The 144,179-nt window shown below is 34.4% G+C and overlaps 11 protein-coding genes across 18 annotated transcripts; 3 read left to right on the forward strand and 8 right to left on the reverse strand.

Annotated features, from left to right (window-relative positions):
* Nucleotides 1–4,106: 4,106 nt before the first annotated feature.
* LOC128235047 (splicing factor U2AF 35 kDa subunit-like) lies at nucleotides 4,107–13,214 on the reverse strand. 2 transcript variants are annotated; one of them, XM_052949751.1, is made up of 8 exons: nucleotides 13,102–13,214; nucleotides 12,546–12,633; nucleotides 11,944–12,010; nucleotides 8,885–8,958; nucleotides 6,975–7,046; nucleotides 6,305–6,438; nucleotides 5,829–5,930; nucleotides 4,107–4,672 (listed from the first exon to the last, which is right to left on the reverse strand). In XM_052949751.1, exons 1-8 carry the CDS (start codon nucleotides 13,143–13,145, stop codon nucleotides 4,561–4,563), a joined length of 693 nt encoding a protein of 230 aa, XP_052805711.1. In that variant the 5' UTR covers nucleotides 13,146–13,214; the 3' UTR covers nucleotides 4,107–4,560. The 2 variants fall into 2 exon arrangements, with proteins under 2 accessions (XP_052805711.1, XP_052805710.1); XM_052949750.1 differs by having other exon boundaries at nucleotides 5,808–5,930; nucleotides 13,102–13,212.
* Nucleotides 13,215–15,359: 2,145 nt separating this feature from the next.
* Nucleotides 15,360–22,616, forward strand: LOC128236024 (myosin-2 essential light chain-like). Its single transcript, XM_052950817.1, has 6 exons — nucleotides 15,360–15,473; nucleotides 19,286–19,313; nucleotides 19,518–19,658; nucleotides 20,508–20,672; nucleotides 21,259–21,336; nucleotides 21,698–22,616. Exons 1-6 carry the CDS (start codon nucleotides 15,471–15,473, stop codon nucleotides 21,724–21,726), a joined length of 444 nt encoding a protein of 147 aa, XP_052806777.1. The 5' UTR covers nucleotides 15,360–15,470; the 3' UTR covers nucleotides 21,727–22,616.
* Nucleotides 22,617–24,104: 1,488 nt separating this feature from the next.
* On the forward strand, nucleotides 24,105–35,655 carry LOC128235181 (sperm-associated antigen 16 protein-like). The gene is made up of 15 exons (XM_052949927.1): nucleotides 24,105–24,167; nucleotides 24,864–24,941; nucleotides 27,170–27,237; nucleotides 27,871–27,995; nucleotides 28,469–28,606; nucleotides 29,331–29,438; nucleotides 30,703–30,884; nucleotides 31,453–31,610; nucleotides 31,805–31,938; nucleotides 32,231–32,374; nucleotides 32,610–32,710; nucleotides 33,436–33,647; nucleotides 33,852–33,917; nucleotides 34,362–34,553; nucleotides 35,020–35,655. Exons 1-15 carry the CDS (start codon nucleotides 24,128–24,130, stop codon nucleotides 35,128–35,130), a joined length of 1,857 nt encoding a protein of 618 aa, XP_052805887.1. The 5' UTR covers nucleotides 24,105–24,127; the 3' UTR covers nucleotides 35,131–35,655.
* Nucleotides 35,653–40,623, reverse strand: LOC128235182 (isoamyl acetate-hydrolyzing esterase 1 homolog). 3 transcript variants are annotated; one of them, XM_052949929.1, is made up of 7 exons: nucleotides 40,556–40,604; nucleotides 40,336–40,454; nucleotides 39,672–39,727; nucleotides 39,128–39,347; nucleotides 38,840–38,927; nucleotides 38,214–38,332; nucleotides 35,653–37,295 (listed from the first exon to the last, which is right to left on the reverse strand). In XM_052949929.1, exons 2-7 carry the CDS (start codon nucleotides 40,384–40,386, stop codon nucleotides 37,122–37,124), a joined length of 708 nt encoding a protein of 235 aa, XP_052805889.1. In that variant the 5' UTR covers nucleotides 40,387–40,454; nucleotides 40,556–40,604; the 3' UTR covers nucleotides 35,653–37,121. The 3 variants fall into 3 exon arrangements, with proteins under 3 accessions (XP_052805889.1, XP_052805890.1, XP_052805888.1); XM_052949930.1 differs by having other exon boundaries at nucleotides 40,544–40,594; XM_052949928.1 differs by having other exon boundaries at nucleotides 40,336–40,623.
* Nucleotides 40,624–40,684: 61 nt separating this feature from the next.
* On the forward strand, nucleotides 40,685–50,073 carry LOC128235185 (probable acyl-CoA dehydrogenase 6). Its single transcript, XM_052949934.1, has 9 exons — nucleotides 40,685–40,867; nucleotides 41,825–41,945; nucleotides 43,048–43,177; nucleotides 43,675–43,781; nucleotides 45,215–45,382; nucleotides 46,178–46,351; nucleotides 46,981–47,142; nucleotides 47,658–47,808; nucleotides 48,725–50,073. Exons 1-9 carry the CDS (start codon nucleotides 40,685–40,687, stop codon nucleotides 48,831–48,833), a joined length of 1,305 nt encoding a protein of 434 aa, XP_052805894.1. The 3' UTR covers nucleotides 48,834–50,073.
* Nucleotides 50,074–50,541: 468 nt separating this feature from the next.
* Nucleotides 50,542–88,278, reverse strand: LOC128235183 (long-chain-fatty-acid--CoA ligase 5-like). 3 transcript variants are annotated; one of them, XM_052949933.1, is made up of 21 exons: nucleotides 88,104–88,278; nucleotides 84,355–84,521; nucleotides 83,333–83,444; nucleotides 79,826–79,893; nucleotides 78,012–78,116; nucleotides 74,591–74,690; nucleotides 71,651–71,829; nucleotides 70,917–70,949; nucleotides 70,610–70,661; nucleotides 69,732–69,805; nucleotides 69,290–69,502; nucleotides 66,366–66,448; nucleotides 63,956–64,106; nucleotides 62,024–62,096; nucleotides 59,194–59,282; nucleotides 58,409–58,525; nucleotides 57,010–57,063; nucleotides 56,550–56,639; nucleotides 55,131–55,232; nucleotides 54,397–54,468; nucleotides 50,542–53,514 (listed from the first exon to the last, which is right to left on the reverse strand). In XM_052949933.1, exons 2-21 carry the CDS (start codon nucleotides 84,508–84,510, stop codon nucleotides 53,374–53,376), a joined length of 2,064 nt encoding a protein of 687 aa, XP_052805893.1. In that variant the 5' UTR covers nucleotides 84,511–84,521; nucleotides 88,104–88,278; the 3' UTR covers nucleotides 50,542–53,373. The 3 variants fall into 3 exon arrangements, with proteins under 3 accessions (XP_052805893.1, XP_052805891.1, XP_052805892.1); XM_052949931.1 differs by lacking the exons at nucleotides 62,024–62,096; nucleotides 88,104–88,278 and adding exons at nucleotides 62,438–62,510; nucleotides 87,569–87,591; XM_052949932.1 differs by lacking the exon at nucleotides 88,104–88,278 and adding an exon at nucleotides 87,569–87,590.
* Nucleotides 88,279–96,384: 8,106 nt separating this feature from the next.
* Nucleotides 96,385–100,652, reverse strand: LOC128235399 (putative uncharacterized protein DDB_G0294196). Of its 3 annotated transcripts, none has more exons than XM_052950215.1 (3): nucleotides 100,543–100,652; nucleotides 99,108–99,289; nucleotides 96,385–97,426 (listed from the first exon to the last, which is right to left on the reverse strand). In XM_052950215.1, the coding sequence occupies exons 2-3, from the start codon at nucleotides 99,244–99,246 to the stop codon at nucleotides 96,906–96,908; spliced, it is 660 nt and encodes a 219-aa protein (XP_052806175.1). In that variant the 5' UTR covers nucleotides 99,247–99,289; nucleotides 100,543–100,652; the 3' UTR covers nucleotides 96,385–96,905. The 3 variants fall into 3 exon arrangements, with proteins under 3 accessions (XP_052806175.1, XP_052806176.1, XP_052806177.1); XM_052950216.1 differs by having other exon boundaries at nucleotides 99,108–99,285; nucleotides 100,543–100,649; XM_052950217.1 differs by having other exon boundaries at nucleotides 99,108–99,315; nucleotides 100,543–100,632.
* Nucleotides 100,653–103,408: 2,756 nt separating this feature from the next.
* Nucleotides 103,409–105,398, reverse strand: LOC128235331 (uncharacterized). Its single transcript, XM_052950144.1, has 3 exons — nucleotides 104,689–105,398; nucleotides 104,396–104,426; nucleotides 103,409–103,611 (listed from the first exon to the last, which is right to left on the reverse strand). Exons 1-3 carry the CDS (start codon nucleotides 105,200–105,202, stop codon nucleotides 103,551–103,553), a joined length of 606 nt encoding a protein of 201 aa, XP_052806104.1. The 5' UTR covers nucleotides 105,203–105,398; the 3' UTR covers nucleotides 103,409–103,550.
* Nucleotides 105,399–107,494: 2,096 nt separating this feature from the next.
* On the reverse strand, nucleotides 107,495–113,212 carry LOC128235002 (uncharacterized). The gene is made up of 3 exons (XM_052949677.1): nucleotides 112,183–113,212; nucleotides 111,895–111,925; nucleotides 107,495–107,651 (listed from the first exon to the last, which is right to left on the reverse strand). Exons 1-3 carry the CDS (start codon nucleotides 112,901–112,903, stop codon nucleotides 107,591–107,593), a joined length of 813 nt encoding a protein of 270 aa, XP_052805637.1. The 5' UTR covers nucleotides 112,904–113,212; the 3' UTR covers nucleotides 107,495–107,590.
* Nucleotides 113,213–115,252: 2,040 nt separating this feature from the next.
* Nucleotides 115,253–122,803, reverse strand: LOC128235650 (uncharacterized). Its single transcript, XM_052950455.1, has 3 exons — nucleotides 122,684–122,803; nucleotides 116,444–116,603; nucleotides 115,253–115,663 (listed from the first exon to the last, which is right to left on the reverse strand). Exons 1-3 carry the CDS (start codon nucleotides 122,801–122,803, stop codon nucleotides 115,506–115,508), a joined length of 438 nt encoding a protein of 145 aa, XP_052806415.1. The 3' UTR covers nucleotides 115,253–115,505.
* Nucleotides 122,804–131,243: 8,440 nt separating this feature from the next.
* Nucleotides 131,244–140,704, reverse strand: LOC128235196 (uncharacterized). Its single transcript, XM_052949952.1, has 3 exons — nucleotides 140,365–140,704; nucleotides 132,887–133,027; nucleotides 131,244–132,012 (listed from the first exon to the last, which is right to left on the reverse strand). The coding sequence occupies exons 1-3, from the start codon at nucleotides 140,576–140,578 to the stop codon at nucleotides 131,855–131,857; spliced, it is 513 nt and encodes a 170-aa protein (XP_052805912.1). The 5' UTR covers nucleotides 140,579–140,704; the 3' UTR covers nucleotides 131,244–131,854.
* Between the last annotated feature and the right edge of the window lie 3,475 nt (nucleotides 140,705–144,179).

The raw sequence follows: 144,179 nt of genomic DNA on the forward strand, positions 1-144,179 counted from the left end.
TTCATTCTGTGAGAGTGCAGCTTTAACAATTAAAGTTTAACCCAGAGTTATGGTCTCTGGCAATATGAGTACAATGTTTTTTTTTTAAATTATGACCATGGTCAAGACGGGAAAGGGACTCGCTCATATATTCGAATCAACTTTTTGCCGGAAATGCATCTGAAAACAATAATATAATAAATAGTTTGTGCTTCGATACCGAAATAGCAGAACAATACACACTAAAAGTTTAAACAAAGTATGCTGGTTAAAGTAACTTGCGAGCACACGCCGGTACGGTCAATGAATCATTAGAAAACTGACAACAAAACCTCACGCCCACAAGGACACACATTTGAGGACATCTTAAACTTTAAGGGTTTTGTCAGTAAATCGCGTTACTAACGCTAATCAAAATCGTGAAATTTCAACAAAATATTTGAGCATATATCAACATTTGTTGAAGGGTTCCAGCCGTTAGTATCTTAGTTTTAATTATTTGCCACACTTCATTTCGTCATACAAATCAAACGTGCATTTTACAAAATCATGAGCGAGTCCCGAAGGATGTTATGCACCTGTCAATTTTAACTACGCCCACAGGTTCGGGGTATACCGGGGATAGCCGGGGAAATGGGCCGTGTTTTTACCTTCCCGGTAGCCCCGCAGTGCCGGGTGAATGCGGTCGTTTTGTATTCGCGCCAAATATAGCGGAGAATGTGCCTTACTTAGGGTCCCTGGGGTGCGGGGGCATTAGGCGGGGATTTTATCATCAGTTCGTCGAACGTATGCTTTTTTTCAAGTTGACACCAACATTTGAGCGACATCGTGACAATACATTGACCATTTTTCTTCGAAAAAATGGTAAGTAACAATACATAGGTATGGTAAATAAGGTTTTGACGATTATGTTACATCATGTTGTGAATATTTTAACGGAAAATCACAATGTCGACCCAGCATGTTATTTCAAGCGATTAATATGTACTTTTTTCACTGATCATATTGGGGCCGAATTTCCCGAAAATTCTGAAGCTTAACGAGCATTAGTATATAATTTCATTGAGCTAAATTTCATACATAAACTGCTTGATTTTTCAAAACAAACAATAGTTTAAAAGGATGGTATGAAATATTATTTCCTATTATTTAAGTATCAAAACTCGTTAAAAGGAAAATATTACACAATTAATTCGAAAACAAAAATAGAGTACTTAGCTTAAGATCGTTCGAGAAATTGAGGACTTAGAAGGGTTTCTAAAAACAAAATAAACAGTCAGTAACAACAAAACTAAGAATGCAATTTGAAATAGTATTTACTTCATAAATGGTATTTGGAATGGACACAGAAACGAAATAACTTTAGAATACAACCTACATTTACAGCTAATGAACTTGCAGATAGGCAATCATTAAGAATAGCAACTTTCGTGGAAGTTTAAAGGTCCGCCACTGCCACTCATCCGATACACAATCCCTGCGTCAGAGTTTGTGTTGACAATGTGTCAGCCAATGAGGTTATATTCTTAGTCAGCTACATGACCTGAATTAAAATCTAAATAATGAAGAAGGGCTTGTTCGCTTCGCTCACTCCGACAATTCTTGATCATTAAGATTTAAATGAATGTCATCTAACTATTACATTTAAACTTCGGACTTGAAACACAAGTATTTATGAACTTTGGCGCAAAACAGTCATTAATTTGAAGCATGCAGTTTGCGCTGACATACATGGCATCTGTTTTTTGAACCCATCTCATTGACACTGATGAGCAACATTAATATTGCTCTATTTATTGTTAACGAGGAGCATAAAAACCACTGGAGCTTTGCACCATCGCATCATTACACGTATCTTACGATCGCTGTTTCGAATGAACATTTCTGAGTAGTTCATATTTTTAATTAACGCACCTATCGTACGATCGATATTTCGAATGAACATTTCTGAGTATTTTTTATATCTATTTCGAAACTATGAACTTAACTGACCTGTTTAGGGAAAGTTGAGTGGATTTTGCAAAACTTGGCTAGAAGGATAGGTTTCTCAAATGAGTGGTTCATGTTAAGTTTCTTGATTTCAATTAAGATCGTGGTCGATCTAAGTCTTCAATTGATAGAACACTGTTCATTAACTCCATATTTGTGTGTATTGAAATGTTAAATTTTGTTTTAAAAATAAAACTATTGCCGTTAATGACGATTATACATGTTTAGAATTATCGCATTAACGACAAAACTTGGGTTCATCCATTCGGAACACATCGGCCATTTTCGATGGTGTTCCGAATGGGAATCATCTTAGCAACAATCGTACGACTAAATGTCGTAAAATAGGGGTTCATCCATTTGGAACACCTCGGCCATTTTCGATGGAATATGGTCGAGGTGTTCCGAATGTGTGTGCTTAATCAACAATCGTACGACTTTAATGTAAAATAAAGAATGTATGTCTTATAACTTAATGAATTGTTTTGAGTAATTATGAAAACTCAGTATTGCACACGAACACCAACAACCTAACAATTGTTCTTTCGTTATTTTCGATACACAAGGAAACAAAATTCAATTTCTTAAATAAATTGCTATACACGATTACTTTTTAAGTACCAGAAGTCAATTTTAAACTTCTTGAATAAGCAGAGGAGGGGTCAGGATTGAGTCATAACTTGCTTACACACACTGTCTTTTATAACTACTTCTATCAGAGTTCAAACGGCCAATATGAAGTGACTGGTTTCCTATTGTCCTTGAGAAGTGTTTACATACTTGATATTCGTAAGAAGTTTCCATCTTTGCAGTGAATATTCAGATTGCTAACGCCTTCTCTTTTTAAAATGTTATTTCAGCAACATCACGCTCTCTATTATAAATCAACTTAAACTGTAAAAAACACTTAACACGGAAATTATTATTTCAAGATGTCCATTTTTTGTATGGTTTAATTTGTTACCATTTAAACATGTTTTGCTAGCATCGACAAAATAAAGTCATTATCTTATAGTACTATATGCAGTACAAATTATGCCAAGAGAACATGCATGTTCATATGTTTATATTCAGTCAACAAGGTGCGTAATTCAATAATTATTAAAGCCAGAGTTTTGTGCCTGTAGGTTCATGTCTCCAGCAATTTGTAGCAATTTTATTTAAATATCTTGAAAACTTTTTGAGTTATGATCAAGGTTCAAGCTTTTGCAAGCTGACACCAGGGCTTTTTTGAGTTTTGGTCAAGGTTCAAGCTTTTGCGACGCCAAGGCTTTTTGAGTTCTGGTCAAGGTTCAAGCTTTTGCAAGCTGACGCCAAGGCTTTTTGAGTTCTGGTCAAGGTTCAAGCTTTTGCAAGCTGACGCCAAGGCTTTTTGAGTTCTGGTCAAGGTTCAAGCTTTTGCAAGCTGACGCAAAGGCTTTTTGAGTTCTGGTCAAGGTTCAAGCTTTTGCAAGCTGACGCCAAGGCTTTTTGAGTTATGATCAAGCGGACGCCAAGGCTTTTTGAGTTATGATTAAGGTTAAAGTTTTTGCAAGCTGACGCCAAGGCTTTTTGAGTTATGATTACGGTTAAAGTTTTTGCAAGCGGACGCCAAGGCTTTTTGAGTTCTGGTCAAGGTTCAAGCTTTTGCAAGCTGACGCCAAGGCTTTTTGAGTTCTGGTCAAGGTTCAAGCTTTTGCAAGCTGACGCCAAGGCTTTTTGAGTTATGATCAAGGTTCAAGCTTTTGCAAGCTGACGCCAAGGCTTTTTGAGTTCTGGTCAAGGTTCAAGCTTTTGCAAGCTGACGCCAAGGCTTTTTGAGTTCTGATCAAGGTTAAAGCTTTTGCAAGCTGACGCCAAGGCTTTTTGAGTTCTGATCAAGGTTAAAGCTTTTGCAAGCGGACGCCAAGGCTTTTTGAGTTATGATCAAGGTTCAAGTTTTGGCAATATGATCAAGGTTCAAGTTGTGGCAAGCTGACACCAAGACTTTTTGAGTTATGGTCAACATACAAGTTTCTGCAAGCTGACGCCAAGACTTTTTAAGTTAAGGTCAAGGTTCAAGTTTGAGTTATGATTAAGGTTAAATTTTTTACAAGCTGACAAAAAGGCTATCACCATATCTCAACTTCTTTTGTTCCAAAAACACAGACTAGCAAAAAGTAGCTCATGTGAATCAATTTATTGACAAACAGACTGTACATATACAGTTTAAATGAAGTATGAAATTAAAACTTGTTATCTTCCTTAAACCACAAGAAAGACATTTAAATATTAAAGTGTCCAAAATACCCATCAATTCTTAATTCAAAAAGGATGATAAGAATATTTACACATGATAGTGATATAATTTTTATGAAATAGGAATTTTAATAAAAACTAAGAAAATGTTGTTTTATTTTTAGAATCTTAAATTTCAAACATCTGATATGCTTACATGAATAAAAAATGATAATGTCATATGAAAGAAAAAACTAAACTTTTTCAAATTGTATCTATAAACACATGAACATTCTGTCCAATCAGAGGCCAATGCCAAGCCAATAAGATGCCATCCCTGCTCAACTAATCAGAGGCCTCCTCTGTTGAATCAGAGACCTCCACAAGCTAATCCAATCAGAAACGTCCTCTGCGGTCACGTGACCTTGACCTCCTTCGTTCACGACTGCGACTCCTCTTCTTGTCACGACTACGGGAACGGGAACGCCTTGTGGGTGGGGAACGAGACCTTGAATTGACAATGAAAATATATACAATGTGAATGGATATTGTAAATATTCAGATCAAATTCCTGAGGGGCGTAAGAGGGAAATCTTTGAAGACACAGTTGTCATGTCAGACCGTAACACTGAACTTTATCCACAATGCTCCTTAAAGTACAAGGAAATCTAGAACAGAGTTTAACAATTAATTTTATGCTACCAACACAAGCCAGGGTCAAAGTCAAATTCAACCGAGTGAACCTTTTGTTAATAAAGTTTATTAAGGTCCAGTGAATCCTAGGACAAGGTTATGCCTCATTTAACATACATGCCATTCCTTTGGGTTTATTCCACTTACCCCTTTACCCTTTACCTCATCCTATATGTCACCCAGCTGTTTATGGCATTGCATTCTTAACAGCTATAAGCTTAACAATTCCAAACAACATCTTGAGTGATAGTTTAACTTTTACTAAGCACAGTTTTACTTAAGATCCTTTGGGATAACCTTTACTTAAGATCATACCGGGATAACTTTTACTTAGCATAGTATGAGTTTAACTTAAGATCCTTTTGGATAACTTTTACTTTACATAGTATTAAGTTAAGATTCGTGAGGATAACATTTACTTACCTAAGTATGAGTTTTACTTAGGATCCTTTTGATTAACTTTTACTGAGCAAAGTATCAGATTCACTTTTGGATAACATTAACTTTTACTGAGCAGAGAATGAGTTTTACTTAAGATCCTTTGGGATAACTTTTATGTTACATAGTAAGGGTTTAACTCAAGATCTGTGAGGATAACTTTTACTGAGAAAAGTATCAGATTCACTTAAATACCTTTTGGATAACTTTTACTTAACATAATATGAGTTAAACTTAAGATCCTTGAGGATAACTTTTACTGAGCAAAGTATCAGATTTACTTAAGTACCTTTTGGATAACTTTTACTTAGCAAAGTATCAGATTCATTTAAGATCCTTTGGGATATCTTTTACTTAGCAAATAACAAGTAACTTAAAATCCGACCGATATCCTCTCGTGGTCTTCTCAGGGTGGCCGCAGATCCAGTCTCATTTTCCAATAGATGGGTATAGAGCATCTTAAATACATTGAGTGATAACATAATTTATACTTAGCATAGTATGAGTTTTACTTAAGATCCTTTGGGACCGACCTCCTCTTGGTTTTGCGGGATCGACCGTACAGTTCTCGCCTGAGTTCACGGGAGATGGGCTTAAGGTGCATGAAGTTGCAGAAACCACCACGGGTGCACTCCCTGAAAATGCAATCAATTTTTACTTTTAATAGAACATTGTGTCTGGACCATGGTGCTCAAATCTTCTTTAGACATTTATGCAAAATGGAATAGGGAAGAAGCGATGTGAAGATAAATTACTTTTGGTTACTCTGAGGTTACTGGCTTGTTCAAAGGAATATCACCATTCTAGGCAAAGAATGATATCATAAATAAGAGTTTTTTAACCTTTTTTTTTGAAATTCATTTATCTCAATTAAAATGTTAATCTTCATTTGTTTTCAGGAGTCATATTGTCAATGATGGGAGATATCTCTGAGTGGATGTGGCAACTGTTTAACCAGCTAGATTTTAACTTGTGACATTTTGAATGAAAGAGTCGACTTATCACTCACCCCATTTCATACTGCCTACAGCATGCTTCCCTGAAGTCAGTGACGGGCGACAACTCTGAGTGGATTGGGCGTCCGTTGAACCAGCGATTGTTCAGGTCGTTTACTGCTTTCTCAGCATCTTCCTCATAACGAAACTGAAATACAAGAAAACCTTTCAGCACTGAATAACTGAACATATTTTTTATTATTATTAAAAAACCTCTTCACAGGTTATGTTACATGTTCATGATTTTGACGTAAAGAAAATCTTACACTGCATTCCTGTTTTGCAGGAAAGTGTTAAAACTTTGAACAGAAAAATTTAGTGCATATATCAAATGTATAGACCAATACAAGTTTGAAAAGAGATCAAACATTTTATCCCAAGTATTAGTTATTGTTCGTTTTTGCTGTACTAAACCATGAAATTGGTATAAGCCAGCGTGCATGCGCAAATGTAACCAATTAATTACTATATATACAGTGATTCACCTAAGAGTTCGGACACCTTAAATTAATTATTTTTTTCGCTGTCCGAAAACATAGAAAATTACCATTTTTACATTAAGACGGTAGACTGGAACTTTGACGGGTGTTTTCATCTTAAGGTTTCTTAACAAATAAATCAGAAACTGTCTGGTAATCCCGTTGGCAGGAGATGAGCATTAACACTCAATAATATTAAACATACCTTGACGTAGACATTTCCCACGAGATGGTCCCCCATGTTGTCACAGACATTCATCTCCTCTATCTCACCATACTTAAACACAAAATGCAAGTAAAAATGATAATATACAATCATAAATTATAACACACAAGCTTACAAATTTATTAATTTATAATTTACAGAATGATCATTCCAATGCTTCCTTCATAATTTATGATAATTCTAATACCAACATACATAATCATGATAATAGCAGCCAATTGTTTGAAATTTTAATTTCTGTGTGGTTTGGTTAATTATCCAAAATGTTTATTGTTTGGTCAATATTTACCCCCAAAATAGTTAATAACCAATCATGATGTTTTTAACTGTAAACTTGCCAAAAGATAACATGTGGACAACATTTCAGTTTAAAACAATGGCTGCTGGTAGCTAGTGTTATGTGGGCCTAAAATGGAATATTAAATTAAGTTTTTTGCTTTAATTAAATAATCAAAATAGTACATTATTAGTTCAACACGAAAGACTGAAGCCTTTCATTTAAAAGTTTATACCTGGTAGGTATAACTGGTCATCATAAACAACAATGAGATTGAGGAAAAAACTGAGAATGTTTAAATACAGAAAATCTGCGTGACTAACTGGTTAAACAACCAAATATACATATTTGGCAGATTGTTCAAAATTTTGTTATTATTAATAGGTTACAACATGATTAACAACATCATTTTTTAAATTATAGGCTTTAAATATGTTATGATGTACTCACATATAATTTAAAAATAAACAAATAAATCGAAAACAGAAGTCTTAAATACTAACGATATAAAGTGTATCAAGAGCAGTAAAGATTTCAAAGTTAACAACAATGATGTCCACAATGTTGTTAAATTCAACAGTGTTCTGAACAAACAGCATTAAAAGGTATGTTACTGAACTGTTTTTTTGTGTATCTGTTGTACAATTATACAATGCATCATCACAGGTGGAAGTACCAGTCAGAAATGGTAAAAGAAAAGGTTTTTGATATAATTATATATAATATCATTAGCTTATTATCCCCCCCAGATGGGGATATTGTTGTGATGTCCTTCTGTCTGTGTACATTTTTCGATAGAAATATTTCACCAACTTTTTATTTTCCATTCAATGTACTTTACCTAAGGGGGATATTATTTCAACGAATTTGCTTGTTCAAGTTGTTCTATATAATATAATATAATATACTATTTATGTAAAAAAAAATTACCATCTTTGACGGATACTACCACCTGTGGGAAACATTACATGAACAGCTCTTTGTACCATGCCTCCCAAATGTTTGCTATATACCAAAGTAAGAAAACAATAACAACGGAAGACAACAACAATTGAAAACAACAACTTAAAACCAATAAAATAAAAAAAATAAACTTAAACTGAACAGAATGACAACAACACAGTTACAACAGCTGAAAATCAGATTTAAACATAAACTAGATGATTACATTCAGTTTTGACATTCAGCCAACTGTCGTGATTGTAACTTTGTTGTCTTCAATAGTTGTTTTCTCAATACTTAATAGTTGTTTTCTCAATACTAACATATGACTCACAAGCTTTGTTATTTTGTACTTTTATGTTAATCTATGGTTTGGATAGTTATATGAGTGACTAGCAGTTTTGATTTACTTTGAAATAAACTCAGTTTTTCATGATCATGAACAATTAAAAAAAAAAAAATACTGTAAGTCTAAATATTCAATTGATACATGTACACATGTAACTCATAAAAGCCAAGCATTGAATGCTCATTACAAAGCTGAGCAAAAATGTAAATTACAGTGAAAAATTACCCTAAAATGTTGAAGTTCTGAGTGGTAAATTTAGTAAAATCAAAACCGATTTTTGTTAGTTATCTACTTGAAAACGAATGATCTTAAGCAAATTACCTTTTCCATTTCAACATAAATCTCTTCAAAGAATTCATCATAGTGCTGCTGAATTTCCATTTCATCCATTTGGACTGATAAATAGAAAAAAGGATAATACGTAACATTGTTTCAGGGAATTTGCCTTGAAAATTAACATATCACTGAGGTAGCAGTAATCTCCTAGTAGGAAAATGCATTCAAATGCCTACCGTAACAATATTTATCTTTCTTGGGCCGTATTTATAAAGCATCTTAGAGAAAAAAACAGCTTCATAATAAAAAAATCCTTATTATTCACATTTAACCCCCCCTCTACTGTTCATTAAATTCCCTCAAGAATTCATAATGTAGACAATTTTTTTCACATTAAATTCAGCTTTGGAAAAAAAGAAACATTATTTTTTATTTAATTAAAATTTAAACCTTACTTTCTTTACAAAAACAGCCTCTGAAACAGAACTTTCAAATTCATTAATTTTAACTCCAAGAAAACTAGAGGGCTTGAAAGATTTTTTCTGAACTTCTGAAAGATATACATACAAAAAAACATGCCTACATTTTTGAACCTTTACATGTATCTCATGTACCACTATCCATTAAATAATTTATTTCAATAATGTTTCGCATCAAATTAGGATCAAACATAAACCATTGCTCAAAATAAGTTTTTTAGAGGCAGTTACATTCTCAAAGAAAAGTGAGCTTTATCCACATGAAAGAAACCCCACCCTGAATGTCTTATCAAAATGAGAAGAATTGAATTAGAGATACTTTTTGAATGTATTTCAGAACAATTATGATTGGCTAATTTAGAATACATTTCTTAGGAAAAAAATGAAAATGCCACTTTTTTCCACAACAGATAGCACAAAACTCATTTTTCGATGACAATATCATTCTTTTTTAAAATCTTCAATGTTTTCCTACTAGAAGACAAGCAAGCCTCAGTGACATCTAATGGCCGCTATACACCATTACACATGATACTCTACCTTTCAGTTCCCATAGTTAAGCTGGCTGAAAGTCAAACTGAATTAATAGCTGGACCGAAACAAAAAGTCTACAAGTGAAAACAACCATGAACCTGCTTCAGATATTCATATCAGATATGGATGGATACTTTGTTAATGGATACTGGACAATAAATGATGTGCTGACCCATGAGTGGCCATGACCATTTGTGATTTGAACAAATGTTTTATTTCACGCTTTCCAGTCTGTCTTTAAAATATGTCTCATCAAATCCTGATGAACTCACTGTTCAAAACAATGCGTAAATTGAAACATAATTTCACTGTTCATTTATGTTAATCTGTTAAAAAAGCGAATGTAAACACACCAAGTGCTGGATGGAAAAACCTTGGGTCAAAATCTGTAGTGATTTTCCAATCAAATATCAATTAATCAAAAAAATAATTACATAACTTATAAGCATGAAATAAAAAAGTCTTTGTTTCAGTGCAAAACTTGTAATATGTTTTACCTCGTGAGCACCAAATAAATATTTCACTCGAGGCAAAGCCACCACTGAAATTCAACGTTTTGAGCTCACTTGGTGAAATATATTGTTGAATTACACTTTCTCAAACAGTTATTCAATACATAAATTGGGTAAAGGTCATGGACTGCTTATCATACTATATTTATAATTTGCTAGAAACAGGAAAACTAAAATGTGCACATAATCCTACCACTGAATTTTTACTTGTGTAATTATAATTTTATTAATAATATCATCCGAAACTATAGTTTCTTTGATATTCTGAATAAAATGAAATGACAGGAGTGTGTGATAAATGAAGCAGATTCAACCAAATAGAATATTGAGGTCTCGTGTCTGGGTTGCCGTGGCAACAGACCTTATCTTCCAGCTCACAAAAAACTTCCTCAAAAAAGTTGTCAAAAGTCTGTTGTGCCTCCACCTCATCCATAGTTACTGAAACAATACATAGCAACAAGAAGTTACTGAAACAATACATAGCAACAAGAAGTTACTGAAACAATACATAGCAACAAGAAGTTACTGAAATAGTACATAGCAACAAGAAGTTACTGAAATAGTACATAGCAACAAGAAGTTACTGAAATAGTACATAGCAACAAGAAGTTACTGAAATGATCCAAAACAACAAGAAATCTTTATTTTTTTTAAAGTTGTAAATAACATCATATAAAAATGTAAAATAGTACAAATGTGTATATGTATAAAACATGTAAAACATTTTTAGGGGCTTTACCACTTCAAATAAATTGCAGTACAATTGTAGGAAATTTACATAAATTATTTAAAATTAGTTATTAACTTGCTCTGTTCAACAAGGAGTTCTGATAATTTCATAAAGGAAGTTTGGAAGAACATTACTCCCTAGAACTGGGCTAAAACTTCCAAATTTGATTCCTTGAAGTTAAAAAAACATTGAAAGTTTTGCTTCTATTGTTAAATGCTTGAAAGTTTAAATTATTAAAACCTATTGTCTACATTACACATACTTTTTTGTCACATTATCAATCAGTCTTGAAGTAAAAGGAATTATCATGATAATTTTGTGAAGCTGGCAAGTTATAGTTGCAATTTTTTTCATGCTGAACTAGTAGTTGAAAAATAGAGGAAAATATTGCACTTATCAAGATACTAAAATTTCCACAATTCTTCAAAAACTTCAAATATTGATGGTAAATTCTTTAATAATGTTAGCCATGGATCAACAAAGGGATACCACCAACATAACTGGACAGCAATTTACACATTTTTATGACAAGAATTAACGATTAACATACATTATAAAACACAAGTCATTAGTCAAGTGTTTATAACATAATGACTTTTGTTACGTATATGTATTTACTATTATACAGTTTATTATATAATACACAGATGAAAGCATTTTTGACCATATTATGACTTCTAATAATATAATATGCTTTAACTATTTATAGCCAAGAACAATTTTGACAAATCAGATAAAACAAAGGAACAATTATTTTACTTTTTCAACCCTTGTTTGTAGTATTTTTGCTCAAAAAAGTGTAGCGCTAATTTCTTTTCATTTCTATCAACCTATGTGTTCAGTACATACTGTGAGATCCGTCAGCTGTGAGGGCAGCATTCTGTGGGTTAAGGTAGAGGTTCTGCAGCAAAACAGTCTGAAACAATGTAAAATATAGCATATACACTCTATGCATGAGTGCAGATGTCAACACAAAATAATCTTGCAATTAAAGTGTATGGAAATTGTTTTTGCATCTTTCCTGCTTGTTTTTAAATTGGGAAAGTTTAAACGAAATAGAATCTTTGCATAGTATTTATTTAAATGAAAGCATTTGAAAATAAATGTCTCAAGGTTTTGAAGCATTAAATAATGGCTTTGTTAGCTCTGCTCTCATCAACAGGAATCATTTGGGAAAATCATGACTGCCAGTATTGGATTTAAAGGTATCATCGTTTTCTACGTGACAAAACCACTCAACTGTCAGTGTAAAGCTAGACTGTCCTAGGTTTTTTTTACAAAATTGCAATGAAAACATGCTCTGTTTTGCTTATATTATTTGCAAACAAGACTATTGTTGTAATCATTCTAATATGATTGTCAACCAATTTCTCGTAAAGAAAATAATAAATTATAATATATTAATTTAATATGTAAAATAAAAGTAGTCTTCTCAAGACATCAATATATACCTGACTAAATGTTGGTTTGTTGTGCAATCTTGAACATCTTTCTCCGTGTCTGCATGCTCCGATTTTGAAGTAAAATGAGCAGTTGACTCTGAAATATTAAAAATGAACAATTATAATATATCATGGATGGGTGTGTGATGGGATGACGCCATTATTAATGCAATATGCCTTCACCTGGTTACTATGTAAACTAACAATAATAATTAATGAATGAATCAATAAATAACTGTTTTATTTTCAACATAAAAAAGCTAAATTAATGAAACAAAATTCACTTCGCATTGTTCATTTTTTATTTTATGATTAGTTACCCCACAAAATGATACAACAGCTAATAAGTGCGTTTTCCTGAAAACATTCAGGAAACAAAGAATCTAGAAACAATGACAACCAGGTACGAACTGAAGTGAGTACGCAAGTGATACTTTAACGTCGAAAAACGACACCACAAAGAGCAATCAATAAATAAACTATCAGGTCATAAAGTAAATTATATCCTGAGATGTTGTTTTACACATACTTTTATTACTTATGAACCGTATAAACTGTAAATTACTTGTCCTTTTCTGTTCCAAAAATCGATGCAAGATATTCGGCCATCTTTGTTGTGGTCTATTGATATTGATCAACACGTCCACACTCGAAACGGTTGCTCAAAGTTCCACAATCCGTAAATGTTGAGGGGTAATATCATGGACCCATAGGTCCGTGGAAAATATATCTCTTTCCTTTCGCAGGGACTGTTATTTTCTGAGAATTTAAACGATATTTTACACCAGAGATATCAATAAAAAGTAAAATATTGTCCGGTAAGCGCAGTGGTTAGCGCACAAGCTTCTCACCTAGGCGACCCGGGTTCGATTCCCGGCTTGGGCGCATGTGAGTTTGGTTTGTGGTCACCAAGCCGGACAAGTGGGTTTTTCCGGGTTCTCCGGTTTTCCCCACAACACAAGACCACACTCTCGCGTAAAATCGTGCCAACGAGAGTGATTAATATAATAACTTGTTTCACAATCGTTCTAAAATAAATATGTTTAAAATAAAAGTAAAAGATAAGAGTCAGTTTGGAAATCGGAAACCGACCCTCTTGTTTAACGCCTTACCAATAAAAGCCTTACAACAAAACGATCTTTTAAAATATATTTGTAGGACTCTGATCTGTGGCCAGTCCCACAGATACTGTCAACATTGTTTACTGTACAATAATGGGCCATCGAGGATGTTGGCAGTTGCCCCAATATATCATTTAATAAGACTTATCAACAAACTAATCATGGTTTTAGCCTTCGACCTTATTCCTCGTGTATTCGTTATATCAGTCTAGCACAAAAACTGTGAGGTGTTTAAAATAAGAAAGGTAGACCTCTATTATCGTAAAGAAATAATTATTAAAAATAAAAACGACGTCCAATTCGAAACAATTTAAGATATTGAATGTGCCACGGAGCTAAAATTTATCATGGCTGACGTGAACACCTTAACTGTGCTGTTTACTGAGCAAGAAACCAGAGCTAGTGCCGTGGTGGTGAGATCGGGCCTGACGATTGAGTATTTTGTCTGATCAACCTATGTTTGGTAGTATGCCTATTTGATTGTTTGTCATATTAATACAGGTATGAATGTCAAATACAAATAGGTATCTATTTTCTTATTATTTTTCACTGAGTAACAACAACAACAACAACAATAACTACAACAACAACATTTAATTACCTAGATCTAGTGCCGTGGTGGTGAAATCGGGCCTGACGATTAAGTATTTTGTCTGATCAACCTATGTTTGGTAGTATGCCTATTTGATTGTTTGTCATATTGATACAGGTATGAATGTCAAATACAAATAGGTATCTATTTTCTTATTATTTTTCACTGAGTAACAACAACAACAACAACATTTAATTACCTAGATCTAGTGCCGTGGTGGTGAAATCGGGCCTGACGATTGAATATTTTGTCTGTTTCGCATAATTAATAAAAGTAATTTTTTGGCAAAGCGCACTTCATTTCACGTAAGGATTCTTCAACGAGTGTTTGTTTTACCTTCACATTGTGGTATTGTAAAACTCTTGTTATTGAACGCTAGAGAACAATTCTTTAGTACAACAGCAAGCTCGAAAAAATAATAATATACATATCGAACAGGGGCCCGTTTCAGGAACGGATTTTAGTCGAAACTTCAGTAATCTTAAATCTGTATAAAAGTCACAAATGGCAATACGTTGAATTGTTTTATGTCCTCAACTTTGTGTTCATTTTAATACTGATTAAAGTTCAGTTCACTCAAAAAAACTATGACACCGCTAAGATAACTTCATTTTTATGGACTCAAACTCGACTAACTCAACACATACAACGCGCATTTATTAATTAAAGACGACCTTCCAGGAGATTTTCAATCTGATGTGATGAAATATTTAGTGAACATTTGGTTTGTTTTATTTAAAAATATTAGACATCAACCTATGTTTGGTAATGTGTCTATTTGATTTTTGTAATATTGATATGGGTATGACTGTCAAATACAAATAGTTATCTATTTTCTCATTATTTTTCATTGAGTAACAACAACAACAACAACAACAACATTCAATTGTCAACAGTTATGTATACGTGCTTTTTTCCTGCCGAAATGCATTTATGAACACGTACGCTATTGGTACGTGCTGTATATATTTCTTGTTCTCATTAATTGATATATGGCTGCATTGTAATTAAGATGTGCATAAATCTGTATTGGGGTGTATTATTGTAGTACTTGTGTCTGAAAATGTTACCATCTGAAAATAACATTACTATGAGTGTTGTATACCTTGACAATGACCGGTTTTATGGGCAGACGTTTTGTCAAATACAAAATTGAAAGCTTTTACTTCCGGTAAAAATATTTAGAATTCTTGGGTGTGTCATTAAAATTAAACACACAAAATGGTACGTATATTACTATAATTCGTAATGTTTATTGTTGCTATGAATTAAACAAATCCTTCATTTATTATTTTCATTAATTGCCAAGTGATTTTGTCCAACATTATACCATGCCAATTTCAAATTTGACTGTTTCCTGATTGAAATTTGAGGTGACTCATTAATAGGAAGATTAAAGAGTGCAATGCAATTGTACATATAAAATCTACCTAATGCCTTGTTTGTCATTTTTGTGTGTATAGATTTGGAATATCTAATCAAAAGGTGATGAGTTTTTCCGCTTCTCCACTTCTCACGTCATTTTGCGAACTCCGGCTCATCATCTACTAGTCATTCTAAAATGCCGTCCAGGCCTGGACGGCATTTTAGAATGACTAATCATCTACATGCCATGTAACATGGGTACAGGACAAGTGAACCAGTGTCTAAGTGTACCATTTCAGGACCAAGTGAACCACATATGCATTATATAGTGGCTATTGTGTGATGGCACACTGCCTGAAAGGTGATAATAACTAGTAATTATTGCCATTTGAATGCAAGACTTAACACATTTGCTACACCATTAAAGATGTTTATTATGCTGTTAGAAATTGAAAAGGCATGAAACCTAAGACTTTTAAGCTTTATGACAATTAAAATAGTACCGATTTTCACTTTATGATAGTAACATAAATAAAATAAGTAAATTCAACAAAGTAGGATGTATTGATAATATTTTCATTATAAGAATTTGAATGAAAAAGGTATTTTGTTTTTCATTTTTCTTTTCTTTTTTCAAAACATTGATATATCAAACTACAAAATTCTAATAAAAACTTTGATATGATTTAAAATTAGATGGAAGCGAATATCCGAGTATCCAGATATCCGGATATCACGCAAGCGGGTATGTGTCACAAATCGTCTGCTAATTGGGTTTTTGCACAAGGCGTGATATTGTGTCCTTGTGCAGCACCCTGTAAAGTTCTATGACCTTGTTTACAATGACAAGTGTCTTATGATCTCAGATGTGCGTAATTGACACTAATTGGCACTAGTTGATATTAAACGGATTGATCATTAATCCGTAGGATTTGATCGATACGGGTCATGCAATCAAAGCTTTTAATGACCAATCATATTTTTGATGAATATGCATGAAGAAATTATTGCTATAGATCTGAAAAATAAATACAAAAACAAATTTATTTATCTTTTCACTTTCAATCAAATTTCCATCATTTTGCATCTTGTAATTTATTTTTCATACGATATGTAAACATGTTTAGTTTATTGATCAATAAAAAAAAGTACACGCATGTAAAAAAAGAAAAATCAGATCGTCTTTTTGTCTTCATATCTTTTCCGCAATTATATCCTTCATTACAAAACACCACAGAAATTGTAGGTATTGCATTAAATCAAACGATGTAATGAAATACAATTACAATCGACAATCAAATAATCAAAGCGTCATCCAACATGAAACCTGCTGATAAATAACAAACTCGAAAGCACGTGGCAGTAACCAAGCAACCACCTCGGCCGAAGTGACTATCAAATTCGCGAGGTGTTTATGTGGTTATTCATCATGAGTTTTATGACGTAAAATGAGTTGTTTAGCTTTAATTATAACATTATAAATTATTAAGACTGAGAAAGAATGAATGAAAAAGTGAAATTGCCATATGATGAATTATAAATTAAGTGGACAATTGTGTCAAATAACAGAAGGTGGGTGACATATAATAGGAAATTTACTTTTTATGAAAACAATTTGAAACGAGTATCCGGATAGTATTCAAATACTTGATACGAATATCCGGATACCGATTTGGTATACGGTTTCCATCCCTATTAAAAATGTATTCATATTCCCTATTAAATCATTTATAACCAGGAAAATAAACTCTGAAACATAATGTAACATTAAGACAATATTCCCTATATAACATATAGATGGTTGACTATGTCTCACCAAGTGGTTCACTTAGTCCTGATTCACTTGGGAAGTGGTTCACTTCGTCCTACATTCATCTACATCATCATTATTACAGCATGGCATGATTCAAAATAAGCTTAAAAATTATTTTTTGAGCAAGAAATATGCTAGTGTGACAACTCAGGAATACTAAATTGGATTCAAGTTCAACCTTTGGTTAATCTAAAATTATAGATTTGTTATACGGGATTTTTCCAGTCCCTAACGTCTAAACGGGTTTGTTCAAAAACCGGGTGTGTTTTGAAAAATATTGAAATTGTATTAAGTGAAGTATTTTATGGTTTAAATTGATCATAAAGGTTTATATTCATAATTTACCAAGTGAAAAGTTATTTTGCACAAAACAAGCATTTAATGCATTAAAACACATTATTTACCTTTCCAATAAAACGAAAGTTGACTGACACAGACAACAATTATGCCAAGCGGAACAACTCGACCCGATTGTAATAACTCAGCCACCTCCGACAAGCTTCGAGATAGACCTCGTAAATTCAATCGTTACAACTCGGCCATGACCGAAATGTTCAGATTGTTTAAAAATTGTGCCCTTGCAGATGCCCTTCATGTATATATCGCTATGTTTTGACAGCAAGAAATGAAAAAAACACGTCGAACTCATAATTATTCGTAGGATATGACATTTTTATGTATGAAACTGATATAAAATAACAATCTGGTAATATTTCTTGTTTTTTTTAGATGTTAAATTCTTTAACCCGGAATCCCGATCGGAATAACTACCCACTTTTGATACTAAACAATTTGTATGTGAAGGATTTGCCATATCAAAAAAACGTAAAAAAGTCTGTAAACGTACAATTATTTGGACTAACCTTTGGTTAGCTACAATAATGAGCGATCAGAGATACTTTTTTATTATTTTGACATTTCTTATGTACCCCTGTAACGCTACAACTCTCTACCATTTAGCACTGGGCGAAAGAATATATAGTACTATTATGCATCGATGTTGAATAAAAATGCCAAAATGTTGAATTTATACCCGACAGTGATCTAACCTGGATTGAATTAGCCATTAGAGTCGTTATTTCACATAAATATATATATTCTGGGTCACGAATACAGTTTTATACATGAACACAACCTGTCAGATTTGTCTCAGATTTACAGATATCGGGATACTTGATAAACAATGACACAATAAGTGTTTTATGATATCTGAACATGTTTTTTGGCATAATGGCATAAATAAATAAGCGTTTAATAGTAGGCAATAATATTATTGTAGGAATTTGAATTAATAACAGAGATTATTTCAAAATTGTGGCCGCATTGATTCTCTGCTCAAGGACCTGTCGCTACTTTTAGCTGGGATTGTGGACGTCATGAGTCTGCCATAGTAAAAAAATCGTCAAAAGACTCGTTGAGGGCCATTTAGGTGGACTAAACCTTTGATCTATAGTACAATTTTTTTTTTCTGTAATATATTGACCATTATTTATTTTATATATTTTTTTCAATATAATCTATGAGATGATAAGCTTTTAAAAATAGTAAAACATACAAATGCATTTATGTGGTAAAATGAGTTGAGATTGGGATTAATAATTGATATAGTAATTTTGTGACATTCGAATATATCAGTACTTGAGACTTTAAACAATGTATGTTTTCCAAAATGTATACACTATGAAATACATGTACTATTTCTTTGTTCAAAACATCTTTGACATGTGTATAAAACTCGTATGGAATAGTTTTATTGGACTGATCTATTTGACTTAACAAAGAACAAATAAATAAACTATTATTTTGATGTCAAATGATTTTTTCATGAAAATTACAATTTTAATTTTATTTATTTCAGTCTCAGATGAGTGAAGATCAGATGAATGGTAAACAAATAATTGCTGACTCAGACTGTTTTCAATTTTATCCTCAGTTAAAATTAAGAATCTTTTTCTTAATCTTACCTCAGTACAAAAGATACACTTTATGATTGTATTACTAGAAGTAAGTGTCAGTTGTTGATATAGTGCAAATAGTAAAAAAGCTTTCACTTTTATTTCTCGGGTTACTTTGATATTGTTACTTTTCAGACATCATGGAGGTGTTTAATCTCTTTGACAACAAAGGCGATGGCAAAATTGCTGCCAGTCAGCTTGGTGATTGTCTGCGCTCTCTTGGACAAAACCCTACAGAACAAGACATTAGGAAATGTGGATATGTCAATAATCCAGGTAAACAACAATTTTATACCACTGAACAATTGGCATGACAAATATTAATAAACCATAATGAGATTTTCAGCTTTTAAATTTTTATTGAATATGCTATGCAGTACTCTGTTTCACTTTAACCAACATACATGTACTGAAAATACATGAAAAAAAATAAGAAAACAGTATCTACGCTGTTTTGTCCCAGTTGTTATATTCTTTTTACATTAATGTTTAATGAGTATTGGCTAGCTTTTGTATGGAAAATATGTACCATTCTTATTTTAATTTTATGGATTAATTAAGAAATAGTTTCAAATTATTAATATTACATTAAGTGTATATGTCTTAAAGACTATTAATGTTATTACTGTGTTGACTCTACTATTCTGTAATAACCTATTAATGTACTCTTAATCCATGGTAATGGCCAACTATTCAGAGTATCAAACTCTACCTGCCCAGAGCTTTGTCAATAATAGTACTGGTTTACACCCAGGGGCTGTTTTAATAAAGAATTCAAGTTAAATTACATCACAACTTAAATCTGTAAATCTTTAATCTGTATTTACATCACTAATTGGAAAACAGAAATTTTTCTTTTTTAGTGAACTCTTGTGTTCATTTTCAATGCTGGCTAAAGTTTCAAAATGTAGTAAAGTAATGAAATTATGACTCTAATATAATTCCAATTAACGACTAAAATCATCTAAGATCTTTATTGAATGAAAATGGATCTTAATCACATGCTCATAGCAGATTTATAAAACAGCAACTGTACCTATGTTTGCAATACAGAGCTTATGTTTCATTTTCATCTATGATCGTTGCCACATAAAGTAAATCTTACTTTTACCCTTTTTTTATTAGATGCCAGAATCTCATTCGAAGTGTTTCTTCCCATCTTCCAAACCATCAACCGAAGTAGAGAGCAGCACAGTGCAGAGGATTTCACCGAGGGATTTAAAATGTTTGACAAGGAGCAGAATGGCTTCATCAGCTCTGCAGAACTCCGACATATACTCACATGTCTAGGTGAGAAATAAACAATGTTTGAAGCTTTTTGATTTTTGGTGTAGTTGATGCAATGTCAAGAGTAAATGTTGTGTCCGGTTTCTGTTACTGGGGCCTAATATTTATGTTTTACCCTTATCATGAAATGCTCAGCTAACGATAAAATCATAATGCAATTGAAAGTGATTTTAAGTGATGTAGATGTTAAAAACTTTTTTACAAATATTGACTCAAAATTAGCAATCATAAAAATAAAAAAATATAATTTTTGTTCAACATCTAACTATGAAAGATGTGTAAATGAAGTACTATTCTCTTAAAAAATCCCCAATCCCAAATGGTGCTTTTTTTAAAATTATTATTAAAATGCACAATATTAGGTATTTGGTTGCTATTTTCCAAGGGCCCTGGCCCCATTCACTTAATAATGAAAAATCACTAGAATGGTTCATGGTTCATTTTATGACAATAGCCTGGTCTTTCAAGAGGTCCAGGGTAAAATAAAAAAGGACACCAGAACTGGTTTTTACCATGAACTAGACTTCCACACAGTAAAACTAGTACCCTGTATTATACTTCTTACATTAAGTGAGGCTTGTTTATGCAGGTGACAAGTTGACAGACGAGGAGTGTGACCAGCTGTTCCAGGGCATGGAGGACGCACAGGGAAACATCAACTATGAGGGTATGTTCTTGTTTGATCAATGAAATGGCATATCCAGTTCTATCAACAATTCTACGGCATACAAGATTATAGGCATTGCTACGGCTATGATTTAAAGACGGGCTGTTGGTTTTCTTTCTTACATAATAGTTGCTGTTTTTTGTTGTTGTGTTTTTTTTTAAGCAAATATTGAAATATATTGAAGTAGAAGTTAAATTTTGTACTCTTGTTGATCAGTCCGGCCCAATATCATGTATGAAAGGACAAGAATATATTTAAAACTTGATATCAAACCTTTAAGAACTTTAACCATGATTTGTATTTTGGTTTTAATGTGATGAAATGCATGAACATCTGCACAAACTGATATCTTTCCTTTCAGATTTTGTGAAGAATGTAATGTCTGGTTGAAGGGACAGTTATGCTAGCCAAAACATCCATTGACAGCCTACATTGACATTATATACCAGAATGGAAAATCACAGCAACACTGCCGCTCTCATGAAAAACCTTTCGGAATTCATTACATGTATATTAAAAATGGTTAATTGTTAAAGTTTATGATTGTTTTACTGGAATACAAAATCTCCAAAATGCCTTATATGATACACTCAACAACATTAATTAAGGGTCACCAATACATTTGATCATATATTGATTCAGAATAACTGATCTGATGACAAAAGCCTACTGCGAAGGTTGCAAACAGAGTAATTCTGTAAAAAACTAGGTCTTAAGACTACAGGAGTGTATTATGATTAAAAATTAAATCTGAAAAAAAAAAACAGTTGTTAGAATAAGTGACCTGGAAATAATGTTGTTGAGTGTATCTTTAAATGCTTTTTTTGCAATTTAAATAAAATCAAAGTAATTTTTGTTGATAATAGCTTCATTTGGTACTTGGTTTTTTGTATATTTACGTGCATGTTTTCATCACTGTAAATACTAAAGTGATAGTGTAGCTTACTAGTGATGTATTTTTTTTACCTTATAATCGTTTGTAGTTTTTGTTAAGTCTCTTTATTAAAGAACAAAACCCAATGATTATCCTAGAACACAAGTGCTTATGTCGTTGTTTTACATTGTAATAAAAAGCATTCCATTTGTGTTGGACCACATTATTAGCATTTTTTTCTCTCAGAATGCTGGATCTATGCAAGCATTACTTACTATTTTTTCAAGAAAAAGTGTGATTTTCTTTCGTTGACTTATAGTTGCTTAAACTTGCTATATTGTGCATACTTACTGTACAACTATTATACATGTAGCCACAATTTTTGTAATAAAATGTGAAGATTGTATTCTGACAGTGGTTGTCCTTATCTTGTTACAGACTTAAGTAATTACCCATCTACCTATTTACTATTGGAAATGTATATTATTGATTTTAAGAGGTTATTTTGTGTACAGAAATTGCAAACACTATAGAAACTGAGAGAAAAAGCAGACTACATAGAAGTATCAGGAGATTGCATACAACACTACAATTAATAATTAAAAATGAATAAATAATTGAAGTCTCACTGTGAAATCCATTTTAACATTTTATGTTCAGAAATTGTGTGATGTTGATAATGGCTTGATGTAGAAATTATAAAAAAAAAATTAACAGTTTTACTGTTGACAATAATTTCTGGTTTTGGCATATGCTTGAGGGTTCAGTTTCGCCCTTTTTACTGTGAATTCGAAGAGGTTGGAACATGGTACGCTGGAAAACAGAATTTGGCATTTTTTGATACGCAGACTCAAAATTATTTGCTATCAATTAATACACAAGAATATAGAGGGCAAAAAAGGAATATTTGGTGCAGATGGATTACAGCCTAATGTCCCAACAAGAGTGTTGAGTTCAGCTATGCCAGCCAAATGGGTCTGATAGGAAGGCAGGGCAAATAATCTCAAAATCCCTACCCCCAGGGTAGATTGGAGATTCACAGTTGTATCATAGAGAAGTAATTTTAAGGGACAACCAACCTCTGTTTTGCTTTTGCATTTCATCTAAAAATAATTAAAGAATGAACATTCTAACCAGAATGCCTTACAGGTTAGTTTCCAGTTTGGCGGTCCTCACTAACTGGAATTAATGTATTGAAGATTGTGAAACAAATTATTTTGTGTAAGCCCGGCAGAGGTTAAAAGGGTCATCAAAGTATTTGGCAAGGGGTAAGGACGGCAGACCCCATAATTACTGGACAATTGATTTTACACTTCTGGGGACACTAAACTGAACTCATTCCACATCATAGGCTGATTCCGGATGAGGCATTAGACAGGGTGCAATTTGGGTGAGCAACTAAGAATGTCTCCCCTTTCCAAAGAATATGAACTAAACATGGTTTTACCGAGTTAATGAGGGCTTGAGGTCTTTTCCCAAGGATATATTTAGCCACTTTTGAAATGGTCTGATATGATCCATTCAAGTCCATTCTTTTCATATTGTTTCTTGGATATTTTAACATAAAATTGCAAACTTGAATAATTAGTGCGCATTACAAAATAAATATTCTATAAGTATTACAATTAATTGTTATTGTCAAAACTTCTTGTTAATAAGTTCAAATCACAATCGGTATTCAAAGTGCAAGATAAATTTAATAAATATAAAAATGAATTTTCGTATAATTTTTAAGTGTTTTAAGATTTATCTGGGAGGGCGATTATTTGTTACTGACCTGTAATAATTTATTTATTATTGATCCAATGCTTTGTAACCTAACATGGTAAGGTAATGGTTGTATACAACCTTTGATTTTCTTTCCCATCGATTTACTTTCGGTACAACAATCTCCATGGAAATTGAACTGTCAACAAGATGGCTGCCGATCCAGAAAATGAAAAATACTATCTTGAGCGTATCCTTTGTTCAAATAGAATTGCAAATTATTAATTGGCAGGGCATGGCTTTAATATATAAAACGTCTTATTGTAAGTCAAATATGGCAGATTCAAAACGAATGTGATTTTTTATTGAAAATGTAATGTATTTTCGCGAACAAGAGCACCTGTCAGTTGTGACTAAGTTACTATACTTTTACTGTTAACTTGCGCAAAAATTCTTTCGGTTCGATCCTCAAACACCAATATAGAATATGGGATTTTTTTACCAATTTCCATTGCTTATAACAAGAGTAAATTGCCATTTTTAATACACTTGTGATGACTGATCTAGATATAATTATTTATCCAAAAAAAGTTATATTTCTTCAACATAGCTGCTTGGGCCAGTTTACATTTTTTATCTTAAATGTAGTATGTGTTCAAGCCCTCACAAAGATCACACCCCTCCTCTGAATATTTTCTTGTTCCAGAAAGGCAACTTAAGGCCAGGATCGAGGGCCTGGATTAGTTCATAAAGTTAATGAAGTAAGGAACAAAGAACATGTATGTGAGGGTAAAAACCAGCTGTTCATTTAGTTAAGTCTGTTGAGCTGTGTGTTTTGTTTGAGCCCTGCACATGGCACGCTTTTTTTCCTCTTATTTACTTTATATTAAATAACTTAAAAACTAACTGTAATAGATTATGGTATTTACCTTGACCATGTACACAGGTGAGCAGCTCACAGTCGACTCCGATGATGAGTTTGAGTATGAAGAAGTTCCTGTTGATGAGGACTTTGTTGCACCAGGTATATATAGTGCTGTTAGTTACATACTTATACAGCAAAACTGAACATTATCAGTTCAGGGCATACATGTAGCAATTTTAATGTGCAATTTAATTTTAATGACTTCAATTGATGTTTTTTTTATGTGAAAATATTGCACTTTCTTGCATTAACATTTACAGTTTATTATGGTTAGTTATTAGATTGATATATAATGTAGTATTTGATCATAATTTTTTATTCAGTGTGATGCTATGAATATGTTTTTAAATAATTTGTATATTTTTGAAATGCCTCCTTAGATGACCCAACCAGTAAGTATTGATAAAATGGAACAAAAAGTATATTTAAATATTGTGTGGGTTTGAACACAGAGAAATATTACATGCATGGTCACCCAGATACATCCAAAAGTATATTTTCTTAAGAAACTTTAAATTGTGCATCAGGCTGTCCAAAAAGTTGTAAAATATGCTTGTGCATCAGGCTGTCCAAAAAGTTGTAAAATATGCTTAAAAACCAAATACAATCAGTTTACTTTCTTAAAAACAATTGCTTACTACTGTTTTATAATATCGAAAAATATACTTTTGGAATCAGAAGTAATAAATGGTCATTGTGCTTATAAAAATATATAGCATGTATACTTAAAAAAACACAACATTATCAGCTTAATCATGCTGCATAATTATTTTTTATCTGTAATTGCAATCTGTCATTTAAGATTCTTCCCCACAAATTATTAGCTGGTTTTCCTAAGAAAAACATGTTCAGCGATTGTCATAGATTTGATGACATCATTGTCTTCATGCAATAACTTGAACCTTGACCATTACACCAAAAATGTTTAAAGGGACTGTACACCAGATTGGCACCAAAAAAAGATTTTTTCTGTAACATATCTCAGGACAATTATCTAATAGAATGTGTTACGCTTTGATACCAAAATGTAAAAAAAAATTGTGACCGGATTCGAACCCGTGTCGCCAAAATTGCAGTCCAGCGTCGTATCCACTGAACTATGATGGCTTTCTCTAAGTGGGTGACATAATTAAGCTAAACACCTACCTCGGTAATATCACGTGATAACACCGACTAGCTAATCACGCATAAGGAATGAATTCTACCTGGTAGACATACCCAGTAATCTTTTTTAATGGAAAAATAAGTTATAACTGCTAAACTTAAACAAACTGTAAACTATGTGGTACTTCAGTTAGTAAGTTTCAATGCATTGTACACATCGATGCCAAGTTTATGTCAGTTTCGACAATTTTCTTTTTTTCGCTTTTTTATCATATGGAGTACAGCCCCTTTTAGATACTCACATGAAACTTTATAAAGAGACTGTTTGCAAACATTTAGGAGGCGTTTAACTCTGATAAACAGTTGTTTGCCCCTTTTAACTTTAAACAACAACAAAAGATGAGACTTAGCTCCGTATGACTTTGTTTTAATTCAAATATGTTCATTCAGATGACTTCACAATGCTTATGTTCACCGTAATCACATTCATGTACTACTTAACTGTATTTCACAAGTGAAACCACTGAAGAATTCCAGTGTTTAGTTCACCATTTATTTTATATATTACACGCTTGTCGATGTACGTTGTTGCAAACTATCGGGTAATTTAGCTGTACTGCCTTAAATCACTCCCCTTTTGCTCACAATGCATGCAAAATCATTCTCGGTCACTCTCAATACAAAAAAAAATTATTGTGTAATACGATTAAGATTGAGTATTCTTTCATAGATTGGACCATTTATAAATAATAAACATCTTGGTACAAAGTTAACATGTATTCTTGTATTTGATTATTTTACATGTTTTTAATAATAAGCTTAGCTGTTTTATGAGGAAAATAATTTAATGATGAGCTCAGCTGTTCTCCTAATTTAATGATAAGTTTAATGATAGTCAATACTATTCTAAAAGATATATTTTTATTGTAAATATGTTCAGAAACAGTTATTCAGTTTCCTAGGAAAGGATGTTTACGTCATATTTAAAACAATTTGAAAGATATAAAAGGTTAGAGTGCTACCAAATAATTTATTTTAAAAATGTTTTTAATTTTTGATGGTGACTCTTTGTTGGCATCTCTTTTACTGTTCACTGATGTAGTATTAGTACTAAATAAAGCAGAGAGTAACAGTGTACATTGGGTAATCCCATAATGGGTGACTGAAGGCATTGATATACAGGGTTCAATGATGTTAATTGTTTTAATTACTTTTGTTTACAGAGCTAGAAGAGGATCTGGAATTTGCTGTTCGAACAATTCGGGATGTCAAGGACGATGAATCAGCAACTGTATGGGTTTTTAAAATATTGTTTTATTAGGCCACAGTAGATATAAAGTTTTTTTGTTGTTTCTTACCCACATTTTAGATGTGGGTGGGTATTTGTTTCTTTTTTACCTCCCTATTATTGAACACCATGTCAAAAAAATATGACCATCTTAGAGGCTAGTATAGTTTCATAGAGTCATAGGTAATTTTATGCATTATGTTGCTACCTTGAAGAGAAATTACTATTTTATTAAAATACATAAAAGTTTTTGTTCCAAGCTAAACTGATATTTCATTTGTTTACTAATTACAAACTTTAACTCTAAAATGTTGACTAGACTTGATCCTGTTCTTTCTACTGTATTATAAAAAAAGTTTTAAGTGAATTTGAATTAAAAGCTCTTCACTTTTACTTCAGATGGAACTTACTTCATTTAAATGATATAATATGAGATGTGACAAAACTTGTATTTTTTGCTTGAATGAAGCGGATTTTTGGAGTTTTGATACAAAATACCATTGATTTAAAACATTGGTTTCTCAAGACCACACTCACACCAACAATGTGATTAATATGGTGTTGGTATGACTTGTTTTACAATTGTTAAAAACGTTTAGGCTAAACTTTTTACACTAAAAAATATTTTGTTCACAGGCACGGAAGGAGGCATCACAAAAGGCTCAGGTGACAAAACATCCAGAGGTGGTTGATGACTTTGTACGGAACTTTCTCGTCCGAATGGGCATGGAGAGGACCCTGGATTGCTTCCAGACAGAGTGGTATGCTGAAGCTGTGATCAGTATTTATATATAGCATAGCAATATTAAGGAGCTGCTAGTGTAACACCAATGTAGGGCCATGGCGAAGACCCTAAACTGATATTGGAAGGAGTGGGATGCAGATTTGATGTTGTCAATCTATACATCATGGACAGTAAACATCAGATTAGCTCTGTAAGGCATCTGTATAACATAGACCATTGAATTGACAGCTTCAAGTTTAATGCTCCTATAAGTGAAGACCGAAAAAACAAAACAAACTTGATGTGTCTGATAATGGGTAGCTAATTGTCTCCTCTTGTTATAAGAATATCCTAATATAATACATGTTTACTGCTGATTTCAAATGAAAGAAAACAAACAATTGGTAGGCTAAGTGAGAAAAATGGCTATAAAAGACCTGCTAAATTTTGTTTATGGTTTAAGATGTTTACCATTGTATTATTAAAACATTCCTTGGTTACATTCTGCAGGTATGAGCTACAGCAGCGCGGCTACCTACATGAGGAGGATGTGGGCGTCGTTCCGGACATCTACTCACGCAACCAGAACCTTGACAGTGAGATCAAGTTCCTGAAGGGGGAGGTTGAGAAATACAAGGATGCTGCTCTGTAAGTGAACATTTTAGTTTTCTACAGTATTTCTACAAATATTTACATATGTATGGTTCTGTGTAGCAGTAGTTAGTCTACTTTTACTGCAGTCAAGAGATCCTATTCAATTCAATTCAGCAGTGACTTTTTGTTACCGTATCCTTAAAATGTAAAGCATACTGGGCCCCGATAATAGGATATCTTGGTCGTAAACCTTATGACTCAGTCAATGGCTCAGGCTCAATGGTAAATGTCCTTACAATATTTTAATTGAAAGGCAGCTATTGCCTAAAAGGGAGTTACGCCTTGAAAGTGACATCGATCTTAATTGAAATGGGGCCCTCCACTTTAAGACAGTCTTAAGCTTGTCTGTTTTTGTGTGTTGTAAAAAAACTTATACCTTGGCCATAACTAAAAAAAAAATCAAAGTACATTGTATACATATTGCCAGAGACAATACACACACATATAAGCTAACATATAGCTTTATTTAAATATGGAGTTATGGCCCCAGTTAGACTTGAAAAAGCTTGTTGGTTTTCGTTAGCAAGCGCTTTCGTTTAAAGTTAATAATATGTCAGACACACTCCCTTGATATGCGTTTTCTTTTTAATGTATTTCCTATAATGTTGTTGTTTGTAAGTGAAACTCAAATGCATTGTTTAAGGGAAATGACATCAAAATAAAGACAATGTCACATTCATGTTCAATGAAATACAGTTATATGATTTCCTGTTTACAGTAAAGCAAAGGACCTATATGTGAAGCTGCGTAAAGAACGGGACTACCACCGGATGCATCATAAACGTGTCGTCCAGGAAAAGAACAAGCTCATCACCGACATTAAGAGGTACACTTGTTTAAGTTACAATTAACATGATGCCAAGGGCACTCTGCTTGACGGAGTTTGTTTGTCAGAGATGCTCAAAGTACTCCATTGGATGATAAAATCATGTGCTATTATCTTCTTGACCAAATCTAAACCCTCGATTGATTAAATAAATCAGATCTTGGCTCTGTTAATTTGGATATTGCTAATAGCAAAGAAATGAACACATTTTGCTTTGTTTCTTTCAAGTCTGTACATATTTGCCATGGCTTTATAGGTTTAAACAATTACTTAAATGTAGGTTGCACCAGAAAGTTTAGATAAATCTGGCGATGATCGTTAAATAAGCATTGCTAAATGACTGTAAATCAGCATTACAAAATAATTGTAAAATTTGCGTTGCTAACTTATCTAGGAATAAGCATTGTAAAATAATTGTTAAATTAGAATTGCGAAATTATTGATAAATTAGAATTGCAAAATGATTGCTAGAAAAGAATTGAAAAACGACAGGCAAAATGACAGTTAATTCAAGCATTGCAAAATGACAGGTAATTTAGCATTGCAAAATGACAGGAAATTTAGCATTGCAAAATGACAGTTAAGACAGGTAATTTAGCATTGCAAAATGACAGGTAATTTAGCATTGCAAAATGACAGTTAATTCAAGCATTACAAAATGACAGGTAATTTAGCATTGCAAAATGACAGGTAATTTAGCATTGCAAAATGACAGGTAATTTAGCATTGCAAATTGACAGGTAATTTAGCATTGCAAAATGATCATCAAATTTACATTGCAAAATAATTTTTAAACAAGCATTGCAAAACGATTGTTTAATTAGAATTGCAAAATGATTGTTTAATAAGAATTGCTAAATGACAATTAGTTAGTATTGCAAAATGATTAAATAAACATTGCAAAACAAAAAAAAAATAATACCTTAAGCACTTTTAAAATGATAGTTAAATTAGCAATTGTAAAATAATAGTCAAACGTTAAATAAGCATTGCAAAATAATTGTTCAAACAGCATTACAAAATGATCGTTAAATTAGAAAAATTTGCAAAATGAGTAAATTAATGATTGTTAAATAAGCATTGCAAAATGATCGTTCAATTAGCAATGCAAGATGCCTAGTTGCATAATGCAACAGATTGTCAGAAAACTAAAAGAATGTCAGTGTTTATAAAGATCTATACTAACTGGTCTAAAAAATATAATTAAATGTTCCATTGACATATTATTTTACCGATTATTTCATCATTATTTTCTCTCATGCAGATTAAAGCGCCACTACACCCAGTATGAGCCGACCCTTCAGCAGCTGAAGAAGAAATACGAGGTCGCAATGAAGGAAAAGATGCTGTCGAAACTGGAGCGGGACCGTGCCATGGGGCAGGTCACTGGCCTGCAGAGCACACTGAAGAGTATGGAGTCATTTAAGGGTGGCAGCGCTAAACGAGGTACAACACTTTTAGGCAAAAGTGTGCATTCAATGTAGATCTTAAGAATTACTTCTTAAAACGACAGAGAGTACTGAACATGGATTACCCAGTAAAAAAGTTTTTAAGCGATTTTGGGCTGCATTTTTTTGGAAGAATAATTCTAAATAAACACTATTGCAGCTGGTGAGGCAAGTTTGATGGGTTCGACCATTCAAATCTGCCTGGGTATGGTTATGCTGACAGTGTATTGTTCCCGACAAATTTGGTGCTGAAACTCAGCAGCGGTTCCCAATCAAAAACCAAACTGAAAATGTTATTCCCAAATTGTTTTGGAAAAAAGCCATTATATATAATTGAAGAGACAAAGTTCATGTCATTCTTTTATAAATGTTTTAAATTGTTTATTTCTAGGCAAAATTAGTATTCCCATAAATAGAATTCCCAATTTAAGTCAAATGAACACAGCTTTTCCAATCAGATAGGCCCTGACACCCTTTCCAATATGGTTGAAAAAACCATCTGGCTGTGCCGATAGGAATGTGAGGGTGATTTCTCTTTCTAATTCAATTTAAATTATTTTCTTCAGCTGGTGAGGCCAGTATGATGGGTTCGTCCACGCGCATCTGCCAGAAGGGCGGGGTTGCGGTAGATGTTGAAGGGCGGGGACCAACTCAGAGACAGCTGCAGGTAGAGCGGACCATGGACGTTCAGGAACTGCCAAAGGACTTCAAGAGACATGCAAATGTAGGTGGAGCGGAATTATCAAGATCTGATGCATTGATAAGTGACAGATGTAAAAAACATAACATGCTAAAAAGCATTCCCTTGTTTACTTCTTTCAAAAAGTATAAAAAAAGTAGATTGTCAAATTAATATTTAAAAAATTCAGCATTTATATAATATCTTGCTAATACTAAATAAAGCAACATTCCTTTCAGGACTCTGAGTTCCCACATGATATGGGTGTAAACCCGTACCTCGGGATGGCCAAGGTGCCGTCCGGTCACCTGGCGAGGTCTGGGGGATTCCGATTGTCCAATACATTCCAGGCACACTCGCACCCCATTAGCGGGTATGTAAAGCTCATGTCAAGGGTGAAAGGAGAATGGTTTGTTGTGTCATTAAAAAAGAATCAAATAGAACCTTCTTCACTTTCACTCAGTTTTTTAATTACAATGGTTGATGTTTGATGTTAAATTCTACAAAAAAACAGCTCTTATTCTCTAATTTTCATTTTCACTACCTTAGTGGTAAAGATTCGTGGAATTGCTAAATATTTATGTTGAAAAACCTAAAGAAATAGTGTCAATAGCCACATGATCAATTTAACTATTTTTAAATAGCGATTTTATCTTGTATTACAGATTGGCATTACACCCGCGCAAACAGATCCTGGCCACGAGCAGCGATGACAACACTTGGAAGATGTGGGCGGTGCCAGGGGGTGACATTATAATGACGGGGGAGGGGCATACAGACTGGGTCTCAGAGTGTGACTTCCACCCTTCGTAAGTATATCATTATGCATCTATGATAATGTGATGTGAACTGTAGTATGCAACCTGCATATGCCCAGTTCAGCTGTTGATTTTGTGTTGAAAACAGTTGGCGACTGAAAATCGTTTGTAACCTTGTCACAGTGTGGGAATGACATGTAATTACAAAATATCTTTAATCTGTTTCTAGCCATTTAAGCCATATTTAAACTTTACTATTCAATAAAGTTAACTGTTTTTGTTACAGAGGCACAAAGTTAGCTACATCTAGCGGTGATACAACAGTAAAGATCTGGGACTTCTCGAAGGCCGAGTGTGTGCACACTTTCACAGATCACACACATGCTGGTACGTCCAACACTGCTTTAGCCCCAGTACTATAAAGAACTAATAGTAGTTGATTTTTGTGGAGAAATAAAATTTTGCCTTTTTCTTGCTTCAGTAGATCAACAAGTTTTGTAAAACAATATGAAATTAGGCTATAGTTTTTTTAATAAAAATCATAAAAATAAAAAAAAAGTGTTCAAGAAAAATACCCATGATTTGTATAAGATTTTTACAACCTGAACAGAGCTGAACATATGGGCATCATTTGTGTTAATTTGCTTCAAAATGCGCCAATTAGATATAAAATCAAACATCTGTTCGCATCAGTATCAATACAAGTACCATTAATATGATCAATTTATCGTTGTTTGCCACTTAACCGCTGTAGAATAAACTTCTACACAGTAATCTCCCTTGATGAGCATATTGTTTTATAATACAAAAGGATAAGTTCCCTTTGTATTATAAAACACAATGCTCATGTAGTGCTTTGTAGTGGGTTTTTTTATCGATTAAAATCTGCATTAATGATAAAGCCTGTCTTGTATGTTAAATAAATGTACATGTATTGTGCAGTTCAGTGTGCCAGTACACTTAAACAATTGCCATTACACTTTATTAAATGATGGGTGTTCAGTACACTTCTGTAGCTCTGCCTGAAGTTATTGTTATCTAAGTGTAAGATGGGTTACCAATCATAGGATTCATGTACAACTGCATGTTTATTTTCTCCGTCCATTCTCCAGTTTGGTGTGTTAACTGGCACTCTTGCGGGGACTTCCTGGCCAGTAGCTCAATGGACAACACGGCCAAGGTCTGGGACCTGAACAGCGTGCGGTGTCGCTACACGCTCCGTGGACACACTGACAGCGTCAACAGCATCGAGTTCCTGCCCTTCTCGAACACCCTTCTCACATGCTCTGCTGATAAGACACTCTCGTTGTGGGATGCAAGAACAGTGAGTACAATCATAAATGAAATGAAATAAAGATTAATATATTGATTTTAAAAACTGACCAAATTTATTGAAGTAATTTCTTAAGAATGAAAACATTGTTTTCGGCCAAGTGCATGGTAGCAATATCTTATCATAAATGTATCAAATTTTATGCACATATTTCAACATTTAAAATTTTTAATGCTCCATTTTTTTTTATTTCAGGGCCTCTGTGCACAAAGCTTCTATGGACACATGCATTCTGTCAACTTTGCTACATTTAACTTGAGGGTAAGTAATTTAATTCAAGTTCAACATGGCAAAGTCAATAGTTAAGTAATTAAATGATTGTGTCTCCGACTTGTACTACAGTGAAGAATGGACTCAATTTCAACCAATGTACGGCAAGGATAATTCTGTATTAACAAACAGTAATTGGCATAAGTACTGCTAACTCATGATTTGTTACTCTATTATCCAGCATACGAATTACCCCCACATTTCATGTTATCCAAGGAGAACTCTTGCCTGTGTTTGAACATGGGAACTAACCTGCAAATGTTTCTTTATTTTGACATGCATTTATTTTTTTCCATATTATAAACAATAAGGCTATTAACTTGCACCTAGTTTTTCCATTAAAATGAAGCCATTAGGTGTTAAAGCAAGTGTTTGAAGTGGCAACATATGTTTGTGAGAAATTGTTTAAATCAATGTTTGATTTCCTTAATCCAGGGCGACACTGTAGCTTCATGCGACTCATATGGCACAGTAAAACTTTGGGACGTCCGCCAGGGGGCGCCAATGGTCAGTGTGGACTGTGGCCCACACCCGGCGAACCGTGTGGCCTTTGATCCCGCAGGGCAGGTGCTTTCAGTTGCCAGCAACGACAGCACCGTCAAGATGTATGAAGTGGCCAATGGAAGGGTATGTTGTGTTGTAATTATATGTCTGACCAGAGATTAAAAAACAAAACAAATACATACAGGCAACGTAAGCGTTACTAGTATCCTGTTTTGTCTTCTGGAGTTATATCAAATGTGACAGTTAAAACAGCTACAATGCTTTGTCTTCAGAATATTCTGTAAAATTACTCAACTGACCCTTCAACAGTAAACTTGCATTGTTCAAAATAAAGCAATATTTTGAAAAACCTGATAATAGTGGATCAATATGCAACTGATAATTGTTAATAATAAAGAGTCTATTTTCATAATAACACGGGTAAATCAATACATTTAACTTGTCATCTGCATGATAACCAAGTGTTTATTCAACTGTTTCATTGCAATGGTATGATCCTCATTATCTACTTATTTTAATAGAAATTTTGAATCACTTAAATTTTAAAGTAATAAGTTAATCTAATTGATGTTTGATCTGCTTATTCCAGATAAGTTCCCTTGTTGGACACGAGGATGCTGTTCAATGCCTGATATTTGACCGGTCCGGCGAGTACATGGTGTCTGGGGGCAGTGACTGTACAATCAGAATCTGGTCATAAAAAGACAGCGGACGAGCTTTCAACACGCTTCAATAAACACTCAATAGTGATATTGTCTTTAAAATTTGTAGACATCCATTTTACTTACAAAATAAATTGGACATTTAATAATTTTTGTTGTTAAATTTTCTGTTTGAATTTTGCTGTTCTGAAATTTTTTGCTGCGAAATGGTTTTCCTTTTGAAATATGCAACCAAAAAATTCAACACATGCTAAATTTATTTTTAAAATGATTTACTGTTATGTGTTAAATTGTGATCTGTATCAATTAAAATTTAGCACATTGTCTATGTCTGCTAAAAAAGTTTTTGGTTCAAAACTGCCATGGAAAAATCTGTTTGTATTTTGTATATTTTATGATTTAGTCTGAAATGTTCATGCTCTGTTAAAGAGTGATGCAATTCTTTTGTACATATGGTTATTTTAAAATGTATACAAATTCTTTATTGTCTGTGATAAAATTTAAACTTACGTTGAGGAATTAGATAATTATTTAAAGTATTAAGAATAAAAGATAAAACATCATTTTTGTACTTTTATTGTCTTAAACTATTAAAGCCTTTAATATAAACATGTGTAAACTAATTACCAGTATAGGCACTCATTTGGTGATTTTTGCCTAGACATTAATGTGAGCAATTTCTATACTACTTATTTAAAACCTTGGACATTAAGGCACGCATGTTTCTTACCCGCGCCTCCCTTACAAATAAATAATATGCACAAATAGTTTAACAATTTACAGAATTTCTATAACATCAGAAATGAAGTTCTGAGCATTTTTTAAATGAGCATATAACTATGTTTCAAATCATGTTGAAATCACAATTAAAATCATACAGCTTTTATTATTACTGCAGTATATTAATCAGGGGTTTTAACGACTGGAAATTGTCAATTCTGAAAAATAGCCGGGGTCTGGTGAGAATAAGGGATTCATGTCAAAAGCAGGGTAAAGGGACTAAGACCTCTTTTGAATTTGTTTCCAAAGTCATCTATATTCATAATTATCAAGGTACTTCCAACAAATGTACGAGCAAAAAACAATCTTTACAACTAGTTAAAAGCTGTCAATAGTTTAAGCCTGGAATTATAAATATTCTGGTTTTCCAAAGCTAATCCTCTGGAACATGCAAAATTATACCGTTTTAATATACACATGTTACTTTGAAAACAATAGAGTCATTGATCTGTTACATGAATTTCAAAAGCTCGAACTTTAACTTTTATTTGTACTGGCATGGGAAAACCTGGTTATGTGAATTCTGAGTTACATCTATTCTGGTTTCAAGATTACTCCTGAATTTTAAAACCCCTGATGTATATAAATATATATATCTAAAAGTGAATAACAACAGTCAAACATGAAAACTAGAGCTGTCACAAAGACAGTGCGCTCGGCTATTATGCAGCTTTTAAGTAAAAAGTTTGTAAAGTTTAGTGAAACATGCATGGTTCCCTGTAAAATTCGGTAGCATGCAAAACCCTAATCCAAATTCCTTAATGGAATAAGAAAAGGGCCGTTAATTGCATTTTATGGAAAATAGAGTTATCTAACTTGGTTATTAATGCAGGTTGGATGGCTGAGTACCATTGTGAAAAGTCTCAATGCAATACATCAAGAAGTTGCTGGTACCTGTATGCTTACATGCAAAACCTTAACCAGAATTTCTAAAGCAAATAGTATAGGGCAATTTATAAACATCATAGGCATGGTAGAGTTATCTAACATAATTATGTGGCTTGAATAGTTGGGAACACATGTCTAAACTTTCAATGCAATACATAAAGTATTTGCTGAGATATTGACTTAAATAATGGTTAAATGCAAATACTTAACCAAGGTGTGACGCTGACACCAATGCTAGAATAAAAAGTCTAGGCTGTATAGCTCTCCTTAATGTTTGAATAGTAAAACTTAAAAATACAACAGTTATTATACCCGACCATAAAAGGTCAAATCCTATTACACCACTGCAGATAAACCAATACTAATATGTGTCAAGCAATGCATGTGGGTTCTCATTATCAATGTCTGCCCAATATGGCATGATTAATGGCAACTTCTCAAACAAGGGAAGTAACAACGGTTTAATCAACTGGAACAGGTGGTTAGATCCCTTGGCTGACAAGTGCAAGCCATCATTCAACATGTCTTCCCAACCCTGAAATGAAGAGGAACATAGATTTACATCCTGTTAAGGTATTCAACCAACAAAAAAGGTAATTAATTGTCTTATTGTTGATTGCATACCTAACATAAATGTTAGCAGTTTTACAACAGTACTGTACAGTACAATAACAGCTGTAAGTTACAAAACTATATCGGGAACAGTAAAGAATATGAAAATTGCTTTCCAAAATTGTTAAAGGAAAGCAGTAATTGATATTAGAGAAGAGTTCTAGTATACACCTGGTTGGATTAAATAAGTCAAATTGTTTTATTATTCAAGCTATACTGTGAACATATTTGTTTTATCAGCATAAGTAGCATATTTTACTCTGATTACTCTTTATAGAATTCAGTTTTAGCGAATTCTATTTCAGGTGACAATAATTAGTGTCTGTGTATACCATAATGTTTTATATTGTGCAAGGATTATGAATTTAGAAGATCAGACCCACTACATTTGTCATCTTTCTCCACAATATAGACTTTCAATCACCTAATGTTTTATGCATTCTCAAAGATTATGAATTTACTAACTTAGGCCTTCTTTTTGTGACCATAATTAACAATATATAAGCATTTGATCCCGATATATATGCATATAAAAATGAACTAACAACATCAGGCTGGCATCATATGCACTCATCATCAAAAAAGCTTGTTTTTTTCGGCCATGTACAATCGATATTCAATTTGTTTACCAATGCCCAAAACAAGGTTTTCTTTCACTTTATTTCAATTTCAGAAGTGTTGTTTGAAAATTTCTTGTTGATTGTAGTTGAAATTTAACAGTTAACAGACATGATAATTCCCAATTCCATGGTAAAGTTAATTTTCTCAAAACTGAAAAACTATCCAACATTGGATTGCTCAAAACCCTGTGTGTGAAATACAGAATTTAAACATAACCCACCTCTTGCGCCATCATGGAGCTATAGAGATCGATAGATTGAGTCCCAAATTCCTTAGCTACGGCCATACTGGCTTGAGCATAGGGCTTGGTGGCTGTGTTGTATTTCCCAAACGGAATACCTGTAACCAAACAAATACTTACTTAGCTGTATAATCTGATATGCTTTACAATGTAATAACATGTTAATCATCATTGTGAGAAAATCTTTGTAAAAATAAAATAAGATTTTGGTAAAAAGATTAATAAAATAAAAGCATGAAGTAAACTGAATCGAGTAGGACAATCTTCATATCTGCATACTATCAGAATGTCACAAATCACAAACTGAATTAAAAAAATATCAATCTTATATCTTAAGGCTGGTTTTCATTGCCTTTACAGTGATTCTAGTTGTCGTTGAAGAAGAAAGCCCACAAATACATGTATATCTTTAGAAAGACTATATTCAACCTAAACAGTTATTTATCAACATTTTCAAATTTTATGGGAAAAACAAAGCAAAAATTCCCAATTCCAAGGGTAGGTCATTTTCCCTACTGAAAAAACAACAACCTGCATTTGTCGATTTGATAGCTAAAAATATTGTGTGTAAGTTATAGAATTAAAGCATTGTTCATCAAACTTACTTCTAAGGCTACATTCAGCCTCCCACTTGGAGTCCACACAACTAGGCGGAGAAATGACAGCAATCTTCTGCCTCTCAATACCGATGTCCTGAAATACATCAATAAAGATTTACAGGCATGGCGGTGACGATGGCTAAGTGGTACATGGTTTATATTTCTAATATCAAAAAAATATTTTCAATTATCTATTTTATTACCTTTTATCAAAACAAAAGTGAGGGTCAGGATTTAAAAATAGGATAGATCAGGTAACCACAATCACAACATTATTTTATTTTTTGGCCTTACAAGCAGATATTGTAGGATGTCTCTCATGTTTTGTGAGAACTCCTCCAGAGGCACATGTTGTTTTGGACATCGAACACTGTCCACTGAATCATTGGCTCCAAGGAAAACTGTTACCATGGCAACAGAACTTGCATCCTCTTTTGTGATCAGTTTTGGCAGAATGAGCTTACACCAGCGTGTATTGTATCCTGAGAAACCCCTATTCACCACATCACATTTTCTGAAATAATAACAAACAAAAATCGCAAATGTTGAAAAACAAGAGCCGCACGAGCAGGTGTCAACACTGGTCCGTTTCTATCAAATGATTATGGAGCAAATATGTTCCATCAAGTATTTATATCAGAGTGACTGAACTTTCAACCCATACATAATTATATATATTTGCAAATTCTCACATCAAAAAATTGTACCACTTTTTTATTATTTTATATCTTAAATGGTCTTCAATTTATGGTCAACGTTATGACATTTTTGCTTTAAAATATACATATTTTTTTATGTAAAGACCATACCTTTGTAAACATGTATGAAGCCAACTTACCTTTGAAGGAAGTCGGCTATAAGAGCAGCCCAACATCCATCAGAGCTATTGCCATACTGAAATGACATAAGGTGCGAGTAGTCATTCTAATTTTTTTATTTTTTTAAGTATGACTAATGCACCAGTCAGTTGTAACCACGGCCCCCCCAGGTCAGGGGGTTTACCGGGGATAGCCGGGGAAATGGGCCGTGTTTTTACCTTTCAGGTGGCCCCGCAGGGCTGGGTGAATGCAGTGGTTTTGTCTTCGCTCTAAATATAGCTGGGAATGGGCTCGTCCCCGCAGGGTGATGATTTTAGCTGGGGTTGGCTGGATCAAAAGTCCCCGCTATTCCACGGACCTGGGGGGGGGGCCGTGGTTACAATTGACTGGTGCATAAAGATGAGTGTTCTCATCAATTAAAGGGGTACATCACATTAAGGTTTTGGGTGGTCTGGAGGTATTGATACCCCGTCTATATATAGGGGTATCAATACCCCCAGACCACCCAAAACCTTTATGTGTCAGATGTACCCCTTTGGTTATCATATATAATACTGTTAGTTTTCTTAATACATGTATATACACACTGTACCTCAATACCTGGATATACAATATTGATCTTTATCAATCATCTATTGTAACTTTGTAACCTTTCGTAATAAATAATTTAAGTTTAATATCTACCTGAGTGAGTGAATCTCCAAATAAAAACACTTTAGGCCAAGGCTTTGCCATGTTGCTGCTGTTAGTAGATTCACCAGAAATTGATCTCTGCAGAGACGGCCAAGTCCAGAACGAGTTTGCTGGAAAATACCGTATTGTCAGTAGATTTTTTACCAATAATAGTGAATAGCGGGCTCTAATGGACATTAGAAAATAATTGCTTTCTCACGTTCATCCGTACTTCATTGATTATTAATTAGTTTATGGATTGTATCCCACTTAGTTCACCGCATGACAGTCATCCAGGGAATGCCGGTCGATTTTAGACCAATCAAATTTGCCAAATTATTCAGTCGGTGTTGTGTAAACAATGGCGTCCGGAGCTTCTGTCAGTAGAATATTGTGTACTAAGTTGTTGATAAACAATCCATTAGCGGCTTCAAGGTCAAGATGTTTACCATTATCAACAAGACCATTTGCGAGCAGTCAATCACAACCGACTGACAACTTGTTCACTGATGAACACGCTCAACTGAGAGCCAGTTTGAGAAAGGTCAAAAAGTGTAACGATTTTTCCAGTTTATTTACATGTACACTACTGGATACTCTACTGGATACCAATAATGATATCACTTTTAATGAATAATCAATATATCACAAGTTAATCTTGTTCTTCTGATATGAAGTTAAAAGTTCTACAGTATAAAAAAGAATATAATTGTAAAGCAAACATTGTAGGAAAAGATCTGGTTCTTAATTGCCCCCCCCACACAACATGTACTCCTCCACTATTATAACCTCTAAGGCTGATCCAGGCACTCTTGCCTTTTACTTTTTACTCTAGTTAAACAATCATTGGAGGGAAAGTTCACCCAGTGTGGGGCTTGAACCCACGACGGTCAAAACATACATTGTATGCTTGCTTGGCGCTCTGTAGTTTGTGTGGGTAAGAATCAGCCACCCGGTTAGCTCAGTTGGTTAGAACTCACTGCTAGTGGTAAACAGCAGGAGTGCCTCTGTTGGCCTAAATGGGGGAGGAGTGTAGTGTGTTTTGGTAAGAACCAGCCGCCAGTTAGCTCACTTGGTTAAAGCTCCGTGCTAGTGTTCTAGCGCCGTTGGTTCGATCCCCGCACTGAGCGCACTTTTCCTCCTGGGTTTACTTTAGCTGTAACCATCTTAGCTAACCGGGGGGCTTATTCATACCCACAGTGATACACACTACAATTGTTAATCTACTAATATTATTAATAACCTTGCCGTTTGGCTAGCTTTTAAGCGACTTTGGCCGGCGCATCAGAGGTCAGGGGTTCAATCTTAAGAAGACATACACTTTGTCTTAAGTAAAGTGATAACTCTGACTCCGGTGGTGAGATGCTATTCTGTTTAGCTATCAATCTATATGTAACGATAAGTAACAAACTCATATGTGTTTTGCAGTATTTCATAAGGCCAAAAAATTAAGATCTAAAGTTACATGTATATTATCAATATCTGAATTATTGTCTTCCAGGTTATTGATAAAGAAATAAACCCCTATGTGGATGAATGGGAGGCAGCCAAGCAGTTTCCTGCTCACAAAGTTTTCAAGAAACTTGGAGAGGGAGGTTTCCTGGGTGTTAGCAAGCCAACAGGTAAAACCTGATGTCAAAATAAAGCCAAAGATTCTATATAAGTCTAGCTTGTGATGTCAAAATAAAGCCATCGATGATATATAAGTGTTGTATTTGTTGTCAAAATAAAGCCAAAGATTCTATATAAGTGTGGCATGTGATGTCAACATAAAGCCAGCGATTATATATAAGTGTGGCATCATGTAATGTCAAAATAAAGCCAAAGATTCTATATATGTGTGGTATTTGATGTCAAAATAAAGCCAAAAATTCTATATAAGTGTGGCATGTGATGTAAAAAAAAAAAGCTACAGACTCAATATAAGTGTGGCATGTGATGTCAAAATAAAGCCAGCGAGTCTATAGAACTTTGACATGTGATGTCAAAATTAAGCTTAAGTTTATATATAAGCTTGGCATAATGTAATGTCAAAATAAAGACAAAGATTTTATATATGTGTGGCATGTGATGTCAAAATAAAGCCAAAGTACACATAATTGTGAAGGTGAAAGTACCGTTTGACTAACATTAGGTTGTTAATCTTTAATGGTGGTTTGGGGTAGCAAATGAATGTTTATTCTGAGTGAAACCCATATCTGTCCACTTTCAGCTTAATAGGCTGAAGTGTTCTTCTATGGAATAGTTAGATGAAGTAATAATTAAATGGTTAAGAATGGGTAAAGCAAGCGTAGCTAACAAAGCCTTTATAATCATTTAGATATTACTTGGACTACAACCCCATTGGCTTACACATTGTCAACACTGACGCAGGTAGTGTTTATCGGATGAGTGGCAGTGGGCGGACCTTTAAACACCTGCAAAAGTTGAATTTCTTAATGATTAGGCCTAGTACTTTTATGATTACCTATCTGCAATTTAATTGGTTGAAAATGAAGGTTTAAGTTATAAATAAACCAGACCAAAAAACTAGATATAAGTGCATTGTGAGTGCCTAAAAGGAGAAATAGTATACTAGAAGCAGTGTAATGTTTAAATTTTATAGCAGTTTTAATTTATCATTTTGAAGTGACTTTATATTAGTTTTTAACCAGTCAGTTAACCACCAATGACGTATAAGATTGATACAACCAGAAGTAGAATTTGTGTTGCATTTTTCCCTAGAGTATGGAGGACTGGGGCTTGACTACAGCTACAGTATCGCAGTGGCAGAGGAGCTGGGGTCCATCAACTGTGGGGCCATCCCGATGGCTATAGGGGTTCAGACCGACATGGCAACACCAGCATTGGCAACGTATGTATTCCAGTCTCTGACTATCTAGCTGATATGACTTTTTACTTTTAATAATAAAAGCTTGCATCCAATGCTTGCCCATGTGCTTATTGTCCCTGGCCACATGTGTACCAAGTTTTATTTGAATATCTTTAACTGTTTTTGAGTTATGCACCAGGTTAAAAATTTGCATGCCAACTCCAACGATACCAACGCTTAAGACAATACCCCGACTATTTTTTCATTGAAAAGAAGTGTTATTAAAATGTTATGAATTATCTGGATAGTCTTTTCAATTTTGCCAATTACATGTTAAATTACTGGAGTTATAAGGATATCATTTAAGAAGTATGTGGTTATCCATTAATTACAGAAATCAGTTTGACAATTGATAAAAAGGTAGGTTTTAAAGTGGGTGACCATTGCTTTCATGTTTATTTCAAAGAATAAATGTTACTAGTATTTAATTTTTAGTGTCCCAAATAATACTTACCTTGTTATATACATTTTAATTTCAGGTTTGGGAGTGACAGAGTCAAACGAGAGTTTTTGGCCCCGTCCATTTCAGGGGACATGGTGGCTTGTTTAGGGGTCAGTGAAGTTGGCGGAGGTTCAGATGTTGCCAGTAAGTATTCTTGAAATGAACATCCCAAACATAGGTGGCAGTTTCAGTCTGGAATGGTGATAAATAATATATATTTTTAAAGCTGCACACTCACATATTGAACGTTTTGACAACTGTTTTATTTTTTGTCTTGGAACGAGCCAATTTTTGCAAAAAAGCATCGAAACTAGTGATTTAAGACTGCTGACAAAAAATCAGATTGAAGGTTTGCATATTAATGATTAAGTATTGATGTTTTATGCATTTTTCCTAAGGTGTTAGTAATGCTTTTAGCCATAAATCATAAATTTTCCAACTTAATTATGAAAAACTGGGATCTGATCTTTTGTCAGCAGTCTTATATCACTGGTTTTCAGATATTTACGCAAAAATTGGCTCATTCCAAGACAAAAACTAAAAAAAAGTTGTGAAAACAGTCCATCTGTGAGATGCAGCTTTAAATGATTACCAGTATATATGCAAAAAAGAAGGTATCCAAGGCTGTTTCCACACTTTGCCCAATAAACCTGAACTGTTCAAATGAGCACAAACCTGAACTTGCCTCGCAAAAATGTTGTTAAAATAAACTGTTTTTTTTTGACAAATCTAATTTTTTATCCTATTTTAGCATGGTATTTTTTTACATGTAGCTCATTGAGGGGGAGAATGGTGTTTGATACCTTCTTTATGTGTAGAATATGTATATAATCATACATGTATGATTATCCCTGACTGATACTACCACCTATGATACTAAAGTGTATCAGTGTGTTAACTTGCATATCAGATATAAATACAATATTATATGAGCATTATAGTTATTTGAAATGTGATAAATCGTATGCTTCAATGTCTAAAACAGTATTTTGAAATGTAATTTTATAATTCTAGTTTTTAGATATGTAGATCACACTATACTGATGCTTGTACTATGTTAAAAAATGAACTGCATGGATGTGGCATTTTTTAGTTAGGCAACGCCTACTGCCCCTTGTGGCCCAGTCCACAAGTTTCTTTGAATACCCAAAAATAGTGATCATCTCCGCACATTTTCAAAAGTAAAAAACAATTTTCGTCATATCTTTTTTTTTAAATCACTAATATCTACGATAACACTTGAGTAGATACACAAATGTTTAAAGTGTGGCACTATTTCAATTAAAGATTATATCATTGTTTTAAGTGGAAAATTCCATTGTATTAGTTTAAAACCACTGTCTCAGAACTGGGGACCCTTCTCCAAATTGAAAGTACAGTGAGGGCTGTGGTTAGTTACCTTAAACAAATTATACATAGTTTTCAGTTGTGATCCCCAATGTAGTAACATCTTTGCTTTTCAACAGTACTAAACAGGAGAATATTTTATAATAAGTAAGAAAGGCTCCAAACGAGTTGTTTTGAGCGAAATACATATTTTAATTTTGTAACAAGTGACTGTTTGTTTATAATTGCAGGTATTCAGACCAGGGCAGTAAAGAAAGGCGGTGATTATGTCATAAATGGGGGTAAAATGTGGACAACATCCGGCACACAGGCAGACTGGATGTGTCTTCTCGCCAACACGAGTGATGGGCCACCCCACAGAAACAAGTCGCTTATATGTCTACCAATGGATGCCAAAGGTAGTTTTTTTCTTTGCTGAATTTCTGTTTATTTAAGTGATTGCAGAAATTGGACACAAGACCCTTCTTGTCACTTCTTTCATTTTGACAGAAATGGTTTCTGTTCCATACTACCGGGTGGTATTCAACAGATTTTTCATGTCGTCTGTGTAGGGTTTAAGGCAGATTTTAAAAAGGACAGGGTGCTGCAGAAGAGGAACAGGAGCTTATGGATAAAAGGGCACATTGTATCGGGCTGTGAAGAACTTGGAACATGATGAATTTGGCAGAAAATTTAAGAAATTGTGTTTAATTCAAGTAATACTAGTATTAGGTTTCAACTGCCAAATATTTATATTTTGTATTTATGATCACATTACAAGTTTTGATCAAAACAAAAGAATGATTTGATTATCTTAAACATTTAATTATATTTAGGCGGAAGGGAGCCCATGCTTGTCTCCATGAGTGCAGAAGGTTGCTGCCAAAAAAACGCCCAGGGTGTAGCACCCTTCCGTAGCACTTAAGCTTAAAAACCGTATCTGTGAAGCATAGCTGAACACATAGGTTTCATGGCTGCATTGCCATATTCACTCTCTTACATATTAAGAATCTGTTTTTAAATCTACTAACTTTGTTCCTAAGTTTATTAGCACAATTTCTAACCCAATAACTATTCAATTGACCTATGAAAGGATTATATTTCATCAATAAATAATAGCATATGTTCATTATACCATATGTTCATTATAAACACCTGACAATCAATCTTCCGTTAATTCACTTAATTGGTATTTAATTAATATATTTTTTCAGGTATTGACAGGAGTATGACTATCGATAAGCTGGGAATGTGGAGTTCTGATACGGCCCAAGTATTCTTCGACAATGTGCACGTGCCGCAGGAGTATGTGATAGGCGAAGAAGGAGAAGGATTCACGTACCAGATGGTCCAATTTCAGGCTGAGAGGATGTGGGCTGCAGCTGGATGTAAGTTGCTTGAGGCAACCTTTACAGTCATGTGAAGTTGCTTTTACATTCCCATCTTCAAGGATTAACATATCAGATACAGAGTATTAATTTTGTAAATAGTTCTCCCTCACTCCCCCATAATGGTAGGAGAAAGTTTGATGTTCCACTTGTCATTTTTCAGAGTTATTGCCCTTTGTTTTTTTACATATATAGAAAATAGAAATAAATAAAACTGTTGGGCAGATTTTGATGAAACTTAACAGGATGATAAGTACCAAGCCTAGTTGTGCATTAACGTAAGCATATTCAGCTTGTATTATTTTCGCCCTTTGATATTTTTACAAAAAGTGCACAGAGATCTTGTCTGCATGTTATCTATGTCATGATTAAAGGATTTCATTCTATCTTGGCACAGTGTCCCAACATTGTCATGTACTATAAATCTTTAATGTACTTTTGCATCAAAACTTCATGCAAACAGTCAGCGATGTATACCGCAATGGTTATCATGCCCCATGAAAAAAATATAAAGATCACTCAATCACTTACATCTTTTAAGCTTTTATCTCTAAACTTTTTGGAGAATCCACCATCTGTAGATAAAATGAGAATACTTGTATAAAGGAAATGATTTCAACGACATTCAGGTTTGTTGCCACTACAGAAGTTAATCTGGGACACCATTGAGTACACACGGTCTCGGAAGGCGTTCGGCCAGCCGATACTCAACAACCAGACCGTACATTTCAGGCTGGCCGAGTTGGAAACTGAAGTGGAATTGTTGAGGTCACTACTGTACAGAACAATAGGTGAGATATTAATTGAAGTAGATATAATTTGCTTGAATATTGAAGGCAAATTTTAGAAATACTGTCTCTGTCCTTCAAGCGGGGGTGTGAGGCTGTGTACAATGCCAGAGGTAGGATTTCGTACTTAAATAGTGTTTTGTAAAAGGTTTAGATAGATTGTACTATATGCGGAATCAATTTTGCAACAGATCTGTAGACAATTTCCCAAAACAGACTTGATGACAGTTTTCAGTACATTATTTTACTGTTTATACTTCAGAATGTGAAGACAGCAGTTTAAAATAAAGTGGCATTAGCTTAAACTCAATATTACTGAGAATATTACTGAGATTAGCTGGTATAACAGGCTTAACAACATGTAGTTGGTTGCAATGTAGCATCCATGTGTAAGCTGAAGGGGGATGGGGGTCCTTCAGGCAAGTTAAAGAATATCTTTTGTTACTTTTTAAACTTGAAATGTTGTCTATATAATCAATGTGTCAAACATTTTTATTGCTATATTTGTCCCTTTCCAGCTCTGTATGTAGCGGGTAATGATGTGACAAAGTTTGCGTCAATGTGTAAACTGAAGGCAGGGCGACTTTCTAGGGAGGTCACAGACGAGTGCCTGCAGTTCTGGGGAGGAATGGGTTTTACCAGCGACGTCCTTGTTAGCAGGTTCTACAGGTAAAGTCTGCAGCATAAAATGTTTAAGAAATTTAACCAAAAAATAAGCTAATTCTGTCGTACATACATGTGGCGCCTTAAGCCATGATCCTAAATTTTGTTTTCTGTTGAACCTATTATGCCTATACAATTTTGGCATAATTTGAAGGGGTGTTGCTTGCTGTCAAGTTATATGCAAAATAATAGACAAAAAAAACATTGTTTATAAGGTTATTGCAGTTTGTGTTTTTGCTCTTTATTTTCACTGAAATCAGACGATTTTGAAGGCCAAAAGATCTGGTTTATAATAATTCTTTTGGCGTTATTTTTACACATGTTTTTTTTACATACCATACCCTTCTAAAATATAATATAGAACCACAAAAATTCACATAACTGTGTATCTGATGCCTTAAATACATGTAGGATGCTTTGTTATTGCATATCGAACATGTGTTTCTGGTCATGTGACAAGTGCTTGAAAACCCCCAAATTACAAGCCCCATTTAAGATGAGTCACCCACAACAATGCGCCACTTCTTATTTATTTTATTGTATGGTTTACAAAAAGTTCATTATGCCATCTCAATAATGCACAATCAAATATATAAGTATGCAAGAAGAAAAAGCAGTTTGAAAATAAATCATCATCAAAAATGCCATTTTTAGAGGACTATTTGACATTAAGAGATCTAAAATTACCCTTTATGACATTAGTAAACAACGTCGCACACGCATTATGATGTAATGTACAAAAATGTGTTTTTCTACGTCCATTTTTCCACAAATTGATAATGTTAGGTATGCAAGAAAAAAACATAATCATGTTTTTGCATTCTGGATGTTAATGTTAATGGACATAATGTTGTAATGTCTGGTAACAGATGCGATTACCAGCTGTTTAGCCCTTCAGTATGATTTTACTTCTTATTTTCAGGGATTTCCGCTTGCTTTCTATTGGTGGTGGAGCTGATGAAGTTATGTTGTCAATCATCTGTAAATACATGGATACCCTGCCCAAACTTACTGCGAAAAAGGCCAAGTAGAAATATGGTTGTGAATTAAAGCCTTGATTTTTTTCAAGCTATGACATTGGGTTAACATGGAGCCACACCAATTTAAATTTGTTTGTTAGATTTGGGCAGAGAAAAATTTGAGTGTGCGGGCCCAAAAAATAAATTGAAATTTTAATACTGAAGCGACCAAAGTCAAAACCACTACTTTTCTACATAATTAGCATTTGACTGATGATCCTGAACAACTTTAAATTTATTCTCTCTTCTAAGTGAAAGTTTAAAATTTACCTCACAAAGTATTCACTTTATGGAAATATTTGACTCTTACAAAAGTTGAAATAAAATAAACGTAGCAACATGTATTTGCGTAATTTGATGCGACATGGCTCAGTAAAAAAGTTATTCTGTGCCATTTTGTTCCATCCTTAGGTGAAAAAATTATGAGCGGTGGCTTGAATTTGCTTATTTTTCTGTAAATATCCTTTCTTTTAAAATGGAAGGTAAATCCGACAAACAAAATTTTAATTTGGTGTGGCCTAATTTATAACTAAAAATTACAAGCATATGTTGGAAACTACCTCAGCCAGTTTTTCACAAAAATAAGTCTGTTTTAGCAATTACTGAAATCTGTTGTTTAAGTGTTACTCTGAAGAATTCTTAGCACAAGTCAATGTTTATTTCAATTTTATATGAATCAATGGCACAACACATCATAAAGAATATGGCGATTTATCCGATGGCAAGTTATCTGAATTACAGTGTACATGAATATTCACCCTCCACAAACTAGGAGGCTGACCGAACAATATCATCTTAAGTTACAGAATCTTTAAAAAATTGCAGTATTATTTTATTGTAATAAAAGAGACAAGTTATGTAATGAAGGATTGGTTCCTGGCTTACCTAAGAACAATTATTAAATGTGATTCTGTGATATGATATTGTATATTGCGCTATGATTATTGTATTCATTGTTTCAATTTTATGTATTTTATACAAACTGAAATATCCATGTAAAAAATGTAGATATTGCACAACTTTCTTAATTTGATACGTTATTTTCAGTTTGACGATAGATCATGTTCAATTTTCTTTAAAGGGAAATGAAATCTACCATTTAGACAATGTACTTGCTACATATTTCCGATTATTTGTTGAAGATATTTTATAACATTTTTTTTTGTTAACTGTATGATATGATATGGTATGATATGGTAATTATAATATGATATTTTTCAATGATTCTGGAAATAAATCCTGACAATCTCCATCGCTAGTTTCGTAGTAGAATGAATATCAGCTCATTCTTAACATTTAGATTGTCATGTTTTTTCCAAATGCACTTCCCACCAAAAAAGGGTAGGTATGTCGGGATTTCAACATTTTTTTTCTCTATTTAACAGCACCTAAATGTCAATTTTAGAATTTGTGTGCAAAAATTCAGGGTTGGTGCGGAAACTTGACAGTTTTGAAAATAGAAAATAGGTGATATAAACACGACATATTTGTCTAGTTTGATTTTGGGAGATTTTAACACCAAAATATTGTAGAATTCAGTTTAAATAAAAGTAAAATTATAATATAAAGCTATTAAATAGCCTACCAGGCTACAAACAAGCTCAATACATGCTGCAACTTTGAATCAGAGGTAAATTTATCCCTGTGTATTTATCATGCGTATATTCACCCCCGTGGGAGGATGCATTTTCATCATTGGTAAATGAACACTACACAACAATTTACGCTTGTGATTGTTTTATTCAATACTACAGTATGATACAAAATCTATACAAATATAATGCTTTTATTCATATAAAATGTGGTTGTTAATAAGCATGGCAGATAATGAACCAGTCAATTGTAACCATGCCCCCCCCCCCCCCCCCCCGGTCCGGGGGTAACCCGTGGTTACAATTGACTGGTGCATAACAGGCATAAATCAGCTCCAACTAAGAGCTTGGTCAACTATGGGTTTTGAATTGTGAAGGTAAAAGAATCTAAAAGCACCAGTATTTTGTACATTATGTCATTTCAGATGCAATGCCCTGACACTCCCAAGAATCCTTAGGTCAGGTTACCAGTATTGCCAAAATAAAGTGTCAGTTCATATCGCACATATTTTTCTTTGTCACAACAAAGTCATGTTTTTATAACAATTGAGTAAATGGAGAATTATATGGATTTCTACAAAACAATATAAGATACACACATTTTGAATACATTTTAACAGTTTAAATATTAAGACAGATAATACCAATTACCAAATAAGTAAATTAAGTATGTTATAATTGTACCATTATACCATTATTATGTGAAATTACAACGATAGTGAAAAGGCAGTTATTTTCAAAAACAATAAAAATTCTCAACAAACAAACAACAAGAGCACCACAAACAGATATCAAAGCTAAAATGTTGATTTTTTTTATCTCAGTGGAGAAGGGGCATAACTCCACAATTATACAGTAAGAGTTGTGCACTTTGCATAAAATGTGTGTATACTGTGTCTGGGAACATTTGTACAAAGTTTCTTGTGAAAACCTTCAACTTGTTTCGGTAAATGGTTAAAGTTTAGGCAAGCCAATAATGACACAAAGGGTTATCACAGTCTCTTGAGTTTGTCCTTCAAAAAACAAACATGAAAGAAATAACCAACATTTCAAAATCAAAAATAAAAGTCCACCACCAAGGGCAAGTCTTAGTCAAACACATTTTTTCTACCCGTGAATGAATACTATAATCCAGTGCATGCATTTTTTGCTAACTTATATCCAATCTTAATTGATTTTCAGATTTTTTTGTAAAGAAAATGAAGCCTGCTTATTTTTGTCTCTTCAGTTTTGGAGGAATTAAAGAATCTATCATAACTAAATTCATTGCAATTATACATACATGCAACAAAATGAAAATCAATCAATTTCTCAAGTCTGCCTCAAATGTAATGTAGTAATATATAGAGGATGATTATTTGTTTCAGTGTAAGAGCATAATATATTTCACCAAGTGAGCACCAAAAGCTATATAATACTTATTTTAGGTGTTTTTATTATATGCTTTAAGTACCTATATAAAATGACATTCAATTGTGGATTTCAGAAAATCGTGACAAATCCTATGCAAACATAACATCATTTCAGAAATGACCTTGTTGAATTTGTGTCGCAGCGCTTTGTGAGCTGATGTTTGAATTCGACTTTAGCGAGGGCTGAAATTTGAAAACAGTGAAACATATCAAATTGTTATTTCATTGTTTGAAAAAGCGAAATATCATTTTTATTTCACTGATAAATCTCTATAAGCCATCAAGCATATAATACTTGTGTTATCTACATGAAAATACTTACTCAATTTTCTTTAATGATTTATATACCCTGCAATTGAATAGCAATTCAAAGCAGTTAAGCAAAGTATTTGGGAACTTGAATATGGTATAATATCTTTCCCAGCATAGCAATTAAATATCAATGATGTAAAAAATTCTCAAAAAGATACACTACCAGTATTAGATGTATGAAATTATAGTTAACAATTCAATAGCACACTAAACTTACCAAAGCATTATAGTGCGTGAACACATTTGTATAGAAGCACATTAAATAGCAATTATGCAAAAAACTTCTCGAAAATATATACTATAACTTTTATGAATATATATAGTAAACATTTCAATAGCCCACTACACCGACCAAAGCTTTATAGCGTGTGAATACATTTGTAAAAAAGTTCTGAGATTCTTTCACCAAGAGATATTAAAGGGACTCGATCACGTTTTAAAGGTTCGGACTTCGAAAACTTTAATTTTGTGAAATGTAATAAAATACTTGTAACAGTGAAAAAATGTTATCACAAGTTCAAAACAGGTTCTTTTGTTAACAATTACTTTGTAACACATGAATGCTTTGTTTTATTGAAAAGCTTTAATAACTCTCTTGAAAATTGAATGGTTTTTGGTTAATGGGTATGGTATCTGCCAGTTGCTGTTTTGTAATTGTCAATTAAAGCAGGTTAAATAAATGAACAGTAACAAAATTTGAAAACAATGTTGCCATCATAAAATATGTAAACAAGTCCCTTTAAAAACACTTATTTTTAAAATGTCCAAAAATACAAAAAACAGTAATAGTTTAACAGTTTTTCTGAAGTATTACATTTTTTAATAACTCAATTTTCTAAACAGTAAACAATGTAAAATATGTAAGATTATATACAAAATTCACCCGCAACATAATGACTTAACAGTTCATAACCTTATATAAACTAGTAACAATGTAATAAATGCTTTATATTATTTTAATTAAACTAAATCACAGTTAATGAATTCAGGGATTTATCCCAGAAAATGCAAAGCAACATTAAGATATAGATGATTTTGGTACCTTTTGGCAAACCCCCCTTACATATGGCGTGTCATCAAGCCGCGCCATTGCACACTGTTACACATTCTGGACAATTTCATTATATTATCCCTTCTCAAAAATCATGGTATAAAAAAGGTTTTCATCAAGCTATCAAGCCAAAGTTCGTAACAAACATCTTCAACAAACATCTCCAACAAACATCTCCATAATTTTCACTGCTCATTGTATTTGTACATTTCCTCAACGATGCCCTTGAAGAATTTCCTCAGCTCCGGGCGCTTGTTCTTGAAGGTCGGAGTCAGCAGGTTGTTCTCCACAGTGAAAGGCTCCGGGCACAGGAAGACATCCTTTACCTGGTGGTACAATTTAAAATAAGGCCCATCAACGATCAATGAAATTGTCAATATAGGACATTGACAACAATATTGAATATAAGCTGGCTATAGTGAAGAATTGATCAATATCTTGACAATATCAGAGAGCCCAAATGTTTACTTACAAATTATCTATGTTATTATTATCTTTCTACTAAAGAATGGTTGTCAGATTACAAAAGAATCAGAATATTTAGAAAGATGATTGTTCAGTTGGTGGTAGTAAGTGATTGTGATATTCATTGATCTGCATGTGCGGCGTAATTCGGGCTCAAACTATTGATGTCAGACAGCATGATGTATAACTTTCAAAATAAAAACATAAATACGTTTAGGTCATTTGATACAGAGAAAGGCTGACGTCAAAGATAATTTCACTTCAGAAAAAAAATGTCATATGTTTTTGGTTTTTTTCTAAAATTATATACACACTGGCGTGGTTCAAAGTAGGCTCTTAAAATTATCATAGTCAAATTAAAAGAAAAGTATAAGTGTTTTTAACATTAAAGTATGTTGTTGTTTTTTAAGGTCAATGAAAATAATGTATTATAAAATTCATATGTTTTTATAGCATATGACCAAGGAGATACTTTAATTAGGGAAGTGACTTAAGTTAGGAAATGACTTCAGATGTTTTATGAATAACACCATTGGCCTGCACATCATTTTCAGAAACTGAGCCTTGTTTGATCTAAGACATGCCAGAAAATGCTCTTACAGGCACTAAATAGTATAAAAAAACAGGTTAGCATGCCCTAGCAGGAAAGGCCTGCACATTTTATCTACATGTATATATTTAATTTTTATTTACGATATACAAGTTCTTCAAAGGCTTGGATGAGCAAATATAAATATAGTTACCAGTTCCAAACTGTTGAGTTTTGCTGCCTTTCCAACACTGACAATGTCTGTAAGGACCATTTGCTTGATGCTCTGCAAACATAGACACTAGGTTTGATGGCAATTGGATGAACATTACTCGAATTTAGAGGGAAAATACAGTTTTGCCATTTCAAGAGTCATAACTCAGGAGTGACTAAGACAACATGGCCGGTTATTGAACCTGACCGAGATATTCTGTTCATTCACATTCTGACCAAATTGGGTAATGATTGGTCAAAGGCTTCTTAAGTTATTGAACGTACAAAAACATTCAAGTAAGCCCCTCTTATACTTAAACATTTTCTATGCCTGATGGTGACATAGTTCCTTGAACGTCCCAATGGAGTCATTATTTGTGGTCCACTCCATGAACAAAATCTGAAACAACCAATCCCTCTACCACCACCCTCCCTCCCTACAGTACTGCTTGTACTTCATCTCCCGTACCTGCCTGTCACACAATTCTGTGAATTACCCCACCACACAATGTTCATGGCCTATTGCATCAACACATCCTCATCCAGGGCAAACTACCCTACACTACCCACTGTCCACTTATGCCCTAGTACACATCACATACATGACTATCACACAAAGCCATGAATTACCCCACCACACATTGTTCATGGCCTATTGCATCAACACTTCCTCATCCAGGGCAAACTACCCTACACAATCCACTGTCCACTTTTGCCCCAGTACACATCACATACCTGACTCTCACACAGGTCCTGAAATTTCCCCGTCACACCATTATTGCAGGCCCACTGCAACAACACTTCCTCGTCAGGAACCACAATGGCCACCGCAAATGGCTACAAATAAATACATAAACATTAATAATCAGACTTAACAAATTGTGCAAATCCTTAACTTTTCCAGCCTTTTCTGTGATTTTTCTCTGTCTCTTAATAACTGAAAACCCCCCAGACATATTAAGGTGACATGTGACGCAAGATTGAGTCCCAACCCTAAAGGTCAAGGTCATACTTAGAGGTTAATAATTATGGAATGAGGCTTTTTTGTTCTTTCTTACTTCAAATTAATGAAGTTCTTAAATGGCCATACAATTGTCCCACATTTTGTTAAAAGCCCTTGTAATCAACTTTTGTTATTCTGCAGAATAATATTTAAGGTGTTTTGTTTCCATAATAGAAAGTGATACATGTATTAAAAACTTACAAAAGTGAAGCTGTGTTGATATGTTTATTTATTATTTTCCTTAATCCATTGTATCTGTACGAAAGCATTTATCAAGGTTAATCAGGCGCTTTATAAATCTTGTGAGGGATGCAGATTTTTTCTAATAATTAGAGCAGCATCAAAATCGAGAAGTTGTCCGGTAAACACAGTGGTAAGCGCACTCGCTTCTTATTAAGGTAACTGGGTTTATTTTCGGCCTCTGCACATATATGAGTTTGGTTGGCTGTCAGACAAGCCAGACAAGTGGATTTTTTTCCAGGTTTTCTGAATCCCCCACAACACAAGACCACCCTCTCGCCCAACATCGTTTTAATGAGAGTGACTTAGTATATTAAGTTAATATAACTTTCTTCACAATCATTCTACAATAAATAAAGTTTAAACTATTTATTGAATATATACAAAGAATAGAACAAGTTTCAAATACATAATTCATACATGTACACTTAGATCATTCATTCAAAGGGACTTTTTCAGTATTCATGTTGGTAACATTTTTTTCAAAGGCTGTTTATATTAAGTTATTGATTGATTTCAATAAACAAATACCAAACCACAACAAACAGATTCTCCATTCTCGAACTCAATTAAAACATTCACTTTTTACCGTAATTCTGCCCAACAAAATAATATTTAATTCATTTTGGAGGATTCATTCCAAATAACACAAATTTTTGAGTGCCTGTGTACCCAGTAACACATCATCGCACACTCCTTGAAAAGCCCCTGAATACAGCAAGACAAAATACAAGAATCTTTATTTAAAGTCTGGTATGTGTTAACAAGAAACATTAGCTATTTTCCGACATGAATAACAGGAAAACATAACATATAAAAATACCAAAAAAAGCATATAAAAATACCAAAAAAAGCATACCAAAATGGTGCAGACAAACCCTCTTTAAAGAGAACTATAACAATTCACATACCTGCAGACTGTTGCCCTCAACAAAGACCTGGGCCACAAACTTGCTCCTGCAGTACACAGTCTCAATCTTCTCCGGAGCAATGTATTCTCCCTTGTGGAAATAGCAAATATCCATTACAGTACTCTCCCCTCACTTAAATAGTGGCAGTGTAGAAAAATAAAGCTTTTATTTTTGTTAATTATGTTGGTAATATAGTATATGTATTTTAGACAAAGGTTTGCTAAAGTAAATGGCCCATGACATATTAGGCCTTCAAGGATTCAGATAATGATTTTTATAAAACAAACACCAAAGAAATAGCAAAACTTAAAAATATACATGTATGTTATAGCCATAAATATATGTGACCAAGTTTTTCACTCAGATCAAAGTTATTACTTTAATCATTAAGCTCATAAAAATCATATGTATTTACCTAGTTTGGATTTTCGGAAAAACCTATAATTAAAAAAAAACATACCTGGGCCAGCTTGAAGATATTCTTCTTTCTGTCAATTATTTTCAATGTCCCATTCTGTTACAGAAAGAAAAGACATTTTCAGTACTCTGATTCTTGACAGATCAAACTAAAATGACAAAGGTTTTGTGGTAATCTGATTTAGTTTGAATATGAATACTGTTTTATGCTGACATGAACCACGTTCAAGTCTGTTTTAGGGTTGAAAACCAGTACTAACGTTCATGTTTGTAGGTCTACATGAGATGACCATTACGGAGCTTAAACCCATTGCCTCTTGGGTGACAGGTGAACACCACTATCCTCAATGTGCTGACAAATTGTTATATTCTTATATGTTTGTACAAAACCGATTACAGTTCTACAACTCCCTAAAACTATCGATACACAATAGAGTCATCTTAACAACAAGGCTATTGTACAGTAAAAACCCAATATATGAGACCACCCTGTTTCATGACCACCTCGATAATGAGACCAATTTTTTTTAGAACTGATCTTTTTCTTCTATAATTCAATGGTCGTACACCCCCAAACAACGTTAATGCGACCGCAGGGAATTCGTTGAGATGTATACATGTTTGTGTTTACACCATGACTGACACGCAATATATAGAAGTTTACAACACCTGTCCCAGTTGAAGGATAATCACCTACCACTTTACGACAACTATGTATCCGCTCTATGATAGAGGTCAATGTTAGAGTGAAAAACACAGAAGTGTTTGATAATTGTTGGGTTTTTGATTAATTTGATGCTTTTAATTGGATTTTAAGGGAGACTTACTTTGCCAATGATGATGACTTTGCGGCTACTGAGCCATTGTTGATAACCACTCACCAGGATGCCCTTAAGTGGTTGGGTCAATTGAAAATGTACTCATGAATAAGAACTTGAGTGTTAAGGGCTATGAGTACATTGAAACTATTTTCTTTTGATACATGTTATCTATTGAATAATTTATGATTTGATGAATAAATGACAGAATTTTTTATTTATTTTCTCTGCTTGAATATTATTCACTCAGCCACAGATACAGACTCAATCTATAGCTCCATATTTGTAAAATAAAGTGGCACATGTTGCCTTGTACATAAATTAAGATAAAACCAAAACTAAAATATGTACTGTGCAATTTCAAAACATAGACAGAATAGAATGTATTATCAAGGATAACCATTCACAACCCTAATCACCAACTGAGACCAACCCAAGACCATTTCTCCAACATGTCTTTTGAATAGAGGTTTTTTACTGTATAATCTTTTTTGAGAAATTTTTAACGGTAACTGACCTGCAAAGACCCTACCTACCCTACAATCAAGCACTTATCATTAACCATTTTCCACATCTCTGGAATGACCCCACCACTTAACCCATCCCTCCCTAACACTCACTCACCGGTAACCATTCTCCAATGTCCCCTGTATGAAGCCAGCCATCCTTGTCAAATGTTTCCGCCGTCTTCTCTGGCTCCTTGTAGTAGCCACTAGCCACATTTCCACCCTTCACCAACACCTAGGAATAAAGGCTCTCTATAGTTTTACACTAGCATATTTATTTGGTAGTGAGCATTTTATGTGGTAGTAAGCATATTTAAGTGATGGTCAGCATATTCATGTATGTGATAGTCAGCATATTTATGTGATAGTCAGCATATTAATTTTATGTGATTGTCAGCAAATTTATGTGATAGTCAGCAGTTTTATGTGATAGTCAGCTTATTTAAGTGATGGTCAGCATATTCATTTATGTGATAGTCAGCATATTTGAGAGATGGTCAGCATATTCATTTATACGATAGTTAGCATATTTAAGTGATGGTCAGCAAATCTATCTGATAGTCAGCATTTTTATATGATAGTCAGCATATGTATGTGATAGTCAGCAAATCTATGTGATAGTCAGCAGTTTTATGTGATAGTCAGCAAATCTATGTGATAGTCAGCAGTTTTATGTGATAGTCAGCAAATCTATGTGGTAGTCAGCAGTTTTATAAGACAGTCTGCATATTCATGTGATTGCAAGATTGTCTATAGTTGGCTTTAATACAATTGTAATCTTGGTTCTGTATTGTGCAATGAATAAGTCACACAGTTGGTATGGAAAAAAAGAGTCTCTCACAGCTGACTTTGAATCATTTTTAGTGGATTTTTAATATTATCATCAAGGAAACCACAGCCTACCTCTCCCTGGTTATTTGCCGCAAAGTAGCCCTGTTCTTGACTATCCACCAGTTTGACAAAGTTCTGGGGCATTGGTGGTCCAACCATACCTGATATGTAAGTTATTCAAATTTACATATAAGGCAAAAGAAAATAAACTGTTTGTTTCCAATTTCATTGCGAAAAATGGAATCAGTATATTAATTTTGTTCGGCTGTGTCTTAATGTAATTTTCCTAGTTAAAACAATTTTATCTGGATTCATGTTAAATGGATGCTCTATAAACACAGGTCATTTACCCCCAAAAATATGTTTTCGTTATAACAAAATGTTTCTATCTGTCAAAAATGCAATTTTACTATGCTGTTTAATGACAAGATTTACCTTCCGAGACAAAATTTTCCCCAGGACAAATATGTGCATGTAACCGCACATACAAAATTTGCCACATGTTTGGAGGTGGAGCAAATTTGCCCTGTGATCAGCCATGTCATCAGCACAAAACCAGATTTTCGCAGGGGTTTTCAGTAAGTATTCGACATAATTGCAAATTTATAGGATAACAATAGTCATAAATACAATTTTTTACATAACTATTTTCATTTTATAAAATCTTTTGACAAAATTTCGCTGCAAAATGTTTCCAAGAAATATATTTATACGTTTTAATACAATGCTTACGTCTGTGATAAAGATTTCTGTTTTCTCGTTCAGTTTCTTGGTCTCCTTATCAAAATGGAATGCTTACCTTTAATATGCAATATATTAGTTAAGAGCTTTCACACTCTATTCAGCATATATGAGGGGTGATGAAAAATTACATGCACTTAACTTTTCTTATATCTTTGGAAAGCATAGCTCAAGCTTATTTATATTTACCTAGCTTGATATTAAGGAGTAAATATAAAGTTTCTCTCTTACATTGTTTACTCTCACAGGTAAGATTTATGCAAAGAAGGGGAGGCAATACACAAGAAACATATGCTTACAGACCTTTTAGACTGACTATAACCAACATTTCAAGAAGTAGTTTTACAATATGTGAAAGTTTAGCAGCAGCAGGCGATTGTATATAAGACGTTACTTATTTGGTTTGCTCAAAGTTAGCTTAAAGTTTTTGATTGGTCAATATTTATCCAATAATTATAATTAACCAATCAGATCATTCCAATGTACAAACCAAAAGATAACCTGTGGACAACTTGAACTAGTTTTATAATTATAATTGGTTTCTGGTGGATGATTGTTGAAAGAGTATCGTGTACGAAATCAGATGAATGATATTCCACATGGGTGAGGGAGTAAATAATAAGATACTTTTCAGGTATTTAATGAACAATCATGTAAACTTTGGTAGCCTGGTGACCCAATATCATTTTGATATCATTTGAAGGGGTTTTATGTGTAAAAAAAAACCAATACGTAAAAAATACTCTTTTTGGTATTTCAAATAAGCTGTTTTGACCTTAAAGGATTGCAAAATAGGTCATTTTAGCAGAAGTTAAGAGCAAAAATACAATTTGCAATAACTTTATCTATAATAAATTTTGGAAGCATGTTTATCAGTTTTAAAGAATGTTTATTGAAGGATGTTTAATCAGTTTTCAGCAAGCAAAAATCTTTAAAACAATACCAGCATTATGATTGGTCACCACACATCCAAATCTAGCACAATTGTCAATGTCTTAACGGAATGACAAGCTAATTTGTTTATCAGATTTCTTAATTATGTAACACAACAGTTAGACTATATTAAACCATGCACATGCATGTTAATGGGATGTGCCAGAAAATAACAGACATTCATCAGAAATTGTCTTTGTCCATTTAAAAATCTCATTCCTGTTCTTGGAGTTACTTTAAAGGGACTTGCCATGTTTTTGGACCAAAAATAAGTTTTCCCCGTAATTCATCTGAAGACACTTATTTTACCATTATTTTACTCTATGATGTCAAATTGCAAAAAAGAATTATTTTGGTTTTAGTGGGATGCGAACCCACACGGGTAAAGTCAAGATTAAATTAGAAAATCGATGCCTGAACCACTATGCCACAAGGACTTATACAACAGCAATGGATATTTGAACAATACATTGATAACAAGTTTCATCATGACTGGATAATTATTACTTCAATTATTGTCTTCACAAGAAGTAAACCTACTTTTTTTAACATATATAGCTAATAAGGGGCATAACCCTAGAGTTACTGATGCCATTGATGCTATAATCAAACTTTACTTAACCATGAGACCCATAAGCAATCCCACAAAATTTCATTATGATCAGATAATAAATTCTTGAGTTATCGCCTGCACATGACATATAACTGTGGAGTTATTGATGTGATATACCCTATGATCAAACTTGACCGAGATATTATGACCACAAAAACTGCCACCAAGTTAAATCACGACAGATAAAAAATACATTAGTTATTGTCTGCACCAAGTTCTGCTGATGATGCCTTTGACACCAATTGTAATACCTACATGTTACCTTAACAGGCGACACCAAAAATGGACACAATAAACTTCATACCAATGATAAATTATTTCAACTTTTACTTTTAACATTTTAACATTTTCTGGACACAGTGACTGATCCCCCTTCCAAATTTTCAATATTTTAGTCTGTTCTTGACACTAAAGGCATATTTTTGTTACTGTACAATCAACTGAAGGAATAAGCAGTAAAATCTAACAATACTTGGGAAAAAACAACAGAAGAACTATACAACAGTTTCATACAGATGCCCTATACAACAACAGCAGCAGCAAGGCAGATGGAATAAGATATATGAGATGAACAGCAACAACAACCAGTAGCAGCATAACAATACCCAGACTAACCAGACAACGTCTCGCAAGGGATTGTCATGGTAACTGCAGCCACGGCCTCTGTCTGTCCAAAAGCTTCATACATCTGAAATCAAGGACTTATAACCAATTATTTGACTACCATCTGACTACTGTCTGACCAATTGAGTACTATCCAACATCATTCTGCCATTTTTCCTTGAAGTTGATTGGCCAGCAGGCCGTGCAGAGCGCCAACATTGGATCTTTGTACAGCTGTTAAAAACATAGATAAAAGAAAGAGGTACCATTCCATGATGAAAACCCTGAAAAAGATTGTTCAAGCGGTAACCATTATTTGTGCTGTCTTAGATTTATTCCACAAGCCAAGGTGCTTGTATCTGTAAACTGCAATATGAAGAACACATTGTGACACATAAACGTTAACACGATGTCAGATGTACAAACCTGCACTCACTTCTCCCGGCACATGGAATGTCACCCCAGCAACCGCCTCTGTCTGCCCGTAACCTTCCATAACCTGTAAACATACACTTTCTAGCATGCAGAAAACTATTAAGACAGAAAATTAAGTTTTAACTTACCAACTACTGTAGATTATTTCATGGTCGCGAAGCCTTTTTTGTTTTGTCAAATTTTTGTTGGGTTAAAATTTGTAACTCCATCATTGATCAACTTAATAAGGCAACAGTGCATTGTATAATTTGCTAGTTTTTTAAATTAGCAACATGATGCATTTGGGGAAAATTGCAAAAATTAAAGCCTCCAGAAATTTTATTGATCTACAGTATTTCATAAACTAACAACAATACTTAAATTGTCTCACTACCTAACTAGCTTTGATAGCTACATGGTGGAGTGTCCAACTACAGTGGGAAGGGTTATGGGTTCGATCCCAACTAGATACACATTACAATTTGTTATAAATATACTTCCTATAATGAACATTATCCATGCATTTCTAGACAAAATCTGGCCTTTTTTTCAGAAATGGACTGGATTATTTTTTCTCACAGATTCATAGTGTCATGAATAGATTTTTTTAGTACAGTTAAACACAGCTATTCTGAACACCGTTTATCCGAAATTATCGCTATTTCAAAATTATTTTTCGGTCCCGATTCCTCCTTTGTCTAAATTTTTAATCTTTAATCAGAAATTGCTAGTCAGAAGTAAAAATTGCGGTCAAATTTGGTATTTCACACCTATTTATCAATTCTAATTTCGAACTCGGATCATGTCATCGTTTTTCACACCATACTGCAAATGCACTCGGGCATCAACTTGAGGTGACAATGGAGCACAATAAGCCCTTGTTAAAGAATGGCACTGAGCATGCGTATGTTACAAAAATATCTATCTCATCAGATTTGATCGCCTTATTGCTCACTCGACCCGCTACCGAACAATCCGCTATGTTCCGAATGCATACTTGTGCTGTCATTTTGTTTTAAATGTTTTATGTTGTTTTAATAAAGAAGTAAAATAACGAATTATTTGTCATTTATTAAACAATAAATCAACAAATATTTTTGTATTTGAAAGACTATTCAAACCGGTATGTATCGTATTGGTAACGTGTGACCGACATTGCAATCTTCACGACTAAGTATTTCACGTCATTCATCTATAATTCGCGAACACTGTCATTTTCTGAATATTGTTAATCCGAAATATCGCTATTCCGAAATAAACTTTTTGGTCCCAACGATTTCGGATTAACGGTGTTCAACTGTATTTGTCTTTACTACCGTTCTGTTACTGGTTAATTTATACACAAGTTATAAGGAAAATTAATGAAGATTAAGTTAAATAGTTGCAAAATATGTTTACCATGTCATACAAGTATTCATTATATCATTATTAAATAACAAAGTTGTTATGAATACAACTTATGATTACAAATGGAATTCTGAATTTACTGGGCAGAGAGGGTACTCAATCTGAGTTTTTTTTATCTCTTACCACACAACCTAAAGAGGCTCTGAAGAAGTCGAGGACTTTGCCAGACATAGGAGCCGAGCCTAAAATAAGGATGTCCACACGGCCTCCAAATAGGGCTTGAACCTTCTTAAACAAGAGCTTATCCCAGATGCTGTCTTTCCGAATCACGTACCTTTATAAAAACATATCAATAAGCATTAAAACAAGGGTCAAGATGGCCTTTGATCTAAAAATAAATCTGTTACATAATCTTTCAATTTTTAACACTTGCAAAAAGTTAAACTAATCCAATGTATATTTTGCTATGAAAATAGAAAATAACTAAAATTTATTACAATAAGTAACAACCTTTTTCATATTTGCTTACACTTTATGTCACAACTGTTATTGCCATGGCAATTAACCATCAAGTGAATCTGAAGAACAACGAGCTTATTCATTGAATTGATATCACCTGCCTGATTAGGCAAAGTAGATGGAATGGAAATCAAGTGTTGCTGAAATATTCTTACCAAAACATGCAATATGGCTGCAGAGTGATGGACTCTTATGATTGTTGATATGAGATATGAATTTGACTGGAATTGCTTGAAATGAAAGAATATTGTATATAGAGATGACCTTGTAACCTAGTATTGGTTCCCACATTACCAAGTTTCAAACTAATAAAAGATTTCATCAAACATTCTGATAAAATTTCATGTAGATTGGATCAGACATATTGCAAAAAATATAGCCTCTAAAATGTTCACAAGATTTGATCTAGTGGCCTAGCTATAAACTCCATGTGACTTAGTTTCAAACTTATCCAAGATTTCAAGGCAAGATTTGAGCTGATATAGTGCCCATGTTTGTCCCAATATTTCTTTAAGATTTGCCATAATTACCCATGTGACCCACTTTTAAAGTCTATAAAAGTACATCAAGGTACATTCTGACCACAGTTTGAACCAAGTCTGATCAATCAGCACCAATATTTGGTTCCATACATGATTTTTTAAAGATGTGATCTAGTGAACTAATTTCTGATCTGATGTGACACAGTTTTAAACTAGTCAATAATTTCACCAAGAAAAACATTCTGTTTAAGTTTCATTAATATTGAACCTCTAGCATGTTCCCAAGATTTTTCGAAGATTGACCTTTGACCAAGTTTTTGACCTTTGTGACCCACTTTAAAAAATATGGTGAGATTTCATCAAGTGTAGCAGTCTGTCCAAGTTTGAAAATAATCTGACCAATCATTACCATTTTATGGTTCCAGACAAAAAAATATAACATTTGACCTAGTGACCTAATATTTTATCACATGTGACCAAGTTCTAAATTTGTCTGAGAATTTATCATGGAAAACTTTCTAATTTAAGTTTGATATTATATCAAAACTAATTGTCTAAATCTTTCAAAGATTTTTCTAAGAGTGACCTAGTTTTGGACCCATGTGACCCACTTTAAAGAATGGTCGATATGTCATCAAGGGAATCATTCTGAACATAATACATATAACATTATCTGAGCAATGCCTACCAAGATATGTATACGGAAGAACGGACAACACCAAAACAAATAACCCCCTCCTTCGGCGGGGGATAGTTAGTTTTATTCATTTTTTTAAAATTATGTATGAACTGACTGATATCTATGGTAGTGATCATTTCTGTTATTCAAAATCTAAGTTTAGTTTTAAATGATAAGATAAAAAACATTACATTTAAAATTTGAATACAATAATCAATCCATTGCTTGTGATAAATATCACAGACCTTAGTCTGGTACATAAAACTTCTTTGTGAAAATATTTAAGCAAGTGAAAATATTCAAATTTTTATCAAGGCAAACTTTGAATACCTGCTATTTATAACAAAAATTATTCACATGCCTTTATTATCTGGACCCTTTTCTTGCGTTATTTCATATTTTTGGTGTAAAATTCATTTTAGTTTTCTTTAAATTCAACTAAAAATACAACAACACATTTTTACACTAAGTTGAACTAATTCACTAAGATGCTTTGTGAATATGGCCGCTGGTTTATAGGTCCATGTAAAATACACAATTGGTTCCTATTTTCTTATAACATCAATATTCATTCTATCAATAGATCAATGCTAAATAGTCCTTGACTGATGCAGTTTGTGGGCTTCAAAGCACGCCACTTGGTACAACAAACAGATTGGAATGTGATTCTATTTATGGGCAATGATGCCAAGCAAATGATAATGAAAAGTTTTTGACATCACACAACAAATCAAAAAGTCAAAAGCTCATGACGGAAAGGATTTTCATATTCTATACCTGGTCCATTACATGCCAATCTAGGTCCACCATGGGCTTACTAACTTCAGCCTTCCTAAATCCTTACTTTCCAAGTTCAAATATTGATGAGGTACCTAATACACCCCTATACCCACATTCATACATGTATACCCACCTCCGAAGATCTCTCATTTTAGCATCCAGGCCACACTGTAGAAGAGTGGACTTGATTTTGCTCTGGGACACACCTGACATCACCTGTAAACGAAATTAAACAAGAGATGTTTGTCAAACATTATGCCACCCCTCCCCCCCCCATGTTGAGCGCCATGTTGTCAGGATTATATGGTCAATTGAATGAAATACTGTGAAATCATTAATGTTCGTGGGCATGAAATTTCGTGGTTTGCCGAAAAAAAACAATTTCGTGGGTACTTAAATTCATGGATTTTCATTTTTGAAAAAAAAAATCGAAGATGCGATCGTCCTAGATCGTCTGCATAATATCCACGCGCTGGCCCGTGATTTCCGTCTTCTACGTCACTCGATTTATGACACTCGCTAATGTGGTACGACATGCCAATTACTGCATATACCCATGTCACTTATCGATTTAATTGGGAATAAAGGTAATAAAAGAAGATGTACCCTGATCGTAAGTACAGATAGGGGAAGCCATTTAATGCCAATTAAGAATTTTGCAAACTGTGAAAACACCGAAAAGGTGCGTATATTGTCACGTTCGGTGCTTAGTAACCTTCAATGTACTAGTAATCGATTAATTATTTCATTAAATAAAAAAATCGAGTACAGACACTCATCACGCACATCTTGTAAACTTGGTGATTTTCATTAACAGCACATGTTTAAACACGTGCTTATAACTGTCATTTGCTGCATAAAACACATTTAATCTGATTTGGTTCATTATTTGTTAAAAGCAGTTATAATATGTTAACAGAATAATGATCGTAAGTTATACAGTGAGACAGGTTTTAACACTGTATACTGCGACCTCTGTAAATAATATACTAGAGTATGTACTTAACAAGGCAATTGAAAATGTGAATAAAGGGTTTATATTTCGTGGGATCTTGAATTCGTGGATCACCCAACCCACGAAAAACCACGAACATTAATGCCCCACGAACATTAATGATTTCACAGTACGCATGGACCGAAATGACATCTGATTTGTCACTGACATTAGATGCAGGCAGTTTTAAGATTATGACCATTCAAGTTTGAGGATAGAGTGTGTTATAACCATGACCTTTGACCTCAAAATCCATAGGAGTCATCAGCTGGTCACCAACAACCTAAATGTCAAGTTTGAGGCATTGTCAAGTTATCACACAGAAAAGCTTTTTTCGTTCAAGGTCACTGTGACCTTGACCTTTGACCTGATGACCCCTAAAATCATTAGGGGTCATCTACAGGTCAGATGCAACTCCAAGTCAAGTTTGAGGGCCATGGGTGCAGGCATTGTCGAGTAATCACTCAGACAACCTTTTACCATTCTATGTCACTGTGCCCTTGACCTTTGACCCTATGACTCCTAAAATCAATAAGGGGTTTAGGCCCAACATCCATGTTAAGTTTGATGATCATAGGTTCAGGCATTGTTGAGATATTTAAAGGTTACTGTGACCTTGACCTTGGGCTGATGACCCCAAAGTCGATAGCGGTCATCTACTAGTCAGGCCCAACCTTCATGTCAAGTTTGATGACCATATGTCCAGGAATTGTTGAGTTTGCTTTCAAGATCACTGTGACCTTGACCTTTGACCCCTAAAATCAATAGGGGTCATCTACTGGTCAGGCCCAAACTCCAAGTTAAGTTTGAGGGCCATGGGTGCAGGAATTGTTGAGTTATCACTCGGACAACTTTTTACCATTCAAGATTACTGTGACTTTGACCTTTGGCCCGATGACCCCCAAAAACAATAGGGGTTAACTACTGGTCAGGCCCAGCTTCAATATCAAGTTTGAAGACCAAAGGTCTAGGCATTGTTGAGTTAATACTTGGACAAGCTTTAAAATTCTTTTACCATTAAAGGTCACTGTGACCTTGACCTTTGACCCGATGAGCCCTAAAATCAATAGGGGTCATCTACTGGTCAGGCCCAACCTTCATATCAAGTTTGATGACCATACGTCAAGGAATTGTTGAGTTTTCACTCGGACAAGCTTTGATCTACCGAAGGACCGACCGTCCTACCGACTGACATGTGCAAAGCAATATACCCCTCTTCTTCGAAGGGGGGCATAACAATACTTTAAATCCCATTTAGGGCACAACAGAGGGTGTATATTTATTTTAAGATGCCAATGTACTGTGTATGAGCATCAACCAAAGTAAGAGTCTTGTGAGCTAGTAGGGTACATAGCACAGACAGGATGTAATCTTGGTTAGCGTGCTGCCCCTGGTGTTTTCTAATGCACCAGTTTTGAGCGCTGACAAACTGGATCCCTGTTAAACATCCCTCCTGGAAGGCAGTCAGTATTTTTATTGGTGAGGCGGTGGATTGACACCAAGACGTGTCATACCACTAAACCAGGGGTCGTTTTATTAAAATCATATATAAGGTTATAATAATAACTGAGTATGTTTCAGAAAGCACATTGCAAGGGCAGCGTAGGTTGCGTTTGTAACTTTATGTTTTCCTTTTGCTCAAAATGTTGTCTGTTAAAGTGCCGAGCCCATTTAAGTCAGTTATGTCATATTTTGATAGCAAAAAAAATGAAAACAGACATATTGTAGAATGACTGTTCAAATGCAAAACAATAGACATTGGATTTTACATGCGTAATAGAATAAACAATCAAAAAACAAATTATGGGCTGATTGTTCAGAACGTGGTTAAAATAAATTACATCGTTGTTAACTTTCAAAACTTTACTGATCTGAAAGTCTAATGGATACACTCAGGTGGTATGCAGTATTTCTATGATTTCAGACAACTGTTTCAGCTGTACCGGTAATTGTTAAATTAAAATATATTAGCACTTCATCAAACATTTCACGTTTTAAAAAGTTAACAATCATGTTGTTAACTGTAACAAAATTCTGAACAATTTGCCCTATATTAATCATACCTTGTCGTAGATCTTATTAAGCAGCCTTGGAACGCTGATAAAAAACGTCGGCCTCAGAGTCTGAAGGTCATCAAGCAAGAGTTTTATGTCCCCGCTGAAGAACCCTATACGTGCTCCATACAAGTAAAGCAACTGTTGACTTGCTCTCTCAAAGTTGTGGGCCAACGGGAGGTAAGAAAGATGAACATCGTCCTTGTTTAAAACCCTGTAGCTCTAAAAAGCAGATCATTTTGCATTGATGTAACAGACAAACATTTAATCAATGGAAAACAGAATAACAAAAATAAATGTGTAAGTGATGATTTTTTTTAAAAATTATTTCTTTCTATAATTTTACCTTAAATCTGTATTTTCATGGCTTAATGATTTGTTATATAAAAAAATCTATTCAGGTATGCATTAATCTGGTTTTATATTAAAAACACGAGAACGCAGTCCCTACCGACATAATCATTTGAACCCCAGTAACCATGGAGAGAAACTGTCGGTGGGTCGTCATTACTCCCTTTGGGTTTCCTGAAAATGTACCCGGGCTTGTCAGGGTTATTTAGATTTTACATATTTGGACAATCTTAATAACAATCATACAACATAATACAATCTTAATAACAAGCATACAACATAATACAATCTTAATAACAATCATACAACATAATACAATCTTAATAACAATCATACAACATAATACAATCTTAATAACAATCATACAACATAATACAATCTTAATAACAATCATACAACATAATACAATCTTAATAACAAGCATACAACATAATACAATCAAGATTTTCCGTTAAATATAATGTCCATGCTGGGACTAATAAGAACTACACATGTACAAACACTCATAAAACCTTTTCATAGAATAATTTGTTTTTATTTCTATAAGATGTATTAGTGAATTGGTTGATAACAGTAAAATGACTCTTTCAGTCTATGCAGAGTACATATTTAAGCACATTATATACAGTACATACATTATTTTTCTTGAATGCTGTCTGTTAATGACATTATGTTGCTTAAAGAAAGGGACAGATCAAGACATAGTTCAATTTTTGGGGGTTGACAGAATGTTGGGCTGTGAGGTATGTCCCCTTCCTTTTTAGAACATGTTGTATATTGTCTATGAAATGGTGCAAATTCTGGCAAGATCAAAGTCTCACTTAATTTCTTTCAAATAAAAGGAAAAGTTTGATTATTGCTTTAGAATTAATTTCAACCTGCATTTAATAAACAACATTTTCAAAATATTTTGGTGACATATTTTGCTATTAATTCCAAATAGTACAAATTATAAAATGTAATTGATCAAGAAAGAACCTGTAGTTCCGCTTGTGTAGCAAATAATGGCGACATCATCAGGGGAGGGAGGCTACAATGTTAGAAATAAGACACATTAAAGAATAAAATATCAAAATTAAAAGATATAGTTCTTAAATTAATGTATGAAACAAACAAAAACTTTCATGCAATATTATAATTTTAATGAAGAAAAATTAATAAACTAATTTAGAACTTCATACAAATATTGGAAAATAGTGCGTAACATTAAATAAGACAACATTATTACTTATTACCATGGAAAGTGTTATTTAATCAATAACAAGAGCATGTTAAATAGACTTACAGCCTCTGGTTTCAAGTTGGCTTTTCCCTTTTCCTGCAAATAAGATCAAGAGGTACATCATTGTACATTCAAATATTAAGAACTTACATTCTGATATTTATGTTGTTGATGTTATTAGTCAATGGACCGATTGTTCGAAACTTTGTTGAAGTTAACAACGTTGTTAACATCATCGTTGTTAACTTTCAGATTTTAACTGCTCTTGAAGTCTGATGAATACGCTCGTGTTCTGCAGTGTTACTGCAAGATTTAAAACAACTGTTTCAGCTGCTTTCGCTTCATTTAAATAAACTTATCATCAAAAAGTTCAAGATTAAAAGTTAACAACAATGTCATTAATCACGATGTTAACTTTAACAAGGTTCTCAACAGTTGGCCCAATATTTTCATGGCGCAATGTGATACGCTGCCACATATCACTATTTGATTCCATCTTTGTGACATTACAACAAGCTTAACATTTAAATGTCAAAACATTTATGAGAACTTTTAATCGGTTATTTTTTTTATTGATTTTCATTGAAAACTGATTTATGCAAATGTGTGTATTACATATCTTTAAGTTTGCTTAATAATATCATAGTAAATATTTTGCATTAAATTTTGTATTGCATGTCAGAGAGTGTTGAAGATTTGTTAATAAACTCTCTGCACTTTTACTTTTCATAACATATATCTACATTGAACAAATTTTGTCGTAGAGAATAATTTAAATCAAGGCACTCAATTTATACCAGTGCATCCTGGAAGGTGACAATGTTTATGCCCAGTTTGGTTGCCAGGGCGCTGTTGACATCAGCATTGTTATCCATGACAACGAGTGTTTTCACATGCTTGATCCCGGCCTCCTCTACCAGGGAGAGTATTTTATTCACTTTCTCCGCTGAATCGCAAACGAGCAAAGGCATTTGGGCTGGAACAATGTTAAAAGATAAAGCACTTAAATAACGATTTACACCTTGGTTACACTAATATTATCATCGAAAGTATGTACATATACTCACAGTAATGCTACACATCATTTTTACAATATAGAAAGTGATTTTTAAAAAAAGTGACAGAATATATAATAATTAACAGATTTACTGGCAGTAAGAGTCATTTTTTACATCTATTTAATATTTTCAAAGCATGTTGAGAAAGTAAAATCAAGAGCAACTGACAGGAACATAAAAAATGCCCCAAATTTGGCTTTGACCTCTAACTTTGACCTAGTCCTTTGAGGTGAGAGCACAAATGCTATGGCAACACTCATTCCCATTCTATTGTACATTTCTGTGGAAGTTGATCAAAATTAAGAAAGTTATAGCTAAGACATGACAGTAAAAGACAGATTCACAGACAGATGGATGGACAATGCAACAACTATATGTCTCTCTTCAGCATCATTAAAAGTTTGTTTCCTAAACATTCTAAAATGATTCCTTTATACCTAACACAAGAATGACCTGATTGTATCTATGATAAAGGAAAAAGGCTATGACCTAGGGGCCAGTTTCAATAAACGATTTTAGAGGTAACTTCAATTATCTTAATTTTCTTGATCTATGATTCAACATTTAACAAGAGCACCGCGAAACGGAGCATTATACGCCCGAAGAAGATTCGGCTTGAGGTCTTTAATAAACATTTAGGTTATGCTAGTATACTGCTTACTAGGTGTGAAGTGTTTACAACAAAGGCTTAAACTTCCAATATTGAAACTTTAATGATACTTAAGTTAGCAGTGCTAATAAAAACCTTTGTTCAACAGTATTGTTTTACAACATACAATAATTGTAAAACAACATACATACTGGTAAGTAGTGCAATGAAGGATGTACTTATATGGAATCAGATTTTATGAAATGAAATATTTTTATAAAAAAAATAGAATATCTGAAACTTCCTTAGAAAATCTGAGAATACAAGTTTAAAAGTAGCAGGACTTGGAAAGTGCTCACAACACATCCTTTTAATGTAGCAATAATTTGTATAAATTTATCTAAAAATTGCTTTATTGGTTACAAAGTTGTGGCTAGGACACGTTTTCTAAAAATTCCTTTATTAGTAGTAACACAAAGTTGTGGCCTGGACACGGAATTGCTAACGGAATTGCTAACGCCCCCCAATGAAATTAGCCTTTGAGGTACGGACCTGGAAAGCATGCTGGACAAATCCATTTAATGTAGAGATGATTTGTATAAAGTTATTTGAAAATTGCTTTAGTAGTAACCCAGTTATGGCCTGGACATGGAATTGCTAACGTCCCCCCCCCCCATGGTGATTCTAGTGTTTGAGGTATGGACCTGGAAATTGCGCGCAACACATCCTTTTAATGTAATGATGCTTTGTATAAAGTTATTTGAAAATGACTTAATTAGTGACCAAGTTGTGGCCCGGACACGGATTTGCTAACGCACCCCCATGGTGATTCTAGTCTTTGAGGTATGGACCTGGAAATTGCGCGCGACACATCCTTTTAATGTAGTGATGATTTGTATAAAGTTATTTGAAAATCGCTTTATTAGTTACCAAGTTATGGCCCGGACACGGAATTGCTAACGCCCCCCAATGAAATTAGCCTTTGAAGTACGGACCTGGAAAGCATGCTCGACAAATCCTTTTAATGTAGAGATGATTTGTATAAAGTTATTTGAAAATTGCTTTAGTAGTAACCCAGTTATGGCCTGGACATGGAATTGCTAACGTCCCCCCCATGGTGATTCTAGTGTTTGAGGTATGGACCTGGAAATTGCGCGCGACACATCCTTTTAATGTAATGATGCTTTGTATAAAGTTATTTGAAAATGACTTTATTAGTGACCAAGTTGTGGCCCGGACACGGATTTGCTAACGCACCCCCATGGTGATTCTAGTCTTTGAGGTATGGACCTGGAAATTGCGCGTGACACATCCTTTTAATGTAGTGATGATTTGTATAAAGTTATTTGAAAATCGCTTTATTAGTTACCAAGTTATGGCCCGGGCACGGAATCGCTAACGCCCCCAAGTGAAATTAGCCTTTGAGGTACGGACCTGGAAAGCATGCTTGACAAATCCATTTAAGGTAGAGATGATTTGTATAAAGTTATTTGAAAATTGCTTTAGTAGTAACCCAGTTATGGCCTGGAAATGGAATTGCTAACGTCCCCCCCCATGGTGATTCTAGTGTTTGAGGTATGGACCTGGAAATTGCGGCGACACATCCTTTTAATGTAATGATGCTTTGTATAAAGTTATTTGAAAATGACTTTATTAGTGACCAAGTTGTGGCCCAGACAGGGATTTGCTAACGCACCCCCATGGTGGAAATTGCGCGCGACACAACATACCAAGTTATGGCCCGGACACGGAATTGCTAACAGACGGACGGACGGACGGACAGACAGACGGACAGACGATGGAGGCCATAACATAATACGACCCTTCGGGCGTATAAAAAATGTAACAATTAGAAACACATTGACTTTTTTATTTCTTCAACTTTGAGGTCATTTTTAATACAGGCTAAAGTTTAACTCACACAAATCTGTTGCAAAATAATGAAACTATGAAAATTAACAACTTAAATGGACTAGAATCTTTTTAAAACAGCCACCAGAGTTTCGATGTGTGCCACAAACATGGAGGGTAAAACTTGATACAGCTCTCTGGCACTTTGCACCAAGTATAAATTATAGTATAATACCTACTTTGATTAATAACAAAGATGATGGCGTCATGTCCCAGTGTTTCGTACAACGCCACAACCAGCAGGTTGTAACAGCGACAGCCCAAATCAGAGATGATCCACTAAAAATAAATTAAAATTTCTAAGCATGTTTTTCGATTTTTACACCATTCAGACATTTACCAGTAACTAAGTAATATGACAGATTTGAGATGATTTTATCTTCGAACATTTAATTAATTGATATGATGTTTTAGTCGAATAACGACCAACTAGATAATAATCTACTTTGTGTAATGCACCAGTCAATTGTAACCACAGTCCCCCATCCAGGTGGCCCCGCAGTGCCGGGTCAAAGGCGGATGCAAATGCTCGCCCGATTTTTTTTACAATTGGTAAAAAGGGATACAACTCCTAAAATATCCGACAACATCACCACCAACGGCGACTCAATGATATGACAATAGAATGACTTTATTCCCTTCGATAATACGTCAAACTTATGCAGAAAACTTGTAAGAATAGTTTTAGGATCTCTGCACAAATATAAGTTTTTCTGTGTGTTTTGTTTTAATGAAAATATTCATGAATGGGGGTTATGCACCAGTCAATTGTAACCACGCCCCCCCCCCCCCCCAGGTCTGGGGGTATACCGGGGAAGCCGGGGAAATGGGCCGTATTTTTACCTTCCAGTGAATGCGGTGGTTTTGTCTTCGCGCCAAAAATAGCAGGGAATGGGCGTTACCTAGGGTCCCTGGGGTGCGGGGGCATTTGGCGGGGGTTTTACCAGCAGTTCATCCCCGCAGTGCAGGGATTTTACCCGGGCTTGGCTGGACTGAAAGTCAAAGTCCCCGCTATTCCCCGGACCTGGGGGCTGTGGTTACAATTGACTGGTGCATAACAAAAGAAAATATGGAATACAAGTACAAGTGCATTTGTTTGTTCCGGAGTATTATGTGGCTATTGGTTTCACAGTTATAAATATGTATTTCAGGTTGATCAATATATTAATGTTTTGATTTGGAATGTTACTGCATCAAGCAAAATGAACAAACAATGAGCTTTAGCTTTGATTCAAGGTATCCAATCAACAATTATGTTTTTTTTTATTATTGGTGACCCCATAATAATTTTAATTTTATTTTAATGGGTGATGATATATGTACATTTTATATGGATACTTTTATTATATACCTGATATTTAGGCCTTCAGAATGGGCAAAATTGGTCATTTAAAAAAGGTTGTCCAGTTAGTGCAATGGTAAGAGAACATGCTTCTTCAGCTTCTTGATTCGATTCCTGGCTTGGGGACATGCGAGTTGGTGGTCACCAAGTAGGTCAAGTTGGTTTTCTCCGGGTTCTCTGATTTCCCCCACAACACAAGACCACACTCTTGCGCAACATCGTGCCAACGAGAGTGATTAAATATATATTAAGTTAATATAACTTTCCTTTGAATTGTTGTAATATAAATATGATCAGAGTTGAAATAAAGACCAAGAATGCAATAACTTTATCTATAATGTACTTTCAGTCATTCATTCGGCATATTATCTACCAATACTCTTTCAAATTATACAAACGTCAAATAGGGTCACCAAAAATCAAAATCTAACATGGCTAATGGAGCGACAAAACTAGCTAATTTGCAGGTCAGATTCCTTAAAGTTTTACCAATACACAGAGATAATGTATCTACATCATGGATCTGATCATGGCTATGAGTTTTCTATCTCACAAAATAATTGTTTATTAACATCCAGAAAGAAAAGCCTACAGAACAATCTTTACATTGCCAAAGTCTTTTCTTTGGCGTTGTTGATTTCATTGCTGCAAACTGATAAGCCAGCACAATGTCATTTGACCAACATTTTGTGTATCTGCCATTCATTTTCACAAACTTCAAATGCCAATTACAGTCTTTGCCTTAAAAAAAATTCAGCACTTGTCCTTTCGGGCAAGAAATTGATGAAAACCACTTGCCCAAAAACAGTTTTAATTGCCTCCCCCCCCCAAAATAAAATAAACTAGAAGCGCCGCAATGCGACGAAACCAGGTTTTTGTTATGGGGAATCAGAAATTAAGCCAATTAATTTGTTGTATGAGCAAGTTCAATCTGCAGCTTCATATAAGCTATATTCACACTAAGATTCATCACTATCCATCAATTCTAACTAAGTTGTTGGGCAGAAAAACATTTTTCTATTTTTAGGAACAGTGACCTTGACCCCACCTCCCAAGCTAGCTCTTCACATAAGCTACCTTCGCTCTAAGTTTCATCAATATCTATCAATGCTAACTAAAGTTATTGGGCAGAAACCTATTTTCCATTTTTAGCAACAGTGACCTTTACCCCACCCCCCTCAAAAGAAATTCCAAGCTAGCTCTTCACATAAGCTACTAGTACCTACACACAAAATTTCGTCAATATCTATCAATCCTAACTAAAGTTATTGGGCAGAAACCATTTTTCTATTTTTAGTAACAGTGACCTTGACCATAGCCCCTCCCCACTCAAAAGCAATCCCAAGCTAGCTCTTCACATAAGCAACTTACACACAAAGTTTCGTCAATATCTATCAATGCTAACTAAAGTTATTGGGCAGAAACCATTTTTCTATTTTTAGTAACAGTGACCTTGACCTTAGCCCCACCCCCCTCAAAAGCAATCCCAATCTGGCTCTTCCCATAAGCTACCTACACACCAAGTTTCATCAATATCTATCAATGCTAACTAAAGTTATTAAACAGAAACTAATGTTTGACGCCCGCCCGCCTGTCCGTCCGCCCGCCCAACGACAACCTCATTCTAATAACCCGGTTTTCGTTGAAAACCTGGTTAAAAACACGAACAAGAGAGATATTTTATTAATAAGTTTCCAAGTGTGGGGCAGACGCTTAGATGCTTATAAATTGAATGCTACAAATGCTGAGCACATGGCATTGAGGTGTGACATCACCAATTCATGCGTAAATATGCGAAAGCCACTATTTAAAATGTTCATTTACGATTTGTGAATTGTTGCTGAAGAAATTATGAATACTGAGGGATTTAAATTTCAGAAAAATGCACTTGCCTGTTCGGGCAACCACCTGGGAATTTTGACTTGTCCGAAACAGTATTTACTTGTCACGGGCTTCGGGCAAACCAGTTACGACTAAGACTGCAATAACATAATTCTCACCTATGGATTTGCATATTGCTTGAATGCACGAAAACTATGAATAGATAGTTAAGAATACATTTCAGTTGTTCTGTATTCATTTCAGTTGTTCTGTAACCTTGTTGTTCTGTAACAATTCATGTTAATCTGTAACCATTTATGTTGTTCTGTAACCTTGTTGTTCTGTAACCATTTCTGTTGTTCTGTAACGTTGTTGTTCTGTAACCATTTCTGTTGTTCAGTCACCATTGTTTGTCATACAAGAAAGCTCTTTTTTACCTCCTGTCTATTCTGGGCAAAGACCCCGATGATGTTATTGTCCTTCCCACTCTCCAGCCCCTGATCCAACAGCCAGGAACCAAACCAGCGGGCCTGGTCATAACTCTGCGGAAACAGTGAAAGGTTACACACAACTTTTACTTAGTCAAATTAATGTCATCTATCAAGTATTTCCTGAGATTGTCTAAAATATATGTCTTCTATAATTGTATTTTTTTCTTTTAATTACTTTTACCACAACTTTTCTCACAAACAACATAAAAAATAACTGATATAAGATAAAACCTTTGATAAATTAGAACGTTTTAAAAAAGCTCACAACTGTTGGGTAAACCACCATGTTAACCTTATAATTACTAAGCATTAAAAATCATATGTTAAAAATAGTAGCGTAGGAAGACACTTAGTGGGCCAGTAATGTAAAGATTGTTAGTATGTACTTCAATAAAAAAATGGATTGATGCGGTACAGCCACGTTACCATTCATTTCTATAAGTACATTCCAGTGGTCTACATTATATTGTGCAAACTACCCACTAACTTGGCCCAGCCACTGTTAATATCTACTTCATTGAATAAAATCAATAATGGCTGACTGCTGATTTATTGGACTTAAGTTATTGGAAAACTTGAGAAATACCTCATTCTGATTGGACAAAATATTATGTTGACCACTAAGCTCAGTTGGTAGAGCACTTTTACTAAACAAAAAAAAGTTCATTTATACTAAGTTTTAATTCTGAATGACAAGTGATTTTTTCTAAAACTATTACGGTATTTCCTTAAAAAGGTATAACCTATAGATTTAAAAAAAACACACATTTAACATACAATGTACTAGTACGAATTATAAAGTGTTACAAACACTGACCTATTTAACAAAAAATGTGGCTTATTTTATAGTTTGTAACACAGATAGACTGGTGCTTCATGTTTAAACCTGAGTATCAAGTATCTGAAACCTGCGTGCATTATCGTATAATTGAGACCCAGTACATAATCATGCAGGCAACTAATTATACGCAATAACAATATAACAATATTTTAATTCATCTTTAATGTCCTATGATTAGACACTCTGAATTCAACGGTTCTCAATTGTAATGCAATACAAATCATTTAATCATAAAATTAGAATGGAAGGAAGGAAGTTTGTTATTACAGTATAAGTTTATCATAAAATCAATTGAAACTTTCACTTGAAAATACAAATTAGCCTTTCCTTATTCATTTATTCTAGAATTGATTTCGACATATATTTCCTTATTTCTTAGGGATATACGTAAGTCATCTTAACAATGACCAAATCACAAAAGTATTGTTAGATACATTGGTCCCGTATTCATAAAACATCTTAAGTCATTTCTCACATATAACTTGAGTCAGTTTTCTAAAATATTCATAGTCAAATTAAAAGATGAAAGTATTGGTGTTTCTTACATAAAAGTATGTACTTTCAATCAAATTAATGAGAACTATGTATTTCAAATATCATCAAATTACGAGCGAGATACTTGATTTAAGAAAATTACTTAAGTTAGGAAATGACTTAAGATGCTTTCTAAATACCAGCCCTGGAAATTAGGTTAAATAGTCTTAGAAATCAAATAAAAATTTTAACTTGCACATTAACATTTTAATAGTGTTATGTTTCCGCATTACATTCAAGAATTAAAGATTTAAAAAATTGATGTGATAAACACATTGATAAGATAGCTCCATTGATTTGGAAAAGGGCTGATACAATATGTTCCTTGAAAGATGAGACTATATCTGCTTTATAAAACTGGAGTTTTTACAGCCTATCATGTTACCTCCTGGTATGTAATCCATTCATACTCCCTGTTCGGGCCTGACCTCGTACCCAAGAAAGGACTGTCAGCTGAAACAACAACATAAACAATATCAGCGTATATGTTATAATAGAGGTTCCCTGCATACATGTACATCCTTTTTGTTTCATATTCCATGCCCTATAGCCTCAATATTTTTTTTTTATTTATTGTTAGATTGCTTCACAGGGTCATTCTCGTTCACCAGAGTGATGATGCTATGCGTACCAGATTTATCACGATCAAACCTCTGATGAGTGAGAATGCACAGGGTGTGCCGTTGAATTATCATTTTACGTTGAACTATTCTTTTTTTTATGTGTTGAATCAGGAAAAAGGCATTCTTCAGGTCTTAGAATCAGTTAAAATGCCAAGAGAAAGACTCACTGCATTTTTTTTTATAGAACTTGTGGTATTTCAACGGACGAAAATGGTGAGGCATAAAACAAATAAATTCTTGTTTCCTGTAACCCGACCAACCCTATTTTTTCCAAATTGTGAATTCTCGTAATTTCCTAAAAAAATGTGAATTTTTACCAGCAGGTGGGTAAAAAAAAATCATCAGTTAATTGATCAAGGAAGTTCATACTACAAAGTCAAACAGTTTAAAGATATTTGATAAATGATGTTACATTGAATTTATGTTCAAGCAGTTGTTTTTCTCTGTCATTTTTGTTTTGTACCAAAGCAAATGTCCGAACATTCAGCTTTAAATTTAAGAAAATGTTTGAAAAAAAAGGATAACCCTATTTTTAATAAACAGTATTAAAGTTATGTTTATTTACAAAAATACCTTTATTTAAACATATGCAACCTTTTTTAATATCAATCTTTTTTTTTTTTTTGCAGCATTTACTGGTTCAAAAGTGATGAGTTTAGTTTTAATCAAGGGGAAGTAAATACCCTTGATTTTAAAGTAGTTCTTAAAGTTGATATTTAAGCTCCTTGGTATGCAGTTAATATATCAAATTGATATTTTCACTGTTGATATTTTACTGCATAAACTCCATATGTTATCGAAAAGCATGACAGAAACCCTGACAAAGATCAGTTTGGTACAGAATTCCAAAGCACAAAAATAAAAATTGGACATGAAAGTTTTGCCTACCTACCCTCTGTTTTTTGAGATGTTAGTGGAAATAAAGAACTTGTTTATTTGGCCTGCAAGTAAAGCTGCACTCTCACAGATTGAATGTTTTGACAACTTTAAAAAAAAACCCATCTTGGAATGAGCATATTTATGCGAAAATGCATGGAAACCTGCGATACAAGACTGCTGACAAAAAAATCAGGTCGCAGGTTTTCATACTGGTGTTAAAAAAATGATGTTAAATAAGCATTTTTCTTAAACCGTTAGTTACGCTTTTAGCCATAAAACATTAAATCTTTGAGCTGATCTTTTGTCAGCAGTGTTATTTATATCACTAGTTTGCAGATATTTTCACAAAAATTGGCTCATTTGAAGACAAAAAATAAAAATGTGGTCAAAATGGTAAATCAGTGAGAGTGCAGCTTTAAACTACATCTCAATAGATGTTTATATTTCGCTGACTTCACAGCCAACATGTTTCTGATACTTGATACCTGGGTTTAAAAATGAACTATGAAATAAACTACCATTAATTGTTTGGTATCATATTTCCCTTGACTGATATACAAAAAGTCATGTGGATTTGTTGCACTGTAATAGTAGAGTAAGTTTGTCCTCACACATGAACAAGCAACTGAGTTTATTTTGTATCATTTTAAGATAAAAAACATGAAAACCAACAATTATATTTTCAAAACATACAAGCTTATTAAATGTTTTTTTTTATCCTTAAAATCACAACCAAATTAAGTCACTATTTTACACATTCTTACAAGTCAAATTATTTTTTAACTGATTCTATCAATCTTATTAGGAGAATTAAGAGATTATCCAAAAAGATGAAATGAATGTTCACTATATAGGGTAGATAATTGAAATGATTAATTAACAAGAGCTGTCACAGATGTGACGAATGCCCCCGAATGTGACATTGACCTATGAAAAAGGTCAGTACATGAAAAGTTGATGTTGCCTTTACATGTCAAATACATAAGGCAAGTTATTTTAAATTGCCTCTGACCATAAAAAAATACCACCCATATTTGACAACCTACACTCTTATGACCATATATGACGCGACACGTCATCTTGGTATGTCGAACACATGTGGCAAGTTATTTTTAAATCTGTACATACAAGAGAAAGTGACAGCCTAAACAAGACAACCTATACTCTATGTCCATATACCCAGCATTTCATTGTGAATAAACACCTAAGTGTGAGCTTGACCTTAGAGGGAGGGACACAGGTCTTGCACGGGACACGTCGTCTTGGTATGTGGAACACATGTGGCAAGTTATTTTAAAATCTGTTCTTACAAGAGAAAATTACAGCCCGGACATGACAACCTATACTCCATATCCTTATATGCAGCATTCCATTGTGAATAAACACCTAAGTGTGACCTTGACCTTAGAGGTAGGGACACAGGTCTTGCACATGACACATCGTCTTGGCATGTGGAACACATGTGGCAAGTTATTTTAAAATCTGTCCGTACAAGGGAAAGTTACAGCCCTGACACGACAACTTATACTCTATGTCCTTATATGCTGCACTCCATTGTGAATAAACACTAAGTGTGACCTTGACCTTAGAGGTAGGGACACGGGTCTTGCATACGACGCGTCGTCTTGGTATGGGGAACACATGTGGCAAGTTATTTTAAAATCTGTCCATACAAGGGAAAGTTACAGCCCGGACACGACAACCTATGCTCAATGTCCTTATATGCAGCATTCCATTGTGAATCAACACTAAGTGTGACTTTGACCTTAGAGGTAGGAACAAGGGTCTTGCACGCGACACGTCGTCTTGGTATGTGGAACGCATGTGGCAAGTTATTTTAAAATCTGTCCATACAAGGAAAAGTTACAGCCCGGACACGAGTGATTGAGCCGGACACACGGACGGACGGACAGACGGTGCGATTTTAATATGCCCTCCTTCGGGGGCATAAAAAATGAAACCACATAACTCAATAACGAACTGTGTAAAACATGCATTAAAAACATGTACATGTAATAACATCAAACAATTTGGCAGGAAACCATTATCCAATACTTCCTTTAAAAAACAAAGAAATCTTTATGAAACACATGGCCATTTGTTATGATTTTTGTTCCTCAACACTTGTTAAAGTAAATACAACTCTCATTCAAAACATAAATAGTTCCGGTATTTCAATATATCTCAGGAAACTCAATTGTTTATAATGCCCCAAGCATGAGAATTTACAATAAAACTACTTGAGAAGTGAATTATTTTCATTTTTTTCCTTCCTTGTATAAGAAAGCATCAATAACCAAACCTATTAATGAATTGTTCTTTCTAAGAATAAGGAAACTATCAATTTCAAATTTCAGAAGATAATGGAAATGTAAATAGCCAGTATTTACCAGCTGTCTTTACGCCCTGCTTAAACACATCCAAAAGTGTACAGACATCTTTGTGAGGCTTATAGTCCAGCAGCTCTCCCTTAGGCATAAGTTTACTGCACCTTGACCCATCCTACAAGGTTATGAAATAAATAGTTTACTGCACCTTGACCCATCCTACAAGGTCATGAAATAAACGGTTTTCTGCACATTGACCCATCCTGCACGGTTAAGAAATAGATAGTTTACTGCACCGTGACCAATCCTACAAGGTTATGAAATAAACGGTTTTCTGCACATTGACCCATCCTACAAGGTAAGGCAATAAATGGTTTACTGCACCTTGACCAATCCTACAAGGTTTAAAGCAATAAATGGTTTACTCCACCTTGACCCAACCTACAAGGTTAGGAAATAAATGGTTTACTGCACCTTGACCCATCCTTCAAGGTTAAAAAATAAATGGTTTACTGCACATTGACTCGTCCTACAAGGTTAGAAAATAAATGGTTTACTGCACCTTGACCAATCCTACAAGGTTAGGAAATAAATGGTTTACTGCATATTGACCAACAAAGCAAATAACTTGAATTATAAAAGATCAAGTTTTAACAATTATCACTTATAATCACAATAATTTCATGTTACTAACCAAGAGCTTATATCATGAAAAGTTATTTTTGTTCATAAATTATAGCACCCAAAAATGCTTAAAAAAAGTAATGTTAAGCAATAGCACAGTTGAAGAATAAAATAATAGACAATGCTTGCCTCTTGTTTTTCAGTCAAAAAGGGGCATAACTAAAATATGACTTTTTAAACCTGAGTTATCGACCCTGCTACACATATATATGCATATCATCACTGCTACTATTCACATGTGTACAAAGTTTCTTGATATTATTTTAAATGCTTTTTGTGTTGTAGTCAAGGTTAAAGTTTTTGCACAAAGTTGACGCCAACGAGACCATCAAAACACCAAGGCTATCACATTATACATCAACTTTTTGTTCTTCAAAAACAGACAAGATATTATTACAAACCTCCAAAACATATGATTGGTCATTGAGGTCTATGGGCGGGATACACGTCGGGTCAGGCATCTTGGACATGTAGTACACTGCCGCTGCACCTGCTATAGCCGTCAATGCTCCGGCAGACGCACACATCATTCCAACACTGTCTCCTAGCACGTCCATCTTTTTGTCTTCTGTAAGACACAAGGTTTAAAGAAATAGTTAAACAGAAGAGAAGAAACTGATTAGATCCAGCATGGATCGTGTCATCCCCAAAGTAATTTAAAAAGAGGGCACAGCTAGCAGATGCAAACACATGTCTCAATAGTATAGGGAAAAAAATTAAAAAAATTAAAGGCACATACTCTATTTTGACCAGTGTATTTGTTTATACTTATGAAAAATGAAATGAATTACTTGTTGCATTATAAGGCCATTTATACACTTTTCATAAACCTTCTGATTTATAGCAAAACATGTCGACAAAGAAGAACTTTGTTCAAAAGTATATTCTACTAACCTACAGAACATAAACATTAATATTTGAAAGTAAACAACTTTGGCTACAATGTTTACAAATATTCCCAAAATAACAAATTATATTTATATGTTTCATAAGATCTCCTGCATTCATCTGTCAATGTGGTGTGATGGTAACCACTAGCATATTAAGAGGGGGAGGCGCAACCCTAGCGTGCCCCCTCTAAAATCATCCAAGTTTACTTTAAATGTTAATATCGGAGAAAAATAAAATAAAACACGCTTATAATGCACCATTTCCAACTTCAAATTGTTAAAATTTTCTTGACGGAGTAACCCCAAATCCCCATACAAACAGTTCATGCTATATACTTTCGGTTCTGAGGGAGGGGCGCATGTCAAAAGGTCGTGCCCCTAAGTTACGCCCATACTTACGCCAATTCCTGAAGCCGCTCCTGGTAACCAAGCCATAAAATACCTTCATTCTTTTTTTCAAAACAAACAAGCTAATAAAACAAAATTTCTTTGCATAATTACCAGCCAATAAAGAGAGTATTTGAAAAAAATTGGACAATATAAAAAGCTTGGCACTTAAATCTATGTTGGGCCATATAAGCTTATCTATACATTTATAATCCAAACCAATTGAATTATAGACTAGACTTCAGAATAGCTGTAAAGTTATAAAAACAGCATAAAATAACTAACAGTAAAAGCCAACAGCAGCAAATCGCATAAAACTGTTTAGTGTTTACCGTAATTATTTTGTCGGGACAAAGTAAGGCAAAATGTTTATCGATTGGTCAATGTTTATTAATTCCAAAGTACAAAAGTTGTTTGAAGGACCAAAACAAAAACTGTTCAATAAATTCAGTTTTCATTTAGTTTTCAGGTTAAATATTTAGCAAGCATAATACATGCATCTGTTGAAACATGTGTATCAGTGAGCAAATTTTACGAATTAACAATTAACAATACTATCAGTAATTATATTTGCAATTTCTCCATGCCAATTTTTGAGCGAGTCAGACCCTTTAAATCATGCTCATAAGTGAAAACTGAAACATACATTGTACATGATAAGACTGCTGTAAGATTTGACCCACTTGCTCTGCAGACAACTAGTCTGCAGTGTCAATAACTGCATTGCTTTTAAAGTATTAGATTGCAATACATTTTAAAACTCTGTCAATAAAAAGAACTACAAAGCTTGTTCGAAGAGTATCAAACTTTTAACATTAAAGAACAGATCTTGTTGAACAAAATTGTAAATTGGTGCAAAATGAGTTCAATGCAATCTGAAAGTGCCAAAAATTCGGGGGAAAAATGCATACATGTTACACTGAGTATTAATTTCAATATGGTGTTATCTGCCCTATATAAACTGTATCTGTGAAATGTGACTTATTTTGTTTTGAAATGTCAATTTTTTTTTATATGTTTGTATCATATTTCATTGAAATTTAAATTGACAAGTTGGTCATTGCATCGGTGCTTTTTTGCAAAATGACAGCTTCTTGGAATCTTGTAACAACAGTATTTTTTCCATTTTCTAATTAAGAAAGATGTGTGCTCACTGAGACAAATGGGAGAAGAACCCCAAGCTCCCCTTCCCCCAACCCTGTCCCCTTAGATTTTGCGTGGACAGTGGAAAGGGATAAAAGTTTGTAATTGAAACCCTTGTTGCATCAAATCCTGAATCAGCCGCTGTTATTCAAATTATCAGCAGAAGTAAAGCCTGCACAATACACTGTGTAAACAGGCATTTTTTTCAGCTATTTTTATATCTGATATATACTAGTGGTGTTCCAAATACCCCCACCCCCCTCCCAAATGTTAATTTATTTATTTTTGAAGAAGTTCTGTTGGAAAAGCTGTCTTTTTATGTTGAAGTTATAAAACCCCAAAAATAAATTGTTACGGGTACTTTGAGTCACAGGCATCTGGATCATTGTTTGTCACTTAAATGTTGTTTAAAACCATTTTGGGTACATACAATGAGATAAACAACACATCTGAAGATATTTAGTGTCTTTCATATACAAAAAAGAAAAGAAAGTGTACCCAAAATGGTTTTAAACAACATTTAAGTGACAAACAATGATCCAGATGCCTGTGCTTTGAGTATATTATATTACATAATTATTTCTCAAAATTTCAAATTTTGTAAAAAATGGCATGAAAATTCCCAATTCCAAAGTCCAAGGGAAAAGGTCATTTTCCCAAATTTGTAAATACATGTGTACATTTATATTGGGGCAAAAAATAACATAAATATCATGAAAATAAAATGTTTAACACAGCCCAATGGATCAAAAATACAAAAATTAATCATAATTTTGTTTAAAAAAATAATCATATTTGGAATACAAATAAAGTTTTAAAGTAGTTGAAATATTGATATGTTAATTTTGCAGGTCATTTCGATAATGTACTTTCATAATAAGTCATGTGTGTGATGACAAAATAGTATTCAAAATGGCAATACATCGTCTCACTTATATACACATATCCTAACCAATTATAACAAGTGATATGATTTTGTTTTCAGATGTTTTCAGTATTACTTCCTGAAATGTCATTTAATTTAAATACCCAAAAAATAATAAAAGCAAATTTACGTCCAAAGGCCCAAAATCGCAAATGATTGTAGGATTTTTTATTTGTCCGAGATTTTAAAGCTACAGGTATCAGGTAACCAATTTTATATTGCATAATTAATAAATATTTTTTAGATGGAATGACGAACAATATGACTTACGCATGGTCACGACATAGTCCTCCTAAATGGCTGTCAACGATTTTTTTTACTATTTTTTAACTACTGTATGGCAGGCTTGAGATAAACAGGGATACATAAAAAATGTCAAAATAATAAAAAAGTAACCATGAGCACATATTATTGTAGCTACGTCACTATTTAATAATAGATGTTTAATATGGGATTCTTCCTAATTAATGATTAATTTAATCCCTACGGATTTGCCATATATACAAAAGTCGTAAAAAATCCATCAACGTACAATTATGTGGATTTAATACTAGGTCATATCACATTTACTGTCATATAAAACATTTCTTTTCCAAAATTCGCCACTGTGGTAAAAATTGATGTTCAAAACGGGATTCTTCTAAATTTAAAAACTCGAAAAAAATATCCGTCCACCCACTACAATTATTTGGACAAGTATGGTATTGCTTTTACGTTGCAAACCTAATTTTTCACAAAGCAAATTCCACAAGCTGATATATCCACTGTAAATATGTTTTTATTTTAAACAATTAAAAATGCAAACCTTTAAATGAAACAGCACTTATAAAATTCCAAATTTGTTTCAACAGTCCGAATAGGTCAGATTGATTAATAATAAATGGGAACTTTGGTTCTAAGGGAGGAAACAACACGACAGAACCGCATTCGGAGCTCCTCGGCCATTTAATCGAAAAGTTGTTTTCGATTAAATGGCCGAGGAGTTCCGAATGGACAGAACCGCGGATCTACAGTATACTGTACTGTAAACCAATAGGTCCGTGACACATCAGGGTCGGTATGAAATGCATACAACATAGAGATACAGTCGAGTTACGCATACAACATAGGCGAAGAAGGGTTTTAAGCTTTGCGCACAACATACACGAAAAGGTGTTGAGAAACGAATACAAGGTAGAATAAGAACAAAAACATTAACATTTAAGTTTAATTGTTTGTAGGCAATGCATATAGTTAAACTTAATTATCAAATTTTAACATCTGAAGGTTAAACTACCCATTTAAAAAAAGTTTTAATCACTTATTTATATTTCTCGGTTCGGAAAGTCCATGTTAATTAAAATATGTTTAAATTAGTTATATTTCTCAGTAAGTTTGTAAAAAAGATCCTATTTTCCCCTAAAAATATTAACAAAAAAATCTTCATCAATTAAGTACACCATAAACAAACAAGTGTTTTTCTCGATATAAGACATAAAAATAGTAAGATAAGATAAGATAAGAAAATTGTTTATTATAGTGACATGTGTAATGGACAATATACATAATATCATGCACTATAGACAAAATATTTTACACCCGGCCCAGTGGACCTATAAGTCACCTTACAACATAAATGGTAATACTTATAGCAAGGTCAATTAATATACATTATTACAAAACAGTAATGGCAGATAATACAAATTAAATAAACATGGTAATACATGTTGTTAGCGAGAAATATGAAAATATGTTGGTTTTAAGAATACAACAAACTTCTTCTTAATAAATACGCCTTAGTTACAAATTTGGCAATCTTTCTGGGATCTAAATGCATAAGTGAACATAATTTATCAGATAATGGTAGGCTAACGTCGTTTAAAACATCAGTGGTATTAAGTAAACTATTTCTAATGTTTGTATATGTATCACATTGTAAAAGGAAATGAATTTCACTTTCAACTTGGTTACTGTTGCAAAGTCTACATAGTCTATTTTCGGGGGGTTCACCAACAAAGCGTCCAGTTTCGATTCGTATTGGTAAAATTCCGAAACGGAATTGGCACAACAGAGAGCGTTCATATTTTGGTACATTCAGTAATAAATAGTCTTCCTTTTTAAACGTGGATTTAAACTGTCTGTAAGTGCGAAGTTTTCTCACATTCTGCACGTCATTTGTCCACTGTTCACTGTATAAGTCTCTAATGAGATCATTTACATTTGAGAGCTCAACACAAGATCTTACATAAAAATGTTGCTCAAGATTTAGACTGATTAATATAGATTTAACATCACTAGACCAGTTATTATTACATCTATTATAATCGTACATAAACACTTTCTTTGTTAGCCTTTCATTGTCCATTAGTAATAGTCTGTTCCAAAACCGTAATATTGACAGTTTACGTTTAAACACACTGGGAACCCAGCCAGAGTATAAAGCTAACAGTGGCGCAAATCGATGTACTCCGAAAAAGTATCTTAGAGCACGATGACAGACATTGTCAATACTTTGGAAAGACTTGTATCCCCAGGTTGCAGCACCATATTCAAGAATAGGAGATACACAATGCGACAAAGTGCAGCCCTGTTTTAAACCGGAAGTACACTCAAACCAATCTGTAGTGGCGTTGTTTGCGAGCCCACTGTTGTTAATACGCACACACGCAGATGAGCTTGCATAAATGTTCTTTATGGACTGGTATACTTTCCCATCAATATTGTGGAGCAACAATTTATATAGGAGCAACTTCCGGTCCACATAATCGAAACACTTCTTAAGGTCAATGAAAGCGGTGTATACGTTCTTGTTGTTGCGAATAATACTGTTAAGTGTAAATATGTGGTCCTCGCACGATCTACCCTTCCGAAACCCGTTTTGTTCATCAGCCAAAAGGTCATTAGATTCTAAAAATGAAGGCACTAGTATTTCAATCACTTCATACACTTAAACTTCAACGTCAATGTTGTTGCTCTTATTCTATACTGTTTGCGTTTCTCGACACCTTCTTTGTGGTACAGTACTGTATGGTGTATGCAGAGTTGCTGAAAACCCTTCTTCGCCTCTGTTGTATGCGTTTCTATATCTATATGTCGTATGCGTTTAAGTCCGTACCGAAACAACATACGCTGAATGCACTTTAAAAGGGACTGTACTCCTTATGATGAAATAGCGGGAAAAAATGTCGAAAAATGACATAAACTTGGAATCGATGTGTATAATGAGTTGAAACTTACCTACTGAAGTACCACACAGTTTACAATTAATTTATTTTTCGCAGTTTTTTCGTATTTTTCCATTAAAAAAAATATTACTAGGTATGTCTACCTAGTAGAATTCATTCCTTCTGCGTGATTGGCTAGTCGATGTTATAACGAGATATTACCAAGTTAGGTATATAGCTTAAATATTCCAACTGTTTAGGGTAAGCCTTCGCAGCACAGTGGATACAACACTGGACTGCTATTTTGGCGACACGGGTTCGAACCCGGTCTCCGACTCATTTCTTTTTACATTTTGGTATATTTTTTTACATTTATGATATCAAAGAGTAGAACATTTTATTAAATAATTGTCCTGAGATTCGTTACAGAAAAAAACTTTCTTAGGTGCCAATCTGGTGTACAGTCCCTTTAGCTAACGAAAGTAACACAAATTTTATACCGGTTAATTAACACTAGAGTAATTTATTTAAATCAAAGCGCTGTGGGCACTGGAGTTTGTGCGGTAAACTCGGTGTTCTAGTAAAATAATACATTGATCTTTTAAGAAAATAAAACAGTAAACTTTTGGTTCAAACACTGATGTAAGATCATTTCGTTTGTGGTCAACTGCACAATAAAACTTCCTTTGGGTAAATCCAGTTCCCCCATGTGATTGTACATTTGTATATACATAGTTAAACGAGTATGTAACTTTCCATCCTCTACGTTTATTTTGCATGAGCAGCTAGAGTTTCAGTTTTGCGAAAGTTGCCTTTCAGTCGTTTCTTCGTACCATCTCAGAGCATTACAATCAATGTGATGATATTGTAAGTTCCGCTGTAGGCGGCAGTGGGTTCATAGTATATCGTTCCGCTGTAGGCGGATGGGCCTTCATAGTACGTTGATGTACTTGTTGAAATGCAAATTGGCATAAACAGTTTTTTGTGTGGACGGAGAAGACACTGTTTATAAGACCTGTCGACCCCTTCAAGGTCGAGCATGCTTTTCTCTGAAGGGATCTGTTGGCCTTGTTGGCATCTCTTTGGCCTCGGACGTTGCAAATGGTGGCAGCGGCTGGATGAAGACAACTGCCGGATCGGAGTTGCCTTACACAGGAGTTTCACAGGCTAAGACTTGGGACGAATCTTCTCGGAGGGGAAAGTAATGTTACGTTCCGCTGTATATATACTCTTTATTTCCACTTTTCAGTGATTGTACATATTAAGTTATTGACATGTTAACTGCAAAGAATAATGATATATAAATATGTGAACAAGCAAAGATAGTATGGTGTGCGATAAAACATGTAAACACAATAGCAAGAAATAACATGAAATAAGTTTCTGTAACAGCAATTTCCTTATGAGTTACAAAGCCCCTAATTCACCCATCGTCAACGCTTATCGAAATTCGAAATATAAACCATAAACCAGGTTGGGATGTTTTAGATGCAACTTCTTGTGATTACATCATGTTTTATAGAGAACATTATAATAAGGAGTAATGCATTTTATAGTCGGTTGTACTTATTGACCGTGTCATAAATGAATTTGAGCGTCTTATTCAGAAATGTTTTCTGCAATTTTGAGTCAAAATGAAACGCAGTGATAGTCTCTGCTTGAAAAAGTATGCGAAAAACATTTCATATTCAGCTATTTTAAGAAAGCTTACAAAGTTAGAGTCTAACACAGAACAGAGATCACTAAACAGTTTTTCTCTTAGCCAAGCTGTGCCATAACAGCTTACAATAAGGTGTCTGACCAGTTCAGAGACATGAGCGTTATATATTTTACACGTGTAGGGTTTTAAGTACCGTACTATTAAAACATTCACTGTACTGATTTCATGTATTAGTTCATATCTTCTGCAAGTAACCATAGGTTTGAAGGTACAATGCTATCACGAATAGCAAGAAATCGTGCAAAATCTTCATCATCTTCTCATGCATTAGTATAATAATTTTTAAGGTTAAAATGAACGATTTTCTTCCAGCTATATTTACAAGGGGATGTAATTATGCGGATATAAACCAGTAAGTAGTTGAATATATCATATTGAATAAGCAAACGCATAACGCTTGGTATGAATCCTCGTTGGTGCTTGAATCCTTTTAACACATACAGATTAAGTCTGTAATTAAATATTCTTCGAGTTAAGTGTTCACTATGAAGGGTACATAACTTATGTGGAAACGTTAGTTTGCGCTTATCTACCCCCAGCTCTAACGGGAACCATCCTAGCAGACTCAATGCCATAACAGTTCTTGTCCACGTTGGTAGATGTTGTATACGTTTAACAGCTAATCTGATGTATTGTTCAAGCTTCAGGCGAGCATGCCCTGATATGCCATGCCAGAGATCGGCACCGTACAAGACTGTAGTTATACATACTTTCTGGACTAATTGGCTATGTGTTAGAGGGTTATCGTCACCGGTGGTCTTTTCCATCGCGAGGATTGAAAACAGAGACGCCCGTCCTTATCTGACTCGTTCAATTGCTTTGGTGCATTTCCGAGTACTTTCAAGCATGATTCCAACGTGCTTTGCTGTCCTGTGCTGATTATTTGTTCAGTGCCGAATTTAATATTTGTTGCATTAATATCTTTGTTAGTACTAAAAATTATGGCTTTGCTTTTTTTAACATTGAAGTCATATCCCCATGTATTAGCATATTTTTTCCACAACATCCAATTGCTTTCCTAATGTTGTTTTCTTTCCACATGACAGTGTCAAGTCGTCTGCAAGCGTATGATTACCGGAATGAAATGAATACTGTTATTTAGGGTAAGATCGTTTCCGGTAGTTTCGAGTTTGTTCAGGAGACCGTCTATAAAGAGGAGATAACTCCACGTGGAAAGTACTCCCCCTTGTCGGATGCCTTGCTTTACATCGAAGTGGTTCGAAGCAATTCCATTTACCAAAACGTATCCTTTATGGGCACTGAACATATTCGCAATTAAGCGTAGAAACGTTCCTTTTATCTCAATTTCTTTCATTTTGATGATTATTGCACTTTGTGGAACATTGTTAAAAGCTCCGACTCAAGTAGGGCAGCATAGACGTTGGACCAAAGTTCGAATGACTCGTAGATCGATTCTTGTAGGTTGATTGATCCGAGGTGTTTCTAGTAGGCGTTTTGTTGTTTATTTGGGAGCTGCACATTATGTATAGAACGTCAGTGAGTCAATCGTTTGTGTAACATGTGCTCAAACAGTTTGTATATAACTGGTAGTAGTGTTATGGGCATATACCTACTAGGATTTGTCTTAGGTTTTCCTTCTTTGTGTATTGGAATTATATTTCCCATTTTACAACTTTCAGGCACATAATAACAGTTTATCATCATTGTAAATAATTGAGCTATGTATCTGTATAAAACGTTGCCACCATGTTGTAAGTGTTCTGATCAGCTGATTGTACTTCCTTCGTTAGATCAGGATCATGGCTTCGATTCTAAGATGCTATGAAATCGTCAACATTACTATCTAAGGTATCAAGAAACTCATTGTTATAATGTGTTTTTTGATTTGGAGAAAATATATTTTCAAAGTACCTGCCAAACTCACACGCTATAACGTGAGTTTAATTCGTCAAAATGTTCTTAGTTTTGTCTAAATATTGCATGTTTCTGTTTGTTGTTAAACGTTCGTTTTGCTGTTTTGTACTGCCTGAAGTAAACATTTTCATTACCTCTTGTTCTGCCCTCCGATATCCTCTTCAAGCGGCTGGTACGCTGTGCTTTATGCGCTTCTTCGTTCCAATATGGTTTAGAATGCTTATTGTATTTACTCAAGCGAAGGCAATTCTCAGCAGCGCTTATAATGCTGTTCACTACATGGCTATATAGTGTTTCTATACTGCGTGTATCATGACATATATCATCAAGATCTATAGCACAAAGGAGAGTTTTGAGTTTCTCCCTATACATATCAAACTGGTCATCTGAGCTTTTGTTCCATGCGATATATGGCTTTTCAGACAATGCATACACAAACAATGGTATAATACAATGAGCCAGAATAGACAAATGATCAGATACACATGCACAATCATCATCTATAACAGTATTATAAAGTACTTAATCTGATTGTGTTTGGCTTACAATGATATAGTCAAGAGTTTTTTGTCTGGGTTTAAAGGTATACGGTAGTCCAGTGGTTTTACAGTTGGTTAAGGTGTTTTTACTCAAAAAGTCAAGGAACAATGCAATCTTCTGTCACAATTATTTCCATTAAGTTGCACGTTAATATCACAACAAATAATTACGAACCCTTCAGACGAATATATGTCATATAAGCTTTGAAGTTCATCGACACACTCTTCGAAAGCGTCATAATCATAATTCATCGACGGTAAGTATACACTAAATATGAATTTTGAGTTATGCGGGTGGATTTTATATTAAGCAATGTATTAACAGATAATGCTTATGTATTTGTGTATACAATACTAACAGCGCCTTTACCATAAGGAGTATCTATACCTACATATTCACAAACAGTTATTGCCCTATATGAGGAATGCAACGTTTTAAGAAATCCATCACAGTTCGGCTTCAGTTTATGTTCGCTTATACAAGCAATGTCAATGCTGTATGTTTTTAGTAAATGGCTAAGGGATCCCGCTGTAGACATAACGCCACGGACGTTCCAGGTGAGGATACTGCACTGTGGAGATGCCGGTGTGTCTATATATTGTTGTCTCCACTGAATACGTTCTGCCACACCGTCCGCGAATACCACTTCCGGCAATGCATTTTACGTGGCCAAAAGCGTCTATTTTCAATCGTTTCGAAGTCACTTTTATGAACAGTTAGTTTTGCAGCTAGGCCCCCGCGATGTGTGTCAATAATTTAACTGAATCAGGGGTTATTCCGTTGTCATTTAAGAATTTAAGGATACCGCCTCTGTTTGACTTCCTTTTTCGAGTCTGCAATTGTTGGTTCACTTCTGACGATGTTTTCCACGTTCGCGTATTCCGATGATCGTTGTACGCCAGTGGAGTTACTCACAGGTATGTTTAATGCAAATTGTCATAAACAGTTCTCTGTGTTGACGGAGAATATACTGTTTATAAGACCAGTCGACCCCTTCAGGGTCGAGCATGCTATTATCTGAAGGGATCTGTTGCGTCGTTGGCCTCGCAGGTTTCAATATCTAAATGATTTTATTTTTTAGTAAATTCGTGGATAAAATTACCCCTCTTAAGTGGTACAATTTCTAAATTGCCATTTTCAATTGCCTTGATTTCTAGTACTTAATTTATGTATAAAATAATTTTAAGGATTAATGTTTCTTAACTTTTGTAATTTCTTATTACTTTCGTGATCGCTGGGGTCCGGTAGTCACTATTTCATTATTGTATATGCATAATGTCAGTTAAACTTTCAGCATTTACCACTAAACTAATGGTGGCCGTATCAAAACGTTAAGATTTCCATACTTTATCCAATCTTGTTTTTTTTTAAAATGGTAACACTACAAGGGGTGTTCGGAAAGTTTCGGGACAAATTCTGACATATTTTCATTTCTTGACATTTGCGTGTAATTTCTTCTGTATTTGTTACTACAGGTTTCATTTATGTATTGCTACTGAATAAGGAGGGGCTGGCCATGACAAGTTCAACCAAATGGGAGACGTGATTAATAAATTACAGTGAGTGAAAAGGACATTTATTCAATGTCAAAATTAAATAATAAATACGAGTTTGACATCCTCGTAACATATTATTCACGACTAGCATGTTGGGCGTCTAAACTACCGCCCAATAAACGTGCAACAATAAAACTCCGATGTCCGGTGGACTTTGTCTCATCCGATGTCCGACGGACTTTATCTCTTCCAGTGTACGAATGACTTCCACTCAGCTGGACTTGCAACAACATTATTTCGCTTTACCCTGTACGAGCATGGATTGTGAAATTGAATAAACAGCAAAATACTGTATCACATATGTTTAGTGTAATTTATTGTACATATTTTATCAGAGAAAAATATGTTAAATAAATAATGCAGTAAACAGCTTGAACAACTCGACCACTATTTAATGCCTCTTAGCCACAGAGCAGATGTAGTCTGGATTACCTGCCGCTCTCATTTGCAAACGGTTATGGAGGGATCTGCATACAAGGAATCAATCGTAACAACTCGGCCATCTCCGGCGAGCTTCAGTTCTGTTGGATAATCACCGAGGTGTTCCGATTGACACGAAATGGACGTAACGGAGCAGGACAGAACGAGATAAAACAGGACGGAATGGAACATAAACAGACAAGAAACGAACAGTCTGGACAGAAATGGTGTTCGAACTTCGAAACACAATTGCTCTGAAAATGAAAATTGAATGTTTTGTTTTTTGTTTTTTATTACAGTCAGCATGAGCAGCTGTTTAAACCGATGTTGAACTTTAATGGAGAGCACTATATTTAGTACGATGCGGCTGCAGGTGCGCCTCCGTGGGGCTGTTGGGGCACCGGGACTGCACTGGTGTATTGGAACCCTGCCGCCTGACACTGTTGCATCTGCTGCTCAATCTCATTCTGCTGTTGTAGCAGCTCCTGGAGTTTTTGGGGATCCTTCTCTTCTGCTTGCTGCTTTAATATCTCATTAAGCAAGTTTTGTTGATCTTCTTGTAGTTCACGCATTTGTTGAGCCATGACATCCTGGTTCCCGGGCCCCGGAGCGAATCCGGACAGTTGAGGTGTGCATAAGTGTTGCTGTTGTTGCGGTTGAGGTGCGCCAACTATAAACGTTGTCTGTCCTGGTGGGGGAAACTGTCCAATTTGACCTTGAGCTTGAGGAGAAAAATCCATTTGTCCTTGACCTTGAGGGAACTGGGCCATTTGACCTTGAGCTTGCTGAGCTTGAAATATGGCTAGCATTTGCATCTGGTGTTGTTGTAATTCCATAATGTCTCTTTGGTTCTGTTGATATGGATCCCTCATTCCTGTAATACAAGACAATGTAATAGAAATTAGTGCGTAGCACGATTCGCATATATATTATCACGTGAGTGGCACAGTGGTTAGGGCGTCCGCCAACGAAGCGGGAGGTCGAAGGTTCGAGCCCCAAATAGGGTTTTTTCCTGATCCATCAGGTATTTTAATTTATGGGTTCCAATTTCAACATGATGATCAATCAAGTTGTCTCATAAATCAATTGGACAAGCCTTAAAGCTGCACTCTCACAGATTGAACGTTTTGACAACTTTTTTTATTTTTTGCCTTGAAACGAGCCAATTGATACAAGACTGCTCACAAAAATTAGATCGCAGATTTTTATATCTAAGTTCAAAAATTGATTTTTTATGCAGTTTTCTTAAACCAAGCCATAAAACATTAATTTTCGGACGGAAATATGAAAATCTAGGACCTGATTTTTTTGTCAACAATCTTATATCATTGGTTTGCATATATTTACGCAAAAATTTGCTCTTTCCAAGACAAAAATAAAAAAAACAGTTGTAAAAATGGTCAATCTTAGAGAGTGCAGCTTTAAACGAGAAGGGTGACTACTATTATTAACAAACAATATACTCTACTTTTTTAAATATTCTCACCTTTGCTGCACAAAATAATACAACTAGAATATTAGACTTTACATTCAACGCGAGATTTGTAGGCTCCAAGTCCGTATTGAGGAATGTAGTATATGATTTCTTTATTACATTTAAATATAAAGCTTCAGTGCCAATTAGAGAAAAAAATAAGAGTGAATGTATTACTATAACAGAGTCTTTTATAAGGTCTGATAAATTCACGAGGTCCACACAATGCTTTATTAAAAAGGAATTTATGGGAAATACCAACGAAATTCCAAACTGGTCCAATGACTGACTATATGCTAATGAGGCCGATAAGTGGGCGGAGCATAGCATCAATGTTTTTAGTGAAAGGGAGGTTCTCGACTTTACCGGCCTGGGTTCGCACCCCACTAAAACAGAATTATTGTTTTAACTGTATTTTTCTGTCATTTCGATATCATGGAGTATAACATTGAGTGTTTTCAGATGCATTACCGGAAAAACTTTTGAAACCGAAAATTTCTCAGTTAAAAAAATGGTAATCTTAAGTACATAAAGCAACATAGAATATAAGGTTTTCAGACAGTTACGTGATATGCAAATTTTGTAATGACGTTGTGCGTGCTAAATTCAGATTATACTTAGATTAAACTTTCGGTTTTGTTGTATTTTGTTATTGCATTTTGTAACATTCTAAGGGTAAAAAGGTAAAAAAGGTTAAGAGAAGCAGTTTTGATATACATACAAAAAAGACATAATGTGACTTTATACTTGTTTCTTAAAGGGGCTGCACTTGACATAATTTAGAAAATGTGACTTTAAACTTGTTTCTTTAATTGAATGACTTGACACACTTTTATATAAAAACTGAAAGTTCAACTTTGTCTCATCAATGTAATTGTTTACAAACAAACGTATGAGGACCACGCAAATTACTGATTACTGATGCCTGTGACTAGTATATTACTAAAGTAATTCCAATTTAGCGGTCCCGTTTGTAACAAGTTAACAAAAAACTATATTGTGAAGAAAAAAAGCTCAGTTTAGTGTTGGATTTTTAAATTCTATTATAAGGAGCAATGCATTTTATACTGCAGTCACTTACCAAAACAGCAAAGAAGCAGACCAAGGCCTCCTCGTCCACGCCGCCGACGCCCAAACCTGGTACGTCGTCGTCGTCGTCCGATGCCGACCCTGTTCCGTCGCCTTCCACCCCGGCGACCGCGCCGCAGTCCCATCCCCATAGTTACCGAACTGTCCCGTAGGGGTGTTAGATCAACTTACTGGCTTACAAAATAAACAACCAATACAACCTAAAAATAATATCTTGTATAAATGATGGACTATAAGTATCTTCCATGGCCGAGAATGTAAGATTCCGACCCGAGCGTAGGGTGTTTTGCGGAAACGAGGTTTACCGAGTTTCCGCAAAACACCCTGCGCGAGGGTCGGGATGAACCTATCTTATACGAGCGGCTATGGTAGATGCTTTTTCTCCCACCTCAGTTAAACAAAATTAAGTAAATATGTATTTTTTGCTGGAACTCTTTTTTGCTTAGTGAAAAAAATGCGTATGGATATGCGATAGCACGTGGTTGTCATGGATATACGCGCAGTGATCCAGTTAATGTTAATAGTCAAATCGGTCATTTTAAATAGTTCTAAGGAGAATGAAGCATTTTTTCATGAATGGTGCCTGAAAACTGTTTTATGGTGACATTTGAAGCGAGAAATAAGTAATTAGCGTTCTAAATATTACCATAAGACAATATTTCCTTGATGCTACTGACGACAGTCTTCAACAAGGGAGGTAATTACAATGTGGTAAAAGGAGTTCCATACGGGCATTTTATCTTCGCCCGTGGGCAAGATAAGAATATCTAGCATGGTTAAATTATTGGATCTACTTATCTGAGGTGGGAGAAACTTTCCTTGCTTCGTTTTAGTTCATAATACGTTTTTGATGATGATGATGATGATGATGATGATGATGATGATGATGATGATGATATGATGATGATGATGATGATGATGATGATGATGATGATGATGATGATGATGATATGATGATAATGATATGATGTTGATGATGATGCTGTTATTGATGTTATTGAGATATTATTATTGTTGTTGTTGTTGTTGTTGTTGTTGTTGTTGCTGTTGCTGATGTTGATGTCCTTTGTTGTTGTTGTTGTTTTTGCTGTTGTTGTTGTTGTTGTTGTTGCGGCTGCTGTTGTTGTTTCAGTCGCGCCTCGGTTATAAAGTGCTCGTTGTCATGAAGTGCATATGGAGTGTATTTATTAAGTTTCTTAAAACTAACAAGGGTACATTATACAACCGTTGTGAATCATTTTGAAATCACAAAAAGTACAGCGTTTCAATGCGAATGGTTTCTTCAATACTTTTAGATTGCTTTATAATAAATATACGAAGTGAGTTGCTTACAAAGCAAATATGAGACTATTATATGGTAATTTAAAGATTTTTAAACCTCAATTTTCTTGACATATTATCAGATGATTTAAAATAAGTATATTTACCTTTGAAACACTATTCGAAAATATTACATACTTAAAAACATCCAATCATAGCACTATACTTTAGAATAATAGGTCTACAAATGGAACCAACATGGATTTCAAAATACCCGATACATGTTTATAGCTAGTGTATATTGATTTTGATGTAGAACTATAATGAAAAGTATGTTTTGAAATATATTAAGGTAATGGGCGGCTAGGACATTGCTAGCATTTTTCGTTGTTGTAAAAATTGTAAATTTGGTTTGGTATATCCTTGATAAGCGTATTTTGACCCCGATGATGGAAATGACAAGGTGTGGTTGAACATGGTGACAAGGTGACAGCCTATTTCAGTTGCTAGCGCACTTAGTGAATTAGTTAATAAACCGGAGGTCGTTGGTTCAAGACTTAAACTAGACGCAATTTTTCCTTACACGTTAACTGATATAATCTAATACACAAGTTGTATTTTCATGAGCTGTAACAAGAACTAGTTCAGAGCAGAGACCCTTTAAGACGAATTATACTCCTTTTTCTAAAAATATAATCGCAGGTTTCTCATGGTTTATCGTTACATATCTTGGGAAAATATATTGCCCTTTAGTCCTTAGAAATTTGTACTTGATTTTTTTTAAATAATGATTCTTTTTCAAATTAAACTCTTACATTTTTTTAAATGTCATATTATTACTTTTTAAACATTAGCAAAGGACTGAAGAACCATATTATAGTGTCCAAGCTATGTGACGGCCACCTGTGCTGAATACCTCAAAACACGAATGCTTTGAAAACAAACCAGGAAAGGCTTTATAATTCCTCCTAAATATATTATAAAGATAATCATTCACAACTAGATTTCTAAGTAGCGAGCTACCTTAAATCAAATCCTGTGAAATGGATTAACAGAAATCCACGCTCTATTGAACTTAAGAGCAGTCTCTATGGACTATTTGCAAGTGAGATCAAATAATTTATTTAACGACTTAAATATGCTTAGTAACGATACTTCACAGTGGATTTAAACTCACAAAGTCTATTTGGATCTCATTTGAAATGTATGGTTTCCGTTGCTTCTATCTCCAACAGATATTATGGATCCACTGTTTAGCCGAATTGTTCCTTTGATAAAGGACGATCTGTCAACTGATCTGAGACAATGAACCTTATTTGTAATTCATGAAGCGAAATCGAACCTAATACCTCTGAAACCACAGTGGTTAGATTTGAATAAGCTCCTGCTTATGGTGTCATATGACCTGTAAACATCTAGTGATATTTAACCTAAAATATTTTGTTTCTTTAGGTCTATCAAAGGGGTCACCCCTACCAACAATCTAGCATAAAGTAACTTTGAATAACCGCAGTTTTACAATGTCAGAAAATCTCGAAATGCCTAAATATATGAAAGTAAAACAACTTATATCTCAACACAGCGATCCGGGTCACTGACCAACACTACAGTCATTGGAAGGGAATGTACTCCCTTTTAACTATACAAACCCCTTTGATAAATCTTGAGAATAAAAAATTAGGTTAAATATCACGAGATTCAGAAGAACCTTGTTATAAAACGTTATCTATAATAATTATGATAATTATGCATTATCATTTGTAATGAAAATCGTATGCTTTTATTAGATGGGTTATTAAAACAATAGACTAAGTTTACTGCAAGTGACCGAATATTTTCAATTGAACATTAAGAAAAGGAGAAGCTTGTTGAAATGTCTTCATGATGTTTTTATAGATGAATCCATTTTTTTTATCTTAAATTCAACATTGGCTTCGTTGTAAAATATTTTGTAATAGGTGTATTATATCAAGAGACATGCTGGTGCAAGCAGGGTGGGGTGGGGGGCTGTATGTGGGGGGGGGGTAATTTAACGGGAGCTTCAATTGACGCAAAACGCCCTTCATGTTTTAATCACACGAAGTTTGGTCGTACGTTAGCCAAAATTAGAGAGCGGATACTGTAAATACAGTTTCTGCGTATTCTATGATCTTAACTCTGAGGTTACTCGGACAACGTGGCTGGTTGTCGAGCCGCTGACCGAGACATACCGCCCATACACGTCTTGTCTAAAGTGGATGATGATCGGAAATAAGCTTATTACGATATTGATTGAACTGGATCGATTTAAGGTAATTCATATAATTAAAGGGCGATAACTATCGAGTTTATCGAACTTGATCAATATACTATTCTCATAAACATTCTGACCAGGTCTGGTAATTATTGGACTTAGGCGTCTTATCAAGTCATTGATCGGACAATACCAATTTTAGGTCATTTCTATAATTAAAAGGCGATTATTCTCGGATGACTCAAGCGATATTGCTGTTTATCGAATGGTCCACGATCTTATGCTCAAATGCATTCTGACTAAATATGGTGATGATTAGACAAGGGCTTCTAAAGTTATTAATTGAACAAAATCGGGTTAAGGTAAGTTCTACAATTAAAGGGCGATAACTCTCGTGTGACTCAATCGATATGTCTGGTAATCAAAAAGATATGATGCCCATACACATACTGTACATCTGATCAACGCGTTCAAACATTACCAGAAAATTATATTGAGGCATAGTGTGTAAGTTTTTAAAAAAATATACCAACGGCAGACAACTCTGACGCTTTTAGATACATGATGGTAGGAGTACATGAATTTTTATATATTGTTGGTAAGGTTAACAACACTAAACAAATAATGTTTCATGTTTGGTATGTGTGTTGTTTACAATTTAACACGACTTATTGAAAGACCCTCGTATGTGTGCAAAACATGAACCAAGGCGACGCCGAAATTGCCTAGGGTGACTATAACAACATTTCTGATTTGATATCTAAGCGAAAATTTCAGGTAAAACATAATGTAACGAGAAGCCGTTCTCAAATAACATAATTTATTCACAAAAATAAACAACCGTCCAATTTAAAAGTCTAGTAAGTCTTGTGAGTCAAGTAAGGTTGCACTGGTATCTAGAAGCCCCCCATTATCCATTTCAGATACTTAGAGAGAATACTTTTAATTCCATATTCCAAGACGACCCGTTTTAAGGCATCCGGCCACGAGTGGAAGGCCTTGTCTGAAAATTATAAAAGAGGAAACATATTGAGGTTTAACTCAGTGAATTTATTGAAGAATTATGTCAATATTTTTTTTTATGTTAGTACTCGTAGACTTTTTTGACTATTTTTCTTTGACATGTTTTCGTTCATAATTGAACTTATGTACAAACTCTCATTATAATATGTCTACGACTAATGGAGCTGTGTATTGGTAATTGATCAAACTGTTTGTAGAACAAACTAGAATGGAGAACCATCATTTCTAGGTCACCAGCGCATTGTTATGTTTTGATAAGTTATCATATACCTGACTTGAAATAAAGAGTTTTGTATATTGTATCTTGTAAAATGAAAGTAACGTTACCACAGAAATAAATAATGACACGAAATATATACCACACAGTAGGATAGGCCGACCAAACTGTATGTGCTAGCTTGAACTTGTCTTATTTGCTTGACTCTTTGCAATTTTGTTTTTGTACATAGACGGGTTTTTGGTGCAAGACATGGTTCGTGTAGTTCCCCTTACCATAACCTGTTATCGTTGTATAGTTTTCAAGGATAATAGGTGGCAGATCTATTAACTAGATAGCTAGATAATTATCGCGAAACTTAAGTGGTTAACACGGAACAATTCGCGAACGCTATCTGGTAATCTCACGGCAGTAATATGCCACCGTACAATCGAATTACGTGAGACAAAACTGTGTTACCTTGTGATAAATTAGTTTTACACCGCAACATAATTTACATATATTGGTTAAACTAGGTAAGACTGTAAACAAAATAACGTTAACTCACCGTTTGAGCAACAAACACAATTCATCTGGTACTGAAAAGGAACAATAAGATTTCTTGAAATACTACGTAACTTAAAAAAATAAAAAAACTACGAAATGTGATTGTGATGTGTCGATCCCTAGACGTGCCTTTAGAAAAAACAATTATGAAATATAGTTTCACGTACAGGAACCGATATCTAGAATAATGTACAACTATCATGGTTTAATAAAATTTAAAACTAGTATTATTTATTTACCAACATATCCGGTTATTAAACTTATGATTCTACTTAATATAAACATATTTCAAACCTGGCTGTGCAGATGTTGTTTTCGTTAACTGCGGTTCTTTCGATTGTTGCGCTGACTCGGTGCTTCTTTCCGAAACTACTTTTAAGGCCATTGGTTGTTCCACAGCGATTGCGTCGATTCTCAAACTATTTTCATTTCCAAAAGTACTGTCGGTTTTATGCATAGCCATCTTCTCATTGTTTAAAGAGTTTGCAGAAGTGTTACTTATATTCATTTGTTTTGGCTCCAGCGTTTCACTCAAAAACATTATTGAATCAACATCACTTCTTGTAATGTCATCGACGGCATAGCTGTCATTGCCAACTTCAGTTTGATGTTTTGCCAAAGATGCCATTTGGTCATTACTGGCGTCAGTTTTTGCTTTTCCAGCCGATTCTATAACGTTTTCAAGTGCAGTTTTAAGGTTCAAATTCGGCTGATCCAGCTTGTGTTGACCTATATTGATATGTCTGCTGTTTATTTCAACACAAACACTTAATAATACTACGCACACATATTTCGTATTGAAACACATAATTTCCTCACAATATACCTTCAACTTGAACAATAAAAAACACACGTTTGTAAACACAAATCTACTGCAGCAAAACCACTATTCCTTTTCAAACTGTTACAATCTCAAAATATCTTATATCAATCTGCCAAGGACTACTTGTTTATTACATACTTTGAACCAAGTGTGATTCATTTTGGTAGGCTTCAGGGATTTTGTATCATCTGGTGTCCTACTCCTTAAAGCATTTGAAGGCGTTACTTTGTTTAAAGGCAAAGCATTAATCACTTGCTTTGACGCCCACGTAAAAATAGAGTGTAAATATATTTTATAGGGCAAGATGTTGCCAACATGAACATGTCGAAAACACTCGATCATTTTATGCACGTTACAGACACTTCAGGCAATAGGACAATTTTGATAGATGAATTCGGTGAGCAAGTCTTAGATGCGTCAATACGTTTTGCGGTTAATAGGAAATGAACAAACAGTACGTCTTAAATGTGTCGTGTGTTATATACCTAATGCTCATCTCGTTCTGTTCTCTTGAGTGAAGTTTGGTTTATTATAATATTTGGACACACATGAGCTCCGCTTTGTTGTTTTTTTTTTTATATTGTTTATGTATGACTTTTCTATTTTAAAGTGCTCATAATAAACTGTCGCATCGTCAATTAGCAATCCGCCTTCTTCTGTCCTATTAAACACATTTTGAGCGGGATTCTTTCGTTTTCATATTTTTCTACTGAAAATTAACAAGGCTTGGAATTAAAGGCAGACCAAGGTCTCAATTCAATATAACATATAAGGCAATATGCTTTTTGAATTTGCATTTTGTTTTGTTATTCTTAATTTATTTTACGCTTTTTGCGTTTGTCTCTCTCGGATTACCATTGCAGTATGAAATCAAGAAAACCTTGCGTTGATATAGTCAAACTGGAGACTTCAAAATATATGATTTTTAATTATTTGATTTAGGGTAATAAGGTACATAACTGTTTTATGCTTAAAGCTTTTTCTAAAAGCAGCCTGGGAAACAAACTATTTGATGTATACTACAATTTCTTTATCAACTCATTATACCATAAAACATCATAACATGACTTAACATTTTGTATGTTTTGCTTTTTTTAAAAGCGCACTCTTTCATGGATTGTTTTGATTAAAAATAAATAGTTTGTCAATATTTTATAGAAAAAAATATAGGGCATAAATTGTACTTGAGTCAAACTTATTATTTTTGAGTACGTTTTGTGCTTTATATATTTTTCGGTAACAAAGAGATAAATAAATATAAGTGTTTTCAGATGCATTACCAGGAAAACTTGTTTTTGGTTTCAAAACATGTGCGAGTCCCTTGTAAAACATTTGTAATTTTGAACAGTGTCATGCTGTATGGAAAAAATGAGTATAGCTTGAGATTGAAAAAATGACTTGAGTATTATCGTGCTTTGGGGCCCAGGTCTAATAGATCCAATGTTTAGCTGTATTGTTCCTATAATAAAGGATGATTTGTCAACTGCTCTTAAACAATGAGTCTTATTAATAAATGATAAAAAGAAAACGAATTGTATACCTTCGAAAGGATTTGTTATATATAAAATAAAATAAGATAATACGAGACTAATTATATGAACATTTGATGAACCCCTCACCTTCAGGTTGACCATGGACGTTGCCTATCATTTTTATGAAACGTTTTTTTTTCATGTGTTCTTTAAAATTCGAAGTAGCATGTGAAATTTACTAATAAAGTTTGTTTTTTATTTGATTTTTTATAAAATTTAATTTAACATTGAAAATTAATACTCAGTTATACATTAAAATCTGGGTAAATGTTAACGCTGCTTATCAACACAAGTGAAAATAGCCTGAGTAACATGGAAATATCACTAAAACAATTATATTACATTTTATGTGATACAACAGTTCTAATGATATTTGCTTACTTTTTGATATGTCAATGACTTGAACAGATACCAAGGGCAGATCACGTTGAAGCTTGTAGGAGTACAACATGAGTTTGCGTGCAGGGCGGGGTTAACAACAAAACGATCTCGTGTGTGTGTGTGGGGGGGGGGGGGGTGCGCGCGTCTCTATGCGTGTGTGAGTTTGTGTGTGTGTGTGTGTGTGTGTGTGTGTGTGTGTGTGTGTGATAAACAAGGCTCTTTGAAAGATCCAGTTGTAAATGCAAAACATTAATCAAGCTAAAACAATGTTGGCGACACCGAAACCGACTAGTATGACTGTAACATCCCTTCTGAGTTGATACTTATTCGAAAAGACCTGCTAAAACATAACGTAAGCGAAACAGCCTTCTCAAATAACATAATTTATTCACAAAAACAAGAAATTTTCACATTCAAAAGTCTTTAGATGCCCATTCCAGAATTCTTAGAGAGAATACTTTTAATTCCATATTCCAAGACGACCTGATTTATTGCATCCGGACACGAGTGGGAAGCCCTGTCTGAAACATATGGAAGAGGAAACATATAAGCGTTTTACACTGTGGATTCATTTTTCACATATTTACCGTGTTGATAACTTCTTTTTTAGTGTTAATCTTGGAATGAGCAAATTTCGAATAAATGCCTGAACACCAGTTATATAAGACTGCTGACAAAAGATCAGATAGCAGTTTTTCATATGTACGTTCGAAAATTGATGAATTATGGCTAAAAGCGTTACTAACCCTTTAAGTAAAAATGAAATGTTTGGTAGTTTTCGGAATTATTGAGATCTGCTCTATTGTGAGATTTCCCATATGACTGAATTGAAGGCATTGACGTCAAAATCAGCTGATTCAAAGACAATAATAAAAACATGTCAAAATTGTCAAGCTTTGAAAGTGAAGCTTTAAAGATTGAAGTTAATGCTTTATTACAGTATTTTGATGTAAGGTCTCATGGATTTGTTTGTATCTTTTTTTGCTATGATTTGGCTTAATATTTGAGCCAGTGTAAAAACAGGCATTATTTAATGTTAGTTTATTTTGGCAATCTACAGAAAATGAAGCGAGCGCAAGTTGAAACTCTAAAAATTAGCTGTTGGGAAAGTGGGAACACACCGTTAGTCTTATTAAATTAGTGTCGGGCAATGGTAAATTGTCACGGCTTTATGCATATGTTATAAAAGCAAATAAAATGGTTTGATGTTTGTACAAAAAAATGGAAAAGCAGCGAACCATGACTGTTTTTGGTGTTTTTCGTTTAAAAATCAACGAATTGTTGATATTAAGATTGTTAGAAATACCGAGGTATGTATGCACAAAACTTTAAAGGAATGACCTCGTTAAGTTTTTTTTTAAATTCATGATCGGTCAACCAAAGACATTTTGGGTCTCAATTTGCTTGATTGGTTGTAAATCATAAAGAGCATATAAAAGGAAGAAACGATTTTTGAATATTGTCACATACATATTTTAATTGTGTACTGAATTGTCGCCAATAAGATTTGACAGCTTAAATATTTACATATCTATTTTTAATTCTGGTTAATGACGTAAGCTCAAACAGCCTCTTAATCGTCAATTGTATTTACTTTGCCATGCGCAGAGGGAAGACCGATCTATGAAAATAGACGACTGTACAAAGTCACGTAGACCAACGAATATGCTCTACGAAAATAAATGTTTGTGAATCTACTCTACTACGGAATGCCGTTCGGGCCATCGCCTATGAATGGCGACATTCATAGGCGATGGCCCTAACGGCATTCCGTACTCTACGTATATATGTTAGAGTTCAATTTGGCGATCTAAAGAAATGGAGCAAGCGCAGCGAAGCCGCAGGCCGAGAAAGCGCGTTATTTGGTGTTCGCACTAAGTTGACACACTAGCTCTGCCCTTTGTGTAGTCACGTGGTACTTTGCCGCGAAAGTTTTGCCACCCAGACGTTAGATTCATTAAATGAGTGTTGGGCAATGGTAAATTGTCGCAACTTTGTGAATATGTTATAAAATCAAATAAAATTGATTGATGTTTGTACAAAAAATGGAAAAGCACCAAAAACATGAACTTTTATAACACTTTTCGTTTAAAAGTAGCAAAATGTTGATATTAAAATTATTAGAATTACATTGGTATGTTTTCATAGTACAGAACTTTACTGGGATGTCCTCGTTAAGTTTTTTTATTCATCATGATCAATAAAAGATTGCACATTTTGGTTCTGAATTTGTTTAAGTGGTTGTATATTAAAAAGAGCGTTTTAAAGGAAGACACCAAAATAATATGAAGCTACAGTAAATGGGTAAATCTTTGATTTTGGTCCACAAATATGTGCGAACACCAAACTATGTTTACGACTTCTGGAGCTGTGCGTTGGTGAACTAGAATCAAGAACCTATGGTGGCACTTTACTGCTGTAAGATAACCTGATAACATTCACGATTTGTTTCGTGTTAACCACTTAATCTTCGCGATAATTTTTAGCTATATAGTTGATCTTTGCGAAAGTTTTTCGGTAAGAGATATAACATAAGACTAAAAACAAGCTTGAAAGTACCCAGCACTCCCACGTGTTACCTTTTCATGTTGCACAGCACTAACATGTTATCTAGTTATGATGATATGCGAGTTCCACTGAATAACTAGATAAGATTCGTGTTACCACTTATCCCTTTGCTGTATTTTCATTCGCTGTATATATTACATGCTGAGTTAAAGAACTAAACAGTAGCCAATTGTATAAAACTGTTCAAATTTCTGGTTTGGCCATAATTAGTCCAACAATTTATTGATTAGTCCAAACAGTACTACTAACAAATCAAATCATTTAAATACTGGTATGCAAACTAGCCTAAAATAGCAGGTGGATGCAAATTATATGTTGCTTTTGTTGAAATTCAAAAAGGTTTTGATTCCATTGATAGAAACCCCCTATGGCATGTTTTAAGTCGGAAAGGAGTTGAAGGAAAATGATTTAGGTCTTTACTTAGTATGTATAATGAAAATCATGAATATGATGTAATGGATGTAGAAGTAACTATATACAAAGTTTTGTTGTTTAAAACAGGGTTGTTGAACAAGTGCAATATTATTTTCCCTTTTAATTGACGAATGTCCGTGGAATACAGTTGTATCCAGGTACTGTTAGTTTTTCTTTACTTATGTCTGCCAATAATATAGCGTTATTGTCAGACACTGCGTTTGCAAAAACAGATTTAGGTTTATGTGTGCTAAGTTACACACAACAAATACTACTGTTTTAGGGGATTCTGGCAGTTACCCAATGTATATAAAATCTTTAAAAACACATTTATTACAATTGTTTTAATCTACCGAAAAGGATGAACAAATGTCGAAAACAATGTTTCTTATAAAGGATACCCAGTTTAATGTAAAAGAAATGTGCAGAAAAGACGGTATTGGTACCTTTTAAAACCATAGTCAATCGCAGTAAATCTTTTAGCATTCACCAATCATTTAATATTTTTGCGTTTTCATCTATTAAATACAAAGTTATAATATTGTTAAAAGTAATTAATATTTTCGATAAATGCATTATTTAGTAGTTGAGGCTGTATCACTCAAATTTTTTGTTTCTTTTACATATGTGTGTATTAATTTTGACTAAGAGTGTCACTTTAAAATACTCAAAATGCCTGATCATAGATTTGTTAAAAAATGCCATATTATGATGTTTAATGTTGACTAGATTGATTGACTTGATTTTTTGTTAAAAATACGTTTGTGTCTACAATCCATAGGTTTTGGTTACATTTGGGATAGTCAAAACGTTCTGAAATGTTTTTTTATAAAGTCGTTTACAAAAAGATGTATAAACAAGACTGCTAAGTCAAGTTAGAATTAGTAGAAAATTATGCTCATATTACGCTTTCAAGTCATATTTCGGCTACGAAAAATATGTAGATGTATCAAATATCCGAAGATTTAGATTTATATATGTATGTTTTACAACTAGTTCGTATGATTTGGAAATTGAAAAGAGTCGTTATACTAATATCCCAAGAGAACGAAGAAACTGTAAAGTATGCCAATTTGAATGTTTTGAAGATGAATACCACTTTCTTTTTGTTTGTGACTTCTACGAGGATCTGCGAACCCAATATACCACACAGAAATATTATATAAATTGTTAAACAAGTATAGAATACATACATAGAATATATGTCATCATCTAATGTTGCTATAATTAAAGGCGTACTATGTACATAGTTGTACCATGCATTTAATAAAAGAAAAGTTCGATTTGAAGAATGAAATTCTTAAATCACGATGCATATAATAAAATATTGCTGTATATTTGTTTTATGGTGTTTCATTGAACTGTTGCACAAAATTGAAACTTCATACTGTATATTTATATTTTGAAATGGGCCGGTGGCCTAAGGGTAAATAAACTTTGTCATTTTCATTGTCATGGTCATTGAGTGTTTATACTAACCAAACAAAGCAGCGTCATAGAACAATAGTGATATTTATAGTTTTAATAAAATTGGGAGTCCGGACTTAAATGTCAGAAAAAATGTTCGAATTATGTTTTAATTCGTTTGCGATTTTCTGTACCTGTACAGTCTTCTGAGAAATTAAATCATTACAAAGCAAACATACTGAAGCCATCGAACTACATCCGTACAAATGAGACTAAATCAATCGTGTTACCTTGTGACAAATTAGTTTTCCACCGCAACATAAATTACATGTATTGGTTAAACTAGGTAAGAAACAAAATAACAAAACAACTCACCGTTCGAGCAACGAACACAATTCATCTGGCACTGAAAGGGAACAATAAGATTTCTTGAAATACTACGTAACTTCAAAAATACATGAACTACAAAATACAATTGTGATGTGTCGTTTGTTAGACCGGAATTTCAAAAAAAAAAAAATCTAGCATAACGTACCGTTATCTTGAATAATGATTATCGGGTTTGTACAACTATCCCGTTTCAAGAAATAAAAATAAGTAATTGTAATATACCGAAATATCAAACTTCTTATAATTATACACAAAATAAATATTCTATGTTACCTGGCTGAACAGATTTTGTTGTTGGCGTTGTTGTTGTTGCTGCTGTTGTATTTGTTGTTGTTGGCGTTATTGTTGTTGTTGCTGCTTCTGTAGTTGTTGTTGTAGATGTTGTTGTTGGCGTAGTTGTTGTTGCTGCTGCTATAGTTGTTGTTGTTGGCGTTGTTGTTGTTATTGCTGCTGTTGTTGTTGTTATTGCTGCTGTTGTTGTTGTTGATGATGATGTTAAGGTTGTCGTTAACTGTGGTTCTTGAGATTGCTGCGTTGACTCGGTGCTTCTCTCGGACACTATCTTTAAAGCCATTGGTTGTTCCACAGCCAGTGCATCGAATGTCAAACTATTTTCATCGCCCAAAGTGCTGTCGGTTTTAGGCACATTCGACTTCTCATTGTTCGTAATTGCAGAAGTCTTCTTCTGAGGCAACGGTTCCCCGCCGTTTTTATCAGTTTGGCTGGAAAAATGTATACTCCCTGTATTGGCATCTAAATCAGTTAGATTTCTGCCATTGCCAGCTTCTGTTTGATATATTGCCAAAGATGACGTTTGGTCACTACTGGCGTCAGATTTTGCTTTTTCAGCCGATTCTATACCGTTTTCAACTGCAGTTTTAAGGTTGGAATTCGGCTGATCCAACTTCTCTTGACCTATGTTGATATGTCTGCTGTTTATTTCAACACAAACACTTAATAATACTACGCAGAAATATTTTGTTTTGAAACACATTTTCTTTATAAAATAAATGTTAACTTTTCAATTTGAACACAAACTCAATCTTTTGCACACACTGATCTATATCTATATCAAAACCACTGTTCTTTTTCAAACTTTATCTTACATTCTCAAAATTTTCATCCTTTTTAAATCTGCCAAGTATTTCATACTTTGAACCAAGTGTAATTCGTTTCAGTAGGCTTCAGGGATTTTGTATCATCTGTTGTCCTACTAAACAACACCTCAAAGCATTTGAAGGCGTTACTTTGTTTAAAGGCAAAGCATTAATCACTTGTTTGACACTCACGTTTCGATTAGAAATAAAATGTAGATTTGTACGACAAGATGGTGCACACATGGAAATGTCGAAAACACTCGATCATTTTGATGAATGCTACAGACACTTAAGGCAATATGACGATTTATAAATGTAATAATTCGGTGAGCAAGCCCTATATGCGTCAATAAGTTGCGCGGCGAATAGAAAATAAACAACCAGTACGTCCTAAATGTGTCGTGTGTTATATACCGTATGATCATTTCGTTCTGTTTTTTTTTTCAGTGGAATGTGGTTGGTTATGAGGTTTGGACACACATGAGCTCCGCTTTGTTGTTTTCTACATTGTTTATGTATATCATTTCTACTTTAAAGTGCTCTTGGTATCAGTCTACAATTCGCGATCTTGTGTCCAAATTTTACCATTTACATCGAGATTCTTTATTTTCATATATTCTTGCTGAAAAATAACAGAGCTTGGATTTCTAGACGGACCTACGTCACTTTAATTCGATTAAAGAGTATATAGAGTTGCAATTGATTGAGTGAATAGTATAGAGTGATTCGTTTTGTTTGTCTGTTTCGCTTTTTGCGTTAGCCATTCTCGGATTTCCATTGCATTAAGAAATCACATAATAGTAAAACTGGAGCATCGCTCCAAAAGATATGATTCTGAATTACTTTAGTATTTGATTTAATGTCACAAAGTACAAAACTGTTATATGATTTAAGCGATTTCCCAAAACTACCCGACTGCATAGGACTACACCACACCAACACATATAACATATGCACATGGGCTACAGCCTTTTTCCTGCTAAACTGATTGGTCTTGGGTTGGGACTTTTATGTATTTCGATCTTTTTAGTACTTACACTAATCAACTTTCTTCATATTCTTATTCCTACTTACTAGTGTAAAAACTTCGGTTCTGTTCAATCCAATTGTTGTTCGTGTTCATGTTACCTCAAATAAACTCTTGATAGTTGACGCGACGGTAGTTGCTTAGTAGGTCACTGGAATGTCCCATTCGGAGCACCTCGGCCATTTTTATCGAAAATAACCTCGGATGTATGCCGGTACATTAGTAAAAATAGTTCGTATTTTTCAAATTATATCATTAGTTAAATGTAGTGTTTAGCTTGTATTTATTGATTTAAGTTTAAATTGATTGCAAGAGGAGTGTATTGTTGCAAACATAATTAAGATTCCCAAGAGTTAAGTCTTATTACAATTAACCGCTAAATTAAATTATTACGCGATCTACTACACGATCTTTATTGGATTAATGGGCTTGTTCACGTATTTCGCATTGTTTTATTGGATTTCTGGTCTTGTTCCCATGTTTCGCATTGTATTATGGGGTTTCGGGGCCTGTTCCCGTATTTTAGATTGAATTATTGGATGCCAGGGCTTTTTCCCGTATTTCGCCTTGTATTATTGGGTGTCAGGGCTTGTTCCCATTTTTCGCATGGTATTATTGGATTTCTGGGCTTGTCCCAGCATTTCACATTGCATTATTGGGTTTCTTGGCTTGTTCCCATAGTTCGCATTGTTTTATTGGGTGTCATGGCTTGTTCCCGTATTTTGCATTGTATTATTGGGTGCCAGGGCTTGTTCCCGTATTTTGCATTGTATTATTGGGTGCCAGGGCTTGTTCCCGTATTTTGCATTGAATTATTGGGCGCCAGGGCTTGTTCCCGTAGTTTACCATGTGAATTTTTGAATAGATATAAAATAGTTTTACTTTATGTCTCTCAAACAACATGCAAACATCATTTGAATTTATGTTCATGGTTGCAACATCAGTTTTGCACCAGTTTCACCCAAACAATGGCCAGTAAACGCTTAATTACTTATCAGGGTCTTTTTCGATTATGGTATACGTCGTGAAATATCATAGCATCGTAATTGTAACTTAAACACATAGCTTAAACAATTACGGCCCATATTAGTTGTATTGAAAGAGAAACAAAATATTGAACATACAATTATAAGCGAATGCCGCTATATGTTCGTAAGCCAAGCACACCGGTACTACCATACACAGACAAATGTATAGCATAAATATAAATACAAAAGCATCATCTCCACGCCAAGCTTCGAACGTAATATACAAGGGCAGGCAAGCAACTACTCCGTAAATTGTCCTTCTGGTAATGCATATGATGAGTTAATAGGTGTGGCTAAAACCCTTCCCTCGACATTTGGCATTATTCGGTACCCGAGACTCTTCAATTCGTATAATAGTATGTGTGACACAGCATTCGGGTAGAAAATGAAATAGTTCCCGGAGCGCAAGAGGGAAGGGGTATAACACCCTCTGAAGTCATTTGTTTATTTCCCTTTGCCCATCCAGTCCAAGAGTCCGAGGATTCCTGCGACCAGCATCACGATACTACATATGATGGCCAGAGCAAAGCTGCCCGAGTATTCGTCGTATGGATAGAAAGCCTCTGCTCCCCATATAATCACACCCAGAAGAATGCATCCACCTGGAAGACATAATTATTTGAATTTATGGAAATGAGTCAAATACCCTGCATTTCCTTTGAATCATGAAGTTTTCATTAAAAGCTGTATATATTCAACTCAGTTTTCCAATACAATAAAAGACACCGGGTACACAAGAACTTACAATCAAATAATCGTTAATAATGACAAACTGGAAATAAATCGTTGACGAATACAAAACGCAAATTAATCAACACTTCAGTTGCGATTTAGTTCAATTGAAGTATTATTCTCGTACAACCAGCCCGGCAATGCAGCATTGTATGTTTTATTAACAAAACCACAATGCATGCACATACATGACATAGGAAAGCCACATTCTCAATGGAGAATCGACCGCGTACTACTCAATGTTTCTCATAGTCAGTGTGAATCAATGTAGCTGAGTTTTATCTACTACTGGTAATTGTTGATAACAGATAAGTCTATTTTCATAATAATACAGGCTAATAATTTTTACTTTGTCATCTACAAAACAACTCCGTAATTATTCAAATGTTTCATTGACATGGAACGAGTCAACATTATTTACATAAGGCGTAAAAAAGGTTTCTCGGCCTACCCTATTTTTTGCCCAGACACTTGACATTTTTATTGCACTGAGATCAATCGCTTATCACTTATTGATTTTTTTTCTTATGCATATAATTTATAGTTTCTGGTTAAAGAGATATCTATATTAAATAAAAATGGTTTTTTCCGACCTACCATGGGGGTATGAAACCGGAAACAAACATATGATAATTCACTCTACTACTTACATGCACAGAAGCTCAAGATGAAGGCGATGAGTTTAAGAACTTTCATGTCCTTGACAAAGATGACAACGATGACCAGAATTAAGGCTGCGATAATAAGCAGGATTCCAATCACTTCAAAGGCTTGTGTTGCCTCCCACCAGCCTGAAAAGTGCACGCATACCTTCAATTGGACATGCTTATGTTTTAATATTAGTATTAGTTATGGCCACTCAAACCTACACGGACCTAAAAGCCGAGATTAATTGTGGAAAACACATTATTGAACAGAAGAAATATAAAATCGAGAGTGATGCCGGGATCTCATACACCAGTTTAAGGGATCCGACCCACAATAATGTGATTTTTGGGGTACCTGGGGACCCCATACTAATAAGGTATCGTATAAAAGGGTCACAAAGTTATGTGTCGAGCCAGATTACATAAAATGAATGCCACATATATTGCATGTGATTACAGCGTTCAATAACTAGCATGTGGTATAGTCGAATGGCGATGCAAATATCCGCACACAAATTACTGACAGGTTAACCTCCGCCTAATTGTTACGTTCCGAAATGGGAGTTAATGTGTTAACAACTTAATTTTAGCCATTAATATACGCGAACTCTTTTTCGGTAAGATTAATAACATAAGACTTAAAATAGGTTTGAAAATACCCCAAAAAATGACACCTCTAGTTAACTAGATAAGATTCGTGTAACCACATACTAAGTGAAATTCGCAATTTCTAAGTAGATAAACAGTTGTATAAATAGATTTAAAGATGATTAGTTACACGAAATCTTATCTAGTTTACAAGTAAGTAAGTTACTTATTAAGTGGAATTGGCAAATCATAACTAGAAAAAAAGTTACTGCTAGAAGCCATAAGTGCATTTATAGATAAGTGGTATCTTATCTAGTAATTAATAACTATTATGGACTTAATTAAGTGTAATTCGCAAACCATAACTAATTAACCTGTTAGTGTTATATAACTAAAACTGGTAATAGGTGGTAGTTCTGGTCACTTTCAAGCCAATTTTAATCTTGTGATATTTTTTTTGCCGAAAAAGTATCGAGAATATTAACTAGACAGCTAGATAATTATCGCGAAAATTAAGCGAACTCCATCATGTTATTTTACGAGAGTAAAATGCCATCATAAGTTTTTAACCTAATACTGCGTTTGTTTGAAATTCTTGAAAGGGACATTTGTAAATATCAAGATTTAGGGGTCGTTTTTGCTGTTGGTGATATGAACGCACGAGTTGGCCAAAAGATAGATTATATCGAATCGGACTGTTTCAATGAATACATAGATAGTGACGATTATGTTCCAGATAGGCGGCTACTGCGCACCAGTATGGACATGGTTCATAATAGACAAGGATTGCAATTACTTGATCTATGTAAATCAACGGAAATGCGAATATGCAACGAACGTATTGAAAATGATGGCAAACATACGTACTTTTGTAATGCGGGATGTTCGGTCATTGATTATCTTTTGTGTAAAGAGTCTGCTTTTAAATGTATTAACAATTTTGAAGTACTAGATTTTAATCCGTTTTCGGACCACGCGCCGCTAGGGATAAGCTTAAAGGGGCAACCTCAAAGGACCAGTGATGCGGGCACAGAAAAGTCGAACTATATTAAGTGGGACTCTGATAAGAAAGAATTATATAGACGAAATATGATATCGAAATTGCCAATTTTTAATAATATCATAAATGATTGTTCAATTCAAAGTAGTGACGATATGGACAATGTTTTAAACCGTTTTGTAAATGTAATGAACGAGGTTACGCAACCATTATTCTGCAAAGAGCGAAACACGGTTAAACGTACCCGTCTAGCAAAAACGCAGGTTATGTATACAAATGAATGGTTTGATGGTAATTGCCGAGTTGCAAAACGTTCATATGAGAATGCATTACGGGACTTTAATAATCTTAGAAATAATGATAATAGAGTACGACTGGTCGGTGCTAAAAAGGCCTTCAAGAGCATTACGAAGAGGACCAAAACGACGTTACAGGCATGCAAAGATTAAAGAAATTGAACGATTGAAAGGCAAACAGCCGAAAGAGTTTTGGAAATATTTTGCTAAGAAATAGCAAATGAAAGAACAAAATGTAGACGTTAATGAGTTCAAAGAACATTTTGAAAATTTAGCGAGCCAAATCGGACCACAGTATGAGAGAGATTCGGAGAATTTTTGTTCTACGGAGCACCCGACTGACACACCGGCATTTCCTGAGCTAGATAGGGAAATAAGTGTTGACGAGGTTAGACGGGCTATTAAGGGACTGAAACGGGGAAAGGCTTATGGGACCGACCTTTTGATTAATGAGTTTTTCATCGAAGCAGGGGACATAATCATTGCACACTTAACGGACATTTTAATATGATTTTCAATACAGGTTATTTCCCTTCGTTATGGATGCAGGGCATTGTTGTACCTATCTTTAAAAAGGGCGATGATAGCAATGTGAATAATTACAGAGGAATTGCCCTATGCAGCTGCCTGTCCAAACTTTTCACATCGGTTTTAAATAATAGGCTGAAGAGTTGGGCCGAAAAAAATAGCAACATATCAGACGCACAGTTTGGATTTCGTCAGGGATTATCAACTACGGATGCTGTCTTCTGTTTGAATAGCATCATACAACACATATTCTTTAAAGGAAAACGCCTATATGCGGCATTTATTGATATGTCCAAATGTTTTGACAGTGTATATAGAAATGGTCTGTGGTACAAAATTTATAAACAACTTGGTTTACGGGGCAAAATGTTTAGAATTATTAAGAACATGTATGAAAATGTACGAGTACAGGTACGGCACTGCAATAGTTACTCCGATTTCTTTGATATAGCTACCGGCTTGAAGCAGGGAGAAATATGCTCACCTTTGTTATGGGCCATGTTTATCGAAGATCTAGAATTATTTTTACAATCTAATCCAGACAGTGGAATCACGTTGAAACAGATAACTTTGATATTATTCCTTTATGCCGACGACATGGTAATATTAGCGGAAACGACCGAAGATCTACAACGAAGTTTGAACAGTCTATCCGGTTATTGCAAGCGTTGGGGTCTGCAAGTCAATGTTGATAAAAGTAAAATCATGGTTTTTAGAAAACGAGGAAGGCTGAAACGTGGTGAAAGTTGGATCTATAACGATAAAGTAGTAGAAATAGTTGACCAATTCACGTACCTAGGAACGATATTTAGTAGTAACGGCCAATTCAACAATAACCAGCAAATGCTAGCGGGAAAAGCTTTAAAAGCTATGTATACTTTAAGTGGAAATTAAAAGGGCTTTGATTTGAGCCCAAAGACACAGTGTGACCTTTTTGACGCGTTTGTTGGTTCGATATTGGGCTATGGGTGTGAAATATGGGGATATTTCAATGCAAAAGAATTGGGAAGAGTGCATCTGAAGTTTTGCAAGCGTATGCTAGGTGTAAAACTTTCAACAAGTAATGTAGGTGTTTATGGTGAATTAGGACGCTACCCATTACATATTATAAGACAGACTCGAATGGTGAAATATTGGAATATTAAAGTCATCAATACTAACAACTGTGTAATTAAGGCACTTTATGACGAATTAGTTGCTGACAACAATATTAGACATTTAGATAACTGGTCGTCAACGATAAAGGACCTACTTTATAGACACGGTTTCGGGAATGTATGGGAAAATCCATCCACTACAAATCCTGACTGTTTTGCTCAATTGTTTAAGCAGCGGCCTATTGATCACTTCCGCCAAGAATGGCACACTTCCCTCCAAAATAATAACGTACTTACTCTTTATAAATATGTAAAACCAAAGATTGAATATGAACAGTATCTTGACGTTATGAACTCAACGCGTTATCGACATGTGTTAAGTCAACTGCGACTATCATCACATAAACTCAGAATTGAGACTGGTCGTTACGGGAGAAACCGAGAAGAGAGACATGCTCGACTATGTGTTCTTTGTGATAGCAGGGACATTGAAGATGAGTTTCACTTCATGTTCAAGTGTGATATATATAAAAGCATAAGAAAAAGATACATAAGTCGTTATTACTGGCAGAATCCAAGTATGTTTAAGCTTATAGGACTGTTACAAAGTAAAAATAAGAATGTATTAAACAATCTTTCTTGTTATATAAATTGTGCGATTAAAATTAGAAATAACTTAAACAATGCCTAAAGTAAGACTGTTTCTGTTTTATGCTTATTGATACATATGCTATAAAAAATATAGTAACATAATAATAAATGGTTTTCTGAACTTTTTATTACTACCCTCCACATTGTTATCTTTGTATTATTATATGTTTTGTTTTATTTTTAAATGTATTATTTGTATGTGTATGTGTTTGTTTTTGTATGTATGTACATTTCTGTGATTGTTTGTATGATGAGAGACTATGAAGTCTAAATCAAAATAAACTTCTGTTCTGTTCTGTTCTGTTCTGTTATAATAAATATTACTACATAAAAAGGAAAAGATAGAATTAAAAAGCAAACGAATGATAAGTTTAAGACTTATTGGTAAAACAAACAAATAAAGATATATTCATTTATTAAGAATACTTACTTGTAAGATTTTTAAACTTTCCACAGCTTTTATACGAGTTGGAATTTGCGTTGACCTTACTACAGCCCCTAAAGAGGGACCCATAGGTCAGCGTTCGACACTAACGGGAGTCCGGTAGTCCGAGACTCCTAAAATTCGGCTCGGACTACCGGATTTTCCGTCTAGGCAGTCCGTCGGACTCCTTCATTTCAAAATCCAATTGTACACAAATCGTATCCGAAGGGTAAAAGTATCCGAAAGCTCGTATGGTTATTTTGCGACTCGTCAAATCGTTATCATTTAGACGCTCTTTAAAGTAGTAAGTGACGTCATAGACTGGTATTCATGTATCTTTTAAAGTTTGTAATATGGTAACTAAATCGATAAAACGCGTCAAACGGTGTTTACAAAAAATATTCCTCGTTGATTTTAGATGTAAACAATGTTTATGTCAACGGTAAAATGGATTTCGCCACCGGCAGCGAAAATAAAAGAACTGAAAAAGAAAAAATCATAAAGAGTTTGTAATTTATACATAAAGGATATTTAGCAAGCATGATTAAAACAATTGTCTTGGCTGATGTTTGAACTGACATCTGTATGAGTACCTGACTGTAGGTAGCTTTGTCACTGTGCGCTCTAACGTGCGATTGAAAGCCATCAAAAATCTTTTAAGGGCCATGATAATATTATAAGCTAAGAAAATGCAAAAAAGGGAAAAATAATTAAGTTAATCACCAGCTGACTGCTTGTTAATTCAGCTGAACAAAGCTATCTTTGACAGGTAGTGCATTCTGTTTATGGATGCTGAACATTATTCAGAAATAAGGACAGTCCTACACAGACTATGTCACAACGTACCAAGCTTATATTGCAAAGTCTGTTAGCATTGACACAACATATAAGGCATGTCAGTGTCTCATTGCACTGATTGCAGATGAATGTTCCAATTAAACAAAATTCAGTATTTGATAATGCCCCCGTTCAATTCCCTTATATCTGATGGCTCCACAGCCGCTTCACAAGAGGCCAAGGTTCTATATGCTAGATCGTCAGTTCATGGCAATTTTTTCAAGTCATATTAGAATCTATAAGATAAATAGTTTCAGTCATGTTCATGTTATTTGAATAAAACAATTAAAATATAACTTAAATGTGCTCTCAGAATACAAATCTCTAGTTTGCCTTTCAGAAATGAAATACCAAAGGCTCTGTGAAATCATTGAACAAATAGTCATCAGTGCTCCAGCCAAATGACAATTTTGATGTGAATTAAATTAGCCTTTATGGGACACTTGCAAGGGCCAGTACTCAACTTTTTATGTAATTTGATGTTACTTCTTTCAATACGGTACTTAGACTTTGTTACCTCAGCTGTTAACTTTAAGTCAGTGTCAAAAGTATGTACATTTATAACTCATTTCTGGACATTGACTGGCAAACAAAAGGGCACAGCAGGGTGTAGTAAAATGGGAACCGGGTACTTGAAAAGGGCAGCGGGTGTCCCAACCTGTTATTTAGGGCTAGCTGGAGCATTGAGTCAATAAATTTGAATAAATGTTCTAATTATCCTGGACTCCTTAATTTTATGCCGGACTCCTTGATTTTGGAATTAAGGAGTCCGGTGGACTCCTTCTCTAAAAGTCTTAGTGTCAAACACTGTTAGGTCTCGACTCCCGAATTGTCAGCACTGAACCAATAAGGAATAGCCAGAGCTAGAAGCTGTATTACGAAGGCAACTACCAGTAAAACGAACGTTATCTTCAAAAACAAAGAACTATTTCCAAAACCCATTTTCTATTTTGTAATTAAGCCCCGATATAAAATGAATGCTAGATCGCCGAAGTCACACATGCAACTGAATCAAACGTCACACCTGAGTCTGTACACAGACGGTTACTGTGTTTTTGTTTATTCCAACCCATGGTTACTGAATTTCTGATATCGTTCGTGCCCAGGCAAATTTACCCGGGCGAAATAATTTCCCTTTCATGCGCAGAGATGTCCCGCAAACCCGTAATGTAAAATTGATTGATTTGCTGATTTCGTATTACTATCACCTTATGGCGTGAGGGCGTCATATATAAGTAGGTGAGATGGGTTATTGATCAAAAACCCTTTATCATCATTGATGCCAAATATTTCAAGTAGCATTTAAAATGGGCGTGGCGTGATTTTCAGCTTTAAGTAACGAATAAGGCCACTTATTTTGTGGTAGTAGTTGCCTTGTGTGTTTATCGTTGTTGTGTTGTTTTTTTTTGCCTGATCGTCCTCCAATATTTTGATCTTTGTGACATTTGCAAATACCTTGAACTTAGTAGTACGTCTGGCAAATCTCTCTTGCCTTTAGATTATTTGTTTTATAGTATTTGATTTATAGATATACGTATATGTAACTCACAAATATACAATCGGCTCATTTGATATTGTAAGAGTATTCAGTTTACCCCGTTTATGAAATGCAAGATATTATTTCGCTAGAGTGACCCCTTTTTAGTCGTTAGTCTGTGAAGGTTAATTATTGTTGAACGAGAATAAAAAGACGAAAATATGTTTAAATGTTACTTATTTTATTTGTTATAATTTACCAACAATGAAGCAATATAGTTACATTTGCGACGCCATCCGTAGTAGTCTTAAGTTATGTAAGTTACTGTTAGTTATGTTAGTGTAAATTTTGATGTTGTCAGGCCTAAAGAAATGCAAAAAGAGATCCCTGTTCTTCTGCGCGTTCCATTTTATACCCAGCTCCTTGATACATCTTCAACAGCCACCGTAGTAGTACTTCGTCAGCTCCCGCCAATGAAAATGCTGCATTCGCCAATTTCCCTCTTCTCAGCCAATCGAAAAGACGCGACAAAAGTCTTCTACCTTGTGTCAGTCCGCGGTCCAAGAAATAGTTATAGGCCGAACATTAAAGTTATTGCTAATTTCAATAACTAATATACTAAAACTGTTCTGCTATATTAATACATCCATATAAAAAAATATAATCATAGTGTAAATTAACCTTACATGATTTGCTGTGTTACTTCGCAAATCTCACGAACCAATATTTCGTAAACAGACAAGTTCAGATGGCGCCACATATACATGTGATACAAAAGTTACTTTCCAGTGGAATTATGACGTTACCAATGAGATACGAATAGTGTAAGATATACTCTTTCACAAGTGACAATATATTTTATAGTGATATATGCATGAAACCTTCTTCAATGGTTATTTACATGCAAATGTCATATATTTCCGCGACCTGTCAAAACTGTCAGAAACTTGGCACATTGATATCTATAGAAATCGTGGTAAATATGTAAGTATGGTTAAAGTTATTGTTCATCGTTGTTGCCAATCCATGTCAAGAAGCAGTCCCAGTCCCTCACATTATAATATAGAAGCATATTTCATTGTGACACAAGTTTACGGAAGGAAAACGAAAATGGTTTCATTATAATGATAATGATAATAATTATAATGCGTTGTCATATATCGCAAAGGGTTTCATCCAATATATGTCACATTTTTATCCTTCTACGGTGATTTACAATTCTTTAAGGTAACGAATTACTGGTTACTGGTATTAAACTACTTGAAAAACATTTTATTTATGCATATTTTATGTAAAGTTTGTTTCACCTGCGAAAGTCAACATAATTTTCAAAAAATAGAAGCTGGATATTTGATAACGTGATGAAGGTCTTCTGCTCCATTTACGATTTCTCTTACGAATTGCTCAATTGATGAATAGTATCCCCCGTTTTAAGTAAACGCCAAACAACTTCTATACGTGCATCCTTTGCTTAGTACCTTAAACTGAAATTTCGTTGATGGAATACCAGTACATGTATTATGAAGCATATATTTACGCTCTGCCTCATTGCTATTCATCAATAACTAGGACCTTTTCGAGCGTTTGAAAGCCAAACAAATTTTAAATGGTTATTATTTGCTAATCTTGCATACCGAATTTTGCGATTGAATGCAGCTTTCAATATAAAAATATGATTGAAATATTAATAAATATCAACGCCAACAACAGTGCGTAATACATGTCCGACTGAGGCTGCACATTTGCGTCAAGTTGCTTACTGTGAGCAACAAATTATAATCGGTACACATTCAGATCTTTAAAGGGACTCGCCTTTGTATTCAGACCAAAATATTTTAGTCCCGGTAATGCATATGAAAACACCAATATTAAACTTATTTTACCCTTTGATTACAGAAAAAAACCCATACAATATAAGAATAAAACTGTTCTATGGCGGGGAGCGAACTTACGGCAGTACAGTCATGAAAACTTCTCGCCCACGAGGACTCAAACATAAACTTAAACTTTTTGCTAATGAGCTTGTTTCTGTAGCTTTTCGCATAAATATTAGGCCTTTTGGCCGTAACTAACGCTATTCATAATCGTGGACTTCGAAGACAATAGTACAGCATATATCAACATTTTTTTAAAAGGTTCTAGCTGTCAGCTTCGTAATCCTTATGATTTGCCACACTTTATTACGTCATAAAAAGTGCGTTTTTCAAAACATGAGCGATTTCCTAAGTCATGTAGTGCGAAACATTTTCACTATCGTCCAGAAAATATTTGTTTCTTAGAAAAGCCAAATGCAACTACAGGTGTGTGGTCTTATGTCATTGTATGTGAATTCAGCCCGTAATTCCTATTTGTATGCAATCCCTGCTATTTTCAATTCAAAGGGATATGATTTTTAAATTAAATTTACATGTGGCTTGTTGTTTCGTTGGTATTAAAATTTTCAATACATGTATAACCTGTCAAAAGTCTTCACACTAAGATTTTAAGTGCATTCGTCAAAACATTTGAAAAATCCTCGATTGTCATTGGACCACATAAAGTGCAAATTCCAAGTGTATGCTATACTTATAATAAAATTAACAATAATACTATTAATAACTTTGTTTTATGAAGATAATACATTAAGGCACATCGGGATCTATCTTGAAATGAGGCTTTTATTATGAAAAAATAGAGATCATACAAATAATGGATTTAACAATTATACCGAAATAATCATCAATCATTACACATATACGCAATATCATGCACAAGATAATCAGCAATTGGTATAATGCAACAGACATTCATAAGATAATTACGAGTTTATTATTCTATTATTGATATTCCTTAAGGTATGTTTTACACAAAGCTGTTTAAGTATTTAATGTAGAGGCTTGTCGAATAAGAACTGGAAGAGTGTTTCATACATCTTTGAATTCGTAAGAAAAGAAATTACTACCATAATTGTTTTTGTTGCAAAGTGAACTGTTATTTGTGTAGGTGGTTGACCTTAATGAGTACTTTGTATCGTTCGTAAATGGAATTACTTCACTTAAATATGTGTTCAAGATCCCGAACAAATATTTAAAGATAATAAGACTAACATAAAATTAACATATGTTATCAAAATATGACAATCAAAATTCTTTGCATAATTGACCAATCACGGAGTCAGAAGAGGTTTTTGCTTCTAAATTGTGGATATTTCAATGGTGTAAGATTGTTTTCCTCTGCTTCATATTGTACAGCAAAAGTCCATCGTAGATAAAGTATAAGCGTTGTTAAAAAGCCTTTATGTTATCGTTTAAGAAAATAACTAATAATTGCAAGTGCATTTCTAGAGTTCACTTTACGAGATACTTGTTTTCAATTTGATCCCTCGAGTTTAATTGATCATCAATAATTACAAGGCAAATCATATGGTTCAAACCTTATATTATTCATTTCCAACGACAATGTAACGATTTGTTTAACTTTGTAACAACTAGAAACAACCATGCATTTAGATTTCCCAGGGTGGATTAACGTATTGTTGTCAGAGCAACAAGAAGGAACTATGTTGTTCTGCTCCTGGCACCATAGTTCGCAATATATTGAAACGAACTCAAAACCAACATGTAATAACGTGTTCTAATACTGTATTATATTTTCTGATTTTTGAAATATATACGTTTAATAAAATTGTTAAATAAAATATTAATCTTAATCACGAGTGAAGAAGTAAACATAAGACACAGCTGCAACACGGATGTGTCGACAACTCATTTTCTTTGCAGCCCGATAAGTGGTATATCTGGCGTTTAGTGGCCGTGTAAATCCAAATGCATGCAAACTTGAATCGTCAGCAAATCGTGCAATGCAGGATTTAAACGTCTACCCAAAGGAGTTTGCTTGTGCATGCAATTGGAATGAAATTGCGGAAAGCGTTAAAAGGCTTTAGGCGCGACACGCCTGATTCTACTTTTTATTTGCGCTCTCACATCCGGAGTTTATTTATGGGACAAAAATACTAACGGCCAGTTGGACTGAAAAGGACTGATGCATATTGCATCAGCCGGAACTTATTTTGAAAAGGACTGGTGAACTTGCACCCCAGTCCGAATAAATTGTAAGATTACATTATAATGTAAGTAAAAGTCACATGCAGTTGGACGTAAAAGAAAGTCCCAAACAAGTTTTTTTAAAGGGACAAGACACCAGATGATACAACTGCAAGAAAAAGAAAGAAGAAAATTGTCAAAAACTTATAAACTTGATTCTGTTTCGCCTCTTGCGTTTGTCATTCTGGATTTTCCATTGCATTAAGAATTCACGTAATAGTAAAAGTGGAGCATCGCTCCAAAACGTATGATTCTGAATTATTTGATTTAATGTCACAAAGTTCAAAGCCGTTCTATTATTAAAGCGATTTCTCAAAGCCACCCAAATTGCATAGGACCACACCTCACCAACACATATAACATATCCACATGTATTACAGCTTATTCCCCTCTAAACTGATTGGTCTTGGTTTGGGACATTTATGTATGTAAACCTTTTTAGTACTTTTCATATTCCTCACTAATGTAAATGCTCCAGTCCTTTTCAATGGCTGTTCGTGTTCATGTAAATCTCAAATAAACTCTTGATATTTGAGAGTGCAATCTTAAAATCATAATTTATAAGACGAAGTAATTAACATGTATTTTTTTATGAAGCACTTCGAAACGTATTACCCGCCAGGGCAACTAAAGGCGTTGACCACCGTAGAGCATGTTCTCCATTGAATTTGTTTAGTTTAACGTAACTTTTTATCCGAAACGCAGAAGTTGCTCAGTTGACCATTGGAATGTCCAGGCCAATGTAGTACACTTTAAAGCGGCATAGCTGTCGTTCTTTTCCACTAACCAATACTACTCATTTTGACAAGCGGCCACGTGAATTAAGGAATCCGGTTAGGGCCACATTCAATGTCATGTGTCTCACTTGGACCACAACGCACGACATTCACAGCGACACACGGAACGGCAGACGACATTTAAACGCGACATTCAATACGACAAACGTGACACGATATGATGACACACGACATTTGATGCGACGAAAAACAATTAATCACATGAATGTCGAGTTGCAGCACTGTCATGTAGCACAAAATGTACATATCGTGTGTCACTCTGAAAGTCGCTCGTCATATCATACGTTGCGTTGGAATGTCTTGTTGCGTTCTATTGTCGCTTTGAATGTCATGTGTTGCGTTCCAAGGACGACACAAGATATCCGGCGTAAAATACGACACGACACACGACAGGCGAAGCGACAAACGCCACTATGTCGTGCAAGTGTCGTGGTTTCGCGTGTGTCGTGTTACGCATTGGTCTTAACAAAAACGCGTCACACGGCAAACGCAGCGACACTCGATACGACGCACGACATGCGACGCCATACACGACAAAATATCGTGGAATTTCCGTGTGTATACCGGTGTCATTAACGGTGAAACGGTAATCGAGGAGCCGTGTATACACGCGCTCAGGCAGCAGACAATTGTTTTGGCGGTAGGTGAAATTACCGAATAAATCGGGAAGTCGAATTACCAGAAAACATTTAATACATACAATATTGCATGCAAGTTTTGGTCGCATGTTGTGTGTTATATCGTGTTTCATATCGAGTACTGCTTTGAAATGTCGATTGTCGTGTCGTGTGTCGCTTTAAACGTCGTGCGTTGCGGTTCAAGTGTGCCGCACGACATACAATGTGGCCCTAGCCGGATTCCGTAGCTTACGGAGTATTAAGCGGGGGTGGAGGTTGGGCGCGGAACCCCCCGTAATGACGTCATTAGTTCATACTTTTGGGAATCGCTTTACTGATTGAGTTCAATTTTATAAATAACTTATCTATGTGCAACTTTCTTAACTTTGGACATTTATGTAAGGACCATAGTGTCAAAAAGAACTTTGATGTACGTCCAAGTTTATGGGACAGCTTATACTACTTAACTAAGCTCATATAATGATAAAATGAGTACTGAATAGTGTAGGGAATAGTCCTTTTCAGTTCGTGTTTCATATCCCATAAATAACATCCGGATATGTAAGATGCAAATATAAACTATACTACAATTTCTGTCAACCTGGACTGCTTGATTTTGATAATTGTATTAAAAGGAAAAAGAGCATAATGAATACCTTTTCAAAGCCGAGATAAACTGCCGAAATTCGGCGTTTTTCAAATAAATGTACGGGAAAGTCGTATATATGGCTTAATAGCATGTACATGTATGAAGCAAATGAAATAATTTATCATGATGCAGTACTTCGTTGCGGGAAACTATTGCATGCATTGTCATCACATACATACGAGAATAGAACATGCAAACATAAACACATCATTTAGGAAACCTTTAAAGTAACTCGTTCAAGTTTGTAAAATGCAATTTTTTTAATTACGAAATAAAGTGTGGCAAATCATAAGGAGTGTTAAAACAAAAATACCAAACGCTGAAACCCTTCAGCAAATGTTAATATTTGCTCAAATATCGTCTTTGAAGACCACAATTATCATCAGCGTTAATAACGCTATTGAAAATTAATTACGGCTGTGGTGTTGCGTGATTGGTTGATTGACATTATCACGTGATGTTATCAATGATCGTTAACAGCAGTTTTGTTAGAGTTCCGGTGGCCGTGTGGCTGTTTTCTACTTTTTTATTGACTTAACCGGTGTGGGTTCGAACCCCACTAAAACCAAAATACTTTTTATGCTATAACTGTATTTTTTCTGCAATTTCGATATCATGGTGTAAATTAATGATGAAATACCGTGAAAATTTATTTTCGGTCCAAAAACATGAGCGAGTCCCTTTAAACGACATACCCACGATAACTACAACAAAAAGTGTCAATCTGTCTTGGCTGCTTTTTTTTTGGCATTTCACTTTGGGTTCCACGGTTTTGAACAATTGTGTTTAAACTTGTAATGTGTTTTTTTTATGCGATTTCTTGCTTCGTTGATTAAGGCTACTTAGATTCTTTGTTTTTCGCATTGTGTTATTGGGTTTCTGGGCTTGCCCCCGTATTTGCATTGTATTATTGGGTTTCTGGGCTTGCCCCCGTATTTGCATTGTATTATTGGGTTTCTGGGCTTGTCCCCGTATTTGCATTGTATTATTGGGTTTCTGGGCTTGTCCCCGTATTTCGCATTGTATTATTGGGTTAATGGGCTTGTCCCCGTATTCCCATTGTATTATTGGGTTTCTGGGCTTGTCCCCGTATTTGCATTGTATTATTGGGTTTCTGTTCTTGCCCCCGTATTTGCATTGTATTATTGGGTTTGTGGGCTTGTTCCCGTATTTGCATTGTATTATTGGGTTTCTGGGCTTGTCCCCGTATTTGCATTGTATTATTGGGTTTCTGGGCTTGTCCCCGTATTTGCATTGTATTATTGGGTTTCTGTTCTTGCCCCCGTATTTGCATTGTATTATTGGGTTTGTGGGCTTGTCCCCGTATTTCCATTGTATTATTGGGTTTCTGGGCTTGTCCCCGTATTTGCATTGTATTATTGGGTTTCTGGGCTTGTTCCCGTATTTCGCATTGTATTATTGAATGTTTGGGCTTGTTCCCGTATTTCTCATTGTATTTTTGGGTTTCTGGGCTTGTTCCCGTATTTCGCATTGTATTATTGGATGTTTGGGCTTGTTACCGTATTTCTCATTGTATTTTTGGGTCTCTGGGCTTGTTCCTGTATTTCGCCTTGTATTATTGGGTTTCTGGGCTCGTATTTTGCATTGTATTATTGGGTTTCTGGGCTTGTTCCCGCATTTCGCCTTGTATTATTGGGTTTCTGGGCTCGTATTTTGCATTGTATTATTGGGTTTCTGGGCTCGTATTTTGCATTGTATTATTGGGTTTCTGGGCTTGTTCCCATAGTTTTCCTTGTGAATACATATAAAACAGTTTTAATTTATGTCTCTCAAACCTCATACAAATCATATGACTTATTGTTCATGGTCGCAACATCACTTTTGCACATAGTTTCATCCAAACAATGGCCAGTAGACGCTTAATTACTTAACCGGGTCTTTTTCCGTTATGGAATCCATCGTGAAATATCATAGCATCGTAATTGTAACTTACACACATAAGCTGAACTAATTATGGTCCATATTAGTTGGGAAGACAGAGAAACAGAACTTTCAGCATACAACTATAAGCGAATGCCGCTATATCTTTGTAAGCCAGGCACACCGGGACTAGTAATACACAGACAAATGTATAGCATAAATATATATACAAAAGCATCAACTCCACGCCAAGCTTCGAACGTAATATACAAGGGCAGGCAAGCAACTACTCCGTAAATTGTCTTTGTGGTTATGCATATGATGAGTTAATAGGTATGGCTAAAACCCTTCCCTCGACATTTGGCATTATTCGGTACCCGAGACTCTTCAATTCGTATAATAGTATGTGTGACACAGCATTCGGGTAGAAAATGAAATAGTTCCCGGAGCGCAAGATGGAAGGGGAATAACACCCTCTGAAGTCATTTGTTTATTTCCCTTTGCCCATCCAGTCCAAGAGTCCGAGGATTCCTGCGACCAGCATCACGATACTACATATGATGGCCAAAGCAAAGCTGCCCGAGTATTCGTCGTATGGATAGAAAGCCTCTGCTCCCCATATAATCACACCCAGAAGAATGCATCCACCTGGAAGATACAATTATTTGAATTAATGGAAATGAGTCAAATACCCTGCATTTCTTTTGAATCATAAGGTTTTCATTAAAATCTGTATATATATTCAACTCAGTTTTCCAATACAATTAAAAAAACCGGGTACACAAGAACTTACAATAAAATAATCGTTAATAATGACAAACTGGCAATAAATCGTTGACGCATACAAAACACAAATTATTCAACACTTCAATTGCGATTCAGTTCAATTAAAGTATTATTCTCGTACGACCAGTCCGGCAATACAGCATTGTATGTTTTATTAACAAAACCACATGGCATGCACATACATGACATAGGAAAGCCACATTCACGATGGAGAATCGACCGCGTACTTTTCAATGTAGCCAGTGTGAATCAATGTATTGGAGTTTTATCCACCACTGGTAATTGTTGATAACAAATAAGTCTATTTTTATATTTATACAGGTTAATAAGTATTTTCACTTTGTCGTCTGCAAAAACACTCCGTGGTTATTCAAATGTTTTATTGGCATGGTACGATCCCACATTATTTACATAATTAAGGCGTAAAAATGCTTTCAGGACCTAGCCTGTTTTTGCCCCGACAATAAACATAGTTATTGCCCTGAGCGATATCGCTTATCATTTGTTTGATTTTCGCTCTTATAAAAGTTAAAAATGAAGTGTTTTGGGCTTTTAACAATACCAGTAATGTTAATACTGGTTGTAAAGTTGTTCTTAAGCATATAATTTATAGTTTTATGGTTACAGAAATGTCTATCATAAATAAAAAGGTTTTCCGACTATTCTGCAGTATTTTTTGGGGTTATGAAGCGGAAACGAACATATGCTTTTACCCATAATTCACTCTATTACTTACATGCGCAGAAGCTCAAGATGAAGGCGACGAGTTTAAGTACTTTCATGTCCTTGACAAAGATGACCACGATGACAAGAATTAAGGCCGCTATGATGAGCAGGATGCCAATCACCTCAAAGGCTTGTGTCGCCTCCCACCAGCCTGTAAAATACACGCATTTCATCCATTGGACATGTTTATGTTTTAGTATTAGTATTTGGTATGGCCACTGAAAAAAACTTAATGGACCTAAAAGCCGAGATTAATTGTGAAAAACATATTATTGAATAGAAGAAGAAATATAAAATCGAGAGTGATGCCGGGATCTCTTACACCGCTTTAAGGGATTCGACCCACACCCATGTGTAATTTGTCTGGGTACCTGGGGACTCTATTCTATGAAGGTATCGTAAAAAAGGGTCACAAAGTTATGTGTCGAGCCAGATTACATAAAATGAATGCCACATATATTGCATGTGATTACAGCGTTCAATAACTAGCATGTGGTATAGTGGAATGGCGTTGCAAATATCCGCACGCAAATCACTGACAGGTTAATCTCCGCCTACTTGTTACCGTTCCGAAATGGGAGTTAATGTAAAGACGGAAACAAACGAAACAATCTCAGACATTATTGAATGGTTAAGCTCCGCCTACTTGTTACCGTTCCGACATGGGAGTTAATGTATAGACAAAAACAAAGGAAACAATATCAGACATGGTACAACTACATGGATGTAAACATGATGCTAACAGAAATTTGAAATTGATTTTATGGTGACATATAACTGCCGTAAAATAACCTGTTAACGTTCGCATGGTGTTAACCACTTAAATTTAGCGAATAATATTCGCGATTTTTTTTCGGTAAGATAAATATCATAAGACTAAAAACAGGCTTAATAGTGCCCGAAAATGACACCTCTAGTTAACTAGATAGGATTCTTGTTACCACTTTCTAAGTGAAATTCGCAAATCATTTTTAGATGACCAGTTGTATACATAGATTTATAGATAACGGGCAACACGAAATCTTATCTAGTAAACAAGTAAGTCTGTTACTTATTAAGTGGAATTCGAAAACCATAACTAGAAAACCAGTTACTGCTAGAAGCCAAAAGTGCATTTATTGCGCGGGCGCATCGGCGCCCGGCGCATATATTGATGGTTTTAGAAGTGTCCCTGGTGCAATGGGCTTGCGCATGCGGCGTTTTAATTGTTTTGATCGCGCATGCGCCGTTTCTTACCGTCCGCTCTCGGATAATTTCAAATCAGTTTGCTATTAGACTAGTTCCTGTTCGATTTTGTAATAGAAGATAAAGATTGGTAATCTTCTAATATGTGAAGCTTTGAAAATATATGGCAAATTAAAACCAGAGATTTTTTTAAATAACTCTTTTAGAGAAAACATATCATAAATGCACGGTTGTTGAGAAAACTTCTCTTTTTTATTTAAATATTTTTACATAAAAGAACAAACCATGAATGCGCAGAATGTATCTTACAATAATCTTAGAAAATCGGTGAACCAGTCTATTATCTGATTACCCGGTTATGACACGGGTCAGATGCAAGCGTCCAGTAGACTAGGGATATCGAGGTCAACACGCTGGCGGTTGGGGAAAGGTATTATCATTTTCTTTGTTACGTAGTGAACTGAAAAACTATTGTTATTTTATATTTATCATTTTAAAGGCAGGTTTCGTGTCTTTCGATTTAAACAGTAGCACGTTTTTTTTTTGCGGTATTTCTACTTTTATTTTGGATAACTTTTGAAGGCTTTTCCAAATTGCGTCATTAAAACCAGGGATGATAGCCATTGAATGAAAACGCTTCTTGCATTTCAGACATAGGCGAGTGTGCGGTCAAGGTCAAAATTGCGAGAGGGTGATTCGAAGTGAAATACCGCAACAAAAAACGTTCGAATTGGACATTTACGCGTCTAACTCAATGAGTCACAATGGTAGGAATGATATTTCAAGCCCCTCTTTGTAATGCATGCGCAAAGTTTGCATGTCAGTCTGTATGTGACGAGTTGTAGGTGATTTGTTTGTAGTCATTGAACTTTTGCATCGTTTTCATTATGCACCAGTTATTATCTTAGACTAATGCATCAGTCAATTGAAACCACACCCTTCCCCCGGTCCGGGGATTAGCAAGGACCTTGACCATAGGTCCTGCCAACCCCGGCTAAAATCCTGTCCTGCGGGGATGAACAGATGGTTAAATCTCGCCAAATGCCCCCCCGGATCTCAGGGGCCCTAGGTTAGGCCCATTCCCCGCTATATTTAAAGCGAAGACATAACCATCCCATTCACCCGGAACTGCAGGGCCACCTGAAAGTTAAAAACATGGTCCATTTCCCCGGCTTTCCCCGGTACACCCCCGGACCTTGGGGGCCGTGGTTACAATTGACTGGTGCATTAGTTTAAAATAGTAAACATGTTTTACGGGATTCTGTCTCAATAAAATGTATATTTATATTTGTCATCCTACATTCCAGTTTCTACCACAAGAGTTGTTATATATTGAACAGATAGGGCTTCATCTTCAAGATGACAAAAAAACAGCACCAACAATAATGGGCCAGGACTGAGGGGTTCCAAGAAATGAGTATTCTTCAGCCCACAAATATCAGTGCTGTCCCACTGCCCAAAACCAGGTTTGTTCTCTTTCTTAGTTTCCTGTTAACTTTATGGTTTCCGAACAATAGCCAGCATTCATACTAAACATGAAATCCAAAACCTTCTGCATTTTGTGTTGTTATGTAACACAACTAAAGCTAGGCAAATCTTTTGCTAAGATTTTAACTGCAACTTTAAATAGCATTGCTTTTGGTATTAACATTCAACCTTTAATAAAACAAAAACATATGGATGTTTCGATGCATTTCAATAAATAATTGAATGTATTAACAATTATTCACCATTTCATATAATGTTTAAGATAAATTAACTCTACAGGCTTACATTATTTCACAATATAATCTTTTTTTAGACATCATTTTGATATTTATTTCGCACAAAATACATGACCTATAAACAAGCCTTCCTTAAAATTAATAACATTTTTTTTCACTTTTCTAACAAAATTGCTTAACTCAATGGCTGAATAAATGAATGAAATCATTACTTGTATATAAATACTTGTTCTTAATTATTATTCTGCAATTCATGCATCAATCTTTGATTTGTATAACCTGATTCAGAATTGACATTAAATTGCAAATTACCTGTCAATTCACATTTCGAATAAAGCTTATGAAATCAACCTTGAAACCTAACAACTTCACCTCAGTTTAATGTTTAGAGTTATTTTATTTCTCATGTTTCATGTTATCAGGTCTTCAATGCTACATTCACTTATAATGATATCATAACAAATTCCTTTCATATCTTTTTAGAGTGAGGCAACAAGTAAATGGACCTTGACAAATGTTAGAGCAAGTCCCTTACACAAGTGGCCTACTATTGCACAGCTGAGGTTGTTATCAAACGCAGCAGTAGGTATGAAATGCGGAAACTGTTCCAAAATGAAATATGGTAAGTACTGAATAACTCAAGTAAGGGTTGACATGATAACTTGGTTTATAGGACAAGTTTATGCAGAGCTTTAATGGATGTTTTTTGGCCCCCTGGGGGCGAGGTCACTGTTACTAAAAATAGATTACTGTTTCAGTTAAGGCTAACAGTTAAGGCTGGCATACTGTGACCAAACTTGATATATACAGGAAGAGTTTATAGCGCGGACACGAGTATGAGGACAACATTTGTACCAGGTACTATGGTAATCCATCAATGCATAAGTAAGTTATAGCACGGACACGAAATGTTACAGCCAGACGGACAGACAGACTGACGAAGTGTTTCTATAATCCGCCAATAATCCCCTCCCAACTCCGTGGCGGGGGATTTGAGATTTGATATTTATAAAATAGTGAACTTCCATTTTTGCTATTGTTGTGTTTTACCATTATGTCAATATGTTCAGTTACAGTAGTGCCAATATCTTAAAGTCACCATATATGACTTTACAAAATCTTTACATTATTTAATAACCTCATCATTATGATTACTTATCTTCCTATTGTTTTCTTAAATGTTCTGCAATTTCAATAATTATTTCCAAAACATGTTCCTTAAATCAGACATGTTGACATAATGCTCTATGCTTATCACTATGCTTTTGCTAAGTTTAATTCCAATTAAAGTTTAAATTAATGTCTCATATGTACATATATTTAACAATGTTCTGTATTTCAACATCTTACTTAAACAGTTACAAAATGTTAATTTACAAGACATACTTGTATTTATATCACTATGTCATTTTGCCATGTCACCCTTCTTTACTACCTATTTTGCTTAAAGCTGCACTCTCACAGATTTACCATTTTTACAACTTTTTTATTGTTTGTCTTGGAAAGCGCAAATTTTGTGTAAATATCCGCAAACAAATGATTTAAGATTACTAACAAAAGATCAAAACACAATTTGTATTTCCTTTTGAAAATTAATGTCTTATGGCTTAAGCGGTTCCTAACAGTTTAAGAAAATTGCATAAAACATTTTTGAACTTAAGTATAAAAATCTGCAATCTTTTTTTGTCAGCAGTCTTATATAACTGGTTTCAATGGACTTTCGCAAAATATGGCTCGTTTCAAGTAAAAAAAAATAAAAAAAGTTGTCAAAACGTTCAATCTGTCTCTTTTATAGGCACTGACTCTCCATTTACAAACATAAGAATTCATAATGCTTAAAAATGAATGCCTGCTTTTTTTGGCATGACCCTTAACCATTTCAATGTGTGTTGTTGTTTTTCATTTTCTAGATTTATGGGTTTTCAAACTTTAATAAATAATGGCATTTTGGCTATCAACCATATATCAGCAATGCTTATACTGATAATATAAAACTCCAGGCATATCATTTATAGTTTTGGGTCTGACAACTTCAACTTTTAAGTTAGTAAATCATTTAACAAATATACCTATTTTCAATCATTCCAACATAACAACTGAAACTGAGTCTTTTTAAGCCCCCCCATGTAAAAGATATTTATCACCCTATAAATAGTTACATTCAAATACTGTATTTTCATTTATATTCCTTTTTTTCATACCTGTTCTATTGCATTGCTTAAGTCTTCTTGTACATTGTGAATACTTCAGTGAAATAGTGGCAGCATGTATTTTAGTATTGTATTAATTTGTCTGTGTGCATTCTTATTCCAAGTATTGGTCATAATGTATATGTCGCACTTACACCAAATTATAACAAATATTCTTTCTATTGTTTATTACATTTTAGTACAACTCTACCATTCCCAGCGTACATACTAACTCTGTATATTTTGTTATCATGCTTATTACTCTTTGTTGTATACAAAATGTATATAAAATGTCATATTGCTCATGTTCTTTATTGTTTGTACATATGTTCACATTTCAATAATACTCAATGCAGTATTTATTCTTATATTTCAATGTCATATTTTAAAAAATTGAGAAGTTCTACAGGCGAAATAACATTAACACATTTCCACCAAACTTTATACAAATGCTTCATTTTTCATGTATTAAAACATATTCCTCACTTCATTTCATTATAACCTATAATTTTTAGCACTTTCTTCATAAATCTTTTGCGTCATTATTTTTCCACACACATTAAGTGATCAACTGCCTAGTCATACCACTACCAACCTGCATCACATTCTTCTCATCATCTGCTTATATCTTATGCCTTATAAGTGCATAATGCATGTTGATTACATAATGTTATTACCTATAAATGTCCTTATATGCAAAACTTGTTTCCTTTGGAAAACTTAAAACGTTCTTGACCTAAACTTTACCTGCCTGTTGTATCATTGTTTTCCTATTGTGTCATTGCCTTTCTTTTGTTTTAAAATGTTCATACTTCTATTACATGTGACTTGAGTGTTGACAAAAATGCTAATTTCCATTTCAGAACCGTATACATTTCTTTTCAATATCTTAAAGATACTTCTTGTAATATCTTCTCTTTAGATTTAAACAATTCTGTCATTTTGGCTATTACCAATACCAACAATGCAAATACTGATAGTGTATTATGTATATTATATGTTCTTAAGTATGTTCAAAATACTTGTGTGTAATAATAATATAGTGTAATATGTATGTTCTGTATATTATATGTTCTTAAGTATGTTCAAAAGCTTATAATATGATTATTTTTCAATCACTGCTTTCTACGTCTTTACTCTGTGTCCACATACTTTTAAACCACTATTTATGTTATTTTATTCTTAAGAGCATGTTCATTTCAGGATCAATGTGGGTTTTTTTTCACACTTAGTACCATGTACGCTTCGCACATTTCTTAGAACAACTTTCTTGTTCCATCCGGCATGCCTATAAATCATCTACGCCACAGAACAAGGACAATTACATTAATAATGATGATCACATTTCTTTCATTCAGCTCATGGATAACCAACTTCTTTTAGTTTATGTTAAATGTAATTTTTTAATTGTGTTGAAACCTGTTACATAAGCAAATAGTTTTATGTGTTTTTCAGTTAGAAACAATGGCTTTGTAACACTTAATTATACCGGTCAACTTGTTTCGCTAATTATTAGCCAAAAGTAAACATTGTTTTAAGCAGATGTTTAGTTTTTTTGATAAACCTTTTGCCCAGAATTTACCAAATCATGTTGGCATATTTAACATTTCAGCTATCATATCAGCCTCTCCAAAAGAAAACCACCACTGTGGCCATGTTGTATTTTATAAATGTGTGTATATTGATACAGTTCATGAATAAAGTTATTTGATACAATTACGGTTTCTGTCATAGCTATACCATCAGTTGTACAATTGTTATTGTGTTAAGTTTTATTTTCACATCTACAATCAATGTTAGCCCTTACTTTATATACTTCGTTCGGACCCTACATAAAGACTTGCATAACCAATAGTTGGCCCGCGCTAACATCCAATTGCTGCATCTTGCAGCAACTTTTGTACTTGTAAGTAAGTTGTAACACAAATCTTATCTAGATGGGTACACCACGAAACGGCAACACCCGCCGCATCGAAAGACCCGTCGTTTAGACTTCGACCGTTCGGTCTTGATTATGTTACTTATTAATGGAGTTCACAAACCAAAACTAATTAACCTGTAAGTGTTGTATAGCTAAAATTGGTAATAGGTGGTAGCTCTGGGCACTTTCAAGCTAGTTTTAATCTTGTGATATTTATCTTACCGAAAATGAATCGAGAATATTAACTTGACAGCTAGATAATTATCGCAAAAAATAAGCGAACGTTTTCAGGGTATTTTGCGAGAGTAAAATGCCACCATAAATTTTAAACCTGATACTGCGTATGTTACAATAACTATTACTACATGAAAAGGGAGAGATAACATTAAAAAGGTAAACGAATGATAAGTTTAAGACTTATTGGTAAAACGAACAAATAAAGATATATTCATTTATTAAGAATACTTACTTGTAAGATTTTTAAACTTTCCACAGCTTTTATACGAGTTGGAATTTGCGTTGACCTTACTACAGCCCCGAAAGAGAGACCCATAGGTCTCGACTCCCGAATTGTCAGCACTGAACCAATAAGGAATAGCCAGAGCTAGAAGCTGTATTACGAAGGCAACTATCAGTAAAACAAACGTTATCTTCAAAAACAATGAACTATTTCCAAAACCCATTTTTCTATTTTGTAATTGAGCCCTATATAAAATGAATGCTAGATCGCCGAAGTCACACGTGCAACTGAATTAAACGTCAAGCCTGAGTCTGTGCACAGACGGTTACTCTGTTTTTGTTTATTCCAACCCATGGATACTGAATTTCTGATATCGTTCGTGCCCAGGCAAATTTACCCGGGCGAAATAATTTCACTTTCATGCGCAGAGATGTCCCGCAAACCCGTAATGTAAAATTGATTGATTTGCTGATTTCGTATTACTATCACTTTATGGCGTGAGGGTGTCATGTCATATATAAGTAGGTGAGATGGTTTATTTTATCATAAACCCTTTATCATCATTGATGCCAAATATTTAAGTAGCATTTTCAAAGTGGGTGTGGGGTATCTATTATCTTTAAGTAACGAATAAGGCTACTTATATTTTGCGGTATTAGTTGCCTTGTGTGTTTATCGTTGTTGTGTGTGTGTTTTATTTTTGCCTGATCGTCTTCCAATACTTTGACCTTTGTGGTGATTTGAAAATACCTGGTACTTAGTCATAAGTCTGGCAAATACCTCTTGCATAGGTTGAAATATACTATCATATTTTATTGACAGCTATACGTATATGTAACTCACAAATATACAATAGTCTCATTTGATATAGCAGTATACTACTACTACTACTTACACTACTACTACTACACTACAGCTACTATTGCTACTGCTAAAGCTGCTGCTGCTGCTACTGCTGCTGCTACTGCTATTGCTCATACTGCTACTGCTCCCGCTGCTACTGTTGCTGCTGCTGCTACTGCTACTACTGCTGCTGCTACTGCTACTGCTACTTATAATTACTAGAGCTATCACTGAAGCTGATTAATACCCTCGAACGCCTCCTCTCATTATGATTTATCATTGTATGAAGTTTTATGCTATTCCATCTAGTAGTTTTCGAGTTACTGTCCGGACAAAAGTTTGACATAAAAGCACACAGAAAAGGGCAATAGCTCTGTAATTTGCTAAAATAGTGTAGTGATTAATGTACACTTATCTCCTTCTCATTGTGCTGTACCATTGTATTAAGTATTATTACATTCCATCCGATAGTTTTCAAGTTATGCTCCACACACGAAAAAAGTAACAAAGGGCAATAACTCTGTAATTGGCTGAAAAGGAATTGCGGTTCCTGTAAATTACACTTCCTATCATTATGATCTATCACTGTATGAAGTTTTATTATATTCCATCCAAAAGTTTTCAAGTTATGCTCCGGACAAGAAAAAAGTAACAAAGGGCAGTAACTCTGTAATTAGCTGAAATAGATTTGCGGTTCCTGTACACTGCACTTCCTCTCATTATGATCTATCACTTTAGAAGATTTATTAAATTTCATCCAATAGTTTTCAAGTAATGCTCCGGACAAAAAAGTAACAAAGGGCAGTAACTCTGTAATTAGCTGAGATAGAATTGCGGTTCCTGTACACTGCACTCGCTCTCATTATGATCTATCACTGTATGAAGTTTTATTAAATTCCATCCAATAGTTTTCAAGTTATGCTCCGGACAAGAGAAAGTAACAAAGGGCAGTAATTCTGCAATTAGCTGAAATAGAATTGAGGTTCCTTACACTGCACTCCCGCTCATTAGGATCTATCACTGTATGAAGTTTGATTAAATTCCTTCTGATACTTTTCAAGTTATGCTCCGGACAAAAAAAATAACAAAGGGCAGTAACTCTGTAATTAGCTGAAATAGAATTGCAGGTCCTGTACACTGCAATCCCTCTCATAAGATCTATCATTGTATGAAGTTTTATTAAATTCCATCCAATAGTTTTCAAGTTATGCTCCGCACAAGAAAAAGGAACAAAGGACAGTAACTCTGTAATTAGCTGAAATAGAATTGCGGTTTGTCGAGGGTATAATAATCATAATAATAAAAATAATTTAACAATAAGAAATGGAGAATTCATTGTCATATCATTTATCACCAAGGATTGCATTCAAGATACGTGACAGTTATATCCATCTACGGTGATTTACAATTCCTGAAGGTATTCATATTAAACTACTTGAAATTCATTTTATGTATATGCATATCTGATGAAAAGTTTTCTCCACCTGCGAACATCATCATAATTTTCAGAAAACATAAACCAGTTATTTATTTGCGTGATAAAGGTCTTTTGTACCATTTATGATATATCTATCGGATTGCTGAATTGATGTTTGCATATCGATTTTTGCGATTTAATGCCGCTTTTAATATAGAAACTGTGATTGAAATATTAATAAATATCAAAGCCCACATGTATCAACAGTGCAAATACATGCCAGACTAAGGGTGCACACATGCGGCAAGCTGCTTACTGTGAAGATAAAATTATAATCGGTACAGACTTAGAACGTTAAAGAGACTCGCTCATGTGTTTGGACCAGTTTAAAATTATTTAACTCTTTGATACCAAAATTAAAGGAAAAAATACATTTCAAGTATAAAAACTGTTTTTGGGCGGGGGACGTTACAGTCAAGAAAAATAAATAGAAACTGACAACAAAACCTCTCGCCCACAATGACTCATACACAAACCGTATGTGGAATAATTCAACGTTTTGGGCCTTTTGTTGACATGCGTTTATAGCACTATTCACAATCGTGGACTTTAAAGACAATATTTCAGCATATATCAACATTTTGCTGAAAGGTTTCAGCCGTCAGTATCGTAATCCGTATGATTTTTTACACTTTATTTCATCATAAAAACTGCATTTTATAAAACAGCGAGTTGCTAAATACTGTACGAAACATTTTCACCATCTTTCAGAAAACATTTGTTTCCTAGAAAAGCCTTCATGTTTGTGGTATTTTGTCATTGTATGTAAAATTTATACTACTAGGAACTTAGGACTTGAAAGAAGGTCAGCCCGTAATTCCTGTTGTATGCAAGTCCCTGCTATTTTCATTTCAAAGAGATATGATTTAAATTAACCTGTTGCTCTTTGATTCGTTTGTTATAAACATTTTCAGTATTTATATATAGCTGTGGCCACAAGTTACAAGTTGTGGCCGAAATTTACTAAGTTGTGGCCACTATATAAAATATGTGTTGCAAATGTCACGTCTGTGATACCGTAATTTAATGAAGTGGCTTGTCGAATAAAAACTGGAAACGTGTTTCATACATCTTTGTACGAGTGAAAAAACGATTTATTACCATAATTGTTTTTGTAGGAAAGTGAACTGATATATTTGTGGGTGGTGGATCCTAATGAGCATTAGTATTGTTTTTTAATGAAATAAGTTCACTTAAATCTGTTTTTAATAGCCCGAACAAATCTTTAAACATAAAAACACCAACATGAAATGAGCATCCGTTATCAAAAGATAATCAGCCTTATTCTTAGAATAAAGGTCCAGGCGCAGTAAGAAGAAGCTTTTGTAAAATTATTTTAGAAGTGCTTTTTTTTCTTCTGAACTGTAGATATTTCATTGGTGTAAGATTGTTTACCACTGCTCTATATATTGTACAGCAAAAGTCCATCGTAGATAAAGTATAAGCGTTGTTAAAAATCCCTTTCATGTCATAGTTTAAAATGAACATATTATTTTGAGAAGTG

Source organism: Mya arenaria, chromosome 5 (genome assembly GCF_026914265.1).
Source record: "Mya arenaria isolate MELC-2E11 chromosome 5, ASM2691426v1".
NCBI classification, from domain to species: Eukaryota; Metazoa; Mollusca; class Bivalvia; order Myida; family Myidae; genus Mya; species Mya arenaria.

What these genes read in the sequence shown, in the direction of transcription:
- LOC128235399 (XM_052950215.1), bottom strand. Translation starts at nt 99,246, where the DNA reads ATGGGGATGGGACTGCGGCGCGGTCGCCGGGGTGGAAGGCGACGGAAC. An exon ending in TCTGCTTCTTTGCTGTTTTG is followed by an intron (nt 97,427 to 99,107) that starts GTAAGTGACTGC and finishes CTTGTATTACAG; the next exon opens with GAATGAGGGATCCATATCAA.
- LOC128235182 (XM_052949928.1), bottom strand. Translation starts at nt 40,521, where the DNA reads ATGTCCATTAGAGCCCGCTATTCACTATTATTGGTAAAAAATCTACTG. An exon ending in TTGGAGATTCACTCACTCAG is followed by an intron (nt 39,728 to 40,335) that starts GTAGATATTAAA and finishes ATGTCATTTCAG; the next exon opens with TATGGCAATAGCTCTGATGG. An exon ending in ACATCCTACAATATCTGCTT is followed by an intron (nt 38,928 to 39,127) that starts GTAAGGCCAAAA and finishes GATGTATTTCAG; the next exon opens with GACATCGGTATTGAGAGGCA.
- LOC128235331 (XM_052950144.1), bottom strand. Translation starts at nt 105,202, where the DNA reads ATGTGTTTCAATACGAAATATGTGTGCGTAGTATTATTAAGTGTTTGT. An exon ending in AACAACATCTGCACAGCCAG is followed by an intron (nt 104,427 to 104,688) that starts GTTTGAAATATG and finishes GTTCCTTTTCAG; the next exon opens with TACCAGATGAATTGTGTTTG. An exon ending in TTGTGTTTGTTGCTCAAACG is followed by an intron (nt 103,612 to 104,395) that starts GTGAGTTAACGT and finishes TATAATTTTCAG; the next exon opens with ACAAGGCCTTCCACTCGTGG.
- LOC128235181 (XM_052949927.1), top strand. Translation starts at nt 24,128, where the DNA reads ATGGCTGCCGATCCAGAAAATGAAAAATACTATCTTGAGC. An exon ending in AGGACGATGAATCAGCAACT is followed by an intron (nt 27,238 to 27,870) that starts GTATGGGTTTTT and finishes TTTTGTTCACAG; the next exon opens with GCACGGAAGGAGGCATCACA. An exon ending in CACTCGCACCCCATTAGCGG is followed by an intron (nt 31,939 to 32,230) that starts GTATGTAAAGCT and finishes CTTGTATTACAG; the next exon opens with ATTGGCATTACACCCGCGCA.
- LOC128236024 (XM_052950817.1), top strand. An exon ending in GAGTGAAGATCAGATGAATG is followed by an intron (nt 19,314 to 19,517) that starts GTAAACAAATAA and finishes GTTACTTTTCAG; the next exon opens with ACATCATGGAGGTGTTTAAT. An exon ending in TGGATATGTCAATAATCCAG is followed by an intron (nt 19,659 to 20,507) that starts GTAAACAACAAT and finishes TTTTTTTATTAG; the next exon opens with ATGCCAGAATCTCATTCGAA.
- LOC128235183 (XM_052949931.1), bottom strand. An exon ending in CTACACAAGCGGAACTACAG is followed by an intron (nt 69,806 to 70,609) that starts GTTCTTTCTTGA and finishes GTACATTTTCAG; the next exon opens with GAAACCCAAAGGGAGTAATG. An exon ending in AGGACCTGTGTGAGAGTCAG is followed by an intron (nt 54,469 to 55,130) that starts GTATGTGATGTG and finishes CTATGTTTGCAG; the next exon opens with AGCATCAAGCAAATGGTCCT.
- LOC128235047 (XM_052949750.1), bottom strand. Translation starts at nt 13,145, where the DNA reads ATGGCCGAATATCTTGCATCGATTTTTGGAACAGAAAAGGACAA. An exon ending in TTTGGAACAGAAAAGGACAA is followed by an intron (nt 12,634 to 13,101) that starts GTAATTTACAGT and finishes TTAATATTTCAG; the next exon opens with AGTCAACTGCTCATTTTACT. An exon ending in CACAGCTGACGGATCTCACA is followed by an intron (nt 8,959 to 11,943) that starts GTATGTACTGAA and finishes TCTATTTATCAG; the next exon opens with TCCAAATGGATGAAATGGAA.
- LOC128235196 (XM_052949952.1), bottom strand. Translation starts at nt 140,578, where the DNA reads ATGGGTTTTGGAAATAGTTCATTGTTTTTGAAGATAACGTTTGTTTTA. An exon ending in AAAGTTTAAAAATCTTACAA is followed by an intron (nt 133,028 to 140,364) that starts GTAAGTATTCTT and finishes TGTATTTTACAG; the next exon opens with GCTGGTGGGAGGCGACACAA. An exon ending in CATCTTGAGCTTCTGCGCAT is followed by an intron (nt 132,013 to 132,886) that starts GTAAGTAATAGA and finishes TGTATCTTCCAG; the next exon opens with GTGGATGCATTCTTCTGGGT.
- LOC128235650 (XM_052950455.1), bottom strand. Translation starts at nt 122,803, where the DNA reads ATGGGTTTTGGAAATAGTTCTTTGTTTTTGAAGATAACGTTCGTTTTA. An exon ending in TCAGTGCTGACAATTCGGGA is followed by an intron (nt 116,604 to 122,683) that starts GTCGAGACCTAA and finishes GTCCAATTGAAG; the next exon opens with GTATGCGTGCACTTTTCAGG. An exon ending in CATCTTGAGCTTCTGTGCAT is followed by an intron (nt 115,664 to 116,443) that starts GTAAGTAGTAGA and finishes TATGTCTTCCAG; the next exon opens with GTGGATGCATTCTTCTGGGT.
- LOC128235002 (XM_052949677.1), bottom strand. Translation starts at nt 112,903, where the DNA reads ATGTGTTTCAAAACAAAATATTTCTGCGTAGTATTATTAAGTGTTTGT. An exon ending in AACAAAATCTGTTCAGCCAG is followed by an intron (nt 111,926 to 112,182) that starts GTAACATAGAAT and finishes GTTCCCTTTCAG; the next exon opens with TGCCAGATGAATTGTGTTCG. An exon ending in TTGTGTTCGTTGCTCGAACG is followed by an intron (nt 107,652 to 111,894) that starts GTGAGTTGTTTT and finishes CATATGTTTCAG; the next exon opens with ACAGGGCTTCCCACTCGTGT.
- LOC128235185 (XM_052949934.1), top strand. Translation starts at nt 40,685, where the DNA reads ATGGCGTCCGGAGCTTCTGTCAGTAGAATATTGTGTACTAAGTTGTTG. An exon ending in CGGAGGTTCAGATGTTGCCA is followed by an intron (nt 43,782 to 45,214) that starts GTAAGTATTCTT and finishes TTATAATTGCAG; the next exon opens with GTATTCAGACCAGGGCAGTA. An exon ending in GATGTGGGCTGCAGCTGGAT is followed by an intron (nt 46,352 to 46,980) that starts GTAAGTTGCTTG and finishes AACGACATTCAG; the next exon opens with GTTTGTTGCCACTACAGAAG.